This window comes from Ciconia boyciana, chromosome 4, assembly GCF_034638445.1.
Source record: "Ciconia boyciana chromosome 4, ASM3463844v1, whole genome shotgun sequence".
NCBI lineage: Eukaryota > Metazoa > Chordata > Aves > Ciconiiformes > Ciconiidae > Ciconia > Ciconia boyciana.
The window spans coordinates 101993806-102133042 of NC_132937.1; the positions used below are offsets into that span (position 1 = coordinate 101993806).

The 139237-nt window shown below is 52.6% G+C and overlaps 4 protein-coding genes across 25 annotated transcripts; all 4 read left to right on the plus strand.

Moving 5' to 3' along the window:
• The first annotated feature begins 13753 nt into the window (after positions 1 to 13753).
• LOC140651480 (maestro heat-like repeat-containing protein family member 7) lies at positions 13754 to 24480 on the plus strand. The gene is made up of 23 exons (XM_072860955.1): positions 13754 to 13872; positions 14168 to 14358; positions 14632 to 14723; positions 14909 to 15025; positions 15303 to 15382; positions 15799 to 15910; positions 16145 to 16216; positions 16850 to 16954; positions 17809 to 17980; positions 18449 to 18540; positions 18990 to 19139; positions 19335 to 19489; positions 19599 to 19740; positions 20293 to 20480; positions 20575 to 20715; positions 20953 to 21067; positions 21288 to 21425; positions 21717 to 21893; positions 22105 to 22260; positions 22602 to 22703; positions 23064 to 23166; positions 23478 to 23537; positions 23854 to 24480. The coding sequence occupies exons 1-23, from the start codon at positions 13754 to 13756 to the stop codon at positions 24057 to 24059; spliced, it is 2985 nt and encodes a 994-aa protein (XP_072717056.1). The 3' UTR covers positions 24060 to 24480.
• A 188-nt stretch (positions 24481 to 24668) lies between these two features.
• Positions 24669 to 60855, plus strand: LOC140651397 (maternal embryonic leucine zipper kinase-like). 20 transcript variants are annotated; one of them, XM_072860817.1, is made up of 17 exons: positions 24669 to 25810; positions 27172 to 27273; positions 27571 to 27656; positions 28136 to 28252; positions 28791 to 28934; positions 30484 to 30552; positions 32618 to 32710; positions 33882 to 33980; positions 37115 to 37183; positions 37737 to 37835; positions 38317 to 38403; positions 39778 to 39906; positions 42429 to 42557; positions 43288 to 43524; positions 44708 to 44836; positions 44945 to 45144; positions 60699 to 60855. In XM_072860817.1, the coding sequence occupies exons 2-15, from the start codon at positions 27210 to 27212 to the stop codon at positions 44831 to 44833; spliced, it is 1548 nt and encodes a 515-aa protein (XP_072716918.1). In that variant the 5' UTR covers positions 24669 to 25810; positions 27172 to 27209; the 3' UTR covers positions 44834 to 44836; positions 44945 to 45144; positions 60699 to 60855. The 20 variants fall into 20 exon arrangements, with proteins under 20 accessions (XP_072716918.1, XP_072716920.1, XP_072716914.1 ...); XM_072860819.1 differs by lacking the exon at positions 24669 to 25810 and adding an exon at positions 25827 to 25989; XM_072860813.1 differs by lacking the exon at positions 24669 to 25810 and adding an exon at positions 26425 to 26577.
• A 5829-nt stretch (positions 60856 to 66684) lies between these two features.
• LOC140651399 (uncharacterized) lies at positions 66685 to 69083 on the plus strand. Of its 3 annotated transcripts, none has more exons than XM_072860839.1 (5): positions 66685 to 66816; positions 67095 to 67257; positions 67618 to 67720; positions 68031 to 68090; positions 68406 to 69083. In XM_072860839.1, exons 1-5 carry the CDS (start codon positions 66791 to 66793, stop codon positions 68876 to 68878), a joined length of 825 nt encoding a protein of 274 aa, XP_072716940.1. In that variant the 5' UTR covers positions 66685 to 66790; the 3' UTR covers positions 68879 to 69083. The 3 variants fall into 3 exon arrangements, with proteins under 3 accessions (XP_072716940.1, XP_072716939.1, XP_072716941.1); XM_072860838.1 differs by having other exon boundaries at positions 67156 to 67257; positions 68406 to 69080; XM_072860840.1 differs by lacking the exon at positions 68031 to 68090 and having other exon boundaries at positions 67156 to 67257; positions 68406 to 69082.
• A 1813-nt stretch (positions 69084 to 70896) lies between these two features.
• On the plus strand, positions 70897 to 94877 carry MELK (maternal embryonic leucine zipper kinase). Its single transcript, XM_072860812.1, is given in 19 exon segments — positions 70897 to 71132; positions 71725 to 71826; positions 72124 to 72209; positions 72688 to 72804; positions 73344 to 73413; positions 73416 to 73486; positions 75039 to 75107; positions 77171 to 77263; positions 78436 to 78534; positions 81696 to 81764; positions 82318 to 82416; positions 83408 to 83494; positions 84867 to 84995; positions 87518 to 87646; positions 88383 to 88608; positions 90372 to 90465; positions 90912 to 91080; positions 93217 to 93320; positions 94456 to 94877. Coding segments are annotated over 18 exon segments (1953 nt in total). The 5' UTR covers positions 70897 to 71132; positions 71725 to 71762; the 3' UTR covers positions 94634 to 94877.
• The last annotated feature ends 44360 nt before the right edge of the window (positions 94878 to 139237 follow it).

Sequence of the window (139237 nt, forward strand, 5' to 3'; positions counted from 1 at the left end):
ATGTTTCAGTGTTTTGTATCCCCCTGCCCCGAGTCCCGGGCCGGGGAGCATCCGGACGGGCGGCCTTTGAGGCCAGCCAAGAGCGACGGGAGGGAAGCAGTTCTTGGTGGCAGCTGGGGCTGTGGCTGTGCTCCACCCCGCTCCACCCCCCTGCCTCCACCAGGTGGAAGAGGTCGTGTGGACCATCCATGCGCAGCTGGCATGCGTCAGCCAGAAGCCCCTCGAGGACATCCTGATGAAGACCCTTCTCCAAGTGGCCCTCTTGTACCCAGGCTTCCCCGTGCTGTGACAGGTAGGTGGCCCCGTCAGCCTTGGGGGCAGCTCAGGACCTCCGGGGCCTGCCCAGGCAGAAGGGGCGGTGGCCGAGGTGGCCCCACTGACAGCGTGCTCCGGCTCCGCAGCACTGCCAGGGCCATGTGGAGCACGTTGGCCTCTGAGCCCTCCCTCAGGGACGACATGCTGAAGACGCTGCTGCGGATCCAGCAGAAAAGCGGCGGGCAGTGCAGCGTCGCAGGAGAGTGCAGCTGCTGCAGTTTCCTCGCTGCATCCGCAGCATCTTCTGTCTTGCTCCAGCACAGAGCACGCTTCACTCGATGCTCAGGTAAGCGCGGGCTGAGCTACGGAGAGCCTGCCAGTCAGCCCCTGGGCACGCTTTCCTAGTTGGCTTTGGCTGCCGGGAGACGATGGGAGAAGAAGGAAGACCAGGGAGACCCTGAGGCCTCTCCCCGGCACCAGAGGGCAGCTGAGGCCCGCCTCGGGTGGAAGGCGTTCAAGCCAGCTTCCTGCAAGGAAGAAGGGCCAGGGCAAGCGTGCAAACTGCCGTATCCCCTTACAGATCCTGAAGACTCTGGACGGCGTGCTGGAGGCGCTGACGCGCGATGCTTTGCAAGTGAAGATGATCTTGCAGGTCAGGCATTTGCAAGGCGGCGCAAGGGGAGCGCAGACCTGAAGCGCTCTGCTTCTGGCCTCCCCATCTGCCGTAGCTTGGCCCTCCTACTGTTCCTTGCTCTCTCCCACAGGTCTCGCGCTTCAGCGAAGGCAACCGTTTCCTGTTCCGAGTGAAGCCCCTGCAATCCCTGGGGCACCTCACCCTGTCCTGTGCCAAGCAGGACCAGGCGATTCAACTACGGGGCTGCAGAGGCGCTGCGTGCCGTCTGCGGGTTCATCCTGCTGAGAGAGGGTGAGAGATGCTGGGGCCTCCCAGCATCTGAAATGAGGGAACTCCCCCGCCGGGCACAGCCCTGAGGCAGGCGGCACTGCGCCGCCGCCCCGGCCGCCCTCCCCACGCCCCGTACCTGCCGCCGGCCCGCGGCCCCGCAGGCCCCGGCGCTGCCGCCGCGCCTCACCGAGAGCGAAAGCGAACGCTCCCTCGCCGGCCGCGCCCCGACCGCCGCCGCCGGCCCTGGGGCGGGTGGGGGCAGCCCCGTGCCGAGGGGCAGCCCGCGGGGCTGGGGGGAGCCAGGCCGAGCGCTCTGGGCTGGCGCCCCGTGCGCTGTGCAGCGCCAGCCTCCCCCTTGCCCTCCGCTGGTGGGTGGCCCCGGCCCCAGCCCCAGCCTCGCGGAGGGTCTCTTCAGCGGACTGGGTGAAGCGCTGCGGCTCGGTGACTGAACCGCAGCCACCTGGGAAGAAGGTCAGAGGCGCTGGGCGTGGCGACATCCATGTGTATGTGGGTTCGGGGCAGATATCTCTCTGGATTGGCCAACCTGGATGGGAGGCTGTTTTATTAAAGCTTCCGTGCTGGACTGCAGTTCCTTTCTCTTAACAGAGGAATAAAAGGCAAGTAAGCCCTCAACGTGTTTCTGGGCTTGGTGTCACCGCTTGTTCTTCTCAAGGCTACGGCAGTAACTCGGGAACGCGCTACTGCCTGCTCTCAGAAGCTTAAAACTTTCCATTCTAGTGTGTCCCAGAAGCTTTCACAGACAGTTTTTTTCCTTACGGGCAGCATCATTCCTGTTAAGACTTGGCTACTGAAGACTGCCATGCCCAGCACAGGGTGTGAACAGGCTTTGAGCACAGTGGGATCCGGTGGAACACCTCACCGGATGGAAGGCAGTATATTTACATCCAATGAGTAAATTGTATCGCAAACAAGCTCAGTGAGAAAACCTACACCTTAGAGGTTTGTGAGAAAGTCTCTGGGGCGGCCATTCTCACACCCGTGAGGACTCTGCTGTGGGATTTGTGTGGTGTGAGCGGACGAGCAGGGAACAAACCTGAGACTTACCTTTTCTTCTCCTGTCCCCACTCACCACCAATGCTGCTGGGACAAGCACGTGTGGCAAATATCAGTAAACATCTGCGTAGGTTCAGGTTCCTCAGGTGGTCTCGAGCCTGATCCTCTCCTACGATGGGAGGGACTTCATTCCCCAGTCCCTGCCCTGAGGCTCAGGGACTTGAGAGACGTGGGAAGAGCGAGTGCCAGGGAAAACTGAGGCAAAAAATTGTTCAGCGCCTTAGCCTTCTGCATGTCGGTTGTCCCCGGTTCTCCTGCCTTATTTTTGGGGGGAGGGGGGTGGGGCTGTACGTTTTCTTCAGTCTTCCTTTTCTGGCCAACGTACCTGGAGAAGCCCTTCTCACTGCTCTTCTCATCCCTCGCCACGCTCGGCTCCAGCTGTGCCTTCCTGATGCCACCCCTACACGTCCGGGCAGCGCCCCTCTCTTCTTCCCAGGATACCTGTCCCTGCTTCCACTGCCTGTGCGTTTCCTCCTTTAGGTGGACCCGGAGGTGCTTACTGGGCCATGCTGGTCTCCTGCCTGCCTTGCCCCATTTCTTACACGTGGGAGGCGAGAGCTCTTGTGCTCTAAGAGGATGACCTGAAGGAGGAATGTCCACAAAGAGCTGCCAGGCCTGTTCAGCTCCTCTGTCCCTGAGGGCAGGTTCCCTGGGGGTCCCATCCACCGGTTCCTTAAACAACTGGAAGTTCGCTCTCCTAACGTTCAGGGTCCTGGCTCTGCTCTTCACCTGGCCCATATCCCCCCAGACTGTGGATTCCACCAGGGCACGATCGCTGCAGCCCATCTTGACGTCTCTAATTAGTTCATCCACGCTGGTGAGCACCAGCTCCGGTAACGCTTCTCCGCGGGTCGAGCACGTGTTTCCCTGCGACCCCTGGCACACCGCACCCCCAGGGCCAGGGTGTTTCGCCATGGCCCCACCGTCCCCACCAGGTAAGAACGCAGGGCTGGGGGGGGGCTGGGCCCGCGCCATAGGGACGCCAGGGGAGCTGGGCCCAGCAGGCGCGCCCTTCCGCAAGGGGCTGGGGGCAGGAGAGCCGGCGCCAGGGCCGGGGTGGGCGGCTGGGGGCTGCCCGCTGGAAAACGGCATCCTGCAGGAGATCCCCCCCTGTCCCTGCCCAGCTCCTCCGCCCCACCGCCTCCCCGCTCCAGCCAGGCAGCACCCGGGTGGGGCCGCGTGCCGTGGGCTGCCCCTCCCCAGCCTCACCCCCCTCCTCTGTCCCGCAGGACGGCGAGTCGTTCCCCCCGCAGGCGCCGTGCACCCCGGGCGGCAGAGGACAAAAGGCCTGGGGTGGCCGCTGAGGACCACCAGCAGTCAGAAAGCCCCCGGCAAGGCGAGCTGCGCAGCGAGGACTTGGGCTCTGCCAGCCCCGTCGTAGAGGCGGAGGAGGGCGAGAGCCCCGGCATCCCCGACCCGAGTGGGTATTGCCAGGAGCCCGGGGGACCACCGAAACAAAATTCGTGGAGACTACCCTTTGAAATCCAAATCTCCCAACAGGTGCATCGGAGTTTCAGAGTGCTCCCAAAATAAAACTCAGTAGCAACGGAGTTACTATTAAGCAGGCATCCTTTATTACAGCGCTGGGCAGCACTGGGGATCGCTCCACCGTAAGTGCTCCGACAAACAAGCAAGATCGCAGAGGTTCTATGTTGCAAAATCATACACATTCATAAGATTAATTCATATAAACATGAGATTTCTTGGAACTCATGAATATATGTAAATGTCTCTGACGCATGCGTACTTAAGTCCTTAGGTGGTCGTTCGGGATCCTCTGGTGGTCGTTGGAGGAAGTCGGTAGTCTTCATCACTCTGACCGCTGACTGAACTTTGTCTTTACGCATGCTCAGTCCATTTTTGTCTTGCTCATACCTGCCTTGCATATCCAAAACTAGGTGGTTCTTGTGCAGCTTCTCCTTATCAGCCCTTTCCAGGGACACAGGGCCTGAAGAATTCCTTTTTATCTATCTACATTGCAACTATCTCAGCTAACCAAGGATTTACCACAGGCAAAGCATTCTTACCCTACTGATTATTACGGGGGGGGAAGACCATATGTAGGTTTCCTTCAAATAAAGACTGCTCGTTAGCAATTCTACTATCTAAGCTTCCTTACTTAAGGCCAACAATAGTGGCAAGCTAGGCTAAATTATCTGCGAAAGGGAAACTAAAAGGAAACACGGAGCAACCAAGATATTTGCAACATTTCTTTTTGTCTTTGGGGATTTTAGCTCTTTTCATTCCCCCCTTTTCTTTAAACTTTGTACATTCTTTTACAAAGGTTCTAAATTAAAAGTCATTACTACTTCCACATATTTCTTTCAATTATTCGCTTTACACAGCCAACACAAATGGCAAGGATGATAACAATTATTATCCTAACAATTAGCCCTTCTAATAATGTAGCCAGCCATCCTTTCAGTGGCCATCCTCCTCGGGTTTGCAGAATTTTATTTAGCCAATTATTTTCTGCAGTCTCTCGGAGAGCTTTACTATCTGCTGCTACTCTTTTCATCTCATCTAACTGTCTTTGCAAATCATCAGTCACATTGGGTATGTGGACACAGCAATGTTCTGTATCTAATTTTAAGTATCCACATACCCCTTGTTCTTTAATCAACAGTAAATCTGATGCTAACCTATTCTGTATGGTCATCTTAGTATTTGCTTGAACCTGCCTGTTAATAATTTGAAACCCTTTCCGGGTAGCTCTTGATAGTGCCTCTACTTGCCAAGTCAAATTATCTATCAGTATTCTATTTTCTAATGCCATTAATCCTGCTAACAAAAAACTTTGCATTCCCCAGCTGAATTCCACAGCAGAGGTAGGCCCTGCCCATGAATCGCCTTCTGGTTCTCCTTTCACTTTTCCCCAATAAGTGGTTTTAATCGGACTTCGCTTACAAGTTGGGCAGAGTGTCAGAAGTCCTAGGGTTACTTGTCTCCCTATTGGTTCTAGTTTCAATCGAGTGGTCCAATATCCATCTGATGTTACCCACACAGTGTAGCCAGGAGAAGGAATCTTTTGCCTACATTCTTGGGAATTATTTTGAGCGCATTTCTGCTGTAATTCCAAAGTGGAAAGAGTGATTTACCTTTGTGAGGCACTTCCAATTTGTCCTACTAATATCAAACGTTGGCTTCATACTCCAATCAATGCACCAGGCGTTACTTCCTATATGCTTCCAAAATCCCTCTACTGGCTTAACCCAAGTTTTGGGAAGCTGTCTAAGCTTCTCACATTCAGGTGATTTCACCTTTTTCCCTTTTGAATTGAATCGAAAATACACATTACTAAGTTACCCAGGGCAGTTCCTCTTCCTGATACAAAGCCAAAATCCTTTTCGCTCTAACCTTGAGGGCATTTTCCTCCTCTTGGTTTAGCAACTACAGTTTTGTTTCCTGTGGTCACTGGATCTTGTAGTACATTCAAAACTCTATCCCTGCAATCTCCTTTCTGGTCTAAACAGTATCTTACTCCAGCCTTGTTCAATTCTTGGGTCGTTTTGTCCTAATATTCTAGCGTTGTCAAATTCACAGGTATGATTCCCCATGGGATAGGTTGGCCTGCAGATTGAGGAACTGGGAGGCAAGCAGTTACGCTTGTCAAATTTCGCATTTTACCAAATCCTTGAAGGAGCTCTAACATTAAATTGTTAGCATCCTCTTCACATAGACTTTTGCACGCTAGGAAACAAGCGCATAGCAGCATCAGGAAAACTAATTTTGGGTCAGTCTTACGGACATTGGTCCTGTAGGCTGAGATCTCCATGGTCCAGTAGGTGCTTTCTTAATTCTTAATTCTCGAATAGTGGATCTACGCGGCGTGCTTCTCAAGCTTAACTGCAGTGTAGGTTGGGAGCAGAACTTGAAAAGGGCCACTCCATTTCTCTTCAAGAGGGTCACCTGAAGTATTTTTAACATAAACCCAATCCCCAGGTTTAAACAAGTGCACTGGAGAATCTAAACCCCACGCTCTGGTAGATACTACTGATTTATTTACTTCTTGTAATTGTTTTCCTAATGCTGTTAGATATTGCTGCAAGCTCATTTCCCTACTTGGGTGAGATCTTGCCCTTCATATCTGGTTTGAAATGGTCTCCCATATAAAATCTCAAAGGGACTCAATTTCCCTTTAGTCCTTGGTTTAGTTCGAAGTCTCAATAATGCAAGTGGGAGGGCCTGATCCCATCTCAACTTGGTTTCCTGCCAAATTTTGCTCAATTGTGTTTTTATCATGTGGTTCATTTTCTCTACCTGTCCACTTTCTCTACCAACCCATCCAGACGGGCTGTCTGTCGCCTGGATGAAGAAATTATCCTTGATGCTTTCCAGGAGTCTCCTGGACTGCTTACAGCTTGCTGTGCTGCTTTTACAGCAGACGTCAGGGAGACTGAAGTCCCCCAGCAGGACCAGAGCCTGCGAGCGTGATGCTTCCTGCAGCTCAAGTAAGAATGCTTCGTCAACAGGCTCCCCTTGATCAGGCGGCCTGTGGTAAACACCAGCCACGAGGTTTCCTGTGTTGGCTTGGCCCCTCATTTTTACCCATAAGCTCTCAACCTGTTCACGGCTCTTTTCCAAAGGCAGCTCTGCGCAGTCCGTCAATTTTTCTACGGAGAGGGCAACCCTCCCACCCCTCCTTCCTTGCTTGTCCCTTCTGAACGGTTGATAGCCCTCGATTGCAGCGCTCCAGTCGTGTGATTCATCCCACCACCTTTCAGCGGCAGCCATTAGGTCGTAGCTTGTTATCTGCACCATGGCTTCCAGCTCCTCCTGCTTGCTACCCATGCTGCGTGCATCGGTACAGAGGCACTTCCGCTGGGCTGTCGGCCGTGTCCCCTTTTCAGAGGAACGCGCCCTAATTCCTCGGAGGCATTTCACGGGTGTTTCCCTGCTGGCTCCGAATACATCAGCAGCCCCTGGCTCTTCTTGGCAGGGAGGAACACTGGAAGGAACAGGGAAACTCCCCCGCTCAACACGTGGCTCAGAGGCTGGTGCCATCGGTGGAATTTGGGGGTTTTTGACCGTGGGGATGTTTACACGGCACCGGGCCTGCTGGCGACGGATGGAGTTCAGCTGTCTCAAAGGGGGAAGAGGATTCTCGCCCGTGAGTTGGTGGGGCTCATCGAGAGGGCTTTAAACTAGGTGTGAAGGGGGAAGGGGACGTAACCAGGCTCTCTAGAGAGGAGCCTAAGGCTGGCATGCCAATGTGGGGAGTGAAATCGATAGCCCAGCTCAAGTGCAGCTACACCAACGCACGCAGCACGGGCAACAAACAGGAGGAGCTGGAAGCCATTGTGCAGCAGGATAGCTATGACTTAGTCGCCATCACAGAAACGTGGTGGGATGACTCTCGTGACTGGAGTGCTGCAATGGATGGCTATAAGCTCTTCAGAAGGGACAGGCAAGGAAGGAGAGGCGGTGGGGAGAGGTTAGGGAGTGTTTCCGTTGTGTAGAACTCGGCAATTATGATGATAAGGTCGAGTGCTTATGGGTAAGGATGAGGGGGAAGGCCAACAAGGCAGGTATCATGGTGGGAGTCTGTTCTAGACCACCCAACCAGGATGAAGAGGCAGATGAAGCATTCTATAAGCAGCTGGCAGGGCAGGGCAGACGACCGGCCTGGCTGGGAGCTTTTGCTGGGACTCAAGAAAAAAAGGAGAGTTTACCACTTTTGGAAGAAGGGGCAGGCAACCCAAGAAGAGTACAGGCATCTCGTCAAGTCATGCAGAGAGAAAATTAGAAAGGCAAAAACCCAGCTAGAACTCAATTTGGCCACTGTTGTAAGAGAGAATAAAAAATGTTTTTACAAACACATTAACAACAAAAAGAGAGCCACGGAGAATCTCCTCCTTTATTGGATGGGGGGGGGAGGAACATTGCCACCAAAGATGAGGAAAAGGCTGTGGTACTTAAAGCCGCCTTTGCCTCAGTCTTTAATAGTCAGACCAGTTATCCCAGGGTATTCAGCCCCCTGAGCTGGAAGACAGGGACGGAGAGCAGAATAAACCCCCATAATCCAGAAGGAAGCAGTTAGCGACCTGCTACGCCACCTGGACCCTCACAAGTCTATGGGGCCGGACGGGATCCAGCCGAGAGTACGGAGGGAGCTGGCGGAGGAGCTTGCCAAGCCACTCTCCATCATTTATCAGCAGTCCTGGTTAACAGGGGAGGTCCCAGACGGCTGGAGGCTTGCCAATGTGACGCCCATCTACATGAAGGGCCAGAAGGAGGACGCGGGGAGCTACAGGCCCGTCAGCCAGACCTCGGTGCCGGGGAAAATTATGGAGCGGTTAATCTTGAGTGTGCTCAACAGGCATGTGCAGGCCAACCAGGGGATCAGGCCCAGCCAGCATGGGTTCAGGAAAGGCAGGTCCTGCTTGACCAACCTGATCTTCTACGACCAGGTGACCCGCCTAGTGGATGAGGGAAAGGCTGTGGGTGTTATCTGCCTGGACTTTAGTGAAGCCTCGGACACTGTCTCCCACAGCATTCTCCTGGAGAAGCTGGCGGCTCATGGCTTGGACGGGTGTACTCTTCGCTGGGTAAAAAACTGGCTGGATGGCCGGGCCCAGAGAGTTGTGGTGAACGGAGTTAAATCTGGTTGGCGGCCGGTCACAAGCGGTGTTGCCCAGGGCTCAGCTCTGGGGCCAGTCTTGGTTAATGGAGCCAGCAGTGTGCCCAGGTGGCCAAGAAAGCCAACGGCATCCTGGCTCGTATCAGGAATAACGTGGCCAGCAGGACTAGGGCAGTGATCGTGCCCCTGTACTCGGCGCTGGCGAGGCCGCACCTCGAACACCGTGTTCAGTTTTGGGTCCCCGTTGCGTTAAGAGTTACTGTCGCGTTACAAATAGGAGTCTGAGGAGTGGCTGGGGGGGGAGCCCTCCCGTTGGGTCACGAGGTTCAGACAGGACCCCCTTGCTTTCTCAACTCCTTCTCAGAGAGGAGTCTAGGTGCGGCTAGGTCCAGTCTTAGTCTCAGACTTGGTCAACGGTTTATTTTCTAAGGACTGTGTGTATAGCCACTTATCAGAACCAGAGCCCTCTCAGGGCTTTCGCTAAGGCGACAGCATTAATTTACGACGTTGTAAGTCCGGTCGTGTCCAGCGTACTGAACTTCACGATTACGGATTCACTAATAACGCGCTTACGCCCCCAGACTAGTCGTGTTGCACGAACTATCACGGCCACGCCTAAAGAGTCTGGTCCTGTTCAATGAGAACTACCGCGGCTAGATCAATGGAGAGTGCAGTTTATTAGAGCAACAGACACACAGAGTCTTTGGATTACCGGTGATAAATTCACTGGCTGCAAAGCACGGGCAAATACCAAGAATATGAGTAACGCTGCCGGCTACAAACGCGTTAAAAAGAGAATAAAGCGACTCTAGAGAGATTTCTAAGTTTCCCGGGGAGGCCCTTGGTATAACCAAGTGTTCGACTCTTACCCAAAGGCGTCCCGACGCGGGGGAAGAGAGGCTCAGCCCGTCGACTGATCCCAGGGGTCAGAGTGGTACGCGGTGGTGTCTTCCCTAACATTCTCTTTCTCTTACACCATTTTATACTATCTTTCACCTTTCGGGTGAGCTTGAGTGACTCTAGTCATACGTACCTTTGCTTAGGATTGGTGTAAAGTTTTCTCGCTGCGCTTTTAAAGGTGTAAGCTAGGAAAATTCAGAGCGCAAGCTCAGTGAGGGGTGGTCGCACCTTGGCGGCGGGTAGCTTTTGGGATGGAGGTGTGTTTTGGTATTATAATGATGTTCACCAAAGCAAAGTTCACCAAAAGGACAGCATTTTGTCAAAAACGTGGCAGGCTGTTGGCCCAGGGCGGTAAATATGCAGCTTATCAGTTCCATGACACCTTTAAGTTCCCCTATAATGGCAGAGCCTGGCCGCGGCATCTCCACACCGCTCCACCCTCCGGGCAGTACCTCTTCGAGTCAGCACACCAGGTTCCCCTGGCGTTCCTGACATCTCAGGTTGCAGGCCTAGGGAACTTCCATGGAATGGATTCCTTGCACGTCGGCCGCATTCCACCCGGGAAGCTTCTTCAATGCTGTGCCTTACCTCGAAGTGTGAATATAAGTTCTAATTTCTAAGTCACCTCAGCAATTATCCCACAGGTCCCTCGCTCCAAGAGAGACACTGAGGTGCTGGAGCGTGTCCAGAGAAGGGCAACGAAGCTGGTGAAGGGTCTGGAGAACAAGTCTGATGAGGAGCGGCCGAGGGAACTGGGGTTGTTTAGTCTGGAGAAGCGGAGGCTGAGGGGAGACCTTATCGCTCTCTACAACTGCCTGAAAGGAGGTTGTAGTGGGGTGGGGGTCGGTCTCTTCTCCCACGTAACCGGCCACAGGACGAGAGGAAATGGCCTCGAGTTGCACCAGGAGAGGTTTAGATGGGGTGTTAGGAAAAAATTCTTCACCGAAAGGGTTGTCAAGCATTGGAACAGGCTGCCCAGAGAGATGGTGGAGTCACCATCCCCGGAGGAGTTCAAAAAAACCGTGTAGACGTGGCACTGCGGGACACGGTTTAGTAGGCATGGAGGTGTTGGGTTGGCGGCTGGACTAGATGATCTTAGAGGTCTTTTCCAACCTTAATGATTCTATGAGTCTCTGTTGCCCAAAGCTCCATCCTCTCCCCCTGCTAAATCTAGTTTAAAGCTCTCCGGAGCAGCCTGGCCAGCTTGCTGGCGAAGACCCTCTTGCCCCACTCGGTCAGGCGAATCCCATCAGCTCCCAACAGACCCAGCTTCTCAAAGGCAGATCCCCATAGAAGCCAACACCGTGAGCATGGCATCAGGCACGCAGGCAGGCATTCACCTTTTCAGTTCATCTCCTCCTTCCTAAACCCCTTCCTCTGACTGGGAGGATGGATGAAAACACCACCGGTGCTCCAGATAATTTTCACGTTGCTCCAAGGGACAGAGAGTCTTTTTTTTGTTCTAAGTTGCCGTGCCTCGTCACAGTGTCGTTGGACCCTACGTGGAACAGCAGGAGCGGATGATAATCCGTAGGCTTCACCAGGCTCGGCAGCCTCTCGCTAACAGCGCGAACGCAACCTCCTGGTAGGCAGCAAACCCCTCTAGAGAAATTGTCTGGATGGCAAATGGGTGCTTGGGTGCCTCTCAGTAAGGAATCTCCAGCGACTAATACTTGATGTGCTTTTCTGGTGGCCCTGGCTCTAATGCGGGTGGGTGGTTGGATGAGCTTTGCATGCTCGGCTTCTCCTGGATCCCGTCTGCTACTCATGTGCTCTTCATTCCCCACGCCAAGAGCATCGCATCTATTACGTAGGGGCACTTTAGGGGGAGGGGGCAGGTTCTTCCTTCTGCCCGCAGCAGGGACAAGGGTCCAGCCTCCTTCATCTCGTGAGTGACTTGGTTGAGGCAGCTCGAGGCTGAATGCAGGCTAGCCTTCCCCTTGCGCAGCCTTAAGGCAGGGCTGTCGCTCAGCCCGGGACAGCGCGCAACACCACGTCTCCACCTGCCGCTCGCGCTCCCAGATCCTGCGCTGCCTGCTGAGCTCCTCTTGTCGCACAGCTGCCTGTTTGAAGAGTTCTTCTGGCTGGGCACGCTTGCAGCTGTGAGATCCGCTGCTGCCGTCAGAGGCTCCGTGGCGGGGCTGGCAGCACTCTGAGGGACACGGCCCACACTGGGCCCGCGCCGGAGCAGAGGGAACGGGCACGGAGGAAGCCGCTGCGGAAGACCACAGCGAGGAACAAGGAGCGGCAGAGAGAGACCCCGGTGGCCCGACCCCAGCCAGCAGTGCCAGCGGCCCCTCGCACGGGGACAGAGTGACCTGCAGCCATAACGAGGGGCCTGGAGACAGGGAAAGAGGTGGAGGGGTGTCCGCTCCAACCTTCTTGTCCACCCCAGTCAGGCTTCCTTGGTATTCACCAGCACCTATTCTGCCATGAGATCTCACAAACAAGCTTTGTTACGTGCATATTGTTAGGAAAAAAACCAGCAAAACTCTGTAATAAATAACTCTGTAATAACTAACAGAAACAGGAAAAGAGGACTTCCTAGCATACCTTACCACCTTGTTTCATTTTTCAACTGAGAAGGAAGAACGGTAGTTTTACTTCCACTTTCTTTTGAGTTGCCTGCTCCAAATCCACTCTTCTTGAATCTAAAGTGTATGAAAAGGGACACCCTGTGGATGCAGCTTAGGGCTCACTTTCAGCCTTTAAGAAGAGACAGGACAAGGGGCAACGGCTTTGAAGTAAGTGAGGGCAGGTTTAGATTCGATAGAAGGAAGAAATTCTTTACCATGAGGGCGGTGAGACACTCAACAGGTTGCCCAGAGAAGCTGTGGATGCCCCATGCCTGGAAACGTTCAAGGTCAGGTGGGACGGGGCGTCTCGTCCCACTCGGTGGGTTGCGAGAGGGGTGAATCTTTTCGATTCCCCGACGGTTTGTGTACCGACAAAAGCCGATCTCTGCTCGGCAGCGCCGCGTGGTCGGTAGAGTCACGACAAGGACTCAGAGGAACAGTCTGGCCAGCGACTTTATTAACTGGCAAATTCAACAAACGGACAAACTTAACGAACTGGCAAGCTCAGCGAACGAACAGAGGCAATTTGGCCATGGAGCTGTTTTCTGGCCAACCCGCCACAATTTATCCCAAACTTGCATCTACTGGAAGAGTGGAGGAAGAGAGAAGCGAGAAAGGAAAGGAGAAGAGAGGAGGAAGCAGAAAGAAAAAGTATCACCACCCTTGGATCCCGCGATGACGATGACAGACGTGGCAATCCTCCAGCGGTGGGCGCGCACGGTTCCCTGGAGGGCGTGTCTTTTATAAGCTAATCCCCGCCTCCAGGTACGCCCCTTCAGGACTTAGATGGTTCTTGTTCTAGAAAGTTCTCAGTCTTCTGCGCAGGCGCTGGGGGAGGGGGGCGGTCGCGAGGGGTCTCTCGGGCGGTCGCAAGCCCCTTCCTCAGATCAACTCTGTGTGATCTCTGGCCATAGATGGTAAGGTCCGCCGGAACCGCGCGTCCTCCGACGCGCTCTCCACATCCCGCGTGTCCCGCTCCCGCTCTCCCCCACCCCGTGCTCGCCGACCTGCCGTCGCCATGCAAATGGCGCCTCGCCTCGCCACAACGTTTGAGACGTTAGCTCTTTCAGTCTCTCACAGGGGGCTCTGAGCGACCTGGTCTAGTTGAAGGCGTCCCTGGCCACGGCAGGGATCGGGACATACTTCTGCGGGTGGTGGGCAGGCTGCAAGAGGAAGCCCATCGACCGGCCCGCCTCCAGCCAAAGCGGGAGCGCCAGAGCTGAGGAGTCCCACCTGCGGCAGGGAAAGGGCGCAGAGGGACGGGAGGCTGTGGCCCGAGCCAGCGGCAGGTCAACTCCCCTGGGAGAGCCCGGGTCACAGTGGGGGGCAGGACGCCCTGCCCCTCCCGGCCCTGGTGGCGGGTAACGAGAGGGCCCTTTGTGACCTAGCCATGTGGCAGCTAGGGATGCCCAGCACGGGCGCGGCAGCCCCAGTCAGTGTCCCAGACCCTCGGAAGAAAAGGCCATGAGCCGTGGGGCTCGTGCAGGAGCCCCTGTGCGCAGAGCACGTGTTTCCCTGCGACCCCTGGCACACCGCACCCCCAGGGCCAGGGTGTTTCGCCATGGCCCCACCGTCCCCACCAGGTAAGAACGCAGGGCTGGGGGGGGGCTGGGCCCGCGCCATAGGGACGCCAGGGGAGCTGGGCCCAGCAGGCGCGCCCTTCCGCAAGGGGCTGGGGGCAGGAGAGCCGGCGCCAGAGCCGGGGTGGGCGGCTGGGGGCTGCCCGCTGGAAAACGGCATCCTGCAGGAGATCCCCCCCTGTCCCTGCCCAGCTCCTCCGCCCCACCACCTCCCCGCTCCAGCCAGGCAGCACCCGGATGGGGCCGCTTGCCGTGGGCTGCCCCCTCCCCAGCCTCACCCCCCTCCTCTGTCCCGCAGGACGGCGAGTCGTTCCCCCCGCAGGCGCCGTGCACCCCGGGCGGCAGAGGACAAAAGGCCTGGGGTGGCCGCTGAGGACCACCAGCAGTCAGAAAGCCCCCGGCAAGGCGAGCTGCGCAGCGAGGACTTGGGCTCTGCCAGCCCCGTCGTAGAGGCGGAGGAGGGCGAGAGCCCCGGCATCCCCGACCCGAGTGGGTATTGCCAGGAGCCCGGGGGACCATCTCCTGCCTCGGGGCACAGAGCAGGGCAGGCTGAGGCAGCTGGGCTGGCAGGAGGCTGCGGCGCCGCAGGGCTGGCACCTTTCCCGCCCTGCTGCCAGCGGCATCCTGGGGAGACGGGGCATCAGCACCCTGGCCCAGGGATTGCCGTGTGCAGGGCAGCGGGCGCAGGGCTGGAGAGAGGGCCCCTCTCCCCTCTCCCTCCTGCCCCTGCCTGCAGCTCTCCCCGCTCTGGTTCTTCATCAGGTGCAGCCGGTCCTGCCTCCAGCTGCCAGCTGGAGGACGAGGAGAAGGAAGCCCACGACTACTTCTCGGTCTTTCTCAACGGCACCGAAAGGGTAAGCGCAGACTTCGTCAGCAAGGCTCTGCCCGCGCTCCCAGCTGGGTGCTGCCGCGTCTGCTGCCCGGGCGCGGGCTCTGGGAGGGCTGCTGGCGGCGCGGAGCTGCTCCCCTCCAGCCCCTGCTCCTGCTGGCCGCGCCTCTGCCCCCTCACCCTCCCTCTCTGTCTCCCCCCGACTGCCAGGAAGAGGCCTCGAAGCTGAGGTTTCTGGCCTCCATCTGCACGCTGTGCAGAGCCTGGCTGCAGGGCAGGTACCGGCCGGGCTTCAGGTCAGCACGTGAGCTGGTGGAGAAAATGGAGGTGAGGGCACCGCCAGTGGGGCTGAGGGAGGGGGGCAAAGCCGGCCGAGCACCGGCCCAGCAGTAAGGACAGCACTCGGGCGCCTGGGCACAGGGGGAGGGTGAGACAGGCCTGTGTGGGAACAGCCCTGCCTGCCACGGGGCCGCTGCAGAGCGAGGGGCCGCGCGGGGTGCCGGTGCTGGCCTGGGGGCAGCGGGGCGGCTCTGCCCGCCCCGCGGACTGGTGCCGGGCACTGGCAGCTCCCGTGCCCCAACCTGGCCGTGCTCTCCCTCTCCAGGTACTACGGCAAAAGCAGCTCCCTCGCAGCATGGACGCCGCGATGTGGCAGCAAGCCGTGCTTGCCGTCGCTGCAATGAGGTACCTGCCCCAGACCCCGGCCGGGCCAGGGCCTCCCCACGGCGTGGGCCTGATGGCACCAGGCATCTCCTATCCTGGCAGGACCCTGGCGCCACTGCCTTGGGGCCTCCGCTCTCCCTCACGCTTGGCCCATCGGTGGGCCAGATGGGAGGGCGGAGGGTGCTGCGGGGCTCCCCGGTGCCTCTTGGCTCTTTCTCTGAAGGGAGAGGCAGGAGACGGGAAGGGGTTCGGGCTCCGCTGGCCAGGACTGCCCTCTGTCCCTGCCTCAGCGGCACGGGGGAGAGAGGAGATGCCTCCAGGCATCCCTTCCCCACCTCGTACGGGTACCACCCTGGGGACTGCCAGCCCCGACGTCTGCAGCCAGCTTCCCCAACGTGGAAGCTCCGCCATGCAACCGGCACCTTCTCTCCTTGCAGCAAAGAGAACCAAGACCTGCTGGACCAGCACCTCGGCCCCTGCATCCACAGCACCTTCTGTCTTGCTCCAGCACAGAGCCAGGACAGCCAGCACGCTTCACTCGATGCTCAGGTAAGCGCGGGCTGAGCTACGGAGAGCCTGCCAGTCAGCCCCTGGGCACGCTTTCCTAGTTGGCTTTGGCTGCCGGGAGACGATAGGAGAAGAAGGAAGACCAGGGAGACCCTGAGGCCTCTCCCCGGCACCAGAGGGCAGCTGAGGCCCGCCTCGGGTGGAGGGCGTTCAAGCCAGCTTCCTGCAAGGAAGAAGGGCCAGGGCAAGCGTGCGGACTGCCGTATCCCCTTACAGATCCTGAAGACTCTGGACAGCGTGCTGGAGGTGCTGACGCGCGATGCTTTGCAAGTGAAGAAAATCTTGCAGGTCAGGCATTTGCCAAGAGCTGGGCTCACGAGGTCTCTTCCTTGCCTCGCCCTAAAGAGATGCGACCTTCTGGAGCGTGCGCGCCCCAGCCCCGAACCAAAGCAGCGGAAGGAACGCGAGCGTCCCTCCCAGGCCCCCTGCTCTGGCAGCTGGCGCTGCCGAGCCACTGCCCTTGCCGCCCGCCCCGTTCACGCTCTCCTGCCCAGGTGGCAGCAGGGTGGAGATCTGCTGGGATGTGGCCGCGGTGCAAGGGGAGCGCAGCCCTGAAGCACTCTGCTTCTGGCCTCCCCGTGGGCCGTAGCCCAGCCTCCCTGGTGCAGGCCTCCACAGAGGTTCCTGTCCTCCTGGACAGCGGGGACGCGCGGCCGTTTGTGGAGGAGCGCATGGGAAGGGGCAGAGGTGGCTGGCGGGGCGGGATCCAGCTACCTCCCTGACTGCAGCAAGTCGCCAACCGTCGGCAACGGTCCCCGAGGCCGTGAGGTGGCCGGACCCGGACCCGGTCCCAGGCCTTCCTCCTGGCCGGGGGAAGCCTTGGCGGCACGTTGCGTAAACTCCGCCAGGCGCTTGGCAGAGCCACCGCTCCGGGAGGTGCCGTCGTTTCCCGAGGCAGAGCGGCAGCTTTTCCCTTCTCAGATCCTGCTGCCCTTCACGGCATCCCAGGAAGTGGCTAGGCGCCGCAAGGCTGTGGGGAGGATTGTCTGCCTGAGCCGGTTCTTGACGCCCTCCTCGATGCTGGAGGTAAGGGGCCTGCGGTGCAGGCGGCCTCTGCGCAGCCCTCGCCCCTTCCTGGTGCCCCAGAGCAGCCAGTAGCTCCGGGCTCCCTGCGAGGGAAGCCTGGGCGCAGGGCAGGGGATTCGGCAAGGCTCAGCCCTGCGCCAGCGTCTCTACCCCTCCCTCTGGGAGCCGCTCTCTCCCGTGCCCTTTCTCTCGGGAGCCAGCTCCGTCACAGGGCACGGGAGTATTTGGCAGACCCGGCTCTGGCAGCCCTCCCCGCGGTTGCTGCCCAGCCGCTTCAGCATCGAGGCCTGCGGGGCTCTCGGGCCCTTCCCCTCCCCACTGCCACTGCCCGCGCCCGGCCCCTTCCCCAGCCCACCGGCCCCGGGGCTCCTGCTGCAGCCCCGCAGACCCTCCCTTCCCGTGCTGTGGAGAGCTGGGCAGGGCGGTGCCAGGCCTCGGGACGGCCTGCCAGAAGGACGCGGCGGGAGGAGAGGGCGCACGGCTGCGCCCTTTTGTGGAGACGGGGAGTCCCGCAGGTGGGGAAGGAGGGCTCCCTCAGCTGAACGCGGGTGTGGAGGACCCAGGGTCAGACCCAGGGTCTCAAGCCTCCTTCAGGCACCCCAGTCCCGCAGGCTCACGGGGAGGGAAGGCAAAAGCCTTCCAGGGCTCCCGTCACAGGCAGGCAGCACGCTCCTCGCCCTGACGCGGCTGCCGCAGGCTGGGTCTCCACGGGGCGGGGCGCAGCGCAGGGCAGGGCAGAGCCCTCCAGAGCTCTGGCTCATGCAGCACTCGGCCCGGGGCCCGCTCTCTGGGGTTAGGCCTTTCGTCCCGTCTGCCACAGCTTGGCCCTGCTACCGCTCCTTCCTCTCCCACAGGTCTCGCGCTTCAGAGAAGGCAACTTCTTCCTGTTCCAAGCGAAGCCTCTGCAATTCCTGGGGCAGCTGATGGGGCACCTCACCCTGTCCCGTGCCGAGAAGGACCAGGAGATCAGCTGCGGGGCCGCGGAGGCGCTTCGTGCCGTCCACAGGTTCATCCTGCTGCGAGAGGGTGAGAGACGCTGGGGCGGGCTGGGGCCTCCCAGCCACCAGGGCTCAGGCAAGGCGCCGCACCGCCTTGGCCCCCTCCTCTGCTAGAGCAAGGAGCAGCAAACTCCTCCGAGGCTGGAGCAGGGGAGCAGCTGTGCCGTGCCAAGCCGAGGGCCCAGGCAGCCCGCCTCGGAGCCGCGCCTTGGGGCCCGCCCCGAGAAGCCTTGGGCCGGAGAGCCTGTGGCAGCAGCATCCCAGGGCTTCTCTCCTCCTCCCGAGCAGAAAGCCAGACCAAACTCTCCTGCCCTTCTGCAGCCTAAGAGGCGGTTTCCCCTCCTCCGCCGGGAGACGGGCCCACTGCCACCCTGGCACGTCTCCGGCTCCCCACAGAGCGGAGAGCCAGGCACAGAGCTCTCCCCGACGCCCTCGCCTGCTGTCGCCAGCTCTCCGTTGTTCCTGCCGCTCACTGTGTGTTTCCCCTCCTGCCCAGCCTGCTACGCAGCACGTGAGGATCCAAAGCTTCGAGTGGAGCGGGAGAGACCTAGCACCCTCTGGGCCGAGGAGCCCGCTGACGAGGCGACGGTAACAAGCTCCTCCCTCGCTGGGGGTCTTGGCTGTGGGGCTGGCAGGAGACTGGGATGAACCAGTGCATCAGCCATCAGGGCGGATGGCACGGCCTCCCGCCGATCAGGCCGCGGGGTCGCACCACCTCTCCGCAGGGAGCGGCCAGAGCGTCAGCGTGGCGGCTCCGGCTGTCCCGGCCACCGGCGAGCTCTGGTTGCCGGCAGAGCCAGCGCACCGTGAGCCTGCCCCCCCCCCCGCCCCGCTCCTTCGGCCCACAGGGCAGCTCCCTCTCCACACCCCGCAGTGGCTGCACTCACCCCAGACCAGCCCCTGCTGCTGGCACTTGTCCTGGGGCAGGGGGCCAGCGCTGCCCCGGGTTTCTCACTCCGGAGCCGCCCCCGCTGCTCAGCTGTGCCCCCCCGCCAGGGCCCTCAGGGCGACACCTCTTCCCTGCCTCTCTCCCTCAGGTATTTGGGAGGTTCCTCTTCCAGACTGAGAGGAGCAGCTTCCTCCTCACCGTCTTGAGAGGCATCGTGCACCCCAGGGTCTCCGATGTCCAGCTGATTGCCAGCGTGCTGGAGGCGGTCTTGAGATACCCGTGCTCGGAGCTGAACAAGGTAGGCAGCGTGCAGCCGGACTGCCCTGCGCGTGCGCCCTCCGGGGGCCGTTCCCCCCGCCCCGAGTCCCGGGCTGGGGAGCATCCGACGGGCGGCCTTTGAGGCCAGCCAAGAGCGACGGGAGGGAAGCAGTTCTTGGTGGCAGCTGGGGCCGTGGCTGTGCTCCACCCCGCTCCACCCCCCTGCCTCCACCAGGTGGAAGAGGTCGTGTGGACCATCCATGCGCAGCTGGCATGCGTCAGCCAGAAGCCCCTCGAGGACATCCTGATGAAGACCCTTCTCCAAGTGGCCCTCTTGTACCCTCAGAGGGTGACCGCTGGCCTGCTGCAGGCTTCCCCGTGCTGTGACAGGTAGGTGGCCCCATCAGCCTTGGGGGCAGCTCAGGACCTCTGGGGCCTGCCCAGGCAGAAGGGGTGGTGGCCGAGGTGGCCCCACTGACAGCGTGCTCCGGCTCCGCAGCACTGCCAGGGCCATGTGGAGCTCGTTGGCATCTGAGCCCTGCCTCGGGGACGACGTGCTGAAGACGCTGCTGCAGGTCCAGCAGAAAATCGGCCAGCAGTGCAGCATCGCGGGAGAGCGCAGCTACTGCGTTTTCCTGGCTGTGAGTGTCTGAATGAGGCCTGCTCCGCCCCGCCCGGGGCTCCAGCCCCTCCTCCCCTCTCCACCTGCCCCCAAGCCCAGACCTCCCCAGGGGCACCTGGGCCAGGGGCCTCGGGGCCACCGCCAGGCCCCGTGGCACACAGGCAGGCAGCCTGCCCCTGCCCCTGCTGCCCTCACTGGTCTTCCTCCCTGCCCGCTGCCTCCCGCCTGCTCGGCAGCCGGGAAGCCCGGGGCAGGGCGGCTGCCTGGCCAGAGCAGGCTGCGGGGCCGGGGAGGGCAGGGGAGGGGAGGGGGAGCCCAGGGCAGCCAGCAGGGCCCATGGGGCTGGCTGGGCTGTTCCCTCCGGACCGCGAAGGCTCGCGTGCCCGCGCTACGAGTGGGAGCCGAGCCCTGAGAGCTGCTGCGGCTGTGCTCCAGGCCAGGCGGCCGGGCCGGGCTCTGCGCTGGCACCTCCCTCAGCTCAGCGCGGCGCCTGAGCCCCGCCACCCCCAGCCCCGGGCAGTGCCGCAGGGACACCCCTGCAGTGAGAGTGGTCCCTGGATGTTTTCTGCAGGTAGCCGGTGCCATGCACGAGATCTTCCTGCTGCCCTCCAGCCGATGCTGCGTGCAGTTACTTTTAGGGGAGCTCTTCATGGCGGTGGTCTTCCAGGTCTCCTTCAGCTTGAGCGGCCCACAGCAGGGCTGCTGCAGCTCTGGCAGTCAGAGCAGGGAGGCCAAGTGTCCTCCAGTCCACACCCTCAGGTGCTCTGTCCCTCCTCCCTGGTCTCTGTCCCGGGCCCAGAGCCGGAGTCGGGGCCGGGGCTCCACCTGTGACCCCGCTTTGCTCTGCGTGCAGGAGCGCGGTGCGCACCATGCAAGCTCTGTTCCGGTGCCTGGGCGGCGGTGCCTCCCTGGTTGAAGACATCGCGAGGCAGGGTGCCTGGGACATGCTCATGAGCCCCGAGACCTACCACACCGGTATCGCCGTGCTGACTAGGTGAGAGTCGCGTCAGTTGTCCTTGTCTGCCCTGGCGTGTCTCCGCTGGAGAGGAGGGCCCCCCCGCACGATCCCCTTCCTCGTGGGCGGGGGGGCGCAAGCAGCCAACGCAAGGCGCAAACGCAGCCTTGCCCCGCGTGGCCTGGCCTGCGGGGTAACGGCTGGGGCTGGCAGCGCAGTCCCAGAGAGGTTTGCCTGCCCGGCTCGGTGCCGCCAATGCCTTCTTCCCCTGCCCAGGGTGCTGCGGCGTGAGGTACCGGCCTGCTGTGTCGCCGCGTCTCAAGAGGCGGTCAGAGTCCTCCTCCAGAGGCAGGCCTACCAGGACATTGGTGCCATGACTGTCTTCGTCGAGGTGGGCCCGGTGGCAAGCGCTGCCTCTCGGAGGCCAGGCGGAGGGAAGCCGGGCTGCGTGCAGGAGGCAGAGGGCGAGGGCCCTCCGCGGGCCCTGCTGCCTCCCGCGGGCCCTGCTGCCTCCCACCTGGGCTGCGCCGGGACCTGGTGCCTTGCCCTGAGCTGTCCAGGAGCTCTGCTGCCTGTACCGGGCTCTCACTCTGCTGCTGGGTGCGTTTCAGCTCCTGGACTGCACCGATTTTGAGCACGTCACCGGCCAAGTCCTGCACGTCCTCCAGCTCCACCTGCAGAGCAAGAGCGTGGTGCTGCGCAGGATGGCAATCACAAGCCTCGTCACACTGTCTGCGAGACCCCAGGAGGTGAGCAGGGGCAGCCGGGCACAGTGAGGGCGTCCGCCGGGGCCTGGGCTGCAGGCGGCGGTGCGCGCAGCGGCTTGCTTGGGCTTTGCCAGGAATCGGGAGCGGTGGGAACGGTGCCCGCTGCTCCCGCTGCCCTGCTCAGCGGCCCCTGAGCGCTTCAGGCCAGGCCCTGGGCTGCGCCGCACGTGGAGAGATCTCTGCCTGACCGGCACTGCACCCTCTCCACGCAGAGCGGTTTTGCCGGTGCAGTCCTCGATTGCGTCACAAAATGAAATTGTGTGTTTCGCACAGGCTGCGACTCTGCAAGGCCTGCTGCCAGCGGTCGTGCAGCGACTGCAGGATGACGACTGCGACGTCACGGTGGCGGCCCTGGCTGTCCTCGGCAACATGCTCTGCCTGGAGGACAGGCCGATGGCTGTGTCCATTGCTCTGCAGCTGGTCGAGACGCTCCCGCCACTCTTTGAAAACGTAAGGCAGTGGGGAGAGCAGAGGCTTGGTTAGCGTGCCTGGGGGGACGCGTGCGCGTGGCCCGGGGCCGGTGCGTCCCTCTCCGCACGTGCCCGTTGGCCCGTGAGTTCTTCTCCTCACCGCAGAGGGAGAGCCGCGAGCGTTCGCCTCCGCACCGTGGGCTTGGAGGAGCCAGGACTGAGGTCCTCCCCTCTGCCTTCTCTCCTCCTAGGAGTCCAGCTGCGTGCGAGCGCGCTCCATCCTCCTCTGGAGAGATGCGATGGAGGTGGCGGTCAGCACCCACAAAGAGCAGATGAGAAGGGACGTGCAGAGGAGCCTCCTGCCCCTGTTCTTCCACCTGCATGACAGGGACGACAGTGTGGCTCAGGTGAGGCCCTTTGAATGTGCCTCAACTGGGGCCCAACCTCCCGAGTCCCTGAGGAGGGCTCAGAGCCCCTCCCTGCCTGCAGCCACAGAGCTGGCAGCAGCTGAGAAGGTGGGCAGGGACATTTCCTGCACCTGCCCCGCCGCATCCAGCAGAGCCCAGCAGCAGTGCGTGGCCACAGAGACCCGAGCACTGGAGTCCCCAGGGGCTTCCCAGGGGCGCCTGCAGGTGTCTGCGGCCAGGGTTTGGAGCCCCAACCCTTGCCTCCCCCTGCTCTGCCTAGGGACCCCCAGGTCCCGTCCCCCAGGCGGCGGTGCCATCTCCCAGTCTCTGCTGCTCTGCAGGCCTCTCGGGAAACCCTCCTTGGAGCTGCCAAGTTCCTGAAGCGGAGGCAGCTCAGGAAGCTGCTGGAGACAGAGCAGACATGGAGGGTCAGCGAGTGCCTGGTAAGGATGGCCCCGAAGCCCCACACCCAGCCTGGAGAAGCCCTTCTCCCCCAATGCCCAGCGCGTGGGGCTAGCAGCTGTGCCCCTGCCCACGGGGGCAGCCCAGCGCTGCCTGCCTGCACCGCACGCAGGCTCCCTCTCTCCCCCTGGAGCCCAGGGGTGCCGACGGAGCCCCGGCCCAGCTGGGCCTTGGCAGCAGGGTGGCACGGGAGCACCCTGCCCTCTGCTCCCTCCAAACCCCGGCACCAGCCAGCCGCTGGCCGGGCGTCGTGGGTGTCGGGGCAGGGGAAGGCAGGGGAGGCCAGTCCTGGGCGTAGGGGGAGGGTCTGCACCAACCCTGTCCCCTTGTGCTCTCTCCAGCTTGTGGAGGACAGCAGCGGAGCGGAGGAGTACCTGCAGCAGAGCCTGCCGTACCTGCAGAGCCCGCAGGAGCCCTTGCGCGAGGCGGCCGTCAGGTTCACCGGTGAGCCAGAACCCCGCCGGGGGTCCCTCCCTGCCCCGCGGCAGCTCAGCCCCAGCCACGGCTGCTGCCAAATCCACCCACGGGGCTCCCTGCCGCCTTCTCCCACCCCTGCCCACGCAGCGGGGGCTGGTGGGAGCCTTGTTGGGTCCCTCACAGCCTTCTTGGGCTTCATGCTCAGGGGACCGCCCTGGGCTCAGCCTTGCCCAAGGGGAGGAGGGCGGTGGCCGGGCTCGCGGGGCCAGTGAGGGGGAGCTGGGCTGCTGGGGCGGGCAGGCCAGTGGCGGCATCTGTGACGGGCTGTGTGTGCCTAGGGCTCGCCGGGCGGCAGCTGAGGGATGGGCGCCAGGAGAAGCTCCGGGTCATCTACGAGGGTGCGTGAGGGCAGTGGGCTGTCTGTGGGGGCTGGCAGGGAGGAGGAAAGACCCTGGGTAGGGAGCTCCAATCCCTGCTCCGGCCGGGGGGGCCTCTGCTCCCTGCGCAGGTGAGGGGCGGTGAGGGCAGAGCAGAGAGGGGTTTCAGGGGCATGTGGGGCATTGGTGGCCAGCACCTTCTGGCTGATGCCGGCGCCCCTGCCTCCCTCCGGGCCGTGGGAAGAGCTGGGGAGGCTGGGGTGGCCCTGGCCGGAGGGGCTCCTGAGGTCCCCGCAGATCCGGGCTCTGACCTCGGCTCCGTTCCTTTCCGTCCCAGCCCTTCGAGGCAAGGTGAATGACAGCAGCCTCTCGGTCTCTTCCCTGGCGCTTCAAACCCTGATGATCCTGGACGCTGCAGTGAAAGAGCCTCCCTCCGCATTCCGCCTGCAAGCCCTGTGCTACCGGCTCCGGAAGGCGTGGAGGAGGAGGACCCTTGCCCCAGGAGCTGGCTGGCTGTGCTGCTGGAGCTGCGTGCAGAGCTGATCCCGGGTGCTCTGCACACTGACACCACCCGAGCAGCGGGACCTGCCCCGTTGCCAGCAGCCCGGGGCCCCGCAAGACACACCACACCCTGCGTCGTGGCCCCAAGGCGCCAGCTGCGCTGCCGGGCTGCGAAACCAAGAGGAAAGGTGAAGGAAAGCTTTTGCCTGCCCTGCCCTCTCCAGGGACATCCCGGCCTGGACAGGTGCCCGCTCTCTGCAGCGCTCCCATTTCACGGGAAGGGGCGGCTGGGCCACGAAGCCTGAAGAAGCAGCCAAACGCGGCGGCAGGGCAGCGTGAGGACAGCTTTGGCTGGCGACCCCGCAAGGAAACGGGCATCCTGCAGGCTGGAAGCAGAGGCCTTAGCGCAGCCGGCCTGCCTGTGTCTCCCAGCCACCGATGAAAAAAGACTGTGGAACGTCACGTGCCGTTTGCGCTCTTCTTCCCCGTCCCGCACTGCCCTGCTGCCCCCCAGACCCCCGTAGGGTACCTACTCGGCCGGGACCCGCTTGCCCCCACCCGCTGGGGAGCCCTGCTGCCCCCAGGCCCTCACAAGGGCCCCAGGAGGGCCCGCACGTGGCCCTGCGAAGCCGTGCTGCTCCCCAGGCCCTCACAGCGGCCCTAGAGCGCCTTCCATGGGGCCCTGCGAGGCCCGGGAGAGCCCCTGGGGCTCTCTGGAGGGGTCGCTTGGCCCCGCACGTGCCCCTGAGAGGGCTGTGAGAGGCCCTGGGGTTCTCTGCAGGGCAGCAGGGCCCTGCCCGGGCCCCGGCCAAGCGCGGCGGCCGTGTCCAGCTATGCAATCGGCCTTGTCGCAGCCCGTTGCTTCTCCGCCTTCTGCTGACCAGAGCAGCAGTTCCTCTCCCAGGCACGCACGGGGCGCTGGGAGGGGCGGAGCGCGGGCCCCACTGTCACGGAGGGACGCTAAAACTAACTCAAAGGAGGGACAAGCTCAAACCCCATTATTTCGCCAAACGGCCAAAACCGCACGACAGAAACCAACGAGAAACGGGGGCGAACCGAAATCAATCAACGCTCCGCTAACTTGTAGCCCGTAGCAGGTTCGCGGTGTCAGTCGGGGTGTTGTTACCACACGGCAATACACACACAAGAGCGACGACCCAAAGCGCGCACTCGCGCTCGCTCGCAAAGGGGGAACCCTCTCTCTCGTGGGCCCCCGGAAGATCGAATGGCTCCGCCGGGAGGGGGGGTGAGGGCTCACCCACGGCTCTATCCAGAAGTCGTCACTCACCACAGGAGGCGAGGGCACTCAGCCCTGGGCAGTCTCCTCAGGAGGCGTCCCAACCCGAGGGGAGAGGTCCCGAACACAGGCCCGCTGCGCCGAGAAGACCACGCTCAAGGGGGGGAGGGGGGGGTCTCCGGCGGCGCCCCACTTGGACCCTGGCTCGGATCTGAGCTGCGGCCCTAGTTGGTCGCGATCTAGAAGCTTCTCCCAGCCGAGGCGCCTCACTGGCTGTGGACGCTGCCTGGCGACCAAGGGCCCCGCCCCTCCTGCTCCCCCTGCCGAGGTGCGTACGTGCCGGGGGGCACGCGGCAGAGCACAAAAGGCGCGAAAATGAGGCGCGAAACGCCCGTGACCGCCACGTTAAAAGCCCCGATCTTGAGCGGGGGGAGGGAGCGCCTGTCACACACCCACCGGTGGGGTAGCGGGCCGGGGCAGAGGCCCCCCGCGCCAAACGGAGCCGCAGTCAGCCACGCGCGGGGCCCGCCGTGACAGCGGCCTGGAGAGAGTCCAGGTGAGAATTCCCCCTTGCCCTCGGAAACGGAGGCCTTTCTCTGTATTCAGGGAAGATTCCGCCTCTCTGGGAGGATTCCAAAGGAGAGACAGTTTACAGAAATAAGGCGTTCCGCCAGCCTTTGGGGTTTTTGCCTGTTTGCTTGTGGCTTTAGGACGAGACGTCTGCCGCGCAGAAAGGTAAAGGGCCTGGCAGGGGAACGGCCGGCCGCAGCAAAGGCGGACCTTCAGTCCCAGCCTTAACACGGCAAGCCCTGCGCTTCCGTTCGCTTCCTTCGCCTGCCCCGGGCTGCTCCCCGGTGGGGCGGGGCGGGGGCCGGGGCCGGGGCCGGGGCCGGCGGCAGCGCCGGGGCCGGCGGGAAGGGCCCGCGGAGCACGCTGCGAGGCGTAGTCTCCCCGCGGCGGCGGGCCGGGCGGCCATCTTGTGCGTGGCGCGGGCCCGGCGGCGCGGCTCCCACGACAGACCCCGGCGGCCGGAGGGGGCGGCGGGCTTCCCGAGGGGACCGGGCGCTGCTTCCCGTCTCGGCCGGGCCGGGCCGGGCCGGGCCGGGGCCGTCCCCGTCGGCAGCGAGATGGCCGCGGAGACCCTCCCGCCGCGGCGGCGCCCGCTCCGTCGCGACCTCCCTCCCGTCATGCGCGCCGCGGCCCCGCCCGCTCCGCCCGCCCGCTGCGCGGTCATTGGCCCCTCGGGCGCCCCGGCCGGAAGCGGGCGCCGCGGCAGGGAGATTTGAACGGCAACGGCCGCGCCGGGAGGCGGCTGCCCAGGCGGTGAGCGCTGCTCTCCGCTGCCCGTCGCCGTCGGAGGCCGGGCGGCCTCTCGCTGGTCCCCCGGCGGCAGGGCCCCGGGGAGGCCGGGGGCGCGCGCTTGGCGCCTCTCGCCGGGCAGCGCGCGCGGGCGGGCGGGCGGGCCCGGCCCTGGCGGCGGGCGCCGGAGGGGTCCGCAGCGGAGCTGGGCTGCGGGCAGCGTGGGAGCAGCGCTCAGAGCCGCCTCTTCCCTGGGCTGCCGCCTCGGCGCAGCCCGCGGAAGGAGGTAGCCCGCTGCGGCGTCCTCTGGGGCCTCGGTCGTCGCCCTGCGGAGGAAAGCGGCGCGGGGGCCTTATCGCTGCTGCTGCAGAGCAGCCGCCCGCTCTCGCTGCCAAGCGTCAGCGAGGAGCCCCTGAAAGACGCCCGCGCTTTGTGCCCTTGCCTGCGGGCGGTCAGGCTTACTCGTCTCTCAACTCGCCGCTCGGTGTGCGGCACTCGCTCCTGAAAGCGGGTCGCCCGCCGCCCTGGCCCCCCGAGCGGCAGCAAACGTGCGTTCCGTTTCCACGGGTCTGCCCGGAGTGGAAAAGCGGGAGCACCGGCTGGGCTTTCTCCTTGCAGGTGCTGAGAAGAACTGCGCGATCCCTCTTCCTCTCAGGATGGCTGCAGGCGACTACGAGGAAGTTCGCAAGTACTATGAATTAACCGAAACCATTGGAACAGGTAGGCCTCGCCTGTGCGTGCAAAGAGACGCGCGCGATCTGTCGAGCCGCTTTAGCGTTTCTCTGCGTGTAGGCCAGGTGTTACCGCAGAATCTAGAGGTCGTGTTTCAAGTCTGCGTTTGGGGGGGCAGAACTCTGAAAACGTAACTGGAAGTTGGTAGCAGTGACCGCTTCTTCCTCGAATGAGGACAGAGGACGCTGCGCGCCGTGCACGCTACGTAGTCCGGGGTAGCTGTCAGCTTATAGGCGAGGAAGCACGTCACCGCGCTGAGCTTTAAACGTCTCTTTCCAATTCTAGGTGGGTTTGCGAAGGTAAAACTTGCACGACATCTTCTCACTGGTGAAAAAGTTGCGATAAAAATCACGGACAAACGTGCTCTAGGGGTAAGCCAAAAGATACTTAAAAGTTCGTAGCGTCTTTTGCTGTTCTTGTGGAGTTCTCGAGAAGCCGGGGTGTGACGCGTCGAAATGCTGCCTGCTTGTCCTGGTGGCTATTGACGGATGCTGTAGGCTTGAAGGAATTTTAACAGAGGACCGTCAGTCTTGTGCCCTCTCGTGAAGGGGGCAACGTTCTCTGGCTGTAAAGCTGAGGAAGTTAAAGATTATTGCAGTAGTTCAAACAGAATGCCGATGGGAATACCAGCTATTTTACACCCGCCCCTGTGGCGTTGCTGATCAACGTGCCAGAATTGTAGGGGAGTAACGGCAGAGCCGTGGCCGGACTGGATTTGAGCAGTCGAATCGCATGCTGTCGTATAGCTGCTGTGAAACGTCGTGCTGCGCGGTAGTCTGATGCTTACTGTGATGTACAGGCAGTCAAAGTAGTCGGCAACTTCACGGTTCTTGCTGTTGTGGTCTCTTAGGATGACTTGCCTCGTGTTAAAATAGAAGTTGACGCCGTGAAGAACTTAAGTCACCAGCATATTTGCCAGTTGTATCACGTGATAGAGACATCCAAGAAAATATTCATGGTCTTAGAGGTAAGAAACGGTGCTTCTGCCACGGCGAAGGTTCCCGCTTTTGACTGTAGCAGTAGATGATAACAGAGTTCAAACGCAACGATTCTTAAAACGTTACCTCAGTGACGAGCGTGTTCAAGACGCTTTAGTTTAAAAATGAAGCTGGTAGTATGTTCTGTGTTCTGTCTTCTTGTAAAAGCCGCTCTTCGCTGTTTAGAGTAAGTGAAATAACTTCAAGTCCTACCTCGCACTTCAGTTATTTTAAAATAGCATCAGCAGGATAGGCGGGACCCCAGAACTCCCGCGTGGTTGTCGCCTCCTGGGCAATCTGCATCGCCTGTGACGGTAGCGTGGCGTATCCGTTGCAACGCATCAGGCACGAGTCAGGCTTGTCAGCTTGTTTGGTCTGCCGCAGTGCTGACTAGGGCGCGTGGGGGGGCGCTTGGGCGCTACTGTGGTAAAGCGGAGGGAATGGGAGAGCGTCCTCTCCTTGCTGCGCAGTGCTCTCGTTGTCGTTTAGATTTCATTACTGTATTCTCTTTTTCCTGTCTTCATGCAGTACTGTCCTGGAGGAGAGCTGTTTGATTACATCATTGCAAAGGACCGCCTTTCAGAAGACGAAGCTCGTGTGTTTTTTCGGCAGATTGTTTCAGCAATTGCTTACGTTCACAGTCAGGGATATGCCCACAGGGATCTCAAACCGGTAAGCCTGAACAGCAGTCAGACTTGCGTAAGTAGTAGCGAACACCCACTTTGACTTCTCCGTCACGAGCCGGAGGAGGTTATGCCTTTGCCGTTCTAGCTCTTTATCTAACATCTTCTGGAAGAGCATTATTTCTACTCGCCACTACGTTCCTCAGCCGAGCTGGATGTGGCTATATCTGAGGAAGGAGCTTGCTCTGAAAGAGAAAGCAGAACAACACGCTCCAGCTGGGAGTGGAGCAGAGACGTGGATCTGACTCTGAATGTTGCTTAGGCGTTTTTGTTATCCCCTTTATTCCAGCTGGTGCCTGGAGAGAGCCTTTATGGTGCCGCTCTGGTGTGCAAACCGTTCTGTTTTCGTGCCCAGAGGAAAAAGTGACGCCGCTAGTTTAAGCAAGCGGTGGCTAGGCAGAGGGTGTAGGGGGAGATGCAACGCTCCTGGACCCATCCTGTGGCTTTGCTGTCATTGCAGAGTTTAAGCATAGGTTTAGGGAATGGAAGACTCGAGTTCCTTTCTCCTTGAAGGGGTGGGAACTTTGCATTTTTAGAGATGCTGACGCCTCCGAGAGAAGCAAACTCTTAGCGCGCAAGCGTGTTCCTAGACAGCTCATGAAATCTTTGTCTCCAAAGAACTTCTCCCCAAACAAAGCGTTGTGTGTACCTTTTGGAAGGAGGCGGCTTGTAGCTGGAGGGCTGAGGGATTCATGGGATCGTGTGAGAGCTTGGGTGGGAAGTGACTTCCAGAGGCTTCTGCTTGACCCTCCTGCTCAAAGCAGTGTCAGACCAAGCTTCCTGGGGCTCTCTCCACTCACAGCTGCGACCTCTCCCAAGGACGAGGCAGCGCAATCTCTCCGGGCAACCTGCTCGGCTCTTCACTGTCCTTACGAGGAGGAAGGCTTTTCCTTATTTCCAGTCTGAATGTCTCTCGATGCCTGTTGTCTGTCACTACCCCACCATGCGCTGCTGTGAAGAGACTAGCCCTGCCTTCCTGCCCTCCTTGTAGGTATTAAAAGGCTGCTCTGAGGTCTCCACCGAAGCTTTCTTGTCTACAGGCTGAACGAATGGCTTTCCCTCAGCCTCTCCGCATTGAGCAAGCGCTCTAGCCCCCTGAGCAGACCGGTGGCCATCCACTGAGCTTACTTCAGTTTGATGTCTTCCCTGTGCTGAGGGGGCAGAAACTCGACGCACTATTGTAGCTGCTCTGAACAGAGGACTAGAGTCACTTCCCCAGTCCGCTACCTGTGCTCCTTTTAATACAGTCCTTTTAATATTGCTGGCCGCCTTTTCTGCCAGAGCAGACGGCGGCCTCGTGTGCGGCTTGCTGGCTATCGAGGCCCTGATGCTCCCCCCTCCCGGCCCTTCCCAGCAGATGGGAACTAGCATTTCCCATCTGGAATATGGGATATAGTCATTAGCGACCCATCGAGACCTCCAGAGGAGAGCTTCAGGTAAATTCTAGCTGCTAATGACCAGAAGACATAAGGTGAAAGAAAACGTGGTTCCGTGGATACTTAGGTTCATTCATTCATCACCCCTTTCTCTTTTACCAGGAAAATCTGCTGATTGACGAGGAACATAACTTGAAGCTGATAGACTTTGGACTTTGTGCCAAGCCAAAGGTAAGAGTCTCAGTTGCTTTCCCAGAGTAGAGCTAAAGCAGCTACTGCACGCACATAAAACAAGCACGTTTGACTTCCGAGTGCAATGCAGAGGCTTTCCCGAAGACCCCGGACTCAAGCCGTTTGCACAGTGGTCACCCAGTCGCTAGTTACTTGGTAGGGCCGTAACCGTGTGAGAGAGCGGTTAACTGCGTGTTACGACCAGCAGAGCGTTAGATCGTTTTCTGCTCTTAAGCTTCCTCTTTTATCATAACCTAAGGCAGAGATCATCTCGCGTGTATAGCACCTGCGGTCACGTCTAAAGGCCTGTAATACAGAGCTTATCTTGGTGCGCATTTTTCCCCAAGACGTTTCCGTGGTGTATGTCTTTTTTTTTTCAAAAGATTGGTATGGATGTGGAGATTGTGGGTGGAATCGAATCATTTATTCCAGTTACGTTTACAAATCCTCTGCTTCCCTATGCTTGTACGGAGTTGTTTCCTGAGTTTAAAATTGGTTTCTCTGAGGCCTTTCTATTTGTCAGCTTAGGACGCGAGGTGGGTGCTGTTAAGAAACAATTTAATGGGAAGAAGGTCTTACTGATCCAAAGACAGTTCCTTGTTCTCAGGTCACTTTACTTGACTCAAGCCTAGAGCACCTTGCAGGCAAGCAAGACCATTAGACCAGCACCTTGGTGTCGTGAATGAGTGATTTAGAGCGCTTAAAAAGTCACCGTCAAAGGTATTAGCAAAAGTGGCTTTAATATCGTTTATAAAAGTGCAACTTAAGAAAGTGCGATGGCAAAGGTCACTCTGTTAATTACTGCATGGAAGAAACGTACACAGGAAAATTGGGTTATGCTCGAGTTAAAAGGATTTGCAGAGAGACTGAGGATACAAAGGGTAGGGAGGGCCCTCCTGTGGAGTCACGAGGTTCAGAGGAGACCCCGTTGCTTTCTAAACTCCTGATGGAGCTTAGGTGCAGCTAGGTCCAATCTTAGTCTCAGACTTGGACAATGGTTTACGTCTAAGGGATTATGTATGCAAAATTTGTCAATTCAGCACGCCATCAAAGTTCCCAAGACAAAAGCAAGGTTACCATACTACAAGGTTATGCGCGGCATCGGTCGCTTGCCAAAGGTCTGCTGTTGGTAACAGGTCTCTCTGCCGCCAGGAGCAGCCTTGAGAGGGGTCCCAGCTCAAGGGAGATCACCGCCATGCAGCCAGGCTGCCTAGCAGGGAGAGCTCGAAGGCGGCTCACTTAGGCCGCTTCTCTCATATTTACGGGTAAAGTGGTTGGCTCGTAGTCAGATTACATGCGATAGGAGAGCTATGCATGAGGCTCCTTGGACCCAGAGCTTGCTTTGTTCCTTGATAAATGAGTCTTGGAAAAGCCACCCGCTATTCACGTGTCAATCGCGTGATGGGTGTTCCAAGCTGCTCTGCACCGATGCTCACTGTGCCACTCAGCTTCTTTGTGGGTTCTCAGAGAACAGATCGGGACCAGAGGAGTTCTTGGCCTGCCCTACAGCTCAGGCCTTTACCTCCTTTGGAGCCTGTACCAAAATATCGCTGGTTTGGTTAAGAGGGCGAGCGCATGTGTCACGCTTGGTGATACAATGTCGTCTTATTCTGGTCCGCTCAGAACAAAGCCCAGGCGAAGTAATACCACGGTTTTAGTAAGGAATTCTTTTTAGTGGTTCTTCATGAAGAAGTTATTGCATTAAATACCGGTAGAAATAACCGGCTCGCCTCATGCCCGGTAGCTCTTGGATGACTCCTTCCCAAGTTCCATCTCTCTTCTCTTTGCAGTTGCAAAGGGAAGTATTCTTATCGGAGAAGAGCTGTGGAAAAGCCTGCTAGGATAACAGATGAATGAGCAGCCTGGGATCTGAACTCTAGGATAGGATCCTCTTGGTCTTAGAAAGTTTTTGCCTAGTGAAGCCACGTATTTCACCAAAGCAAAACGTAAGGCGGATGTAGATGCACAGCAGAGGGAAATGAAGCCTCTAATATGTCGTTGCTGGAAGACTTAAGCTGTGTCAAAGCCAATGCGTCTGTGCGATCGGTTTTCTGCGTTATTCTAGGGTGGCCTTGATTACCATCTGAACACGTGCTGTGGAAGCCCAGCTTATGCAGCACCGGAGCTGATTCAGGGCAAAGCCTATATTGGCTCAGAGGTACGGAGCACGGTTTTGCGCTAGGGTCCCCCTCCCCCCTCCCCGTGTATTTAAAGGTGGTGAGGTTCAGATAGGCTCGCTCGGTTTCTCTCTCGGCTGCTGCTGGCTACCATTGCCTAGGTAGTTCTCGGAAGCTGTGGGACTAGCCTCAAAAGTCACAGCCTGGACTAGCACGTAGTGCCCTTGGCCACGGATCATGTAGCTGGCTAGCTCCTCTCTGACTAACCCTTCGCCATCTCCGTTTGTTGCTCCACGTTTTAGTGCCTACGAAACAGTAACTTAAGCCCCTTCCTTCTACTGCACGTTCTTTCAAGCAGTGATTTGTTCTGTTAATTGTCCGACTCTTGCTGCAAATTCTTGTGCAGTCACAGTATCTTGCATGCCTCATCAGGCCTGTCTTTAGCTTGAAATTCGTGTACGAAAACTTGGTCTCTTTGCACTGCGCAGTGTAGTAAAATTTGAGAGAAGAAAAAATGTGGAGTTTATCCAGCTTTGATTCCCTGTCTAGAACATTAGGGCCTGCTACTTCCTTTTATGAATCCATCCAAAATGCTGTAATTGCAGTCCCCTCAAGCTTGCTAAATCGCTGCGCTGCTGGATGGAGTCGGTCTTTTTTCCTTTTACATCCCTTCGCACCACTGTCCTTGGCCTCTAACCCCTGCTTTCTTTGTTTGTTTGTTTTGTTTTCCATGAAGTCCAGTGCTTTTCGAGCCTCCTTTCTCTTTATGCTCTAAGCGGGACTTACAGTATGAGGCGCTAGGAGGCGTGTGTACCTTGTCGCGCCTATACGAATAGAGAAGAAACGGTAGGGCTTTCAAGTCGCTTGTAACTGTGCTGACAGCTGTTGGAGTCAGTAATACGTTACCGTACTAAATCCCTTGTGATGAGTTTGGTTTCATTTTTGCCAGTGAAATTCTTGGAGGTTGACGTTAACGCAGCAATTTGGTGATCGGAGGAGAGGATATTGGTTTTCCTAGCGCTCTAGCTTAAGTGAATTGAAAATTGAATTTGGGTTGTGTGCTTTCAGTTGGAATATGAGAGTTCTGTCCAGAATTGAGGAGCCTGCTTTCCGTGGGTTGTATGTGGACTTTGCTGAAGGGGGACCATGTTACCTGTCTCTAAGCCATTTTGGAGAGATCGGGTTCGTGAACTTCCACTCTTATTTTTTTAGGCAGATATTTGGAGCATGGGAGTACTGCTGTATGCTCTGCTGAGTGGCTTTCTCCCCTTTGATGATGACAACGTCGTGGCTGTCTACAGGAAGGTAATGGTAGGTCTTGATGGGGCTAGAATGCACTAGGAACAGACATTGCTAAGCTTTATGAGAGGCCCTTGCTTTTCTGATGGCAGAACCTGTTGAGCTGTGCCTAGGGCGAAAAGGCACGTCTGCTGACTTTTGCTACACTTTGCTACTTTTCTTACCAACATTTTTTGGATTTGTTTGCGTCTTCCATTGGCCTTTGCAGTACTCTAGCTTGGTCCTATAACGTGATAGGAAGTGGAGTTTCAGGAGGAGCATTTTCTTGCTGGTGGGCTGGGTTTTTGTGTCTGAGCCTTTGTCTGGCTTCTCCCTGTATTGCGTGGAATAGAGTTGCAAGTATGTCATTTGCGTGACCAAAAATGATGTTCTTAAATGTCAGCTATTCTCATGGTTCTGCAGGGTTCTGCATCTGCTATTATGTTTTCCTCCTCCAAATTGAGGAGGAAATGGGAGACACCATAATCCACAGAAAAAGTTGAATGAATAGGAAGTAATAGAATTTGGTCGTTGGTTCTGTTTCCCTGTAAGCTCCTCCTGATGCAGCTAAACAGCTGCTGTTCCACATCGTACACACAACTCTACCAACCGCTTCTAAGCTGCCATGAAATGTCTGTTGATAAAGCTTCTCGTAAGCGAGGGGGGTGAGGAGTAGCTGTGTTGGGGAAGGGCTTTGGCTTCCTCTACCTCTTTGTCCTTCTCTCCCCCAGAGGCTGGTATGCCTAGAAACAAAACCCCCAAAAAACTCCTCGAGAGTGTTCAGGGACTACTCTGGTAGGAGGCAACCGGCAGCTGATCTACAGAGGGAGCGTTGTTTTTTTTGGGGGGGGGGGGGGGGGCGCATAACAATCGGAGCTCTATAAAGTGCAGGATTAGTTCATCAAACGGCATGGCTTTTTAGTCTGGAATTGGAGTGGGCTTGAGGACCTTGACGGAAGACCTGTAGGAAGCCTCCGTTTGAGTTGTTGTAAAGAACGTAAAGAAAAGGAAGCAATGGCTAACTGATGCGAAGAGATTGTGTAAAGGTGCCCGCGTTCAGATGAGTCACCATTAAAATGATATGACTTTCCTCCTTGCATAATCGTAGAATATCTCACAGAGTTGGAAGGGACCCATAAGGATCATCGAGTCCAACTCCCTGCTCCTTGCAGGACTACCTAAAGCTAAACCATATGACTGAGAGCATCGTCCAGATCATGGTAGCAAGCGCTTGCAATTTCTCAGTAAACTCGCTATAAAGGGGAATCGACTAGGTCGTCAGTCCGACTTGAGCTACCTTCCCCTCTCTGCTTGTGGTGTGAACTGTGGTGTCGACCCCTAAGGTTAGTACATAGAGAGAACTTGTCCATTGATAAAGCCTACTTTTGTAGGACGACAGAAAATCCTTTATGCTGGTCCTGATGCCAAGATGCAGAACCTGGTAAATGGCCTGACTGCTTAAGGTATTCATTGTCTTAAACTTGTCAATAGTTAAAACGTGAACAGAGAGCTTAGATGTGGAATGGAGATCTGGAGTTTATAAAAAAAAAAAATGATTTCTGCGTAGTTATAGTTGTCTACCGCGCACAGGAGCTAGGAGCCGAGTTGTTTGGACTGACAGAATGTTGCCCAGTGACACTTGGTGAAGTGAACGGAGACGACCAAGTTTTAAAGCTTAGCCTGGGTGCAGTCGAAAACTGAGAATGCCACAGGTGTTAAGCTGCAGGCTTCCTCTTTGCGCTCCGAATTTGTTTTAATTTTAGGTGGTTGTGAACGGAGAATGGCTTGAAATGAGGACGCTTCTGCACTGTTGTGGAATTTAATTTCACACATTATAGATCCTGAAATTTATTGTAATCTCAAGTCAGAACTATTGTTCCAAGTCAATGTAATAATCTGCTGCTTGAATCTATTTAGGATCATATGACTTACATGCAATATTTCTTTCCCTGGAATGTTCCACATCTCTTCATTTGGGAATACTTGAATAACTGTCTTTACTTTGTGAATGAAAAATCAAGCATGTGATGTAACTTCGGGGGGAAAAAAAAACAAACCAACCAACGAACCAAAGAACAAAACCAAAAAACACCCCACCCCCCTTATTTCTGGTGGGATCTTATGCATCTGGTAGCTATTGCAAGCTCTTTACCAAGCTATTTCTTTCTCATTGCAAGCTATTTATTCTAGCTAAATGCAGATTACATGTGTTGCTTGACTTGGCTCAGTTTCAGAGTAAAGCTGTGTTGTGAAACAGCCTACAAACTATTTATAAATAGCTCCTTAGTAGTGTCTGTAAAGATGTAACTTAACTTCTTTAACCTGCGATGTCAAAGCAATGCATACTCTGCTTAGAAATGTATGTTGCGTATAATACCAACTGTTTTGTTATTGAGGCATTTGTTGGTAGAAATAAAGCTGCCTTGACAAGTTGATAGTTATGTTATTTCACAATGGCTGTTTACTGATTTCCTGCCCCCCTCCATTTTCATTGAGAAGTAAATGATCCTTGATGGTGAATTTGGTTTGCTTTTCAGCTACTGGTGTTGTATCTCAAATCTGAAAGCCATTTTCAATTTTCTTCTAATCAAGAATTTTAAGAAAAACCCAGTACATCATTCAGTTGAAAGAAACTGACCTGTTAAATCTGCAGCCTTTTTCCTGTCTGCAGTACGAGTAGAGAGCTAAACTCTAGCATTAGGTGTAACCTGTTCAAAAAAAGAATAGCTACACGTTGAGGATGGTTTATTTTTAGTGTCTGGAAAGCAGTCACTTCAATGAATGTTCACATTTCAAAGTGCTAATATCAGTCAGTCATGCTCCAACATGTTGGCACTTGTAAAACTTCAGTATCAACTTGGTATGATGAAACAATGCAATAGCTAAGGAGCAGGTTAGCTGCAAAAGTGGACTGAGATGGACATGGCACACAAGCTGAGTGGGTGAAAACTGCAGCTGATAATTCAAACATAGCATTTACCTTACTAATACAGCTGGGGTTTAGTGCTCCCATTACATTTATTCAAGTCGTTCTTAAAGCTAAGTTTGCATGTGCCTGCTGTTCTTCCTTTTTGACCGAATACAGACGTCACTATCATCCAAGTAATTTAGCAGTTCCTTTTGAGCTAGCTGTTCAAGGTTCGTTCTAAACCCTCTTTTTTCTGCAGAGAGGAAAATACAGTATTCCAAAGTGGCGCTCTCCTAGCAGTGCACTCCTACTTAACCAAACGTTGCAGGTAAAGGTATTGCTTCTCTTCAGTAGGTCTATAAAGTACTATTGCATAGATCAAAACACTACATCGATGAAATACTTAAAAAATATTCCGTGTTTAAAGAAGAAGTTTAATTCTTGCAGATTTTTGAAGAAAAGATTAATATTGCCTTCTGCTGAAAATTCTTGGAGAAGAATGATTGGGTATAGAAATAACTAAGCAAAATTTAAACGATTAAACAGTGTCTTCAAGCAGCCTGCATGTGGTTGTTCTTAATTGTGCTGTGCAAATAAGAGCTGTTTTCTAAATGAAGCTAAACATACTGGCTAAGCATGTGGGCTACATCTAAGCAATCTAGCCAATGCTCAAGAATAGTCCTGGAACATTTATTGACGCTGTGGGTTCTGTAACTGCTCTTCACAGCTCACGTGTTTGACCTTCCTTTTGGTGAAGCTATGAAACAGCATTGGTTTCCCTTTGAGCTTCTAACCACCCTAAACTTCTGAGTAGAAGACAAATTGTTGTTTCAGTTCTTCTCCGTGATTTAAGTATCAGCTTGATTTTTATTGCCCGCTAGGTGGACCCAAAGAAGCGGATGACAGTTAAACATCTATTAAGTCACCCTTGGCTCATGCAAGGTTATTCTGATGCTGTTCAGTGGCAAAGCAAGTACCCCGTAAGTACACTTGTCAGATGAATACTAAAGTATTTAATGTAATCTTTACTGGTTTACTACCATCCTCACAGTATGGGGGTGTGAAGACATTTCTCCAAAGATGAACTTTGAGGTGGCCATGGCTCCTTTCTGATTCTTCTTGCTGCTGTCAAAATGTTACTACTTTCTCTCGATTTCTCTTGAGGAGGAATTTCAAATGTGTTTTCATCTCTAGTAAAAACCCCATCTGCTGTCAGGCTTTCTTATTTGAATTCACAACCTCTCAGCAAGGAGGAGCCAGACTGTGAAGCTGTTGAACTTGTATGACTTTTTCAGTCTCTTCCCTACAATATTTAGCTATGATGCCATTTAAAATACAAGGTCTAAAATACTGGTTGATGATTGACTCAGCCCCCTGGGTTTCACAACAGTGTCACAGTCAGCTATGGACTAGGAGACAAATTGAAAGCCTCATGCTTCAATATCAGTCATGTTCTTGCAGCTGGGACATCTTGATGAAGACTGCATAACAGAGCTTTCTGTGTTTCATAAACAGAGCAGGGAGAGTATATCGGAATTAATATCAGAGGTAAGAAGTATATATCAGTCATTTACAGTAACTAAACACAGTAATACAGTAAAGAAACTTACTGTATTAAGACTAATGCTCACTTATTCTCAAGTATGAAATTTTTAACGCTTTCCAGAATTAAGGAGTCCCCGCAGAACTCCAGAATCTAGCTGCAGCCTATAACTACAGTTCTGAAGTTCAAATTTGGTTTTTTTCCTTTTCCTCGTTTAATTGTGCTCATCACGTTTCCTAAACCTTACTGTTCTTTCCCACCATGGTAAAATCCTTCTGAATCTCGTAAGGTCAAAATGGACTTACAGAAATTTATGGTTGACCAACAGATGCCAGTTGCTGGGTTAACTCTTTGCTTTGAAATGGTTCAATAAGTAAGAAGGGGGAAAAAAAAAAGAGTGAGAGAAAAATATCAGCATCACCCAGACTATAAAATACCTTTCTGGGAGTTAATATTCACAGTTTTTTAAAAAAGCGAGTATGTTTAGTCACTTTTGAATACAAGTGACAGAAGTGGAACTGACTACTACTAGAAGACTCGTACAAATGTTAGCAATGACATTGCACGCTGTAGAAGAGACTTGAAACATGATGCCTCCTCCAGCTTTAACCTGAATCTGAAAATTCTCCCTTGAAATTGAATTTTTTGCTGCTTTGTACATGGTAGCAGTGACATAGTTCTTTGCTTTGGAAAAACTGTTAGGGTTTCCACATAACTGTAGTAGAAACAGACTTACAAAATGTGTGTGATACTCAAGATGGATTTGTTAATGCTACTTGCTCTTCAGTTATAGGAAAGAATCTGAATAATCTGGCTACATGGGGAAAAGTACTCCCACACAGGTCTGGGGCATTTGCATAGTCCTTTACTGGAGGACTTCTAATCCCTTATAACTAAATTCAAACTAATTGTACTATGCTGCAAACCTGTCAAGCATTGCACCCATGTTCCTCACACAAGCAGAGTTGCTGCAAATCATGCAAAAAGTTGGTGCTGCTCGTGGAGGAAGAACGGGGCGGGGGGGTAGAATTAAAAAAAAATGGAGACTCTGGTTGAAATATTGGCTAAACTGAATGAATAGCTTTGCCATTCACTTCAGTAGATAGACTCTGGCCCCAGCATTGGCTTTCACCGTAGTGAGCGTACCATGAACTAACTTGCAAAGAACAACCCCCATAGTCTGTTTCTTGATCTCAAACACATGGAGTGGATCAGCTGAAGTCTGAAATTACACTTAGGTGACCAAACATTAGGGATGCACAGCAAGCAGAAAAACTTGCAGAAACAGAGACATTTTCAGAAGGCTGAGCTTGCTTTGTACTTACGCTGTTTCCAAAGAGGAGATTAAAATACTCTTTTGGGTTTTTTTTCCCCCCTAGTGGAAATATGACCAAATGTCAGCAACATCTCTCTTGCTGCAATCCAAGAAGGCTCGTGGCAAGCGTGTTCGCTTCAGGGTTCCACGTCTAACAGGGCATGCCAGTACAGCACAATCGGCGGGCCTCGAGGTAGGTTTTTGAATTCAACAGGACGACATACTGATTAAAATGCTGCTCTGCATTAACAAAGCTTTGCCTGGGAAAACAGACTGGTCCCCTAAACATCAGTAAGAGAGCATGTGTGCGGTCAGCCAAAGTCTTGGTCGTTAAACAGTTCAGTCCCCTCATGAGCATGTTTTAGCAAGCTGGGCTGCTTCTACAAATTGACGTTACTGGAATAACTATCTGGGAGGACATGGTGCATTGTGAGTACCGCACAGAACCTCCCCTTGGCTACTCACGGAAATGGACTAAAACTGCCCGTTAGCTGGCCTATGTGGTCATTCCAGGTTTTCCTCTGTGGTGCCTACCTTCTTACTGCACTCTCTTGCACTAGTCTCTACATATTTTTGTACCTTGCTGGTTGCATTTAGCATGGCTTAGTAAGGAAAGTCTTCTGAAACATCCTGGCACGTCATCTGGGCAGCCTACTTTGAGATGACATGGACACTACACGAGCTGATGGTCAAAGAGGAGAGACCTGTTCCTTCCTCATCTGTTTCCTGTTAGAACACAACCCCAGAGAGGATTCTCTTTGTTTTGAGCAAAGGAAACATGTTGCTGATGTTTTTCTGATGAATTGGATTCTGAAAGCGGTTTTGTATCTCTTACGGTAATTTCTGTTCCTGTGGTTTGGTAGCAAAGTGCAAACAGGGCACTTCAGAACTTGTCTAAAATTGCTAAATTGCTTGCAATATCATATGTAACATGCAGCTATACGGGATGTCGCTGATACTCGTCTGTGTTTGACAAACTCAAAAGCATTCAGGAAAATTGCAGACTTCCTATTAGCCATTCCCCCTTGAACTGTAGACATCTGTGTAAAATTATTAACTAGCTATCTGAATGTGCTGTTCTCTGCACAGAGACAAGCCCTCAGAATAAATACTTTCTTATGCATCTGATTCAATTGCACGTAAATAATTTAAGTTTTCTCGCGCAACTGCTTTGAAACACAGATGAGAATTCCAAGATTACCAGTGCTGCGCAACAGACCATGAATCATAAGTGTTGCTGAATATGCGTAATGTGATTTCCATGATCGTGGTGGGTTAGTCTTCTACACTCGGATGATTTTAAGGTGGAGGTTCTCTAGGTTCAGTAGCGCCGATGCTGTGAAGTTACTTCATCTCTAGGGGTGTCCTAGGTAAACTGATCTGGCTAATGCTACTATTTAACATATGCATTATACCGTCACAGGTGATTGTGAAGATGTCTACACAACACAAGAATCCATTAGTCCTTGTACAGCACTCGGGACACATTTTAATTTACCTGCACGTAGATTCTAGGAGCGGATATCAACTGACTTTGCTGAAATACCCAGCTAGCAAAGCTGTCTAGCTAGATCTGGTCTAATGCGAAGACAACCAAGCAAACAGAACCTTTGACTTAGCCAGTTTCTGAATGGAATTTGGTGGCACGAGCTTGTGCATAATACTGCCTTATTTCAAGCAGTTTGATGTAGAAGGATATTCCAAAAAACTCACAATGGCATGAATGTCCTCTGGAACACGGTAGCCAAGGAATCCTATTCAGGCATTCGTAGTGGAACGGAATGGGATTTCAACCACAATATGGGGCTGTTACTTTCTTGGCTGTAGCTAGCAGCCCTCTGGTAACGGCTTTTTAGTAAGTCATCGTAGTAAGCCTGGTAGCATAGTGGGAAGCTCTGTTTCTGTTCCAGTAGCAGTGAGAGATCTGATCATTGCAATATTCTTGATCATAGGCCAAGAGAAACTTACCTGCCAGCAGAACAGCGCTTCCTCAAATGGTAGCCATTCCAGCTGAGGCCTGCTAATGGAAAGTAACTGTATGCAACTTCACTGAAGTGGTACGGAAGGAGTCCTTGGGAAGAGTTTCCGGAGAATAACAAAAGGTGTTAGAAACTAAGGATACCGTGCTACACAGTGTCTGATTGTGATTGTATGTGGTGCCAGCCGTGAAGGTTAGCCATCTGGGCTGAAGTTGGGAATCCTGTGACTGAATAAATGACAACTTTTTTTCGCAGCCAGCAATTCGATGAAGGCTTCTGACCGCGAGTTCCAGGGCTGTTCCAGATTCCATAATCGTGTGTTTTGGATGTAATGTGTTTACCTTTATCCAGCCCCCTTTCAGACGTTACTGCGTTCTTTTCTTGGGTTCTTTCCAGCTAATTACTTGGCTTTTGGTGAAAAGAGCTTGTGGCCCAAGTCTTGCAATCAGAGGCAGGTATTTTTTGTGAGTTGCTCCTCTTCTTGACACAGGTCACGAAAGATGACTTGGTAATGGTGCTTTGAGAATAATTTCACATCTGCTTTTGAAACAAATGACAAATCCGCGACGACAGTATTAAAGTCGTATTATAAAACTTAGGGCACGGGAACGTCCGTTAGGTGTTAACCATCGTTAGGAACTTAGAAAGAAATAAGACTTAGATCTTAATGACACTTTTCTGATGAACTCTTCCTTTTAATAGCGCAATGGCATCTCAACGGAGTCTTTCTTTTCAGTCTGAAAAAGCTATGACGTATGAAGATGCGCCGCATGCGTTTGGATCCATGGAAGTTTCTGATGCAGCTTCGCTGTTTGAAGAATCTCCTTTAGAAGAATTGATTCTAAATACTCGCGGAACAAAGCAGGTGTTTGAAGAGTAAATACTAGTTAGTTTTTAAAAAAATAGATATGTTATTCTTAATCGAAAACATCTTATTCTCGTTGTACATAGAACTTGTTACATATTTAAATGTTTGGTGGACCCTGGCCAAAGGGAGTTACAAACTGAGTAAAGAAATGTTTTAAATCTATCTCTGAACATAGATTGTGGCTTCCTCTAGCTGTGGGTCGTGATTCGTTTGATGAGAGCTTGAGCTTTGACATTTGGTACGCATAAAACCAGCATACAGGGAACGAGGAACTGAGGCAACAGTAACAGACTTTAAAACTGACAGGAAACAAGATCTCAGAGCTAGGCTATAGCTGGGCAAGTCTTTGAAGAAGTTCAGCCTGTCTGGATTGGACAAGAAAATCCAGTGAAGCAATTAAAATCATACAGTTAAACCAAATGAAAATTCTTAGCTGTGTTTAGATGGGCTGGTGAGGAATAGTCTTAAATGGGCAAGCTGAAGAATTTAGAAGAGCAGAGAAAGAAATGGCAAATGACTTGAGATGTTTATTAGCACGGTACAGAGGGAATCAGAGGTATTGAAGAGTTTTTAACTGGTTTGCTCGATAGGCAAGCATTGCATGGTATCTTTAAGCAGCTTCAATTTTAGAATTTCCTTGTCTGTAGCAGTCCTAAATGTGATCAGAATACAGCAAAGGATGTCGTCGTCGTCTTTTTTTTTTTTTTTTTGGTTACGTCTCTTGTAGCATTCAAGGCGTGATGCTCAACTGGATGATACGGAATTCACGCTGTCGACTCCAGTGACAAGAAAAGTGGCATCAAAGCAGCATGAAAACAAAGAGAATGTTGATACGGAGTCAGCTTTAAGAAACGAAATGCCCGTTGCGCTTCCTGCTCCAAAGACTCCTTCTGCGAAGAGTCAGATTGAGACGCGAGTACAAACCACACCCTTCCAGGCACCTGCCTTCAAAGGCGCGGTGAAGGTACCTCATGGAAACGTAGAACATATACGTTGCTTAGTAATTATTGTAAATTAACATATGAACACAGTACTTGTGTATCAAACACATCTGTTTCTGGAAGACTTAACTTTTTTTTGCCCTATCCATCAGCCTGGTTCCCCTACTACATCTGGTAAGGTGCCGCAAGAGGTTTAACCATACATCAGGGCATGTGACTTGTATGTTAATTACAGAAGTCACTGCTGCGTACAATACCACACGTGCGTGCCTTTTGGCACGCTCTGACACGGAGCCAAGCGCCCTGTTCCTAAAACTTGCATCTGGTTCCGCTTTTCCACGAAGACAGAACGCAATTTCTTCCACGCTCTGCTTTTTCTTTGTTATACCTTTATTTTCCCTCAAGGTAATACTTTTAGTCAAGTCTGCTTTTAAGAGGAATTTAACTTTTGGGTTTCTCATGGTAACGTATCAGCATTTTCACAGTAATAGTCTAGTGTGGCAGTGAAAATACTTCTGTTAACAATGCATAGGTCTTACAGTTACGTGGTAAACCCCAGAAATGGGTCTAAATTATGTCAGCTTTTCTGAGCTACCAGAAATTTCTGTCCTCAGCCTGCCTAGTCCATCCTTATGAAAAACGATGGATCCTGTATGGACATGACCATTCCCTTCAACCGTTAAGATGAAAGTTTTGGTGTTGATACTGTGCGTGCTAACTCTGTCCTTCACATGCCGAGAACTCCTTACAAGAGGAGACTCTTCTGTTCCCGATGCTAGGGAACGTTGTTCAGAAAGAGTAAGTCTTTGCGAGCTGGTAAATGCTCTAACTGCTTAAGGTATTCCTTGTCTTAAACTTGTCAACAGTTGAAACGTGAACAGAGAACTTAGACGTGGAATGGAGATCTGGAGTTTATAAAAAATGATTTCCGCGTACTTATAGTTGTCTAACATGCAGAGGAACTAGGAGCTGAGTTGTTTGGACTGACAGAATGTTGCCCAGTGAAACTTGTTGAAGTGAACGGAGACGACCACTCTCTAGGTCATGTTTCAGTGTTTTGTATCCCCCTGCCCCGAGTCCCGGGCCGGGGAGCATCCGGACGGGCGGCCTTTGAGGCCAGCCAAGAGCGACGGGAGGGAAGCAGTTCTTGGTGGCAGCTGGGGCTGTGGCTGTGCTCCACCCGCTCCACCCCCCTGCCTCCACCAGGTGGAAGAGGTCGTGTGGACCATCCATGCGCAGCTGGCATGCGTCAGCCAGAAGCCCCTCGAGGACATCCTGATGAAGACCCTTCTCCAAGTGGCCCTCTTGTACCCAGGCTTCCCCGTGCTGTGACAGGTAGGTGGCCCCGTCAGCCTTGGGGGCAGCTCAGGACCTCCGGGGCCTGCCCAGGCAGAAGGGCGGTGGCCGAGGTGGCCCCACTGACAGCGTGCTCCGGCTCCGCAGCACTGCCAGGGCCATGTGGAGCACGTTGGCCTCTGAGCCCTCCCTCAGGGACGACATGCTGAAGACGCTGCTGCGGATCCAGCAGAAAAGCGGCGGGCAGTGCAGCGTCGCAGGAGAGTGCAGCTGCTGCAGTTTCCTCGCTGCATCCGCAGCATCTTCTGTCTTGCTCCAGCACAGAGCACGCTTCACTCGATGCTCAGGTAGCGCGGGCTGAGCTACGGAGAGCCTGCCAGTCAGCCCCTGGGCACGCTTTCCTAGTTGGCTTTGGCTGCCGGGAGACGATGGGAGAAGAAGGAAGACCAGGGAGACCCTGAGGCCTCTCCCCGGCACCAGAGGGCAGCTGAGGCCCGCCTCGGGTGGAAGGCGTTCAAGCCAGCTTCCTGCAAGGAAGAAGGGCCAGGGCAAGCGTGCAAACTGCCGTATCCCCTTACAGATCCTGAAGACTCTGGACGGCGTGCTGGAGGCGCTGACGCGCGATGCTTTGCAAGTGAAGATGATCTTGCAGGTCAGGCATTTGCAAGGCGGCGCAAGGGGAGCGCAGACCTGAAGCGCTCTGCTTCTGGCCTCCCCATCTGCCGTAGCTTGGCCCTCCTACTGTTCCTTGCTCTCTCCCACAGGTCTCGCGCTTCAGCGAAGGCAACCGTTTCCTGTTCCGAGTGAAGCCCCTGCAATCCCTGGGGCACCTCACCCTGTCCTGTGCCAAGCAGGACCAGGCGATTCAACTACGGGGCTGCAGAGGCGCTGCGTGCCGTCTGCGGGTTCATCCTGCTGAGAGAGGGTGAGAGATGCTGGGGCCTCCCAGCATCTGAAATGAGGAACTCCCCCGCCGGGCACAGCCCTGAGGCAGGCGGCACTGCGCCGCCGCCCCGGCCGCCCTCCCCACGCCCCGTACCTGCCGCCGGCCCGCGGCCCCGCAGGCCCCGGCGCTGCCGCCGCGCCTCACCGAGAGCGAAAGCGAACGCTCCCTCGCCGGCCGCGCCCCGACCGCCGCCGCCGGCCCTGGGGCGGGTGGGGGCAGCCCCGTGCCGAGGGGCAGCCCGCGGGGCTGGGGGGAGCCAGGCCGAGCGCTCTGGGCTGGCGCCCCGTGCGCTGTGCAGCGCCAGCCTCCCCCTTGCCCTCCGCTGGTGGGTGGCCCCGGCCCCAGCCCCAGCCTCGCGGAGGGTCTCTTCAGCGGACTGGGTGAAGCGCTGCGGCTCGGTGACTGAACCGCAGCCACCTGGGAAGAAGGTCAGAGGCGCTGGGCGTGGCGACATCCATGTGTATGTGGGTTCGGGGCAGATATCTCTCTGGATTGGCCAACCTGGATGGGAGGCTGTTTTATTAAAGCTTCCGTGCTGGACTGCAGTTCCTTTCTCTTAACAGAGGAATAAAAGGCAAGTAAGCCCTCAACGTGTTTCTGGGCTTGGTGTCACCGCTTGTTCTTCTCAAGGCTACGGCAGTAACTCGGGAACGCGCTACTGCCTGCTCTCAGAAGCTTAAAACTTTCCATTCTAGTGTGTCCCAGAAGCTTTCACAGACAGTTTTTTTCCTTACGGGCAGCATCATTCCTGTTAAGACTTGGCTACTGAAGACTGCCATGCCCAGCACAGGGTGTGAACAGGCTTTGAGCACAGTGGGATCCGGTGGAACACCTCACCGGATGGAAGGCAGTATATTTACATCCAATGAGTAAATTGTATCGCAAACAAGCTCAGTGAGAAAACCTACACCTTAGAGGTTTGTGAGAAAGTCTCTGGGGCGGCCATTCTCACACCCGTGAGGACTCTGCTGTGGGATTTGTGTGGTGTGAGCGGACGAGCAGGGAACAAACCTGAGACTTACCTTTTCTTCTCCTGTCCCCACTCACCACCAATGCTGCTGGGACAAGCACGTGTGGCAAATATCAGTAAACATCTGCGTAGGTTCAGGTTCCTCAGGTGGTCTCGAGCCTGATCCTCTCCTACGATGGGAGGGACTTCATTCCCCCAGTCCCTGCCCTGAGGCTCAGGGACTTGAGAGACGTGGGAAGAGCGAGTGCCAGGGAAAACTGAGGCAAAAAATTGTTCAGCGCCTTAGCCTTCTGCATGTCGGTTGTCCCCGGTTCTCCTGCCTTATTTTTGGGGGGAGGGGGGTGGGGCTGTACGTTTTCTTCAGTCTTCCTTTTCTGGACAACGTACCTGGAGAAGCCCTTCTCACTGCTCTTCTCATCCCTCGCCACGCTCGGCTCCAGCTGTGCCTTCCTGATGCCACCCCTACACGTCCGGGCAGCGCCCCTCTCTTCTTCCCAGGATACCTGTCCCTGCTTCCACTGCCTGTGCGTTTCCTCCTTTAGGTGGACCCGGAGGTGCTTACTGGGCCATGCTGGTCTCCTGCCTGCCTTGCCCCATTTCTTACACGTGGGAGGCGAGAGCTCTTGTGCTCTAAGAGGATGACCTGAAGGAGGAATGTCCACAAAGAGCTGCCAGGCCTGTTCAGCTCCTCTGTCCCTGAGGGCAGGTTCCCTGGGGGTCCCATCCACCGGTTCCTTAAACAACTGGAAGTTCGCTCTCCTAACGTTCAGGGTCCTGGCTCTGCTCTTCACCTGGCCCATATCCCCCCAGACTGTGGATTCCACCAGGGCACGATCGCTGCAGCCCATCTTGACGTCTCTAATTAGTTCATCCACGCTGGTGAGCACCAGCTCCGGTAACGCTTCTCCGCGGGTCGAGCACGTGTTTCCCTGCGACCCCTGGCACACCGCACCCCCAGGGCCAGGGTGTTTCGCCATGGCCCCACCGTCCCCACCAGGTAAGAACGCAGGGCTGGGGGGGGGCTGGGCCCGCGCCATAGGGACGCCAGGGGAGCTGGGCCCAGCAGGCGCGCCCTTCCGCAAGGGGCTGGGGGCAGGAGAGCCGGCGCCAGGGCCGGGGTGGGCGGCTGGGGGCTGCCCGCTGGAAAACGGCATCCTGCAGGAGATCCCCCCCTGTCCCTGCCCAGCTCCTCCGCCCCACCGCCTCCCCGCTCCAGCCAGGCAGCACCCGGGTGGGGCCGCTTGCCGTGGGCTGCCCCTCCCCAGCCTCACCCCCCTCCTCTGTCCCGCAGGACGGCGAGTCGTTCCCCCCGCAGGCGCCGTGCACCCCGGGCGGCAGAGGACAAAAGGCCTGGGGTGGCCGCTGAGGACCACCAGCAGTCAGAAAGCCCCGGCAAGGCGAGCTGCGCAGCGGGACTTGGGCTCTGCCAGCCCCGTCGTAGAGGCGGAGGAGGGCGAGAGCCCCGGCATCCCGACCCGAGTGGGTATTGCCAGGAGCCCGGGGGACCACCGAAACAAAATTCGTGGAGACTACCCTTTGAAATCCAAATCTCCCAACAGGTGCATCGGAGTTTCAGAGTGCTCCCAAAATAAAACTCAGTAGCAACGGAGTTACTATTAAGCAGGCATCCTTTATTACAGCGCTGGGCAGCACTGGGGATCGCTCCACCGTAAGTGCTCCGACAAACAAGCAAGATCGCAGAGGTTCTATGTTGCAAAATCATACACATTCATAAGATTAATTCATATAAACATGAGATTTCTTGGAACTCATGAATATATGTAAATGTCTCTGACGCATGCGTACTTAAGTCCTTAGGTGGTCGTTCGGGATCCTCTGGTGGTCGTTGGAGGAAGTCGGTAGTCTTCATCACTCTGACCGCTGACTGAACTTTGTCTTTACGCATGCTCAGTCCATTTTTGTCTTGCTCATACCTGCCTTGCATATCCAAAACTAGGTGGTTCTTGTGCAGCTTCTCCTTATCAGCCCTTTCCAGGGACACAGGGCCTGAAGAATTCCTTTTTATCTATCTACATTGCAACTATCTCAGCTAACCAAGGATTTACCACAGGCAAAGCATTCTTACCCTACTGATTATTACGGGGGGGGGGGGGGGGGGGAAGACCATATGTAGGTTTCCTTCAAATAAAGACTGCTCGTTAGCAATTCTACTATCTAAGCTTCCTTACTTAAGGCCAACAATAGTGGCAAGCTAGGCTAAATTATCTGCGAAAGGGAAACTAAAAGGAAACACGGAGCAACCAAGATATTTGCAACATTTCTTTTTGTCTTTGGGGATTTTAGCTCTTTTCATTCCCCCCTTTTCTTTAAACTTTGTACATTCTTTTACAAAGGTTCTAAATTAAAAGTCATTACTACTTCCACATATTTCTTTCAATTATTCGCTTTACACAGCCAACACAAATGGCAAGGATGATAACAATTATTATCCTAACAATTAGCCCTTCTAATAATGTAGCCAGCCATCCTTTCAGTGGCCATCCTCCTCGGGTTTGCAGAATTTTATTTAGCCAATTATTTTCTGCAGTCTCTCGGAGAGCTTTACTATCTGCTGCTACTCTTTTCATCTCATCTAACTGTCTTTGCAAATCATCAGTCACATTGGGTATGTGGACACAGCAATGTTCTGTATCTAATTTTAAGTATCCACATACCCCTTGTTCTTTAATCAACAGTAAATCTGATGCTAACCTATTCTGTATGGTCATCTTAGTATTTGCTTGAACCTGCCTGTTAATAATTTGAAACCCTTTCCGGGTAGCTCTTGATAGTGCCTCTACTTGCCAAGTCAAATTATCTATCAGTATTCTATTTTCTAATGCCATTAATCCTGCTAACAAAAAACTTTGCATTCCCCAGCTGAATTCCACAGCAGAGGTAGGCCCTGCCCATGAATCGCCTTCTGGTTCTCCTTTCACTTTTCCCCAATAAGTGGTTTTAATCGGACTTAAACACAAGTTGGGCAGAGTGTCAGAAGTCCTAGGGTTACTTGTCTCCCTATTGGTTCTAGTTTCAATCGAGTGGTCCAATATCCATCTGATGTTACCCACACAGTGTAGCCAGGAGAAGGAATCTTTTGCCTACATTCTTGGGAATTATTTTGAGCGCATTTCTGCTGTAATTCCAAAGTGGAAAGAGTGATTTACCTTTGTGAGGCACTTCCAATTTGTCCTACTAATATCAAACGTTGGCTTCATACTCCAATCAATGCACCAGGCGTTACTTCCTATATGCTTCCAAAATCCCTCTACTGGCTTAACCCAAGTTTTGGGAAGCTGTCTAAGCTTCTCACATTCAGGTGATTTCACCTTTTTCCCTTTTGAATTGAATCGAAAATACACATTACTAAGTTACCCAGGGCAGTTCCTCTTCCTGATACAAAGCCAAAATCCTTTTCGCTCTAACCTTGAGGGCATTTTCCTCCTCTTGGTTTAGCAACTACAGTTTTGTTTCCTGTGGTCACTGGATCTTGTAGTACATTCAAAACTCTATCCCTGCAATCTCCTTTCTGGTCTAAACAGTATCTTACTCCAGCCTTGTTCAATTCTTGGGTCGTTTTGTCCTAATATTCTAGCGTTGTCAAATTCACAGGTATGATTCCCCATGGGATAGGTTGGCCTGCAGATTGAGGAACTGGGAGGCAAGCAGTTACGCTTGTCAAATTTCGCATTTTACCAAATCCTTGAAGGAGCTCTAACATTAAATTGTTAGCATCCTCTTCACATAGACTTTTGCACGCTAGGAAACAAGCGCATAGCAGCATCAGGAAAACTAATTTTGGGTCAGTCTTACGGACATTGGTCCTGTAGGCTGAGATCTCCATGGTCCAGTAGGTGCTTTCTTAATTCTTAATTCTCGAATAGTGGATCTACGCGGCGTGCTTCTCAAGCTTAACTGCAGTGTAGGTTGGGAGCAGAACTTGAAAAGGGCCACTCCATTTCTCTTCAAGAGGGTCACCTGAAGTATTTTTAACATAAACCCAATCCCCAGGTTTAAACAAGTGCACTGGAGAATCTAAACCCCACGCTCTGGTAGATACTACTGATTTATTTACTTCTTGTAATTGTTTTCCTAATGCTGTTAGATATTGCTGCAAGCTCATTTCCCCTACTTGGGTGAGATCTTGCCCTTCATATCTGGTTTGAAATGGTCTCCCATATAAAATCTCAAAGGGACTCAATTTCCCTTTAGTCCTTGGTTTAGTTCGAAGTCTCAATAATGCAAGTGGGAGGGCCTGATCCCATCTCAACTTGGTTTCCTGCCAAATTTTGCTCAATTGTGTTTTTATCATGTGGTTCATTTTCTCTACCTGTCCACTTTCTCTACCAACCCATCCAGACGGGCTGTCTGTCGCCTGGATGAAGAAATTATCCTTGATGCTTTCCAGGAGTCTCCTGGACTGCTTACAGCTTGCTGTGCTGCTTTTACAGCAGACGTCAGGGAGACTGAAGTCCCCCAGCAGGACCAGAGCCTGCGAGCGTGATGCTTCCTGCAGCTCAAGTAAGAATGCTTCGTCAACAGGCTCCCCTTGATCAGGCGGCCTGTGGTAAACACCAGCCACGAGGTTTCCTGTGTTGGCTTGGCCCCTCATTTTTACCCATAAGCTCTCAACCTGTTCACGGCTCTTTTCCAAAGGCAGCTCTGCGCAGTCCGTCAATTTTTCTACGGAGAGGGCAACCCTCCCACCCCTCCTTCCTTGCTTGTCCCTTCTGAACGGTTGATAGCCCTCGATTGCAGCGCTCCAGTCGTGTGATTCATCCCACCACCTTTCAGCGGCAGCCATTAGGTCGTAGCTTGTTATCTGCACCATGGCTTCCAGCTCCTCCTGCTTGCTACCCATGCTGCGTGCATCGGTACAGAGGCACTTCCGCTGGGCTGTCGGCCGTGTCCCCTTTTCAGAGGAACGCGCCCTAATTCCTCGGAGGCATTTCACGGGTGTTTCCCTGCTGGCTCCGAATACATCAGCAGCCCCTGGCTCTTCTTGGCAGGGAGGAACACTGGAAGGAACAGGGAAACTCCCCCGCTCAACACGTGGCTCAGAGGCTGGTGCCATCGGTGGAATTTCGCGCTTTTTCAGGGTCGGGATGTTTACACGGCACCGGGCCTGCTGGCGACGGATGGAGTTCAGCTGTCTCAAAGGGGAAGAGGATTCTCGCCCGTGAGTTGGTGGGAGCTCATCGAGAGGGCTTTAAACTAGGTGTGAAGGGGAAGGGGACGTAACCAGGCTCTCTAGAGAGGAGCCTAAGGCTGGCATGCCAATGTGGGGAGTGAAATCGATAGCCCAGCTCAAGTGCAGCTACACCAACGCACGCAGCACGGGCAACAAACAGGAGGAGCTGGAAGCCATTGTGCAGCAGGATAGCTATGACTTAGTCGCCATCACAGAAACGTGGTGGGATGACTCTCGTGACTGGAGTGCTGCAATGGATGGCTATAAGCTCTTCAGAAGGGACAGGCAAGGAAGGAGAGGCGGTGGGGAGAGGTTAGGGAGTGTTTCCGTTGTGTAGAACTCGGCAATTATGATGATAAGGTCGAGTGCTTATGGGTAAGGATGAGGGGGAAGGCCAACAAGGCAGGTATCATGGTGGGAGTCTGTTCTAGACCACCCAACCAGGATGAAGAGGCAGATGAAGCATTCTATAAGCAGCTGGCAGGGCAGGGCAGACGACCGGCCTGGCTGGGAGCTTTTGCTGGGACTCAAGAAAAAAAGGAGAGTTTACCACTTTTGGAAGAAGGGGCAGGCAACCCAAGAAGAGTACAGGCATCTCGTCAAGTCATGCAGAGAGAAAATTAGAAAGGCAAAAACCCAGCTAGAACTCAATTTGGCCACTGTTGTAAGAGAGAATAAAAAATGTTTTTACAAACACATTAACAACAAAAAGAGAGCCACGGAGAATCTCCCTCCTTTATTGGATGGGGGGGGGGGGGGGGGGAACATTGCCACCAAAGATGAGGAAAAGGCTGTGGTACTTAAAGCCGCCTTTGCCTCAGTCTTTAATAGTCAGACCAGTTATCCCAGGGTATTCAGCCCCCTGAGCTGGAAGACAGGGACGGAGAGCAGAATAAACCCCCATAATCCAGAAGGAAGCAGTTAGCGACCTGCTACGCCACCTGGACCCTCACAAGTCTATGGGGCCGGACGGGATCCAGCCGAGAGTACGGAGGGAGCTGGCGGAGGAGCTTGCCAAGCCACTCTCCATCATTTATCAGCAGTCCTGGTTAACAGGGGAGGTCCCAGACGGCTGGAGGCTTGCCAATGTGACGCCCATCTACATGAAGGGCCAGAAGGAGGACGCGGGGAGCTACAGGCCCGTCAGCCAGACCTCGGTGCCGGGGAAAATTATGGAGCGGTTAATCTTGAGTGTGCTCAACAGGCATGTGCAGGCCAACCAGGGGATCAGGCCCAGCCAGCATGGGTTCAGGAAAGGCAGGTCCTGCTTGACCAACCTGATCTTCTACGACCAGGTGACCCGCCTAGTGGATGAGGGAAAGGCTGTGGGTGTTATCTGCCTGGACTTTAGTGAAGCCTCGGACACTGTCTCCCACAGCATTCTCCTGGAGAAGCTGGCGGCTCATGGCTTGGACGGGTGTACTCTTCGCTGGGTAAAAAACTGGCTGGATGGCCGGGCCCAGAGAGTTGTGGTGAACGGAGTTAAATCTGGTTGGCGGCCGGTCACAAGCGGTGTTGCCCAGGGCTCAGCTCTGGGGCCAGTCTTGGTTAATGGAGCCAGCAGTGTGCCCAGGTGGCCAAGAAAGCCAACGGCATCCTGGCTCGTATCAGGAATAACGTGGCCAGCAGGACTAGGGCAGTGATCGTGCCCCTGTACTCGGCGCTGGCGAGGCCGCACCTCGAACACCGTGTTCAGTTTTGGGTCCCCGTTGCGTTAAGAGTTACTGTCGCGTTACAAATAGGAGTCTGAGGAGTGGCTGGGGGGGGAGCCCTCCCGTTGGGTCACGAGGTTCAGACAGGACCCCCTTGCTTTCTCAACTCCTTCTCAGAGAGGAGTCTAGGTGCGGCTAGGTCCAGTCTTAGTCTCAGACTTGGTCAACGGTTTATTTTCTAAGGACTGTGTGTATAGCCACTTATCAGAACCAGAGCCCTCTCAGGGCTTTCGCTAAGGCGACAGCATTAATTTACGACGTTGTAAGTCCGGTCGTGTCCAGCGTACTGAACTTCACGATTACGGATTCACTAATAACGCGCTTACGCCCCCAGACTAGTCGTGTTGCACGAACTATCACGGCCACGCCTAAAGAGTCTGGTCCTGTTCAATGAGAACTACCGCGGCTAGATCAATGGAGAGTGCAGTTTATTAGAGCAACAGACACACAGAGTCTTTGGATTACCGGTGATAAATTCACTGGCTGCAAAGCACGGGCAAATACCAAGAATATGAGTAACGCTGCCGGCTACAAACGCGTTAAAAAGAGAATAAAGCGACTCTAGAGAGATTTCTAAGTTTCCCGGGGAGGCCCTTGGTATAACCAAGTGTTCGACTCTTACCCAAAGGCGTCCCGACGCGGGGGAAGAGAGGCTCAGCCCGTCGACTGATCCCAGGGGTCAGAGTGGTACGCGGTGGTGTCTTCCCTAACATTCTCTTTCTCTTACACCATTTTATACTATCTTTCACCTTTCGGGTGAGCTTGAGTGACTCTAGTCATACGTACCTTTGCTTAGGATTGGTGTAAAGTTTTCTCGCTGCGCTTTTAAAGGTGTAAGCTAGGAAAATTCAGAGCGCAAGCTCAGTGAGGGTGGTCGCACCTTGGCGGCGGGTAGCTTTTGGGATGGAGGTGTGTTTTGGTATTATAATGATGTTCACCAAAGCAAAGTTCACCAAAAGGACAGCATTTTGTCAAAAACGTGGCAGGCTGTTGGCCCAGGGCGGTAAATATGCAGCTTATCAGTTCCATGACACCTTTAAGTTCCCCTATAATGGCAGAGCCTGGCCGCGGCATCTCCACACCGCTCCACCCTCCGGGCAGTACCTCTTCGAGTCAGCACACCAGGTTCCCCTGGCGTTCCTGACATCTCAGGTTGCAGGCCTAGGGAACTTCCATGGAATGGATTCCTTGCACGTCGGCCGCATTCCACCCGGGAAGCTTCTTCAATGCTGTGCCTTACCTCGAAGTGTGAATATAAGTTCTAATTTCTAAGTCACCTCAGCAATTATCCCACAGGTCCCTCGCTCCAAGAGAGACACTGAGGTGCTGGAGCGTGTCCAGAGAAGGGCAACGAAGCTGGTGAAGGGTCTGGAGAACAAGTCTGATGAGGAGCGGCCGAGGGAACTGGGGTTGTTTAGTCTGGAGAAGCGGAGGCTGAGGGGAGACCTTATCGCTCTCTACAACTGCCTGAAAGGAGGTTGTAGTGGGGTGGGGGTCGGTCTCTTCTCCCACGTAACCGGCCACAGGACGAGAGGAAATGGCCTCGAGTTGCACCAGGAGAGGTTTAGATGGGGTGTTAGGAAAAAATTCTTCACCGAAAGGGTTGTCAAGCATTGGAACAGGCTGCCCAGAGAGATGGTGGAGTCACCATCCCCGGAGGAGTTCAAAAAAACCGTGTAGACGTGGCACTGCGGGACACGGTTTAGTAGGCATGGAGGTGTTGGGTTGGCGGCTGGACTAGATGATCTTAGAGGTCTTTTCCAACCTTAATGATTCTATGAGTCTCTGTTGCCCAAAGCTCCATCCTCTCCCCCTGCTAAATCTAGTTTAAAGCTCTCCGGAGCAGCCTGGCCAGCTTGCTGGCGAAGACCCTCTTGCCCCACTCGGTCAGGCGAATCCCATCAGCTCCCAACAGACCCAGCTTCTCAAAGGCAGATCCCCATAGAAGCCAACACCGTGAGCATGGCATCAGGCACGCAGGCAGGCATTCACCTTTTCAGTTCATCTCCTCCTTCCTAAACCCCTTCCTCTGACTGGGAGGATGGATGAAAACACCACCGGTGCTCCAGATAATTTTCACGTTGCTCCAAGGGACAGAGAGTCTTTTTTTTGTTCTAAGTTGCCGTGCCTCGTCACAGTGTCGTTGGACCCTACGTGGAACAGCAGGAGCGGATGATAATCCGTAGGCTTCACCAGGCTCGGCAGCCTCTCGCTAACAGCGCGAACGCAACCTCCTGGTAGGCAGCAAACCCCTCTAGAGAAATTGTCTGGATGGCAAATGGGTGCTTGGGTGCCTCTCAGTAAGGAATCTCCAGCGACTAATACTTGATGTGCTTTTCTGGTGGCCCTGGCTCTAATGCGGGTGGGTGGTTGGATCAGCTTTGCATGCTCGGCTTCTCCTGGATCCCGTCTGCTACTCATGTGCTCTTCATTCCCCACGCCAAGAGCATCGCATCTATTACGTAGGGGCACTTTAGGGGGAGGGGGCAGGTTCTTCCTTCTGCCCGCAGCAGGGACAAGGGTCCAGCCTCCTTCATCTCGTGAGTGACTTGGTTGAGGCAGCTCGAGGCTGAATGCAGGCTAGCCTTCCCCTTGCGCAGCCTTAAGGCAGGGCTGTCGCTCAGCCCGGGACAGCGCGCAACACCACGTCTCCACCTGCCGCTCGCGCTCCCAGATCCTGCGCTGCCTGCTGAGCTCCTCTTGTCGCACAGCTGCCTGTTTGAAGAGTTCTTCTGGCTGGGCACGCTTGCAGCTGTGAGATCCGCTGCTGCCGTCAGAGGCTCCGTGGCGGGGCTGGCAGCACTCTGAGGGACACGGCCCACACTGGGCCCGCGCCGGAGCAGAGGGAACGGGCACGGAGGAAGCCGCTGCGGAAGACCACAGCGAGGAACAAGGAGCGGCAGAGAGAGACCCCGGTGGCCCGACCCCAGCCAGCAGTGCCAGCGGCCCCTCGCACGGGGACAGAGTGACCTGCAGCCATAACGAGGGGCCTGGAGACAGGGAAAGAGGTGGAGGGGTGTCCGCTCCAACCTTCTTGTCCACCCCAGTCAGGCTTCCTTGGTATTCACCAGCACCTATTCTGCCATGAGATCTCACAAACAAGCTTTGTTACGTGCATATTGTTAGGAAAAAAACCAGCAAAACTCTGTAATAAATAACTCTGTAATAACTAACAGAAACAGGAAAAGAGGACTTCCTAGCATACCTTACCACCTTGTTTCATTTTTCAACTGAGAAGGAAGAACGGTAGTTTTACTTCCACTTTCTTTTGAGTTGCCTGCTCCAAATCCACTCTTCTTGAATCTAAAGTGTATGAAAAGGGACACCCTGTGGATGCAGCTTAGGGCTCACTTTCAGCCTTTAAGAAGAGACAGGACAAGGGGCAACGGCTTTGAAGTAAGTGAGGGCAGGTTTAGATTCGATAGAAGGAAGAAATTCTTTACCATGAGGGCGGTGAGACACTCAACAGGTTGCCCAGAGAAGCTGTGGATGCCCCATGCCTGGAAACGTTCAAGGTCAGGTGGGACGGGGCGTCTCGTCCCACTCGGTGGGTTGCGAGAGGGGTGAATCTTTTCGATTCCCCGACGGTTTGTGTACCGACAAAAGCCGATCTCTGCTCGGCAGCGCCGCGTGGTCGGTAGAGTCACGACAAGGACTCAGAGGAACAGTCTGGCCAGCGACTTTATTAACTGGCAAATTCAACAAACGGACAAACTTAACGAACTGGCAAGCTCAGCGAACGAACAGAGGCAATTTGGCCATGGAGCTGTTTTCTGGCCAACCCGCCACAATTTATCCCAAACTTGCATCTACTGGAAGAGTGGAGGAAGAGAGAAGCGAGAAAGGAAAGGAGAAGAGAGGAGGAAGCAGAAAGAAAAAGTATCACCACCCTTGGATCCCGCGATGACGATGACAGACGTGGCAATCCTCCAGCGGTGGGCGCGCGCACGGTTCCCTGGAGGGCGTGTCTTTTATAAGCTAATCCCCGCCTCCAGGTACGCCCCTTCAGGACTTAGATGGTTCTTGTTCTAGAAAGTTCTCAGTCTTCTGCGCAGGCGCTGGGGGAGGGGGGCGGTCGCGAGGGGTCTCTCGGGCGGTCGCAAGCCCCTTCCTCAGATCAACTCTGTGTGATCTCTGGCCATAGATGGTAAGGTCCGCCGGAACCGCGCGTCCTCCGACGCGCTCTCCACATCCCGCGTGTCCCGCTCCCGCTCTCCCCCACCCCGTGCTCGCCGACCTGCCGTCGCCATGCAAATGGCGCCTCGCCTCGCCACAACGTTTGAGACGTTAGCTCTTTCAGTCTCTCACAGGGGGCTCTGAGCGACCTGGTCTAGTTGAAGGCGTCCCTGGCCACGGCAGGGATCGGGACATACTTCTGCGGGTGGTGGGCAGGCTGCAAGAGGAAGCCCATCGACCGGCCCGCCTCCAGCCAAAGCGGGAGCGCCAGAGCTGAGGAGTCCCACCTGCGGCAGGGAAAGGGCGCAGAGGGACGGGAGGCTGTGGCCCGAGCCAGCGGCAGGTCAACTCCCCTGGGAGAGCCCGGGTCACAGTGGGGGGCAGGACGCCCTGCCCCTCCCGGCCCTGGTGGCGGGTAACGAGAGGGCCCTTTGTGACCTAGCCATGTGGCAGCTAGGGATGCCCAGCACGGGCGCGGCAGCCCCAGTCAGTGTCCCAGACCCTCGGAAGAAAAGGCCATGAGCCGTGGGGCTCGTGCAGGAGCCCCTGTGCGCAGAGCACGTGTTTCCCTGCGACCCCTGGCACACCGCACCCCCAGGGCCAGGGTGTTTCGCCATGGCCCCACCGTCCCCACCAGGTAAGAACGCAGGGCTGGGGGGGGGCTGGGCCCGCGCCATAGGGACGCCAGGGGAGCTGGGCCCAGCAGGCGCGCCCTTCCGCAAGGGGCTGGGGGCAGGAGAGCCGGCGCCAGAGCCGGGGTGGGCGGCTGGGGGCTGCCCGCTGGAAAACGGCATCCTGCAGGAGATCCCCCCCTGTCCCTGCCCAGCTCCTCCGCCCCACCACCTCCCCGCTCCAGCCAGGCAGCACCCGGATGGGGCCGCTTGCCGTGGGCTGCCCCCTCCCCAGCCTCACCCCCCTCCTCTGTCCCGCAGGACGGCGAGTCGTTCCCCCCGCAGGCGCCGTGCACCCCGGGCGGCAGAGGACAAAAGGCCTGGGGTGGCCGCTGAGGACCACCAGCAGTCAGAAAGCCCCCGGCAAGGCGAGCTGCGCAGCGGGACTTGGGCTCTGCCAGCCCCGTCGTAGAGGCGGAGGAGGGCGAGAGCCCCGGCATCCCGACCCGAGTGGGTATTGCCAGGAGCCCGGGGGACCATCTCCTGCCTCGGGGCACAGAGCAGGGCAGGCTGAGGCAGCTGGGCTGGCAGGAGGCTGCGGCGCCGCAGGGCTGGCACCTTTCCCGCCCTGCTGCCAGCGGCATCCTGGGGAGACGGGGCATCAGCACCCTGGCCCAGGGATTGCCGTGTGCAGGGCAGCGGGCGCAGGGCTGGAGAGAGGGCCCCTCTCCCCTCTCCCTCCTGCCCCTGCCTGCAGCTCTCCCCGCTCTGGTTCTTCATCAGGTGCAGCCGGTCCTGCCTCCAGCTGCCAGCTGGAGGACGAGGAGAAGGAAGCCCACGACTACTTCTCGGTCTTTCTCAACGGCACCGAAAGGGTAGCGCAGACTTCGTCAGCAAGGCTCTGCCCGCGCTCCCAGCTGGGTGCTGCCGCGTCTGCTGCCCGGGCGCGGGCTCTGGGAGGGCTGCTGGCGGCGCGGAGCTGCTCCCCTCCAGCCCCTGCTCCTGCTGGCCGCGCCTCTGCCCCCTCACCCTCCCTCTCTGTCTCCCCCCGACTGCCAGGAAGAGGCCTCGAAGCTGAGGTTTCTGGCCTCCATCTGCACGCTGTGCAGAGCCTGGCTGCAGGGCAGGTACCGGCCGGGCTTCAGGTCAGCACGTGAGCTGGTGGAGAAAATGGAGGTGAGGGCACCGCCAGTGGGGCTGAGGGAGGGGGGCAAAGCCGGCCGAGCACCGGCCCAGCAGTAAGGACAGCACTCGGGCGCCTGGGCACAGGGGGAGGGTGAGACAGGCCTGTGTGGGAACAGCCCTGCCTGCCACGGGGCCGCTGCAGAGCGAGGGGCCGCGCGGGGTGCCGGTGCTGGCCTGGGGGCAGCGGGGCGGCTCTGCCCGCCCCGCGGACTGGTGCCGGGCACTGGCAGCTCCCGTGCCCCAACCTGGCCGTGCTCTCCCTCTCCAGGTACTACGGCAAAAGCAGCTCCCTCGCAGCATGGACGCCGCGATGTGGCAGCAAGCCGTGCTTGCCGTCGCTGCAATGAGGTACCTGCCCCAGACCCCGGCCGGGCCAGGGCCTCCCCACGGCGTGGGCCTGATGGCACCAGGCATCTCCTATCCTGGCAGGACCCTGGCGCCACTGCCTTGGGGCCTCCGCTCTCCCTCACGCTTGGCCCATCGGTGGGCCAGATGGGAGGGCGGAGGGTGCTGCGGGGCTCCCGGTGCCTCTTGGCTCTTTCTCTGAAGGGAGAGGCAGGAGACGGGAAGGGGTTCGGGCTCCGCTGGCCAGGACTGCCCTCTGTCCCTGCCTCAGCGGCACGGGGGAGAGAGGAGATGCCTCCAGGCATCCCTTCCCCACCTCGTACGGGTACCACCCTGGGGACTGCCAGCCCCGACGTCTGCAGCCAGCTTCCCCAACGTGGAAGCTCCGCCATGCAACCGGCACCTTCTCTCCTTGCAGCAAAGAGAACCAAGACCTGCTGGACCAGCACCTCGGCCCCTGCATCCACAGCACCTTCTGTCTTGCTCCAGCACAGAGCCAGGACAGCCAGCACGCTTCACTCGATGCTCCAGGTAAGCGCGGGCTGAGCTACGGAGAGCCTGCCAGTCAGCCCCTGGGCACGCTTTCCTAGTTGGCTTTGGCTGCCGGGAGACGATAGGAGAAGAAGGAAGACCAGGGAGACCCTGAGGCCTCTCCCCGGCACCAGAGGGCAGCTGAGGCCCGCCTCGGGTGGAGGGCGTTCAAGCCAGCTTCCTGCAAGGAAGAAGGGCCAGGGCAAGCGTGCGGACTGCCGTATCCCCTTACAGATCCTGAAGACTCTGGACAGCGTGCTGGAGGTGCTGACGCGCGATGCTTTGCAAGTGAAGAAAATCTTGCAGGTCAGGCATTTGCCAAGAGCTGGGCTCACGAGGTCTCTTCCTTGCCTCGCCCTAAAGAGATGCGACCTTCTGGAGCGTGCGCGCCCCAGCCCGAACCAAAGCAGCGGAAGGAACGCGGCGTCCCTCCCAGGCCCCCTGCTCTGGCAGCTGGCGCTGCCGAGCCACTGCCCTTGCCGCCCGCCCCGTTCACGCTCTCCTGCCCAGGTGGCAGCAGGGTGGAGATCTGCTGGGATGTGGCCGCGGTGCAAGGGAGCGCAGCCCTGAAGCACTCTGCTTCTGGCCTCCCCGTGGGCCGTAGCCCAGCCTCCCTGGTGCAGGCCTCCACAGAGGTTCCTGTCCTCCTGGACAGCGGGGACGCGCGGCCGTTTGTGGAGGAGCGCATGGGAAGGGGCAGAGGTGGCTGGCGGGGCGGGATCCAGCTACCTCCTGACTGCAGCAGAGTCGCCAACCGTCGGCAACGGTCCCCGAGGCCGTGAGGTGGCCGGACCCGGACCCGGTCCCAGGCCTTCCTCCTGGCCGGGGAAGCCTTGGCGGCACGTTGCGTAAACTCCGCCAGGCGCTTGGCAGAGCCACCGCTCCGGGAGGTGCCGTCGTTTCCCGAGGCAGAGCGGCAGCTTTTCCCTTCTCAGATCCTGCTGCCCTTCACGGCATCCCAGGAAGTGGCTAGGCGCCGCAAGGCTGTGGGGAGGATTGTCTGCCTGAGCCGGTTCTTGACGCCCTCCTCGATGCTGGAGGTAAGGGGCCTGCGGTGCAGGCGGCCTCTGCGCAGCCCTCGCCCCTTCCTGGTGCCCCAGAGCAGCCAGTAGCTCCGGGCTCCCTGCGAGGGAAGCCTGGGCGCAGGGCAGGGGATTCGGCAAGGCTCAGCCCTGCGCCAGCGTCTCTACCCCTCCCTCTGGGAGCCGCTCTCTCCCGTGCCCTTTCTCTCGGGAGCCAGCTCCGTCACAGGGCACGGGAGTATTTGGCAGACCCGGCTCTGGCAGCCCTCCCCGGGGTTGCTGCCCAGCCGCTTCAGCATCGAGGCCTGCGGGGCTCTCGGGCCCTTCCCCTCCCCACTGCCACTGCCCGCGCCCGGCCCCTTCCCCAGCCCACCGGCCCCGGGGCTCCTGCTGCAGCCCCGCAGACCCTCCCTTCCCGTGCTGTGGAGAGCTGGGCAGGGCGGTGCCAGGCCTCGGGACGGCCTGCCAGAAGGACGCGGCGGGAGGAGAGGGCGCACGGCTGCGCCCTTTTGTGGAGACGGGGAGTCCCGCAGGTGGGGAAGGAGGGCTCCCTCAGCTGAACGCGGGTGTGGAGGACCCAGGGTCAGACCCAGGGTCTCAAGCCTCCTTCAGGCACCCCAGTCCCGCAGGCTCACGGGGAGGGAAGGCAAAAGCCTTCCAGGGCTCCCGTCACAGGCAGGCAGCACGCTCCTCGCCCTGACGCGGCTGCCGCAGGCTGGGTCTCCACGGGGCGGGGCGCGGCGCAGCGCAGGGCAGGGCAGAGCCCTCCAGAGCTCTGGCTCATGCAGCACTCGGCCCGGGGCCCGCTCTCTGGGGTTAGGCCTTTCGTCCCGTCTGCCACAGCTTGGCCCTGCTACCGCTCCTTCCTCTCCCACAGGTCTCGCGCTTCAGAGAAGGCAACTTCTTCCTGTTCCAAGCGAAGCCTCTGCAATTCCTGGGGCAGCTGATGGGGCACCTCACCCTGTCCCGTGCCGAGAAGGACCAGGAGATCAGCTGCGGGGCCGCGGAGGCGCTTCGTGCCGTCCACAGGTTCATCCTGCTGCGAGAGGGTGAGAGACGCTGGGGCGGGCTGGGGCCTCCCAGCCACCAGGGCTCAGGCAAGGCGCCGCACCGCCTTGGCCCCCTCCTCTGCTAGAGCAAGGAGCAGCAAACTCCTCCGAGGCTGGAGCAGGGGAGCAGCTGTGCCGTGCCAAGCCGAGGGCCCAGGCAGCCCGCCTCGGAGCCGCGCCTTGGGGCCCGCCCCGAGAAGCCTTGGGCCGGAGAGCCTGTGGCAGCAGCATCCCAGGGCTTCTCTCCTCCTCCCGAGCAGAAAGCCAGACCAAACTCTCCTGCCCTTCTGCAGCCTAAGAGGCGGTTTCCCCTCCTCCGCCGGGAGACGGGCCCACTGCCACCCTGGCACGTCTCCGGCTCCCCACAGAGCGGAGAGCCAGGCACAGAGCTCTCCCCGACGCCCTCGCCTGCTGTCGCCAGCTCTCCGTTGTTCCTGCCGCTCACTGTGTGTTTCCCCTCCTGCCCAGCCTGCTACGCAGCACGTGAGGATCCAAAGCTTCGAGTGGAGCGGGAGAGACCTAGCACCCTCTGGGCCGAGGAGCCCGCTGACGAGGCGACGGTAACAAGCTCCTCCCTCGCTGGGGGTCTTGGCTGTGGGGCTGGCAGGAGACTGGGATGAACCAGTGCATCAGCCATCAGGGCGGATGGCACGGCCTCCCGCCGATCAGGCCGCGGGGTCGCACCACCTCTCCGCAGGGAGCGGCCAGAGCGTCAGCGTGGCGGCTCCGGCTGTCCCGGCCACCGGCGAGCTCTGGTTGCCGGCAGAGCCAGCGCACCGTGAGCCTGCCCCCCCCCCCCCCGCCCCGCTCCTTCGGCCCACAGGGCAGCTCCCTCTCCACACCCCGCAGTGGCTGCACTCACCCCAGACCAGCCCCTGCTGCTGGCACTTGTCCTGGGGCAGGGGGCCAGCGCTGCCCCGGGTTTCTCACTCCGGAGCCGCCCCCGCTGCTCAGCTGTGCCCCCCCGCCAGGGCCCTCAGGCGACACCTCTTCCCTGCCTCTCTCCCTCAGGTATTTGGGAGGTTCCTCTTCCAGACTGAGAGGAGCAGCTTCCTCCTCACCGTCTTGAGAGGCATCGTGCACCCCAGGGTCTCCGATGTCCAGCTGATTGCCAGCGTGCTGGAGGCGGTCTTGAGATACCCGTGCTCGGAGCTGAACAAGGTAGGCAGCGTGCAGCCGGACTGCCCTGCGCGTGCGCCCTCCGGGGGCCGTTCCCCCCGCCCCGAGTCCCGGGCTGGGGAGCATCCGACGGGCGGCCTTTGAGGCCAGCCAAGAGCGACGGGAGGGAAGCAGTTCTTGGTGGCAGCTGGGGCCGTGGCTGTGCTCCACCCGCTCCACCCCCCTGCCTCCACCAGGTGGAAGAGGTCGTGTGGACCATCCATGCGCAGCTGGCATGCGTCAGCCAGAAGCCCCTCGAGGACATCCTGATGAAGACCCTTCTCCAAGTGGCCCTCTTGTACCCTCAGAGGGTGACCGCTGGCCTGCTGCAGGCTTCCCCGTGCTGTGACAGGTAGGTGGCCCCATCAGCCTTGGGGGCAGCTCAGGACCTCTGGGGCCTGCCCAGGCAGAAGGGGTGGTGGCCGAGGTGGCCCCACTGACAGCGTGCTCCGGCTCCGCAGCACTGCCAGGGCCATGTGGAGCTCGTTGGCATCTGAGCCCTGCCTCGGGGACGACGTGCTGAAGACGCTGCTGCAGGTCCAGCAGAAAATCGGCCAGCAGTGCAGCATCGCGGGAGAGCGCAGCTACTGCGTTTTCCTGGCTGTGAGTGTCTGAATGAGGCCTGCTCCGCCCCGCCCGGGGCTCCAGCCCCTCCTCCCCTCTCCACCTGCCCCCAAGCCCAGACCTCCCCAGGGGCACCTGGGCCAGGGGCCTCGGGGCCACCGCCAGGCCCCGTGGCACACAGGCAGGCAGCCTGCCCCCTGCCCCTGCTGCCCTCACTGGTCTTCCTCCCTGCCCGCTGCCTCCCGCCTGCTCGGCAGCCGGGAAGCCCGGGGCAGGGCGGCTGCCTGGCCAGAGCAGGCTGCGGGGCCGGGGAGGGCAGGGGAGGGGAGGGGGAGCCCAGGGCAGCCAGCAGGGCCCATGGGGCTGGCTGGGCTGTTCCCTCCCGGACCGCGAAGGCTCGCGTGCCCGCGCTACGAGTGGGAGCCGAGCCCTGAGAGCTGCTGCGGCTGTGCTCCAGGCCAGGCGGCCGGGCCGGGCTCTGCGCTGGCACCTCCCTCAGCTCAGCGCGGCGCCTGAGCCCCGCCACCCCCAGCCCCGGGCAGTGCCGCAGGGACACCCCTGCAGTGAGAGTGGTCCCTGGATGTTTTCTGCAGGTAGCCGGTGCCATGCACGAGATCTTCCTGCTGCCCTCCAGCCGATGCTGCGTGCAGTTACTTTTAGGGGAGCTCTTCATGGCGGTGGTCTTCCAGGTCTCCTTCAGCTTGAGCGGCCCACAGCAGGGCTGCTGCAGCTCTGGCAGTCAGAGCAGGGAGGCCAAGTGTCCTCCAGTCCACACCCTCAGGTGCTCTGTCCCTCCTCCCTGGTCTCTGTCCCGGGCCCAGAGCCGGAGTCGGGGCCGGGGCTCCACCTGTGACCCCGCTTTGCTCTGCGTGCAGGAGCGCGGTGCGCACCATGCAAGCTCTGTTCCGGTGCCTGGGCGGCGGTGCCTCCCTGGTTGAAGACATCGCGAGGCAGGGTGCCTGGGACATGCTCATGAGCCCCGAGACCTACCACACCGGTATCGCCGTGCTGACTAGGTGAGAGTCGCGTCAGTTGTCCTTGTCTGCCCTGGCGTGTCTCCGCTGGAGAGGAGGGCCCCCCCGCACGATCCCCTTCCTCGTGGGCGGGGGGGCGCAAGCAGCCAACGCAAGGCGCAAACGCAGCCTTGCCCCGCGTGGCCTGGCCTGCGGGGTAACGGCTGGGGCTGGCAGCGCAGTCCCAGAGAGGTTTGCCTGCCCGGCTCGGTGCCGCCAATGCCTTCTTCCCCTGCCCAGGGTGCTGCGGCGTGAGGTACCGGCCTGCTGTGTCGCCGCGTCTCAAGAGGCGGTCAGAGTCCTCCTCCAGAGGCAGGCCTACCAGGACATTGGTGCCATGACTGTCTTCGTCGAGGTGGGCCCGGTGGCAAGCGCTGCCTCTCGGAGGCCAGGCGGAGGGAAGCCGGGCTGCGTGCAGGAGGCAGAGGGCGAGGGCCCTCCGCGGGCCCTGCTGCCTCCCGCGGGCCCTGCTGCCTCCCACCTGGGCTGCGCCGGGACCTGGTGCCTTGCCCTGAGCTGTCCAGGAGCTCTGCTGCCTGTACCGGGCTCTCACTCTGCTGCTGGGTGCGTTTCAGCTCCTGGACTGCACCGATTTTGAGCACGTCACCGGCCAAGTCCTGCACGTCCTCCAGCTCCACCTGCAGAGCAAGAGCGTGGTGCTGCGCAGGATGGCAATCACAAGCCTCGTCACACTGTCTGCGAGACCCCAGGAGGTGAGCAGGGGCAGCCGGGCACAGTGAGGGCGTCCGCCGGGGGCTGGGCTGCAGGCGGCGGTGCGCGCAGCGGCTTGCTTGGGCTTTGCCAGGAATCGGGAGCGGTGGGAACGGTGCCCGCTGCTCCCGCTGCCCTGCTCAGCGGCCCCTGAGCGCTTCAGGCCAGGCCCTGGGCTGCGCCGCACGTGGAGAGATCTCTGCCTGACCGGCACTGCACCCTCTCCACGCAGAGCGGTTTTGCCGGTGCAGTCCTCGATTGCGTCACAAAATGAAATTGTGTGTTTCGCACAGGCTGCGACTCTGCAAGGCCTGCTGCCAGCGGTCGTGCAGCGACTGCAGGATGACGACTGCGACGTCACGGTGGCGGCCCTGGCTGTCCTCGGCAACATGCTCTGCCTGGAGGACAGGCCGATGGCTGTGTCCATTGCTCTGCAGCTGGTCGAGACGCTCCCGCCACTCTTTGAAAACGTAAGGCAGTGGGGAGAGCAGAGGCTTGGTTAGCGTGCCTGGGGGGACGCGTGCGCGTGGCCCGGGGCCGGTGCGTCCCTCTCCGCACGTGCCCGTTGGCCCGTGAGTTCTTCTCCTCACCGCAGAGGGAGAGCCGCGGCGTTCGCCTCCGCACCGTGGGCTTGGAGGAGCCAGGACTGAGGTCCTCCCCTCTGCCTTCTCTCCTCCTAGGAGTCCAGCTGCGTGCGGCGCGCTCCATCCTCCTCTGGAGAGATGCGATGGAGGTGGCGGTCAGCACCCACAAAGAGCAGATGAGAAGGGACGTGCAGAGGAGCCTCCTGCCCCTGTTCTTCCACCTGCATGACAGGGACGACAGTGTGGCTCAGGTGAGGCCCTTTGAATGTGCCTCAACTGGGGCCCAACCTCCCGAGTCCCTGAGGAGGGCTCAGAGCCCCTCCTGCCTGCAGCCACAGAGCTGGCAGCAGCTGAGAAGGTGGGCAGGGACATTTCCTGCACCTGCCCCGCCGCATCCAGCAGAGCCCAGCAGCAGTGCGTGGCCACAGAGACCCGAGCACTGGAGTCCCCAGGGGCTTCCCAGGGCGCCTGCAGGTGTCTGCGGCCAGGGTTTGGAGCCCCAACCCTTGCCTCCCCCTGCTCTGCCTAGGGACCCCCAGGTCCCGTCCCCCAGGCGGCGGTGCCATCTCCCAGTCTCTGCTGCTCTGCAGGCCTCTCGGGAAACCCTCCTTGGAGCTGCCAAGTTCCTGAAGCGGAGGCAGCTCAGGAAGCTGCTGGAGACAGAGCAGACATGGAGGGTCAGCGAGTGCCTGGTAAGGATGGCCCCGAAGCCCCACACCCAGCCTGGAGAAGCCCTTCTCCCCCAATGCCCAGCGCGTGGGGCTAGCAGCTGTGCCCCTGCCCACGGGGGCAGCCCAGCGCTGCCTGCCTGCACCGCACGCAGGCTCCCTCTCTCCCCCTGGAGCCCAGGGGTGCCGACGGAGCCCCGGCCCAGCTGGGCCTTGGCAGCAGGGTGGCACGGGAGCACCCTGCCCTCTGCTCCCTCCAAACCCCGGCACCAGCCAGCCGCTGGCCGGGCGTCGTGGGTGTCGGGGCAGGGGAAGGCAGGGGAGGCCAGTCCTGGGCGTAGGGGGAGGGTCTGCACCAACCCTGTCCCCTTGTGCTCTCTCCAGCTTGTGGAGGACAGCAGCGGAGCGGAGGAGTACCTGCAGCAGAGCCTGCCGTACCTGCAGAGCCCGCAGGAGCCCTTGCGCGAGGCGGCCGTCAGGTTCACCGGTGAGCCAGAACCCCGCCGGGGGTCCCTCCCTGCCCCGCGGCAGCTCAGCCCCAGCCACGGCTGCTGCCAAATCCACCCACGGGGCTCCCTGCCGCCTTCTCCCACCCCTGCCCACGCAGCGGGGGCTGGTGGGAGCCTTGTTGGGTCCCTCACAGCCTTCTTGGGCTTCATGCTCAGGGGACCGCCCTGGGCTCAGCCTTGCCCAAGGGGAGGAGGGCGGTGGCCGGGCTCGCGGGGCCAGTGAGGGGAGCTGGGCTGCTGGGGCGGGCAGGCCAGTGGCGGCATCTGTGACGGGCTGTGTGTGCCTAGGGCTCGCCGGGCGGCAGCTGAGGGATGGGCGCCAGGAGAAGCTCCGGGTCATCTACGAGGGTGCGTGAGGGCAGTGGGCTGTCTGTGGGGGCTGGCAGGGAGGAGGAAAGACCCTGGGTAGGGAGCTCCAATCCCTGCTCCGGCCGGGGGGGCCTCTGCTCCCTGCGCAGGTGAGGGCGGTGAGGGCAGAGCAGAGAGGGGTTTCAGGGGCATGTGGGGCATTGGTGGCCAGCACCTTCTGGCTGATGCCGGCGCCCCTGCCTCCCTCCGGGCCGTGGGAAGAGCTGGGGAGGCTGGGGTGGCCCTGGCCGGAGGGGCTCCTGAGGTCCCCGCAGATCCGGGCTCTGACCTCGGCTCCGTTCCTTTCCGTCCCAGCCCTTCGAGGCAAGGTGAATGACAGCAGCCTCTCGGTCTCTTCCCTGGCGCTTCAAACCCTGATGATCCTGGACGCTGCAGTGAAAGAGCCTCCCTCCGCATTCCGCCTGCAAGCCCTGTGCTACCGGCTCCGGAAGGCGTGGAGGAGGAGGACCCTTGCCCCAGGAGCTGGCTGGCTGGCTGTGCTGCTGGAGCTGCGTGCAGAGCTGATCCCGGGTGCTCTGCACACTGACACCACCCGAGCAGCGGGACCTGCCCCGTTGCCAGCAGCCCGGGGCCCCGCAAGACACACCACACCCTGCGTCGTGGCCCCAAGGCGCCAGCTGCGCTGCCGGGCTGCGAAACCAAGAGGAAAGGTGAAGGAAAGCTTTTGCCTGCCCTGCCCTCTCCAGGGACATCCCGGCCTGGACAGGTGCCCGCTCTCTGCAGCGCTCCCATTTCACGGGAAGGGGCGGCTGGGCCACGAAGCCTGAAGAAGCAGCCAAACGCGGCGGCAGGGCAGCGTGAGGACAGCTTTGGCTGGCGACCCCGCAAGGAAACGGGCATCCTGCAGGCTGGAAGCAGAGGCCTTAGCGCAGCCGGCCTGCCTGTGTCTCCCAGCCACCGATGAAAAAAGACTGTGGAACGTCACGTGCCGTTTGCGCTCTTCTTCCCCGTCCCGCACTGCCCTGCTGCCCCCCAGACCCCCGTAGGGTACCTGCTCGGCCGGGACCCGCTTGCCCCCAGCCCCTGGGGAGCCCTGCTGCCCCCAGGCCCTCACAAGGGCCCCAGGAGGGCCCGCACGTGGCCCTGCGAAGCCGTGCTGCTCCCCAGGCCCTCACAGCGGCCCTAGAGCGCCTTCCATGGGGCCCTGCGAGGCCCGGGAGAGCCCCTGGGGCTCTCTGGAGGGGTCGCTTGGCCCCGCACGTGCCCCTGAGAGGGCTGTGAGAGGCCCTGGGGTTCTCTGCAGGGCAGCAGGGCCCTGCCCGGGCCCCGGCCAAGCGCGGCGGCCGTGTCCAGCTATGCAATCGGCCTTGTCGCAGCCCGTTGCTTCTCCGCCTTCTGCTGACCAGAGCAGCAGTTCCTCTCCCAGGCACGCACGGGGCGCTGGGAGGGGCGGAGCGCGGGCCCCACTGTCACGGAGGGACGCTAAAACTAACTCAAAGGAGGGACAAGCTCAAACCCCATTATTTCGCCAAACGGCCAAAACCGCACGACAGAAACCAACGAGAAACGGGGGCGAACCGAAATCAATCAACGCTCCGCTAACTTGTAGCCCGTAGCAGGTTCGCGGTGTCAGTCGGGGTGTTGTTACCACACGGCAATACACACACAAGAGCGACGACCCAAAGCGCGCACTCGCGCTCGCTCGCAAAGGGGAACCCTCTCTCTCGTGGGCCCCGGAAGATCGAATGGCTCCGCCGGGAGGGGGTGAGGGCTCACCCACGGCTCTATCCAGAAGTCGTCACTCACCACAGGAGGCGAGGGCACTCAGCCCTGGGCAGTCTCCTCAGGAGGCGTCCCAACCCGAGGGGAGAGGTCCCGAACACAGGCCCGCTGCGCCGAGAAGACCACGCTCAAGGGGGGGAGGGGGGGGTCTCCGGCGGCGCCCCACTTGGACCCTGGCTCGGATCTGAGCTGCGGCCCTAGTTGGTCGCGATCTAGAAGCTTCTCCCAGCCGAGGCGCCTCACTGGCTGTGGACGCTGCCTGGCGACCAAGGGCCCCGCCCCTCCTGCTCCCCCTGCCGAGGTGCGTACGTGCCGGGGGGCACGCGGCAGAGCACAAAAGGCGCGAAAATGAGGCGCGAAACGCCCGTGACCGCCACGTTAAAAGCCCCGATCTTGAGCGGGGGGAGGGAGCGCGCCTGTCACACACCCACCGGTGGGGTAGCGGGCCGGGGCAGAGGCCCCCCGCGCCAAACGGAGCCGCAGTCAGCCACGCGCGGGGCCCGCCGTGACAGCGGCCTGGAGAGAGTCCAGGTGAGAATTCCCCCTTGCCCTCGGAAACGGAGGCCTTTCTCTGTATTCAGGGAAGATTCCGCCTCTCTGGGAGGATTCCAAAGGAGAGACAGTTTACAGAAATAAGGCGTTCCGCCAGCCTTTGGGGTTTTTGCCTGTTTGCTTGTGGCTTTAGGACGAGACGTCTGCCGCGCAGAAAGGTAAAGGGCCTGGCAGGGGAACGGCCGGCCGCAGCAAAGGCGGACCTTCAGTCCCAGCCTTAACACGGCAAGCCCTGCGCTTCCGTTCGCTTCCTTCGCCTGCCCCGGGCTGCTCCCCGGTGGGGCGGGGCGGGGGCCGGGGCCGGGGCCGGGGCCGGGGCCGGCGGCAGCGCCGGGGCCGGCGGGAAGGGCCCGCGGAGCACGCTGCGAGGCGTAGTCTCCCCGCGGCGGCGGGCCGGGCGGCCATCTTGTGCGTGGCGCGGGCCCGGCGGCGCGGCTCCCACGACAGACCCCGGCGGCCGGAGGGGGCGGCGGGCTTCCCGAGGGGACCGGGCGCTGCTTCCCGTCTCGGCCGGGCCGGGCCGGGCCGGGGCCGTCCCCGTCGGCAGCGAGATGGCCGCGGAGACCCTCCCGCCGCGGCGGCGCCCGCTCCGTCGCGACCTCCCTCCCGTCATGCGCGCCGCGGCCCCGCCCGCTCCGCCCGCCCGCTGCGCGGTCATTGGCCCCTCGGGCGCCCCGGCCGGAAGCGGGCGCCGCGGCAGGGAGATTTGAACGGCAACGGCCGCGCCGGGAGGCGGCTGCCCAGGCGGTGAGCGCTGCTCTCCGCTGCCCGTCGCCGTCGGAGGCCGGGCGGCCTCTCGCTGGTCCCCCGGCGGCAGGGCCCCGGGGAGGCCGGGGGCGCGCGCTTGGCGCCTCTCGCCGGGCAGCGCGCGCGGGCGGGCGGGCGGGCCCGGCCCTGGCGGCGGGCGCCGGAGGGGTCCGCAGCGGAGCTGGGCTGCGGGCAGCGTGGGAGCAGCGCTCAGAGCCGCCTCTTCCCTGGGCTGCCGCCTCGGCGCAGCCCGCGGAAGGAGGTAGCCCGCTGCGGCGTCCTCTGGGGCCTCGGTCGTCGCCCTGCGGAGAAAGCGGCGCGGGGGCCTTATCGCTGCTGCTGCAGAGCAGCCGCCCGCTCTCGCTGCCAAGCGTCAGCGAGAGCCCCTGAAAGACGCCCGCGCTTTGTGCCCTTGCCTGCGGGCGGTCAGGCTTACTCGTCTCTCAACTCGCCGCTCGGTGTGCGGCACTCGCTCCTGAAAGCGGGTCGCCCGCCGCCCTGGCCCCCCGAGCGGCAGCAAACGTGCGTTCCGTTTCCACGGGTCTGCCCGGAGTGGAAAAGCGGGAGCACCGGCTGGGCTTTCTCCTTGCAGGTGCTGAGAAGAACTGCGCGATCCCTCTTCCTCTCAGGATGGCTGCAGGCGACTACGAGGAAGTTCGCAAGTACTATGAATTAACCGAAACCATTGGAACAGGTAGGCCTCGCCTGTGCGTGCAAAGAGACGCGCGCGATCTGTCGAGCCGCTTTAGCGTTTCTCTGCGTGTAGGCCAGGTGTTACCGCAGAATCTAGAGGTCGTGTTTCAAGTCTGCGTTTGGGGGGGCAGAACTCTGAAAACGTAACTGGAAGTTGGTAGCAGTGACCGCTTCTTCCTCGAATGAGGACAGAGGACGCTGCGCGCCGTGCACGCTACGTAGTCCGGGGTAGCTGTCAGCTTATAGGCGAGGAAGCACGTCACCGCGCTGAGCTTTAAACGTCTCTTTCCAATTCTAGGTGGGTTTGCGAAGGTAAAACTTGCACGACATCTTCTCACTGGTGAAAAAGTTGCGATAAAAATCACGGACAAACGTGCTCTAGGGGTAAGCCAAAGATACTTAAAAGTTCGTAGCGTCTTTTGCTGTTCTTGTGGAGTTCTCGAGAAGCCGGGGTGTGACGCGTCGAAATGCTGCCTGCTTGTCCTGGTGGCTATTGACGGATGCTGTAGGCTTGAAGGAATTTTAACAGAGGACCGTCAGTCTTGTGCCCTCTCGTGAAGGGGGCAACGTTCTCTGGCTGTAAAGCTGAGGAAGTTAAAGATTATTGCAGTAGTTCAAACAGAATGCCGATGGGAATACCAGCTATTTTACACCCGCCCCTGTGGCGTTGCTGATCAACGTGCCAGAATTGTAGGGGAGTAACGGCAGAGCCGTGGCCGGACTGGATTTGAGCAGTCGAATCGCATGCTGTCGTATAGCTGCTGTGAAACGTCGTGCTGCGCGGTAGTCTGATGCTTACTGTGATGTACAGGCAGTCAAAGTAGTCGGCAACTTCACGGTTCTTGCTGTTGTGGTCTCTTAGGATGACTTGCCTCGTGTTAAAATAGAAGTTGACGCCGTGAAGAACTTAAGTCACCAGCATATTTGCCAGTTGTATCACGTGATAGAGACATCCAAGAAAATATTCATGGTCTTAGAGGTAAGAAGCGGTGCTTCTGCCACGGCGAAGGTTCCCGCTTTTGACTGTAGCGGTAGATGATAACAGAGTTCAAACGCAACGATTCTTAAAACGTTACCTCAGTGACGAGCGTGTTCAAGGCAGCTTTAGTTTAAAAATGAAGCTGGTAGTATGTTCTGTGTTCTGTCTTCTTGTAAAAGCCGCTCTTCGCTGTTTAGAGTAAGTGAAATAACTTCAAGTCCTACCTCGCACTTCAGTTATTTTAAAATAGCATCAGCAGGATAGGCGGGACCCCAGAACTCCCGCGTGGTTGTCGCCTCCTGGGCAATCTGCATCGCCTGTGACGGTAGCGTGGCGTATCCGTTGCAACGCATCAGGCACGAGTCAGGCTTGTCAGCTTGTTTGGTCTGCCGCAGTGCTGACTAGGGCGCGTGGGGGGGCGCTTGGGCGCTACTGTGGTAAAGCGGAGGGAATGGGAGAGCGTCCTCTCCTTGCTGCGCAGTGCTCTCGTTGTCGTTTAGATTTCATTACTGTATTCTCTTTTTCCTGTCTTCATGCAGTACTGTCCTGGAGGAGAGCTGTTTGATTACATCATTGCAAAGGACCGCCTTTCAGAAGACGAAGCTCGTGTGTTTTTCGGCAGATTGTTTCAGCAATTGCTTACGTTCACAGTCAGGGATATGCCCACAGGGATCTCAAACCGGTAAGCCTGAACAGCAGTCAGACTTGCGTAAGTAGTAGCGAACACCCACTTTGACTTCTCCGTCACGAGCCGGAGGAGGTTATGCCTTTGCCGTTCTAGCTCTTTATCTAACATCTTCTGGAAGAGCATTATTTCTACTCGCCACTACGTTCCTCAGCCGAGCTGGATGTGGCTATATCTGAGGAAGGAGCTTGCTCTGAAAGAGAAAGCAGAACAACACGCTCCAGCTGGGAGTGGAGCAGAGACGTGGATCTGACTCTGAATGTTGCTTAGGCGTTTTTGTTATCCCCTTTATTCCAGCTGGTGCCTGGAGAGAGCCTTTATGGTGCCGCTCTGGTGTGCAAACCGTTCTGTTTTCGTGCCCAGAGGAAAAAGTGACGCCGCTAGTTTAAGCAAGCGGTGGCTAGGCAGAGGGTGTAGGGGGAGATGCAACGCTCCTGGACCCATCCTGTGGCTTTGCTGTCATTGCAGAGTTTAAGCATAGGTTTAGGGAATGGAAGACTCGAGTTCCTTTCTCCTTGAAGGGGTGGGAACTTTGCATTTTTAGAGATGCTGACGCCTCCGAGAGAAGCAAACTCTTAGCGCGCAAGCGTGTTCCTAGACAGCTCATGAAATCTTTGTCTCCAAAGAACTTCTCCCCAAACAAAGCGTTGTGTGTACCTTTTGGAAGGAGGCGGCTTGTAGCTGGAGGGCTGAGGGATTCATGGGATCGTGTGAGAGCTTGGGTGGGAAGTGACTTCCAGAGGCTTCTGCTTGACCCTCCTGCTCAAAGCAGTGTCAGACCAAGCTTCCTGGGGCTCTCTCCACTCACAGCTGCGACCTCTCCCAAGGACGAGGCAGCGCAATCTCTCCGGGCAACCTGCTCGGCTCTTCACTGTCCTTACGAGGAGGAAGGCTTTTCCTTATTTCCAGTCTGAATGTCTCTCGATGCCTGTTGTCTGTCACTACCCCACCATGCGCTGCTGTGAAGAGACTAGCCCTGCCTTCCTGCCCTCCTTGTAGGTATTAAAAGGCTGCTCTGAGGTCTCCACCGAAGCTTTCTTGTCTACAGGCTGAGCAGATGGCTTTCCCTCAGCCTCTCCGCATTGAGCAAGCGCTCTAGCCCCCTGAGCAGACCGGTGGCCATCCACTGAGCTTACTTCAGTTTGATGTCTTCCCTGTGCTGAGGGGGCAGAAACTCGACGCACTATTGTAGCTGCTCTGAACAGAGGACTAGAGTCACTTCCCCAGTCCGCTACCTGTGCTCCTTTTAATACAGTCCTTTTAATATTGCTGGCCGCCTTTTCTGCCAGAGCAGACGGCGGCCTCGTGTGCGGCTTGCTGGCTATCGAGGCCCTGATGCTCCCCCCCCTCCCCGGCCCTTCCCAGCAGATGGGAACTAGCATTTCCCATCTGGAATATGGGATATAGTCATTAGCGACCCATCGAGACCTCCAGAGGAGAGCTTCAGGTAAATTCTAGCTGCTAATGACCAGAAGACATAAGGTGAAAGAAAACGTGGTTCCGTGGATACTTAGGTTCATTCATTCATCACCCCTTTCTCTTTTACCAGGAAAATCTGCTGATTGACGAGGAACATAACTTGAAGCTGATAGACTTTGGACTTTGTGCCAAGCCAAAGGTAAGAGTCTCAGTTGCTTTCCCAGAGTAGAGCTAAAGCAGCTACTGCACGCACATAAAACAAGCACGTTTGACTTCCGAGTGCAATGCAGAGGCTTTCCCGAAGACCCCGGACTCAAGCCGTTTGCACAGTGGTCACCCAGTCGCTAGTTACTTGGTAGGGCCGTAACCGTGTGAGAGAGCGGTTAACTGCGTGTTACGACCAGCAGAGCGTTAGATCGTTTTCTGCTCTTAAGCTTCCTCTTTTATCATAACCTAAGGCAGAGATCATCTCGCGTGTATAGCACCTGCGGTCACGTCTAAAGGCCTGTAATACAGAGCTTATCTTGGTGCGCATTTTTCCCCAAGACGTTTCCGTGGTGTATGTCTTTTTTTTTTCAAAAGATTGGTATGGATGTGGAGATTGTGGGTGGAATCGAATCATTTATTCCAGTTACGTTTACAAATCCTCTGCTTCCCTATGCTTGTACGGAGTTGTTTCCTGAGTTTAAAATTGGTTTCTCTGAGGCCTTTCTATTTGTCAGCTTAGGACGCGAGGTGGGTGCTGTTAAGAAACAATTTAATGGGAAGAAGGTCTTACTGATCCAAAGACAGTTCCTTGTTCTCAGGTCACTTTACTTGACTCAAGCCTAGAGCACCTTGCAGGCAAGCAAGACCATTAGACCAGCACCTTGGTGTCGTGAATGAGTGATTTAGAGCGCTTAAAAGTCACCGTCAAAGGTATTAGCAAAAGTGGCTTTAATATCGTTTATAAAAGTGCAACTTAAGAAAGTGCGATGGCAAAGGTCACTCTGTTAATTACTGCATGGAAGAAACGTACACAGGAAAATTGGGTTATGCTCGAGTTAAAAGGATTTGCAGAGAGACTGAGGATACAAAGGGTAGGGAGGGCCCTCCTGTGGAGTCACGAGGTTCAGAGGAGACCCCGTTGCTTTCTAAACTCCTGATGGAGCTTAGGTGCAGCTAGGTCCAATCTTAGTCTCAGACTTGGACAATGGTTTACGTCTAAGGGATTATGTATGCAAAATTTGTCAATTCAGCACGCCATCAAAGTTCCCAAGACAAAAGCAAGGTTACCATACTACAAGGTTATGCGCGGCATCGGTCGCTTGCCAAAGGTCTGCTGTTGGTAACAGGTCTCTCTGCCGCCAGGAGCAGCCTTGAGAGGGTCCCAGCTCAAGGGAGATCACCGCCATGCAGCCAGGCTGCCTAGCAGGGAGAGCTCGAAGGCGGCTCACTTAGGCCGCTTCTCTCATATTTACGGGTAAAGTGGTTGGCTCGTAGTCAGATTACATGCGATAGGAGAGCTATGCATGAGGCTCCTTGGACCCAGAGCTTGCTTTGTTCCTTGATAAATGAGTCTTGGAAAAGCCACCCGCTATTCACGTGTCAATCGCGTGATGGGTGTTCCAAGCTGCTCTGCACCGATGCTCACTGTGCCACTCAGCTTCTTTGTGGGTTCTCAGAGAACAGATCGGGACCAGAGGAGTTCTTGGCCTGCCCTACAGCTCAGGCCTTTACCTCCTTTGGAGCCTGTACCAAAATATCGCTGGTTTGGTTAAGAGGGCGAGCGCATGTGTCACGCTTGGTGATACAATGTCGTCTTATTCTGGTCCGCTCAGAACAAAGCCCAGGCGAAGTAATACCACGGTTTTAGTAAGGAATTCTTTTTAGTGGTTCTTCATGAAGAAGTTATTGCATTAAATACCGGTAGAAATAACCGGCTCGCCTCATGCCCGGTAGCTCTTGGATGACTCCTTCCCAAGTTCCATCTCTCTTCTCTTTGCAGTTGCAAAGGGAAGTATTCTTATCGGAGAAGAGCTGTGGAAAAGCCTGCTAGGATAACAGATGAATGAGCAGCCTGGGATCTGAACTCTAGGATAGGATCCTCTTGGTCTTAGAAAGTTTTTGCCTAGTGAAGCCACGTATTTCACCAAAGCAAAACGTAAGGCGGATGTAGATGCACAGCAGAGGGAAATGAAGCCTCTAATATGTCGTTGCTGGAAGACTTAAGCTGTGTCAAAGCCAATGCGTCTGTGCGATCGGTTTTCTGTGTTATTCTAGGGTGGCCTTGATTACCATCTGAACACGTGCTGTGGAAGCCCAGCTTATGCAGCACCGGAGCTGATTCAGGGCAAAGCCTATATTGGCTCAGAGGTACGGAGCACGGTTTTGCGTTAGGGTCCCCCCTCCCCCCTCCCCGTGTATTTAAAGGTGGTGAGGTTCAGATAGGCTCGCTCGGTTTCTCTCTCGGCTGCTGCTGGCTACCATTGCCTAGGTAGTTCTCGGAAGCTGTGGGACTAGCCTCAAAAGTCACAGCCTGGACTAGCACGTAGTGCCCTTGGCCACGGATCATGTAGCTGGCTAGCTCCTCTCTGACTAACCCTTCGCCATCTCCGTTTGTTGCTCCACGTTTTAGTGCCTACGAAACAGTAACTTAAGCCCCTTCCTTCTACTGCACATTCTTTCAAGCAGTGATTTGTTCTGTTAATTGTCCGACTCTTGCTGCAAATTCTTGTGCAGTCACAGTATCTTGCATGCCTCATCAGGCCTGTCTTTAGCTTGAAATTCGTGTACGAAAACTTGGTCTCTTTGCACTGCGCAGTGTAGTAAAATTTGAGAGAAGAAAAAATGTGGAGTTTATCCAGCTTTGATTCCCTGTCTAGAACATTAGGGCCTGCTACTTCCTTTTATGAATCCATCCAAAATGCTGTAATTGCAGTCCCCTCAAGCTTGCTAAATTGCTGCGCTGCTGGATGGAGTCGGTCTTTTTTCCTTTTACATCCCTTCGCACCACTGTCCTTGGCCTCTAACCCCTGCTTTCTTTGTTTGTTTGTTTTGTTTTCCATGAAGTCCAGTGCTTTTCGAGCCTCCTTTCTCTTTATGCTCTAAGCGGGACTTACAGTATGAGGCGCTAGGAGGCGTGTGTACCTTGTCGCGCCTATACGAATAGAGAAGAAACGGTAGGGCTTTCAAGTCGCTTGTAACTGTGCTGACAGCTGTTGGAGTCAGTAATACGTTACCGTACTAAATCCCTTGTGATGAGTTTGGTTTCATTTTTGCCAGTGAAATTCTTGGAGGTTGACGTTAACGCAGCAATTTGGTGATCGGAGGAGAGGATATTGGTTTTCCTAGCGCTCTAGCTTAAGTGAATTGAAAATTGAATTTGGGTTGTGTGCTTTCAGTTGGAATATGAGAGTTCTGTCCAGAATTGAGGAGCCTGCTTTCCGTGGGTTGTATGTGGACTTTGCTGAAGGGGGACCATGTTACCTGTCTCTAAGCCATTTTGGAGAGATCGGGTTCGTGAACTTCCACTCTTATTTTTTTAGGCAGATATTTGGAGCATGGGAGTACTGCTGTATGCTCTGCTATGTGGCTTTCTCCCCTTTGATGATGACAACGTCGTGGCTGTCTACAGGAAGATAATGGTAGGTCTTGATGGGGCTAGAATGCACTAGGAACAGACATTGCTAAGCTTTATGAGAGGCCCTTGCTTTTCTGATGGCAGAACCTGTTGAGCTGTGCCTAGGGCGAAAAGGCACGTCTGCTGACTTTTGCTACACTTTGCTACTTTTCTTACCAACATTTTTTGGATTTGTTTGCGTCTTCCATTGGCCTTTGCAGTACTCTAGCTTGGTCCTATAACGTGATAGGAAGTGGAGTTTCAGGAGGAGCATTTTCTTGCTGGTGGGCTGGGTTTTTGTGTCTGAGCCTTTGTCTGGCTTCTCCCTGTATTGCGTGGAATAGAGTTGCAAGTATGTCATTTGCGTGACCAAAAATGATGTTCTTAAATGTCAGCTATTCTCATGGTTCTGCAGGGTTCTGCATCTGCTATTATGCTTTCCTCCTCCAAATTGAGGAGGAAATGGGAGACACCATAATCCACAGAAAAAGTTGAATGAATAGGAAGTAATAGAATTTGGTCGTTGGTTCTGTTTCCCTGTAAGCTCCTCCTGATGCAGCTAAACAGCTGCTGTTCCACATCGTACACACAACTCTACCAACCGCTTCTAAGCTGCCATGAAATGTCTGTTGATAAAGCTTCTCGTAGGCGAGGGGGGTGAGGAGTAGCTGTGTTGGGGAAGGGCTTTGGCTTCCTCTACCTCTTTGTCCTTCTCTCCCCCAGAGGCTGGTATGCCTAGAAACAAAACCCCCAAAAAACTCCTTGAGAGTGTTCAGGGACTACTCTGGTAGGAGGCAACCGGCAGCTGATCTACAGAGGGAGCGTTGTTTTTTTTTGGGGGGGGGGGCGCATAACAATCGGAGCTCTATAAAGTGCAGGATTAGTTCATCAAACGGCATGGCTTTTTAGTCTGGAATTGGAGTGGGCTTGAGGACCTTGACGGAAGACCTGTAGGAAGCCTCCGTTTGAGTTGTTGTAAAGAACGTAAAGTAAAGGAAGCAATGGCTAACTGATGCGAAGAGATTGTGTAAAGGTGCCCGCGTTCAGATGAGTCACCATTAAAATGATATGACTTTCCTCCTTGCATAATCGTAGAATATCTCACAGAGTTGGAAGGGACCCATAAGGATCATTGAGTCCAACTCCCTGCTCCTTGCAGGACTACCTAAAGCTAAACCATATGACTGAGAGCATCGTCCAGATCATGGTAGCAAGCGCTTGCAATTTCTCAGTAAACTCGCTATAAAGGGGAATCGACTAGGTCGTCAGTCCGACTTGAGCTACCTTCCCCTCTCTGCTTGTGTGAACTGTGGTGTCGACCCCTAAGGTTAGTACATAGAGAGAACTTGTCCATTGATAAAGCCTACTTTTGTAGGACGACAGAAAATCCTTTATGCTGGTCCTGATGCCAAGATGCAGAACCTGGTAAATGGCCTGACTGCTTAAGGTATTCATTGTCTTAAACTTGTCAATAGTTAAAACGTGAACAGAGAGCTTAGATGTGGAATGGAGATCTGGAGTTTATAAAAAAAAAAAATGATTTCTGCGTAGTTATAGTTGTCTACCGCGCAATTTCTGCGTAGTTATAGTTGTCTACCGCGCACAGGAGCTAGGAGCTGAGTTGTTTGGACTGACAGAATGTTGCCCAGTGACACTTGGTGAAGTGAACGGAGACGACCAAGTTTTAAAGCTTAGCCTGGGTGCAGTCGAAAACTGAGAATGCCACAGGTGTTAAGCTGCAGGCTTCCTCTTTGCGCTCCGAATTTGTTTTAATTTTAGGTGGTTGTGAACGGAGAATGGCTTGAAATGAGGACGCTTCTGCACTGTTGTGGAATTTAATTTCACACATTATAGATCCTGAAATTTATTGTAATCTCAAGTCAGAACTATTGTTCCAAGTCAATGTAATAATCTGCTGCTTGAATCTATTTAGGATCATATGACTTACATGCAATATTTCTTTCCCTGGAATGTTCCACATCTCTTCATTTGGGAATACTTGAATAACTGTCTTTACTTTGTGAATGAAAAATCAAGCATGTGATGTAACTTCGGGGGGAAAAAAAAACAAACCAACCAACGAACCAAAGAACAAAACCAAAAAACACCCCACCCCCCTTATTTCTGGTGGGATCTTATGCATCTGGTAGCTATTGCAAGCTCTTTACCAAGCTATTTCTTTCTCATTGCAAGCTATTTATTCTAGCTAAATGCAGATTACATGTGTTGCTTGACTTGGCTCAGTTTCAGAGTAAAGCTGTGTTGTGAAACAGCCTACAAACTATTTATAAATAGCTCCTTAGTAGTGTCTGTAAAGATGTAACTTAACTTCTTTAACCTGCGATGTCAAAGCAATGCATACTCTGCTTAGAAATGTATGTTGCGTATAATACCAACTGTTTTGTTATTGAGGCATTTGTTGGTAGAAATAAAGCTGCCTTGACAAGTTGATAGTTATGTTATTTCACAATGGCTGTTTACTGATTTCCTGCCCCCCCCCTCCATTTTCATTGAGAAGTAAATGATCCTTGATGGTGAATTTGGTTTGCTTTTCAGCTACTGGTGTTGTATCTCAAATCTGAAAGCCATTTTCAATTTTCTTCTAATCAAGAATTTTAAGAAAAACCCAGTACATCATTCAGTTGAAAGAAACTGACCTGTTAAATCTGCAGCCTTTTTCCTGTCTGCAGTACGAGTAGAGAGCTAAACTCTAGCATTAGGTGTAACCTGTTCAAAAAAAGAATAGCTACACGTTGAGGATGGTTTATTTTTAGTGTCTGGAAAGCAGTCACTTCAATGAATGTTCACATTTCAAAGTGCTAATATCAGTCAGTCATGCTCCAACATGTTGGCACTTGTAAAACTTCAGTATCAACTTGGTATGATGAAACAATGCAATAGCTAAGGAGCAGGTTAGCTGCAAAAGTGGACTGAGATGGACATGGCACACAAGCTGAGTGGGTGAAAACTGCAGCTGATAATTCAAACATAGCATTTACCTTACTAATACAGCTGGGGTTTAGTGCTCCCATTACATTTATTCAAGTCGTTCTTAAAGCTAAGTTTGCATGTGCCTGCTGTTCTTCCTTTTTGACCGAATACAGACGTCACTATCATCCAAGTAATTTAGCAGTTCCTTTTGAGCTAGCTGTTCAAGGTTCATTCTAAACCCTCTTTTTTCTGCAGAGAGGAAAATACAGTATTCCAAAGTGGCTCTCTCCTAGCAGTGCACTACTACTTAACCAAATGTTGCAGGTAAAGGTATTGCTTCTCTTCAGTAGGTCTATAAAGTACTATTGCATAGATCAAAACCCTACATCGATGAAATACTTAAAAAATATTCTGTGTTTAAAGAAGAAGTTTAATTCTTGTAGATTTTTGAAGAAAAGATTAATGTTGCCTTCTGCTGAAAATTCTTGGAGAAGAATGATTGGGTATAGAAATAACTAAGCAAAATTTAAACGATTAAACAGTGTCTTCAAGCAGCCTGCATGTGGTTGTTCTTAATTGTGCTGTGCAAATAAGAGCTGTTTTCTAAATGAAGCTAAACATACTGGCTAAGCATGTGGGCTACATCTAAGCAATCTAGCCAATGCTCAAGAATAGTCCTGGAACATTTATTGACGCTGTGGGTTCTGTAACTGCTCTTCACAGCTCACGTGTTTGACCTTCCTTTTGGTGAAGCTATGAAACAGCATTGGTTTCCCTTTGAGCTTCTAACCACCCTAAACTTCTGAGTAGAAGACAAATTGTTGTTTCAGTTCTTCTCCGTGATTTAAGTATCAGCTTGATTTTTATTGCCCGCTAGGTGGACCCAAAGAAACGGATTACAGTTAAACATCTATTAAGTCACCCTTGGCTCATGCAAGGTTATTCTGATGCTGTTCAGTGGCAAAGCAAGTACCCCGTAAGTACACTTGTCAGATGAATACTAAAGTATTTAATGTAATCTTTACTGGTTTACTACCATCCTCACAGTATGGGGGTGTGAAGACATTTCTCCAAAGATGAACTTTGAGGTGGCCATGGCTCCTTTCTGATTCTTCTTGCTGCTGTCAAAATGTTACTACTTCCTCTTGATTTCTCTTGAGGAGGAATTTCAAATGTGTTTTCATTGTATTCTGCAGCTGATGCTTAATTTGCAAAATAACTGACTTCTCATCACAATGTGAAGTATTTCCACATATGAATGACCAGTTGATTCTCCAGGCTGCTTGGTCAATACTTCGTTTACGGTGCAAAAACGCAAATGTTCTTGGGAGCGTGTTAGACGTGATTATGGTTTATCTTGTATCTAGTCCTCGCTGAAAAGTGCTAGTTTGAATAAAAAATTGACGTAATTGAAAGGATGTCCGTCCTGTCTCTCTATCACTTGTTTTACTTGTGTGAGAGACTAAGGTAGTGGGGGGGGGGAGAAAATAATGTAATCTAGCTGGCAGTAGTAAGTACTGAGAAGTTCCTGCATGTTTGCAGCCAATGCCTCCCTTTGGCCACTGGATGCCACTGTTTCTCTAGATAAAGAACAGCTTTACTGTGCTTGCAGCATCAGCTCTGACTGGCTCTGGAAAAGATGTGCATGTTTGATAGCTTTGAATATTTAAGGAGAGATGAAAGTGTAGCTTCCACTCTAGTAAAAACCCCATCTGCTGTCAGGCTTTCTTATTTGAATTCACAACCTCTCAGCAAGGAGGAGCCAGACTGTGAAGCTGTTGAACTTGTATGACTTTTTCAGTCTCTTCCCTACAATATTTAGCTATGATGCCATTTAAAATACAAGGTCTAAAATACTGGTTGATGATTGACTCAGCCCCCTGGGTTTCACAACAGTGTCACAGTCAGCTATGGACTAGGAGACAAATTGAAAGCCTCATGCTTCAATATCAATCATGTTCTTGCAGCTGGGACATCTTGATGAAGACTGCATAACAGAGCTTTCTGTGTTTCATAAACAGAGCAGGGAGAGTATATCGGAATTAATATCAGAGGTAAGAAGTATATATCAGTCATTTACAGTAACTAAACACAGTAATACAGTAAAGAAACTTACTGTATTAAGACTAATGCTCACTTATTCTCAAGTATGAAATTTTTAACGCTTTCCAGAATTAAGGAGTCCCCGCAGAACTCCAGAATCTAGCTGCAGCCTATAACTACAGTTCTGAAGTTCAAATTTGGTTTTTTTCCTTTTCCTTGTTTAATTGTGCTCATCACGTTTCCTAAACCTTACTGTTCTTTCCCACCATGGCAAAATCCTTCTGAATCTCGTAAGGTCAAAATGGACTTACAGAAATTTATGGTTGACCAACAGATGCCATTTGCTGGGTTAACTCTTTGCTTTGAAATGGTTCAATAAGTAAGAAGGGGGAAAAAAAAAAGAGTGAGAGAAAAATATCAGCATCACCCAGACTATAAAATACCTTTCTGGGAGTTAATATTCACAGTTTTTTAAAAAAGCGAGTATGTTTAGTCACTTTTGAATACAAGTGACAGAAGTGGAACTGACTACTACTAGAAGACTCGTACAAATGTTAGCAATGACATTGCACGCTGTAGAAGAGACTTGAAACATGATGCCTCCTCCAGCTTTAACCTGAATCTGAAAATTCTCCCTTGAAATTGAATTTTTGCTGCTTTGTACATGGTAGCAGTGACATAGTTCTTTGCTTTGGAAAAACTGTTAGGGTTTCCACATAACTGTAGTAGAAACAGACTTACAAAATGTGTGTGATACTCAAGATGGATTTGTTAATGCTACTTGCTCTTCAGTTATAGGAAAGAATCTGAATAATCTGGCTACATGGGGAAAAGTACTCCCACACAGGTCTGGGGCATTTGCATAGTCCTTTACTGGAGGACTTCTAATCCCTTATAACTAAATTCAAACTAATTGTACTATGCTGCAAACCTGTCAAGCATTGCACCCATGTTCCTCACACAAGCAGAGTTGCTGCAAATCATGCAAAAAGTTGGTGCTGCTCGTGGAGGAAGAACGGGGCGGGGGGGTAGAATTAAAAAAAATTGAGACTCTGGTTGAAATATTGGCTAAACTGAATGAATAGCTTTGCCATTCACTTCAGTAGATAGACTCTGGCCCCAGCATTGGCTTTCACCGTAGTGAGCGTACCATGAACTAACTTGCAAAGAACAACCCCCATAGTCTGTTTCTTGATCTCAAACACATGGAGTGGATCAGCTGAAGTCTGAAATTACACTTAGGTGACCAAACATTAGGGATGCACAGCAAGCAGAAAAACTTGCAGAAACAGAGACATTTTCAGAAGGCTGAGCTTGCTTTGTACTTACGCTGTTTCCAAAGAGGAGATTAAAATACTCTTTTGGGTTTTTTTTCCCCCCTAGTGGAAATATGACCAAATGTCAGCAACATATCTCTTGCTGCAATCCAAGAAGGCTCGTGGCAAGCGTGTTCGCTTAAGGGTTCCACGTCTAACAGGGCATGCCAGTACAGCACAATCGGCGGGCCTCGAGGTAGGTTTTTGAATTCAACAGGACGACATACTGATTAAAATGCTGCTCTGCATTAACAAAGCTTTGCCTGGGGAAACAGACTGGTCCCCTAAACATCAGTAAGAGAGCATGTGTGCGGTCAGCCAAAGTCTTGGTCGTTAAACAGTTCAGTCCCCTCATGAGCATGTTTTAGCAAGCTGGGCTGCTTCTACAAATTGACGTTACTGGAATAACTATCTGGGAGGACATGGTGCATTGTGAGTACCGCACAGAACCTCCCCTTGGCTACTCACGGAAATGGACTAAAACTGCCCGTTAGCTGGCCTATGTGGTCATTCCAGGTTTTCCTCTGTGGTGCCTACCTTCTTACTGCACTCTCTTGCACTAGTCTCTACATATTTTTGTACCTTGCTGGTTGCATTTAGCATGGCTTAGTAAGGAAAGTCTTCTGAAACATCCTGGCACGTCATCTGGGCAGCCTACTTTGAGATGACATGGACACTACACGAGCTGATGGTCAAAGAGGAGAGACCTGTTCCTTCCTCATCTGTTTCCTGTTAGAACACAACCCCAGAGAGGATTCTCTTTATTTTGAGCAAAGGAAACATGTTGCTGATGTTTTTCTGATGAATTGGATTCTCAAAGCGGTTTTGTATCTCTTACGGTAATTTCTGTTCCTGTGGTTTGGTAGCAAAGTGCAAACAGGGCACTTCAGAACTTGTCTAAAATTGCTAAATTGCTTGCAATATCATATGTAACATGCAGCTATACGGGATGTCGCTGATACTCGTCTGTGTTTGACAAACTCAAAAGCATTCAGGAAAATTGCAGACTTCCTATTAGCCATTCCCCCTTGAACTGTAGACATCTGTGTAAAATTATTAACTAGCTATCTGAATGTGCTGTTCTCTGCACAGAGACAAGCCCTCAGAATAAATACTTTCTTATGCATCTGATTCAATTGCACGTAAATAATTTAAGTTTTCTCGCGCAACTGCTTTGGAACACAGATGAGAATTCCAAGATTACCAGTGCTGCGCAACAGACCATGAATCATAAGTGTTGCTGAATATGCGTAATGTGATTTCCATGATCGTGGTGGGTTAGTCTTCTACACTCGGATGATTTTAAGGTGGAGGTTCTCTAGGTTCAGTAGCGCCGATGCTGTGAAGTTACTTCATCTCTAGGGGTGTCCTAGGTAAACTGATCTGGCTAATGCTACTATTTAACATATGCATTATACCGTCACAGGTGATTGTGAAGATGTCTACACAACACAAGAATCCATTAGTCCTTGTACAGCACTCAGGACACATTTTAATTTACCTGCACGTAGATTCTAGGAGCGGATATCAACTGACTTTGCTGAAATACCCAGCTAGCAAAGCTGTCTAGCTAGATCTGGTCTAATGCGAAGACAACCAAGCAAACAGAACCTTTGACTTAGCCAGTTTCTGAATGGAATTTGGTGGCACGAGCTTGTGCATAATACTGCCTTATTTCAAGCAGTTTGATGTAGAAGGATATTCCAAAAAACTCACAATGGCATGAATGTCCTCTGGAACACGGTAGCCAAGGAATCCTATTCAGGCATTCGTAGTGGAACGGAATGGGATTTCAACCACAATATGGGGCTGTTACTTTCTTGGCTGTAGCTAGCAGCCCTCTGGTAACGGCTTTTTAGTAAGTCATCGTAGTAAGCCTGGTAGCATAGTGGGAAGCTCTGTTTCTGTTCCAGTAGCAGTGAGAGATCTGATCATTGCAATATTCTTGATCATAGGCCAAGAGAAACTTACCTGCCAGCAGAACAGCGCTTCCTCAAATGGTAGCCATTCCAGCTGAGGCCTGCTAATGGAAAGTAACTGTATGCAACTTCACTGAAGTGGTACGGAAGGAGTCCTTGGGAAGAGTTTCCGGAGAATAACAAAAGGTGTTAGAAACTAAGGATACTGTGCTACACAGTGTCTGATTGTGATTGTATGTGGTGCCAGCCGTGAAGGTTAGCCATCTGGGCTGAAGTTGGGAATCCTGTGACTGAATAAATGACAACTTTTTTTCGCAGCCAGCAATTCGATGAAGGCTTCTGACCGCGAGTTCCAGGGCTGTTCCAGATTCCATAATCGTGTGTTTTGGATGTAATGTGTTTACCTTTATCCAGCCCCCTTTCAGACGTTACTGCGTTCTTTTCTTGGGTTCTTTCCAGCTAATTACTTGGCTTTTGGTGAAAAGAGCTTGTGGCCCAAGTCTTGCAATCAGAGGCAGGTATTTTTTGTGAGTTGCTCCTCTTCTTGACACAGGTCACGAAAGATGACTTGGTAATGGTGCTTTGAGAATAATTTCACATCTGCTTTTGAAACAAATGACAAATCCGCGACGACAGTATTAAAGTCGTATTATAAAACTTAGGGCACGGGAACGTCCGTTAGGTGTTAACCATCGTTAGGAACTTAGAAAGAAATAAGACTTAGATCTTAATGACACTTTTCTGATGAACTCTTCCTTTTAATAGCGCAATGGCATCTCAACGGAGTCTTTCTTTTCAGTCTGAAAAAGCTATGACGTATGAAGATGCGCCGCATGCGTTTGGATCCATGGAAGCTTCTGATGCAGCTTCGCTGTTTGAAGAATCTCCTTTAGAAGAATTGATTCTAAATACTCGCGGAACAAAGCAGGTGTTTGAAGAATAAATACTAGTTAGCTTTTAAAAAAATAGATATGTTATTCTTAATCGAAAACATCTTATTCTCGTTGTACATAGAACTTGTTACATATTTAAATGTTTGGTGGACCCTGGCCAAAGGGAGTTACAAACTGAGTAAAGAAATGTTTTAAATCTATCTCTGAACATAGATTGTGGCTTCCTCTAGCTGTGGGTCGTGATTCGTTTGATGAGAGCTTGAGCTTTGACATTTGGTACGCATAAAACCAGCATACAGGGAACGAGGAACTGAGGCAACAGTAACAGACTTTAAAACTGACAGGAAACAAGATCTCAGAGCTAGGCTATAGCTGGGCAAGTCTTTGAAGAAGTTCAGCCTGTCTGGATTGGACAAGAAAATCCAGTGAAGCAATTAAAATCATACAGTTAAACCAAATGAAAATTCTTAGCTGTGTTTAGATGGGCTGGTGAGGAATAGTCTTAAATGGGCAAGCTGAAGAATTTAGAAGAGCAGAGAAAGAAATGGCAAATGACTTGAGATGTTTATTAGCACGGTACAGAGGGAATCAGAGGTATTGAAGAGTTTTTAACTGGTTTGCTCGATAGGCAAGCATTGCATGGTATCTTTAAGCAGCTTCAATTTTAGAATTTCCTTGTCTGTAGCAGTCCTAAATGTGATCAGAATACAGCAAAGGATGTCGTCGCTCGCCTTTTTTTTTTTTTTTTTTTTTTGGTTACGTCTCTTGTAGCATTCAAGGCGTGATGCTCAACTGGATGATACGGAATTCACGCTGTCAACTCCAGTGACAAGAAAAGTGGCATCAAAGCAGCATGAAAACAAAGAGAATGTTGATACGGAGTCAGCTTTAAGAAACGAAATGCCCGTTGCGCTTCCTGCTCCAAAGACTCCTTCTGCGAAGAGTCAGATTGAGACGCGAGTACAAACCACACCCTTCCAGGCACCTGCCTTCAAAGGTGCGGTGAATGTACCTCATGGAAACGTAGAACATATACGTTGCTTAGTAATTATTGTAAATTAACATATGAACACAGTACTTGTGTATCAAACACATCTGTTTTTGGGAGACTTAACTTTTTTTGCCCTATCCATCAGCCTGGTTCCCCTACTACATCTGGTAAGGTGCCGCAAGAGGTTTAACCATACATCAGGGCATGTGACTTGTATGTTAATTACAGAAGTCACTGCTGCGTACAATACCACACGTGCGTGCCTTTTGGCACGCTCTGACACGGAGCCAAGCGCCCTGTTCCTAAAACTTGCATCTGGTTCCGCTTTTCCACGAAGACAGAACGCAATTTCTTCCACGCTCTGCTTTTTCTTTGTTATACCTTTATTTTCCCTCAAGGTAATACTTTTAGTCAAGTCTGCTTTTAAGAGGAATTTAACTTTTGGGTTTCTCATGGTAACGTATCAGCATTTTCACAGTAATAGTCTAGTGTGGCAGTGAAAATACTTCTGTTAACAATGCATAGGTCTTACAGTTACGTGGTAAACCCCAGAAATGGGTCTAAATTATGTCAGCTTTTCTGAGCTACCAGAAATTTCTGTCCTCAGCCTGTCTAGTCCATCCTTATGAAAAACGATGGATCCTGTATGGACATGACCATTCCCTTCAACCGTTAAGATGAAAGTTTTGGTGTTGATACTGTAAATGCTAACTCTGTCCTTCACATGCCGAGAACTCCTTACAAGAGGAGACTCTTCTGTTCCAGGTGCTGGGGAATGTTGTTCAGAAACAGTAGGTCTTTGCAGGCTGATTCAAGTTATAACGGATCTTGGACATACTGCTGTTCAATGACATCGTTTGTTAAGGATTTAAGGAAGTGCACTACAAAGACTGGTTGTTTATATGTGTTTGATTTTTGCCTTAAGATTCTATGTGGTAACTTGTGAAGTTTAACTTCATGGTAAGTTTAAAAAGAAAAAGTAGGTACTCTTTCTGAAATGGGAAATGCAGAAACACTGTTTTAACTCATTTTAGTGAGATGTTTCTGAGGATTAAACAATTAAAAGCTAATTCTTTGTTTCATTGAAAGATCTTTGATTCAGGAAAGTTACTATTAATACTTTCTTAGAGATAGAAAAGTGGAAGTATCCATTGGAAATTTTGAGATCATCATTGTCTGGGGCCGGGTGCAATTCTTTAGAGAGCTGATACTTTGAACATTGAAGTTGGATTTAATTGTAACAACGCATTTTCTGACTGTTTCACTTGGTGTTTGCTTCTGCACATTCAAAACCATGCTCTGCAAAACTCTGTCAGTGTGTGGGTAGTAGAACTTATTAGGCCGTTATGTAGTGTGTATTATTAAACATGGCTATGTAAAGTGACACCCTTCATATAAGGGAAATGGCTTGGTGAGGAACACAACTATTTGACACAGTGAATTGCTCAGTGTTTATTCTGGGACCAGTGGCAGAGCAAGAAAGCAATTCTAATCCTCTTCCTTTCCAAATTTCTAATATTGAACTGCATTGGTTGCTCTAAGGCTTGAGTTGTAGCACCCTGGGGAAATCAGTTGCAGTTTTTCTTCATAGAGTAGGGGTAGCATTGTTGTTATATCAAACATATTTCATCATTCTGAAGATACAGACCTGAGATAGAAAAGGGGGCTGGTTTTAGAAATAAATTATTAATCACGAGAAATCCTTGCTGAAGAAAAGAAAATCCTTTATGCAAAAACATACTTGCTTTGGCTTGGATGCTTTCTTTCAGAGAGCCAGTTCACTACAGTCACCCCAATTAAGAAACCCACAAACCCAACAAACACAGATGAATTGACAGCAGCTGAGGTTCTTCCCGAAAGAAGGTAAATGTCCAGTTATTTGTGTACACTTCTGATTTAGAGCAGGACTACCTTAATCCATGTACTGCCCAGGAAGCCGTGTTAAAACAGCAAGCTCTTATTTCCATTCTCTTGGTAAAAACTTTCCTAAAACCTCTTTGTACATTCACTAGAAAACACTGAAGGCAGAGAAAAGTTTTAAAACTGTAACTCAATTATCTTCAGAATATATTGCTATTTTCCATAATGTAAGTTCCTTCTTATTCCAGTTCCCCAGAGGTCTGCAGTTTCTATATACATCTCTGGGTTTAATTCTCAACTGACTTTCAAACAGAAATTCTCATAATACACTGCAGTTGCTTTGATTTTTCTTCATTCTGTCAGGTCTGGTAATATTTTAGTGACGTATCTGAAATAACTAATTTCTAAACACTGAGGAAAAATAACTGATTCATTTGTTCATGTAACAGGTGTCATTCAGTGGAATTAGATCTCAACCGAGCTCACGTGGATAGCAGCCAAAAGAAGAGAAAAGCCAAAATATTTGGAAGTCTTGAAAGAGGCCTAGATAAAGTGATCACAATGCTTACGCCAAGCAAAAAGAAACGATCCGCTAGAGATCATCCAAGGAAAGTTAAGGTATGGTTGCTGGAAAAATCTTAAATGAAAAGAAGTATAATTATTGAAAACATCCAATACCTTTAGAAGTGGTCTTGTGAAAACTTCTGTGATCTGACTTGCCTGCATTCTACAGTAAAGTGCAGTTGCTCTTACTGCATTTCTGTTAACATGATAATGTCCCAGTTATTGCCAAGAGATGTTGTGTTGGTCTGGGCTCAGGCAAGTCACCAACAGATCAAGGGAGGTGTTTGGCCATTGCTTTTTATATCTCATCTAACCAAATGTGAGGGAAGCAGGATGGTTTTAAAGGAACCCTAGCTGAAAATTTTTAATCATGTTATTTGTATAGAGATACTGCTAGCTCTCCCACTCAAAAAAAAAAAAAAAAAAAGAAGAATCTTGATAATGTTCCTGGCTTAGGTTTCTGTAGTCCAGGAGTGATATGTCTGTTCCAAGATAGTCTTTAGATGGCAAGAGAACCTGAGATTAAACTTAAAGCCTAAATAACTACACCTTATGAAAGAATTTCTGAACACTGTGACACAGCAGCATAATTTTGATTTTTAAGGTTTTGATGTCACTGCATCTGAGCCAGTTGGCTACTTGTTCCTCTTTAAGTAGCCATAGAAAAAGCAGTTCTTCAGATAGTGCATTGCACAGAGCACTTCAAAATTACATTAATAATTTGTACCTACCAAAGTTGACTCATGAAATTAATATTAGCTTTGTAGAATACACATCAAATAGCATTGGCATAGTAATAGTGTAGTGAACATCAGTGTATACATCACCCAAAAGCAGCTAATATACTTCAAAAGTTATACAAGGAGGAATTTATACTTGAAACTGTAGATGACGTGTTTGAAAAACACGATTAACATGAAAGAGGCAAGGCTGTTACTGAGGCATAAACAGTTCCATAGAAATAACTGATGTATACCTTCAGCTGACTGGCTCCTGGAGCTGCAGCTGTTAGTACACCTACTATACAGTAAGAGCTGTCTATCAGTAAAAGGACCACTTTATATTTTGCAGCCTCTGTAAATGGAATTCAGCTACTGTACTGTAGTTGGAAGCTTTTCCAGGAGGCACTAGTCAGAGCTAAGGTGGTAGTCTTACAAGTTCAGGACGTATGTTGGGCTACAAACCTGACCAACTCGTTGGACAGGACTCCAGGCTGTGCAAATGATTCAGGAACCTTAGCAATCGGAAACAAAAGCTAGATCTTCTGTCTCTCAAAGCTTTTATCCTTCTGCATCAGTTTCCCTTGTCCATAGTATATGCAAAATTACTGATGCATGTCTAGGGACACTGGAATACAATAAGGGAAAATAGAACTTTATTTCACAGTGTTACAGCAGTTATGGCAGGGAGTTGCATATGTTTTAGGCTGAATAACAACTGTAAGAAGCAGTCTGACTGCTGCTCATCCTATGAGCATCCTCAACCTATGTTCATTTCTCAAGCTATTTCATGATCTTGTCGTCTTTCATCTGCTTCTGTGACCTCAGAATCTAGATAGAGCGTTTGTGGGATATTACAGTCGGCATACACTTTCTCTCATTACATATGGGTGTCTGAAGGTTGTTCAAGAAGTCACTTACTGGACAAGTGAGATAAAACCCCTATATCAGTAAACTTACGAGTAATAAGTTACCTTTTTTCTCTAAACATGGTCATGCTTTAGTCCTAGAAAAGCCGCATGGCACCATGCCTGTTTATTGATATTGGAAGTGCTCAGTCTCAGCTAGGCAACACACTATAGGCAATCTCCCAACTGTGGAGTGTGCAGTAGGGTGCTCTAAGCATAGTCGTGTGGCTCTCTTCTGTAGTCCTCTCCAGGAATTGCCTCTGGCTACATACAAGACTTCTAATAGCCAGCCTCTGTGCTGCCCTGGCCTATCACTGCTACTTCAGATTTTATGATGGATTATAGCTTGGACAAGCTTTGATATTAATTGTCCAGCCATTGTTTAGTGTTCCTGTTGCTACTACAATGTCTTAATTATCATAATATTGGGAAGTTGAAGCATTTGTTACTATGGTTAGCTGTTCCGGAGCTTTCTTTATGAAAACTTTTCATAATGCTTCAGTTTTAGGAGAAAGACTTTTTTTTTTTTGACTTTTTTTTTTTAATGAGCTGACTACTTTTAGGCACACTATAATGTTACCACCACTCAGCTACTGAATCCAGACCAACTGTTGAATGAAATAATCACTGTTCTTTCAAAGAAGCATGTGGAATATGTTCAGAAGGGGTAAGTGTAAAATATGATTAATTCAACTTGTATTTGTCTAAATAGTCAGTACTCCAATCCTTGATAAAGCAAAGTATTTAAACTTACTTTCTCAGCCCCACATTGTAAAATACAATAATTTTATAGAAAGTGTACAGAGCACTAAGTGAATGTGTGCAATAAAACTTGTCCACACAATGCAAAGCAATGTTAAGTGAGCTCTAATAGAACTCTTTGACTGACAGATATGAACTGATAATAGTGAGGTAGCTCTTTGAGGCTGATGTGAATTTTGTCTATCTCTTGTGAAACTGTAAATACAAAAGGTTTGTTAGAGTACAGTCACATGACCATATCAGACAATTTTGGGAGATAATGTGGATACCTTTTAACCCTCATTCTTGGCATTTAAGACATCAGCATTTAGCCAAGAGATCAGTATATTTTAAAAGCTGCACAGAATGCACACACCTTTGTGTGGACTATTTTAGTTTGTAGGATTTGCTCACTAGACTAAGGTACTGAGAGTAGAATTGGTTCCTAGTTCTGATCAAAGCTTAATGTCTGTTTCCCAGTTCCCCAATGCCTGAAAGAAATGTTGTGCTGACTTATGAATATGCATTTTCTGAAGTTCTTGAATATTTAAATGATAGGCATTGTAGAATGTCAAATATATTTCAACCTCTGATGCATTTCCAAGCTCAAAATCTGGAAGGATACTGGATTGCACAGAAGCACCTTCTCCCATTGTAATGATTTAAACTTCACATTCAGTTTTTCCACTTTTCACACCAGCTGAGCTTTACTGGCCTCTCAGCAGCAGTGTCTCTGCAGAGAGGAGAGTGGTCTTGTCTAGGAAAAATGCAGGAAGATCTCCATCCTTCCAGCTCTGCACTCTGAGAATGGAGGTCTGTGGCTAGCCGTGGTTCCTGTGGGTAGGCTGGGTAGGACGTTGGTGCTACATGTTGGTACTTGGGCATAAGGATAGTGTTCTGGGACTAAAGTATTCAAAGTTCACGAAATTCTGGGTTGTTTCCCAATATTCTGAATAGCAATAGGATAATTTCTGTAAAGTGCTTTTATTAATTCAAAATTGCATTGCAAAACAAACATTAAACATTCAATGATTATTCTGTTTTTCCTTTGTTTTGTACAGTTATACCCTGAAATGTCAAACACGGTCAGATTTTGGCAAAGTAACTATGGAGTTTGAGTTAGAAGTGTGTCAACTCAGTAAACGTGAAGTAGTGGGTATCAGGCGACAACGGCTTAAAGGTGATGCCTGGGTCTATAAGAGACTGATGGAAGACATCTTATCTGGCTGCCAAGTGTGATGGCCTGATGCATGTGCTGAGAAAGCAGCAGTTTTGTACTGAGGCTTTAATCATAATGTTTTAGAAAGATATGTTCAGAAAAGTAATTCTTTGTCACATTCCCAGCTGTATTTGAAAAATCTGTCATCTTTCTTAGGTTTTTAACCATCCCTCTTTGTACATATGCCTTCTGTATGTTTCCTTTAATATCAAGTTTGTAATAAATGTTCTGCAACTGCAACTCTTCTGAAATAAAATTCTGTAAGCTGTTCCCCCTCTTGCATATTTTTCACGTGTGTGGGTTAAAGTATTGGTGTTTGTATGCTGAAGCTTATTTTGGTCTGTCTTCAGTTGTCAAGTACATGTGGTACAGAAATAGTCATTTGCATAATTCTCTTCTTGTCTCTGCTTAAGTAGGATTTATTGAGATCATTAACTATGTCACAGCTGTGGTTCCCAGAGTTACACTATATGCTCAATGTTGTACAAAATAGGACTGTCTTCGATAAATGTGAAGTCAAGAGGGCTAGGATTTAAACTATGATCTCATATAAAACATTACTATATCTCGTTACTAAACCTCAGTGATGCTTAACAAGCCGATGTACTTTCTGATGCTCTTGTGTTAAGTGATCATCAGATCGTTGTGTTAAGAACAATAGCACCTTTGAACTGTTGTGAATGGAGAAGGCATTTGTAACCCTGAATGTCTACAAGGAGTTCAGTGACACCTTTAACAGTACTGGGTGCAGGAGGTAAGCACTAGAAATAAAATCTGGAATATGCAGAACTATTAAGTACACAGAAGGGTGGGTTGGGGTGTTAGAGTATCGGCTTTGAAAAAGGTACATGTCTCCCAAGCACTCGTGTTGTCTGTTGTGTAGCAGTATTTATGCCTTTAGCCTTGCTTCAGTAGCAACCACACTGGGATAAATCCAAGCAGCAGCAGTGGGAAGACATATGTTGAAGCCTTTCTCTATGCAAAGATGTCCAGTAATATGTAGACACGTTGACAATGTGCTGCAGCTTTTTCTTAATGTTCATGAAGGCAACTGTGGCATATGCTTTATGTAAACCCCACATTACTGCCCCTTAACTAAAGCCTGAGGCTCACCCATTGAAGGGTTGGGTAGGTGGATAGGTAGCCCAGTGTCTGGTGCCAGCTGCTGCAGGGGGTGAATGTCTGTGTCCTCCCCAACACCAGCAAACATCAAGCCCGGACCAGTGGGTGAGTAGGAGGCCGCAGGTTTGGGCAGGTATCAGGCAGGCGGGAGGTCTGTGCTGGTTTCGGGGGACCATGAGTGTGAGATGCCCATCAGACGTATGTGCGAGTGCTGCGTGTTTGCAGCGAGCACGGAGATGGACCAGCTGGCGAGCAGTGGACCCGTGCGGGGGTCAGAGGGCTGGGGTCTGGGCAGGGGTGCTGCAGGCACAGGGGGGCCGTGCTGGTGCTCGGGGGTCCCACAAGTGTGTGTGTGTGCTGGAGGAGGCAGCCACACTCTTGACACCCCTTAACTGCTAATATAGAAATGTAAATGGTGATGCCCACACAGTGCAGGAGATCTTAAAGTGGTGTGTGACCAGCATGTGAATTAAGAGTTTGTGTTGATAAAAGCATACCTGACCTATTGTTCTAACAAATCACTGCTTAAAGCTTCATATCAGCACTTAAATACTTTCTGTACCTGACTCCTCTAGCTACAATATTAGACTCCTGATTGGTTTTTGGATGTTGAAATTTGGTTCCACTAAATACCAGTTGGAAATCAGCTAAAAATGCTAGTACTGTAGCCGAGGGCTGTAGCTGATATGTATCTGGAGCGCTGCAGTATTGTGCGAGCTCTGTTTTTTGCTCACTTGCTTGTTGTTTGAATACAAACTTTTCCCCAAGAATTTGGCTTCTGCCTGGAACTTGATCTGAATTGAAATAAGGGTAGAAGATGGAAGGGCTGATTGAGGCATATTGATAACAGTCTAGCTAATGAATAGCATGATATGTGTTTTAGATCACTGATCACAACTGCAGAGCCCAAGGGCTGAAGGATTGAAACATTTGCTTGCTTTTGCATTCCTTGAGTTTTAATTTCAGGAATGACTACAAAAGTATCCTGAAATACCTGAACTGCCACTGTTTAGAAGCACATTTTGTGTGAATAACTATCTCCTCCCTATGGTGACAAGACTCATGTTACGAAAGGACAAATAGTAATTAAGATATCTTGTTCCTGCCTTCTTTTTTAAGCTAAGAACAATTGGGAGATAATTGATGCAAGTTGTCTTACAAGCTCTGATGTGTGAAATAAGGTTCCTCTTCATAGGCTACCATCCTGACTTTTTTTGCTAATATTCCTTGCTGTGAATGAATGACATCTGGTGATAGGAATCAGAGAATGGGCAAGAAGCAAGATTGATTTGTGCGTTTCTTGAAACCAACTGCTGCTATGCTATCAGTAATTTTTTTTACTGAGATTGCTGGAAGTCTATTTCAGCTGATCTCAGGTGGAACTCAGAGGGAGGCAAAAACAAGGGTTAACCAATAAAGGAGCTGTGTGGATAACAAGGAGCATGGGTTGTGTGCCAAGCTTGTGGAAGCCTCTGCGCAGAGGAACGTAAGGCCAGAAGGTTTGTCTTGCTTCCCTGCATTCAGACTACTCCTCTTGCAGGCAGCCAAGTTGTGTAAAGTCATGCATACCAGTCAGTCTTGAAATCAACTGGTATGCTATATCTAGGAGGCTGTCCTAACTTCATTCCCTTGGCTAGGAACCCCTTTTAGAGTCTAAACTTAATTTATGTTCATTGTACATGAATGTGTTCTTGGCATTACCACTAAGAATCACAGAATCGTAGAATCATTTAGGTTGGAAAAGAACTTTAACATCGAGTCCAACCATAAACCTAACGCTACCAAGTCCACCACTACACCATGTCCCTAAGCACCACATCTACACGTCTTTTAAATACCTCCAGGGATGGGGACTCTACCACTTCCCTGGGCAGCCTGTTCCTATGCTTGACAACCCTTTCGGTGAAGAAATTCTTCCTAATATCCAATCTAAACCTCCCCTGGCACAACTTAAGGCTGTTTCCTCTTGTCCTGTCTCTCCATGATGCTACCATTTGTGCAAGTACATGAGTAACCATGACTTACTAACGTGTTTTGTTAGACTGAATTAGCCAAGCTCTTAGGGCCTCCTCTTGGCTCTCCATTTCATCATCCCGGTGTTGAGTACTCCCCTGGCTGATATTGGTTCATTCTCCTTTGAAAGCAGGAGATCAAATGGTCTCTATTCTTGTAAGTCCCTGTATGGACTTCATGCATAGCAACACTCTTTGTCCTCTTTCTACCAGAACTACTGTCCCTAGTACTTTGTGCTATGGATATTCATGTTCTTTCCGCTGCACATGTTCTCAGTTCCTCCCTTCTGTTCCTCTTTGTTCATCTCTAACTCAGTGCTATCAACAAATTTCTGGAATACCTTCTATAATTTGTGTCCAGTCCACAAATAAAGATATTTAACAAGAGTAGTCCCAGACCAATGCTTGCAAAACCCATTAGAAGCTCTCCCCTCTTCAGCAGATCACCTTTCATCTCTTTGACTCCCTTATCTTTGTAATTCATGGAGTAATCCCTATCCTTCCCAGTGTAACCTGCTTCCTATCTGTTGCAGTATCAAGTGCCCTCCAGAAGTGCAGATCAGTTCTGCTTTGTATTGTTTAGAAAACAAGTTCCCAAAGAAGGACTGGACTAGTTTTGATATTTTATCAAAATAAAATGATAAAATATCAAAACTAGTTTTGATATTTTATCAAAACTGTATTGCATGTTGATTTTATTTTGTGGAACAGACAGCAGTGAACCCTTCCTGCTTTACCCCTACAGCCCATCTGTTCACATGTTTAAATTATTTTTCCATTCAAAGCTTGATGTAAAGACCCTTTTTAAAGCCCCTGCTTTAAAATTATAACATGGGAAATATTTTTCATAGAGAATATCACCCTCTTATTGCTTTTTCTTCTCCTTGCCTCTTGTCTTCAGAACTTGTACTGCTGGACAGTTTCGTGGAGGAGCAGGCAGGTGGATGGTTTGGGCGTGTAATAGGAAACCGACAGAGAAATTGCAACCAGCCTGTGTTAAGATTAAAACAGATCTGTGTAATTTGAGCAGACAAAAATGGAATTAAATTTTGAGGAGAAGGGAAAATCAAAATATGTTTACATATTGAAGCTAAGCTAGTTATTGAGTCTACAGAGTGAGATTTGATAGAGATGTAGCACAAAGAAAAAAGAAGCACAGACTTGTTTTCCAGATTTGGTCAGGGTTGGGGCTATTAGTCTAATTGCTTGCCCTTTGTTTTACTTAATTAAAGTCAATATAATAACTCAGGGAATTACTGTTCCAACATCTGTAATTTATGAAAATAGTGAATAGTTGAAAAAACAAGCAGGAATGCCATATGGAAAGCTTATCAAATGTCTAAATTCCACCAACCTTTTTGGGGAGAGACAGATGACAAAATTTGAGTTGCTTCATTACAATATATTTGGCAGTAGCTGCCAGTCCCTAAACCTTTAACTTCTGGGTGCTTGAGAACTATAATAGTAAACTGGCTTCAAAAAAGCTTTGCATTATACTGTCCCTGTCCCCAAAGCCTGTGTAACGCCTGGGAGATGTTTTCCACCACCTCAAAATACCTCCATACATTCACAGATGGGTTTTGTCATCCGTCCCACATGGCGCACCACACCTTCATGCAGGTGCAGGCATTGCTCGGGACTGCACAGTGCTCATTTGTGATCCACACCGATCTACTAATGATGTTACAAGAAGAGACACATCACTAACCAGTCTCTAGCTTGGTCTGACCGGGTATGGAGGCAGTTACAGACTGGATAATTGGGTGGATTCCTTTACGTTTTGAGCAGAAGAGCAGGACAGAGATCCTTCTCTTTGGGAGCAAAGGTGACCAGCACCTCTCTCTGGGCTGTGCTCAGAGGAGCAGGTTGAGGGATGGGACTTTCCCTGTCCCTGAGCAACACTGAGGCCCCATCAGAAGCGCTGGGGGTCGGACAGGGCAAGCTCCAGATTCTTTGTGTTTCTATGATATCCCAAGTATGGTGCTGGGGAGCAAAGCAGGCAAAACACATTGTCCTGTCCTTTATTAAACCTGGCTTTCACTTCTGGCATAGCAGCATGCCCCTCCAAGATCTCTAGTGCCTTCTGAATTGCCAAAGCCATCCAGGTCCACGTTAAGGCTGGTTTTCACTCGGTGCACAAGTACATTTTGTCGGTCAGATCTGCATGTTTAAGTAGACTTGAATAAAGCAACTCACTAAAAAACTCTTTCTTTCTGAAAACACGTTTTGCAGTGGTTTAAACTTCGAATAAGCCAATTTTCCTGACATCAGGGCTATTGGATAGACCATAGAAACTTATTCCGTATGTTCTAGGAGGTGGGAAGACTGTACTGTTAGATAACACTGTCAGTTTGTGAACAATGCACGCAGCATAATTCATACAGGGGTTTGCCAAGTTAAAAAATATATCAGGCAGACATTTATTTATTTTTGTCAGTCAGCTCTGGAGAAACCATGTACACTCAAGACGCCCTGTGAACTGTTGCTTGGTTTAATATGAGGGCTGCGCTTCATTAGAGAAAATAGAATAATCCACTGTCATTTTTGTTTTTATCATATTAGGTTTTTGGCAGAGAATTTATTCAGTTTCCAATATATAGTTATTTATGTGCTACTAACTAGCTTTTCTGCATTCCCTAGAGAAAGCTCCATTAAAACTCTTAATGTGACACCACATATTTTTAGTAGACTAGAAAATAGTTACAATTTTAATTTAAATTGAAATGACTGTGTAATGGCTGGACAAATCATTCTCAGATCCCTAGAGCACTTAATTGTAATTCTCCATTGTTTCTATGCATAAATTTTCTTTTCAAGTGCTCATTCTGAAATACTTACTAATTTTTTTAATGTTCTGTACTGATTTAATAGTTTTTTATGGTTAACAACTTAATGATTAAACTTTAATGTTAAATATAAATGGTGGAAACAATAAGCCTATTCAAGTGTTGGGAAAATAAAGTGTGTTTATATTTTGAGATTACTTTAATTCAAGGAACTTCTTTTTGTGGAAGGAAAGGGAAGGAAAAAAAAGTCTTACTGAGAGTAATAGGCAGATTTCGTCGTGTTTCCATAGCAGAGGAGCAATAATCGTGCTTTAACAAGCAGCTCTTCTTTAGCCTTTCCTACTGCCTTGAGACATCATGATATAAACCTTTACCCAACAACCCCCCAAAAAAACATCGAATAGTTCTTCTCTTGCATCATCCACATTCTGATTTGATTTGGGCTGCCCCGGGGGACGGGCAGGAAGGACTGAGGGGCAGCTCCTGCCTCCTGGGAGACAGCGGTCGTCAGAGCCTGAGACCCCCAAGGGAAGCTGTCTGCCCTGCTTCACATGGGGTTACCTTGGTTTTCAAAGTCCATCTGAGACAGATACACCTGCAAAGCCCTGTCCTCAGCAGTAGCTCTTGGGGTTTGAGGTATCTTCATTGATCACAGCCCTGGAGAGGCTATGGTTTGCCTTTCTCCACCCTTCACACTATTTTTTCATCTGTAGCAAGTTTTCCTTCCAAACGCATCCTGCCCCACAGCCTTGAGACCTTTCTCACCTCTATGACCTTCTTCCTCCTCCTCCCTGCCTGCTCCACCAGTTCTCCCTTTCTTGCAGAAGTCCTTGACCTTCTCAGTCCATGGCAGCTCCAAGCTCCTTCACATCCCACCCAAAGCCTCCCCGTGGAGCATGCTCTTGGTCTCTCTTCCCCGGGTACTCATTACCTCCCAGATCCCCTCTGGGTCCTCTGCTGCTTCTCATGGATTTCAATTTCCCAGGCTCCCCTTCTCCCTTGCGCACACCTCTGGCCCAGGCTTGAGTCTTCTGAAGTAATTGCCACCTTTCCTGAAGATAACACAAACAAAGTGAGATAATAACCATCCTTTCTAGGGCAAAAATCTCAGTTTTATCTGCTGGTAGGAAGAGAATTTGCTGTCTCGGACAGTCAGCTTCAACAGCAAGATGAGGTTGAACCTACAGATCATCAGAATACATCATGATCCCAAGTGTATTGGGTTTGCGTGGCAAGGTTTTGGTAGCAAGGGGGCTACAGGGGTGGATTCTGTGAGACGGTGCTAGAAGCTTCCCCAATGTCCAATAAAGTCAATGCCAACCAGCTTCAAGATGGACCCACCACTGGCCAAGGCCGAGCCCATTGGTGACGGTGGTAGTGCCTCTGTGATAACATATTTAAGAAGGGGTGAAAACTGCTGTGCAGCAGCAGCTGAGAGAGAGGAGTGAGAAAATGAGAGAAACAGCCCTGCAGACACCAATGTCAGTGAAGAAGGAGGGGGAGGAGGTGCTCCAGATGCCGGCGCAGAGATTCCTCTGCAGCCCGTGGGGAAGACCATGGTGAGGCAGGCTGTCTCCTGCAGCCCATGGAGGTTAACAGTGGAGCAGATCTCCACTGCAGACCGTGGAGGACCCCACACCAGAGCAGGTGCATGTGCTCGACAGAGGCTGTGATCCCATGGAGGACCCCATGGCAGAGCAGGTGGATGCCCGAAGGAGGCTGTGACCCCACAGGAAGCCTGTGCTGGAACAGGCTCCTGGCAGGACCTGTGGACCCATGGAAAGAGGAGCCCACGCTGGAGCAGGATTGCTGGCAGGGCTTGTGACCCCGTGGGGGACTCACACTGGAGCAGTCTGCTCCTGAAGGACTGCACCCTGTGGAAGGGACCCACGCTGGACAAGTTGGTGAAGAAATGCAGCCCGTGGGAAGGACCCACACTGCAGAAGTTCATGGAGGACTGTCTCCTGTGGGAGGGACCCCACGCTGAAGCAAGGGAAGAGTGTGAGGAGGAAGGAGTGGCAGAGACAATATGTGATGAACGGACCACAACCCCCATGCCCCGTCCCCCTGCACCGCTCGGGGGGAGGAGGCAGAGAAATCGGGAGTGAAGTTGAGTCTGGGAAGAAGGGAGGGGTGGGGGGAAGGTGTTCTAGTATTTGGGTTTTATTTCTCATTACCCTACTCTGATTTGATTGGCAGTAAATAAATTAATTTTCCCAAGTTGAGTCTGTTTTGCCTGTGACAATAATTGGTGAGTGATCTCCCCGTCCTTATCTTGACCCATGAGCCTTTCATCATATTTTCTCTCCCCTTTCCAGCTGAGGAAGGCAGTGATAGAGTGGCTGGGTGGGCACTTGGTGGCCAGCCAGGGTCAACCCACCACACCAAGGAAGAACTATGAGTCATAAGAAGCTGTAACAAGAACTATGAATCACAAGAAGCTGTAAAAGGAAAACCCAGTACCCCAAGATTCCCTACAGGAGACAATTCCCATGTCACACTGCTGATGCCAGGCAATATTACAGCTTTATTTTGTGTTATGTGCCACCATGCTCATAAAACCATGTGTGGACACCATCGCCTGCCCCAGGGCAGGATGCAGCTTGCTCATAAGCATGAACGCCAGTTCATCAGGAGATGAATGCCAGTGGAACTGGTGAGGTGAGGGACAGCAGCAGGTTTGGGACCTGCAGGACTGGGACCTCTCTTGACCTGTGTCAGGAGTGCGGGAGCTGGGTCTCCTTTGCAAAGGCCTGGCCAGAGGGAGGATGCCCTGCATGCGGGCTCACAGAAGGTGCCTGTCAGCACAGGGTAGGGAGCTCATGGGGCTCGGGAAACACCAGGAAAGTTCTAAGGAGTTTCATGAGCTTGAGGAGGAGAATAGGAGCAAGCACAGAAACTGGCACGAACATGTAAAGATGCCCCTGCAGCAGAAGGAAAAGCAATATGCCGTTTCTCAAGGTGAGAGATGGTCGAGATTTGCCTTGCAAAATGGTGCTACCAATTCTGAAAATTAAATTTTCATTTGCAATTTGCAATTCCCCATCAAAACTGGTTTTCTTGAAAACCTGTAGCTATCTGTGAAAGGAGGAAGTAATGGAAAACATTCAGCCTTGCTCCAGTAGTCATTTTCAGGCTTTCGGCTTCACAGGCCAGCTGGGAAAATGTAACTGAGTTGCTGGATGTGTTGGCCTTGAGTGCTAGCAAGGGGAAATTTAGCCAAGATAAAGCAAAGCTCCCAAATGGGTAACAGTAAAGTGGCTTCCTGCTGTTGGTAGCAGCATCTTCATTTTGAAACATGGAGATCTGCAGTCAAAAATCTTCCACACTCTCTCAGTATCACTGTGCAGTGATACTTTACAGCCTCCTAATGCAAATGTTCAGGGTAATACAGGTTTTCTTTTAATTGAAAGCTCAGCAGTTAGAAACTCATCCATTTTTAATTAATTGTGTAGTAATAGATTTTCAGTTTTGTTTAACTTGTGGGATAAAAAAAAGCTTTAACATTAGGATCTGGGCTGCCTAGATAAAAACCTGTTTGGTACACACCTACATAATAAAAGAGTAAAGCAAAACAGGATGTGACTACACGGATGTACTTGTTTTTAGAGAAAAAGTCCCATGAAAGGTGATTGCTGGGTGCATAAGGAAAGGAAAGGAAAGCTGAACTAAGAGGGAGCCTGACGGGGTCCTGACCCGCTGTGGCATGGGAGTCAGATGAGCGGTCGCAGATGCAGACCCTCTGAAGGGCAGCAGTGCATGCAGTGGGGCACATGGTCCGGTGCGGGATGCTGGACCCGGGGGCAGCAGTGGGGACGCCCCTCCCGTCCCCTTGTGGGAGCTCATGCTAAAGAGGGGGTTTTGGGGGTCTTGGGGGGCTCTTCTCTCGCTTGGGGGCTGACAGGTGTTTTAGAAAAGGTGGGAGGAGAAGGGGATGCCCTGCAGCTGGGAGCAGGCTACTGCTTTTCTGCTCGCTGGTGCTGTGCACAACCCTCTGCTCTCCCCCATTGCAGGCGCCGACTTGGGAGGAAAAGGCTCGCGTTGCTGCTGCCGACAGCCAGGCTGGTGAGGGTCCCCGGGGCTGGGGAGCAGGGCTGCTCCTCGCGGGGGAGCTGGCCCCAGGGGCAGAGCCCTGGGAAGGGGCCAGTGGCCCCTCCGGCAGCAACGGCGCTTTGGGCCAACGCTGCACATGTGGTCCTGCCTGGGCTCAGCACCCACCCCTTCAAATCACGAGGGGTCTCTGGGCGTGTGAACTGGGAAACTGTGGAAATGAACTGTAAATGCACTCAAGGTGCAGAGCAGGTAATTTCAGTATCCCCAAACCTGGAATCCTTGGCTTCTAATGCTGTAAGCCCGTAGCCACTCAGCCATGCTGATGCGTGCACTGCAACTGGCAGAGCTGCCAAGAGCTAGTGTGAGGACGGGGCTCAGGCATGTGGTTATTAACCCGTCCCTGCTGAGCCTGGGGATGGTGGCAGCGGCAGGGGACGCAGCCTGCATGCTGGTCACTCAGGCTGTGGTGGGACGGAGCGGGGCCAAGCAACGTGGCAAGCAGTGGTGAGCGGGTTTGCAGGTCACTGGGCTCCTCTGGTGCCAGCGCTCCCTCCTTGGCAGGAGTTTTCCCTGTGCCCTCCTGCAAACCAAGCCCGTCCTCCCCAGGGCAGGAGCAGCTCTGCGCAGCTGATCCGAGTGCTTGGTCCGCAGGTCTCCCTTCCCCGGGAAAAGCTGGCTAGGAGCCACCGCAGATCATTCTGGGTGGAAGCAGAACATGATTCTTCTTGACTTTGTTTTCAGGGTCAAGGGGGATATTTTGTTCAACCTGAAGCAAAATGCATATCTTGACTTCCAGACACATCTCCCTCTGCAAGAAGCTGACGCAGTAGCAGGGGTAGAGAAGTCATTTCAGTATACCTACAGTGGATGATTTTTTTAAAAAAAAAAAAAGTAAAAACATCCTAACATTTAAAAGAAACCCCATCTGCAACAGAGCTCCTTGCAGATATGCGCCGGCTCCAGAGGCAGCTGTGACTTCTGTGAAGGGCGGAGGGGTGACAGGTCTCCCTCTTGGAGATGCTGCTGTGACACCTCAGGGGCCAACACATCACGGGCTGCTGGGGATGGTGCCTCAGTCACCCAGGTTGCTTTCAAGTCTCGCGTCCCTCGGTGTGTGGCTTTTTCCAATGCGCTGTGACTTTGCAATTTTGACCAGATTTTAAGCTGTATAGTCAACTTTTCTTCCTTTTTTTCTTTTTTTCCTATGATTTTTCCACAACCAGTTTATAAACTCAAGGATCGGTGGGGTATCCCCGTCCCTTCTCGTGTTCCTGAGTTCCAACTCAGGAGCTCCATCTTGCTAAAAATGAGGTGGCTGAGGCTCATGAGCTGTAAATCATTACTTAGTAGGAGAATATTCAGATAAAGTCTTCATAAAGTGATTGCCATCTTGCTATACTCCTCCTTGGACATCCCATACTGGTCACAGCCAGATGGGCTGAATGGACCTGTATGGCTGGTCTTATTTTCTTCCTTTGCTGGGAGATGTTATTCTAACTATTTTTCATGTATATAGTTTCACTTAGCAATGGTCTTAGAGGAAAAGCTAATTTCTTCTTAAAAAGACAAACTCAAGAGCTCTTACAACCCCCACACAAAGTGAACAAGAGTGGCCGGTGAGTTTTTGGTGTATCAAATGTAATTGATTAAACTTGATATCAAGGACTGTGTAAGGTAGATTAATTAAATTGATTAAGTAGGGCTCAGGTGGTCATTGGCAGGTCACGATGATCTCTGGGTTGCTGCTGGCATGCCAAGGTTTATTAAAATGATAAAGTTACAAAAGGAGAAGATCCTGCTTACTATGCCCAGAACAGAAAGAAAGAAAAAAAGGTTAATCAACAAATCATAATCATATAAATGAGCACAAGCTCATCCTGAAAAGCAATTACTTTTCTGGGCAATTTCATTCAACAATGATAGGCTGTGCTCTTGAATCATGTCTGTAGCAGAGATACAGTTAGCACCAAGATGGCCTCATTATGTCCTATCAAATGTAAACAAAATAAAAAAACATCCCTTGCAAATACATCCTGTTTGGTGATTTTCATGTATTAATACATTTTATGTTAATTTAATCATAGAATAGATCTTTAAGGATATGCCTTGTAAATAATTAGTAGAGCCCCATTTAACAGCAGTGCGCCAAACTTTTCCTCCAAAGGATGCCGAGCAGTATGTTGTATTTTCTGCAACCAGCTATCTGAATATCGCTTTGGATCCAGCTTCTCTAATCTGAGTGTTGAGCCCACTGCTGAAAGAAGCCAACCAGGATGTCGTTACATTTGAAGTTACAATGGATTTACATTTTTCTTAGGGTTTTTCACTTTCAACAAGAGAAAATCAGCACCTCCGCATGCTCTGTCCCTTCCTGGCCGGTCAGACCAGGCTGCCTTGGAGGTGTGAGAGATGCCTGTCCTCCACTGTGGCCTTCTCCCCATCGAGCATGAGCTGGGGAAGCTCAAGGCTGGAGCTGCTCCGGGTCACCTGCGGATCACTGCAGTGTGTGGGGAGACAAGGGATGACCACGCGCACCTCCTGCTTCTCCCGAGAGGCCTCCACCACTCTGCTGGCTGTGGCTCTCCCAAAAACATGTCTGTCACCACCGGCTCTTTTCTGACATCTCCCTGCAGCCCATGGCTTGTGATTTCTCCTGAGGCTGAGGGTGCAGCACCAGGCAGCAGCATCCCATGGCCTTGCTGGGGCAGGGACTGATGGCCCTGGGGGGCTGAGATCAGGTCCCAGGCCATGGGCAGGGTTTGGGGTGGGCTTCAGGGGCCTGCTCAGGGCCGCGAGTGCCCTCAGGGCCCTGACACTGAGCTCTCCTGTGAGCAGGACCACATGTGCCTGAGATTCCTTTTCAGAGCTTTTCTCCTGTCTGTATTATATTTTGCTTCCCCCCCCTTTCACCTTTTGTCTCAGCGTTTCCCCTCAGAGGCATCTCTCTCTCTGCTGGTGTTGAGGGAAGCCCTCTGCAGCACTGAGTGCTTGTGCAAACCTTTCTCGCCACCCACCTCGCCCTTTGCATGGAGCCAGACAGCTTCTCTGACTCCATTTCCCTCCTGCATGACAGCTGGAGGTTGCTGGGGCAGGACTGCAGAAGCCCACAGCTGCCAGAAGCGCAGAAGTTGCAGTTTTTCTCCATGCAAATGGTTTGCAATGAGCTCTTGCTTCTAGGAACTGTATCTGTGCCAGAACCAAAAGGTAACGCATCTCCAGGCAAGGTCCATATGGGAGAGGCCACTTCTCCGTCCATGTCAGTTGTTGGGAAACACAAAGATCTGGGACCACTCCGGGTGTAAAGGGTAGAAAAATCCTGGAGCTGCCCGTTTCACACCCTGCTGGTAGTACACACGTGCCAGAAGAGGAGGTCTGGTTTCTGCTCTACTTCCCGGTGGTCGAGGGCCTCTTTGCAACCCCCCCAGCCTTGGCTCCCCACGCAGATGATGGCACCAGCACCTCCTTCCTGGGGACTCCTTCCCATGGAACTGGGCCGGCCTGGCTACCGTTCAGCACTGGTGGAGGAGGGAGCACATATATATGGAACGTATATCACAACCAGCCCAGTGGCAGACAAGGTGCTGAGCATATACTCCCATACAGGAGCACATACAGGTATGTGCTCAGCACCTGTTTCTCTGAGTGTGCAAACTGACGCTTCTCATCCCATCCTTACAGTGCCGCACCTCAGGTAAGACCATCTCTGTGTGGCTGGCTGCTGCAAACACAAGTTCCAGTTACTGAATCCTTCTCTAGAGGTTTTTTTTTTAATCTGTCTAGGTGACTACAGGCTGGACAAATTGGTGGAGAGAAACTTCATGAAGTTCAACAATGGGAAATACCAAGTGCTGCCCCTGGGAGGAACAACCCCAGGCACCAGTATATGCTGGAAAGCAGATGGCAGAAATAGCCCAGGGGGTCCTGGTGGACACCAAGTTGACCATGAGCCAGCAAAGAAGGGCAGCGGCATCCTGGGTGGAGTGTCTCCAGAAGGTCAAGGGAGGTGAGCCTTCCTCTCTACTCAGCGTTGGTGAGACACATCTGGAGTGTTGTGTCCAGTGCTGGGCCTCCCAGAACCACAGAGGTGATGAACAGACTGGAGCACCTCTCCTACGAGGACAGGCTGAGAGAGCTGGGGCTGCTCAGCCTGGAGAAAAGAAGGCTCAGGGAGGATCTTAGCCATGCATATAAATATGTGATGGGGGGAATGAAGATGAGGGAGCCAGGGTCTCTTCAGTGGTGCCCAGTGACAGGAGCAGAGGCAATGTGCACACACAGGAACAGAGGAGGTTCCTCCTGAACATCAGCAAAACACTTTTTCACTGTGAGGGTGACCGAGCAGTGGCACAGGGAGGCTGTGAAATCTCCATCCCTGGAGATGTCCAAAACCCAACTGGTCACCGCCTCTAGGTGACCCTGCTTGAGCTGGGGGTTGGACTCTGTGATCTCCATGGATTTCCTCCAGCCTCCAGCATTCTGAGATCCTGCCCTGGAGATCCTCAGAAAGAGCAATTTAGGGAAACTTTTACCTTTTTCTAAAAGAGAGGCCATAACATGACTGGGATTTGTAAGGCAATGGAAAAACCTTGATTCAGACAGGAACGGGGCAGCTTGTGGGTAACTGAGACTGCTGACAGAAAGCATATGTGTACCATATTTGATAGCTCTATGAAAACAATGTTTTTTTCCCCCAAAACAAAGTATGACCAAGTATCATGAAAAACCTGAAAATGTGGGACAGAAACCAGGAGCCAGGCTATGTCTTGTGTTCCCAGACACACACACATTTGTGCTGGAAAAATGGGACTGTTGACATGTGTTATCTTTTATTATTGTGGCCCTTATTTAGAAGCTGTTCAAACATTTTCAGTGAGGTCCGGATGGGAATTTGTTTCTATGCCCTGGCTAAGTTTGTTGAAGCAAGAGTGCCCATTTCTGTCATGATGCTGTGAGTGCATTTGTTTTTCTGTCCTCAGCTCTGGTGCAACACGAAAGCATGTTTGCTATTTAGAACCATAGAATCATTCAGGTTGGAAAACACCTTTAAGATCATCAAGTCCAGCTGTTAACCTAGCACTAAACCATATCCCTAAGTGCCACATCTACATGTCTTTTAAATACCTCCAGGGATGGGGACTCCACCTCTCTGGGCAGCCTGTTCCAATGCTTGACAGCCCTTTTGGTGAAGACATTTTTCCTAATATCCAATCTAAACCTCTCCTGGTGCAACTTGAGGCCATTTCCTCTTGTCCTATTGCTGGTTACCTGGGAGAAGAGACCGACCCCCCCCTCTCTACAACCTCCTTTCAGGTTGTTGTAGAGAGCGATGAGATCTCCCCTCCTTTTCTCCAGGCTGAACAACCCCAGGTCCCTCAGCCGCTCCCCATCAGCCTTGTGCTCCAGACCCTTCCCCAGCTCCATTGCCCTTCTCTGGACACGCTCCAGCCCCTCAATGTCTCTCTTGGAGTGAGGGGCACAAAACTGAACACAGCATTCGAGGTGCGGCCTCACCAGTGCTGAGTACAGGGGCACGATCACTGCCCTAGTCCTGCTGGCCATGCAATTCCTGATACAAGCCAGGATGCCATTGGCTTTCTTATTCAGCTGGCTGTCGACCAACACCCCCAGGTCCTTTTCCGCCAGGCAGCTTTCCAGCCACTCTGCCCCAAGCCTGTAGCGTTGCATGGGGTTGTTGTGGCCCAAGTGCAGGACCCAGCACTGAGCCTTGTTGAACCTCAATACAATTGGCCTTGGCCCATCGACCCAGCCTGTCCAGACCCCTCCGTAGAGCCTTCCTACCCTTGAGGAAATCGACACTCCCGCCCAATTTGGTGTCATCTGCAAACTTACTGAGGGTGCACTCGATCCCTTCGTCCAGGTCATTGATAAAGATATTAAACAGGACTGGCCCCAAAGCTGAGCCCTGGGGAACACCGCTTGTGACCGGCCGTCAACCGCATTTAACTCCGTTCACCACAACTCTCTGGGCTCAGCCATCCAGCCAGTTTTTTACCCAGCGAAGAGTACACCCGTCCAAGCCATGAGCAGCCAGCTTCTCCAGGAGAATGCTGTGGGAAATGGTGTCCAAGGCTTTACTGAAGTCTAGATAGACAACATCCACAGCCTTTCCCTCATCCACTAGGCGGGTCACCTTGTCATAGAAGGAGATCAGGTTGGTCAAGCAGGACCTGCCTTTCCTAAACCCATGCTGGCTGGGCTTGATCCCTTGGTTATCCTCTACATGCCGCGTGATGGCACTCAGGATGATCTGCTCCATCAGCTTCCCCGGCACTGAGGTCAGGCTGACAGGCCTGTAGTTCCCCAGGTTCTCCTTCCGGCCCTTCTTGTAGATCATTCTTGTAGATCAGTCACCATTGCCTCTATCCCTTCAGTCACTGTGTTCAGCCAGGTGGAGAGAGGATAGGGAATCCTCCATGTCATGTGTTCTGTCTGCCTGTTGGGCCTGTCTCAGGGAAGGCAGGGTGTGATTCCAGTAGTCGATCTCTCCCTCACACTCCCTGATACTCCTCAACCTACTCACCTCCTCCTGGAGCTCTGTCACCACACTCCCACAGCTGTGCTCACTGCTGGTGTCCGGCCCTGGCGTAAGAGCAGGGCACACCCTGCACCCCAACACCTGGGCCGCAGCAAGTTACCACCGAGCTCTGCCTGGGAGCTGCGTCAGTCGTGGTGGGTGCAGAGCTTGGAGAGCCCATGGCTTTCTGCCAGGTGGGTACCATTGCTCCCTGGTCGAGCTGGCCAGCGCCCTTCCTGCACGCTCTTCCTGCACGCCCTTCCTGCAGGAGCTTCCATGCAAACTGCCACGCAAACTGCCATGTCGTGCCCTTGCTGCCACGCCACGCCCTGTGTGCCTGCCCTGTTGGCGGTGCTCCTGCTCGCAGCGCTCCCCAGGGGCTTCTCTTATACGTGTGGGGGCTTGTCCGCCATTGCTCCTGGCCCTGCCCAGGTCTCACCAGCCGCTGCTGCACGAGCTGTGGTCTCCTGGCAGCTCTCTCGGCTCCCCTGAGGTTCCCCTGCTTCGGGAAACCCCTTGTGCACCGCGCTGGAGCGCTCCGCTGCGGATGCTGCCGGCACTGGACCTGCTTACCTCAGCGACTTGCCATTTCAGTAAGATGCAGTGGGACTGAACAGTGGGTGTGTATTAAACAGAGCTTTTTTTTCCCTAGAAGTGTTTGGTACATTACCACTGAGTAAATTATTAGTCTGCTCTGATATGGATAATCGTGTGTCACGGGGAGTGCTCTTCACTCAGTATCATTACCAGGTGCAGCTGCTAAAATCTTTCAAAAAAAGACAAAAAAGACCTCACAAAAGAGGCTTTGGTTCAGAATGGCACCCTACAGCAGTAGAGGAGATATAAAGTCTGCATTCATGTGTGTCTGTGGCCATATATAAAGAAGTCCATATATAACTGTTACCCAGCCAGCAATTCCCATGAAAATAAAACATAATAGATTTAAGATCAGTTAAGCTAGATTTGGGAGACTTTGTAGATCTTGTAAACTAGTGGTAAGTCACCATGCCTGCAGAAAGGACGGGCTGGTTGATCAGAGTCAAAGGGTTAAGCCTTGCATCTGGATCCCTGACAACAGCAATGGGAATTTCTTATACATAGCCAGAGATTAAATGAATTTGGTTCTAAAGGAATTGAAAGAGTGAAAAAAAAAGCCCACACCAAACAAGCCTGAACCGCAGAACATTATGGAGAGAGATGTCCTTGGCTTTTTAAAAGTGTTCTAGAAGAGGGATATAATTATCTGGTAAAACCTATTGGTTATCATTTTCTATTAGTTCTATAGGACACTTCCATTATGGAAGGTCACTTTTCTCCAGCTACTATATTGCATTTTGTACAACAAAGTACTCATAGGATGTGACATTTGGTGTTCTGCAAAATAAATTATGATTCTTGTCCTGTGAGAGCCGCTAAAAATAGGCAAGAGAAAGCAGACAGTTACCTTGCAGCATATGCCATTTTTAAATGCAGGCAAAGACCCCGACTTTATGGGGTGGGAATCTGAACGCTCGCATACGGCCAGTGCTTGCTGACTTGCTGATGCATGTTTTTATCTCATGGGGGTGTCATGGCTCCACGGTTAATAAATACCAGTTTCCACATGTTGTAGCAGCTTTGTCTGCCTGCCTCTCCACACAAACGAGAGACGAAGTGAGCAGTCCTGTTTTATAGCAGTGGTAAAACAAGGCAAATTTTTTTTGTTTCATTTTGATGAAATTTGTCATTTGGTGGGCGGATTGGCTACATTAGGAAGTAGGTTCTTAAAACTGCTCTGATTGCTAAATAGTGCCATGAGCATGCTGAGAATGGCCTTGAAGGCAAACACTGTCGTGTGACCTGGCTCCATTTCATGCCCAATGTCCAGGTGATGTTGCACAGGTCCGGTGCTAAGCTCTACACTAAAATCCCACTTTGCAGAACTGAGTAAGTGCCAGGAGCTTCCAACTTTCTGATTCGCGCTTCCAGGAGAAGCACTTCAAATATTTTTCCCTAATAAGCAGATAATTGAAGGACTTCCCTTGACACCTACTCCTATCTCCTTGCCTAGAAAGAGCCTGATAAGTAAAAAGATGAAACAGCAGCTTGCTTGCAAGCCTACATGGAATATTTCCTAGGCAGGGCTCACAGATCTCTCATTATCTTTGAAAAGGTGGTTGCTCTCGCCTTCAGTCCTCTTTGTTTGTGTTCTCCCCCCGGTTTTTAGGCCTGGATTTGCTTTATGGTGGTGCTGCTGGGCCCACGCCATTTGTTAGCCCTTGCACAACATCACCGTGCTGCACACAGGAGATACGAATTTCTGACTTATTACAGATGAATAAAAACTTGCATTAATAGTTAAAAGTAGAGTATTAAAGCTGTGCTTTACGCAGGGGTGATTGATGGCTTCCATTATACTCCATTAGATATTTTATTCTTGTTAAATGAAGAGCAGCCAACTTTGTCAAGTATTTTTAGTTCCCTCTGGTCTTATTGGCTCCATCTATTCTCAGGGATGTCCTGTAAATGGCCACATATGGCTTTGTGTCTGTAGGAGTGATGACCGTACAGCTGGCTTTCATTGCCCACCAATTTACCGGAGCCCCCTTTATTGTGAGCCTGACAGCACCAGGGAGCTTTGTAGAACTAACAAAATATATCTATTTTCTAATTGTCTATTTATCACCTTCCAGGGATTGGTGGGCCTCTCATCTGAAAGCAAAGGGGGGACGGCCTTGAACAATGATCCTTGTCAGGGCAGTTGCTCACTTTAAATTAGGGTCTCATTGCTAAATAACTAATTTAGTCCTGCTATCAGACTGAAAAAGTGGGTATTCAGTGCAAAGTGCCAACTGGGGAATTGATTATGTCTCCTCTTAGTGTGCATGATAAAAGCACCAGACCTGCAGGCAGTAGGTAGCTCCCCAGAGGCCGGCAGCTTCCCAGTATGGAGGGTCCACACCCACGGGTCCGCGGGGCAGCCAGACCCTGGGAGCCATGGCATGTGCCTTGGGCGCTCAGGACCCCCACGTGGTGTGGGAGCCGCGTCCTGCTCCTCGGGCGGGGGGGTGGAAGAAGAGAGGGTCTGGAGACGGACAGGGAGGGAGGCAAGGAACAGAGGTGGCTCGGGAACAGGGACAGAGAGAGGCTCCGGGGGCATGGAGGCTGTTTGCAGTGATCCCAGGTTTTGTCTTCCAGAAGCAGTTTGCCCAACGTCCCTGTCCGCTGCGAGACCTGTTCTCCCATCAGCATCCTGGGAGAACAACCTCAGCAACTCCCGTGAACAGCAAAATCTCTCCCGTGCGCCCAGGCTGCCCTTCCCCATCAGGTTCAGTCCCGTCATGGAGCTGTGGCTAGACCAGGGTTTGTCACCATGGATAAACAGAGCACACAGTCAGGTCTAAGCACCGAGGAGCCTTTTTCCCAGCTGTAGCACAGGTCTGGACTCATTCCAGAGCTGCCTGGACGATGCTGTGGTGACCCTCTAAGGGCTGCTCTCTGGGTGAGAGATTCAGTCTGCCTGAGGCAGACTGAGGGACAGGGTGTGCGGGTGGGAAGGGCAGCGCGCACTGCTGGCTCCAGTGATTTTTAGCCAGCAGGGAGTGCATTAGGAAATTTTGTTGTATGAAACAAGAACAGCATAGGCTATTGATTATCAACATAATGTTAACAAGAGGAGAATGTGTATTGTCTGTGTGTTGGAAAACACACACGTACAAATATTAACTAACATACAAATATTTATATAAATATATATTTATATATTTGATATTATAATATCATACACTATATATTTATAAAACATAAATATTTATGTTAAATAACAAATAACTGGTTAGGGGTCTTGTAACTTTCTCCCATATGCCCCTTTTCACATGCAGCCTGAGCTGCCATATGCCCACCTCTGTACATTCTGGGGACAGTTTGTGAATTCCCCACTGAGGACTATGCTACAGACACACAATGCGTGAGCATCCTGCAATGCACTTAGGGAACTTGTTTTTCAACACACACCACCATCACCACTCCCATCCCAGCTAAAATCTAAAACACGGCATTGACCTCATTGAAAGGAGGGCTGAAGTATGAAGGCACACAGGCAAATTGCCAGCCTCTGCCCAAGATTAAACTAGGTAATGCTGCAAGAAACCACTGGACTTTACAGACAATAGAAGGGAGAAAGGCTGGCCTGCTCCAGCCAGGGGCTAAACTAGCAAGGCAAAACCAGGAGAAACCAGCGGGTATGATGGACGGTGCAAGGGTGGCGGGGGGGATCTCCCCTCTGGGGAAAGAGACCAAAAGGGAGTCGCAGTGTGCCAGAGCCATTTGGGCAAAATGACCAAATTAGGGTGTAAAATCAGCAAAAGAGGGACCGATGTGGAAAGACTAAATGGGGATAAGTTGTTTATTTGGGATGGAAGCAGAAAAGTTGTACAAGACACAGCAAAGCACGCACTCAGGGCTGCCCTGCCGAGCATCCCAGCGTGGCGCAGCCTGCGGCAGAAGAGCCAGCAGCGTCCTGTGCCTGACCTGCCTGCGGGGCAGGAGGTGAGCCCGAGCATCCTACAAGAAAAGGGAGGACGGAGGGGAATGGGGAGAGGCCAGGCTGACAGCCACGAGGTCTGCGGGTACCCATCTGCATCACTGGCGGCATTGACGGGACAGATTTCCAATGCTTTCTCCTTGGGAAAAACTCGCTAACGCACGCACTGAAAAAGACATGTGAGAGACCTCCTCCATTCCCAAGGGGCTTTGCAAAGAAAATCCATCCACTTTATTGCAGCTACAGTTTAAGTTTCAGCATAGGTGAGGAAACAAAAGGGGTTAAGAACTGTTCCTGATCAATGTTATAGCAAGGGAAGAAACATTTGTGCTTATTCCTTTTCAGATACAAATCTCAGAAACTATTTTGCCTAGCACTGTGAGCTGAGTGCTGAGCCGCCTGTGTAACCTCAGTGCTAAAGACTGGAAACTGCAGTCCCACACTAAGTATCCCAAGCTGTTTCCAGTACCCAACAGAGGATCTGACATATCCAGGAGACCTCCTTCCCCTCCCAGCCTTTCCCTCTCCTCTCCCCTTGCCCCAGCCCAGGCTTATCAACTGTGGAGAGAAAAAAGACTTCACTGTAATAGCCAAGAGCAGAAATTTTTCACTTTGTTCTGCCTCTGCAGCACCTGGACATGCTTGGTACCCCAGGAGAGGGACCCTCGGCTGCAAGCAGGCCAGCACGAGCATGCACTGACGTATCTGGGACACACATCTCCCCCTTCTTCTGCATGTCTTAGGCTGGTGCTGGCTCTCCGCTGCCTCTGGTCCAAAGCCCAGGGAAGCAATAGGGAGAGGCAGAGTCTTCCTTGCTCCTTGCTTCCTTGCTCAGGTTCACTTGATACTACTCAGGTTTGCTTTTAATGCTGGAATTCATTACTCCACAGAGGGAAATGGTATGAAATTGAAACACCTTTTCCTTCCTGCTCCCATGAGTTAGGGGAGCTGGACCGCACAGTGGCTCACGAGGTCCGTCTGTGCATTCTCTGCCTGCTCACCTTGTGCTGCGTGACCCCCCATCACGTCCCCCGACAGCAGCGACAGTAACTGAGTGCAGCCATCAACAGCCCCTGCCAGCATCATCTCCTCAGCTGGCTTGGACAGGTCAAGCATGAAGGGGTATTTCTGTTTTCCTCTGAAGCTTCAGCCTAGCAGGGCACCCTGTGCTCCGCCATGGCATCTACCATTCATGTCCTGACTTCGGTCACTACGTGCTCTTCTATTAAAATGCCAGAGATGCCAGTGGGTTTGAAGAAAACTGAAACTTTTGCAAAAATTAATGTCCATCTTCAGCAAAACCAGCAACCCAACACAATGACAAGCTTCTTCCCTGGGACCTGCACACAGCAGCACCAAAAGATGAAAACTCCTCTCCCCATCCCCTAAAACTTTGGAAATAAATTTTGCAAACCTGCCTGCCGTGAAAGGCTCTTTTTCTTTCAGGATCCAGGCTATGAAAGGTCAGATTAGCAGAATATGGAGTATAACTCTCCCATTTAAAACAAGTCCCTGTGCCAGCCCAGTGGAGTCCCAGCATTATGGGACAGCAAGGCACCAAGTCTTTGGTGCTTCTGGCAGGCGCGTGATGGCAGGCGCAGAGCAGCTGCTGTGCACCGCACTGGACCTGCAGCTCAGGGCAGCCACGAAAACGGGAAAGGAGCATGCCAGCCCTATGCATGGTGCTGCTGTCAAAGACATACACTGTCATCACTCACCGGGACACGTGGTCTGGGCAACCTACTGTGACAATACATGACAAAGGCAGCGGTTCCCAATCAGCCACCCACTGCTCGCTGTGCTCAGCCTGCAGCAACACAGAATGCCTGTGCCACCGCTGCTCCTAACAAGAGGAGAGCAGGTTACGGACATCGCTGTGCCCATCCTGCCCAGGCTTTTCAAAAAGTGCTCCCGTGGTAATAAGCCACCACATGCTACCACGGAGGTCTTCACAGAGAAAAAAATGCAGAAGTTTTACCTACGTCTTCTGCTCAGATTGTTGTCAAGTGGCTGGTGTGTGCTCAGCTGTGAAACAGTTCATTTTCAGTCTTTCAGGAATGCCTGTTTCCATCTGAAGCTTTTATGTGTTTAGTAATTAAAACCAATAACCAGACATATCTGATACCCATTAGAAACTAGCGAAGTGCTGACTTGTGCTGATGACACAAAATGTTAGTGGAAGCGTTTGCACGTGTTCAGATAGGCTTGGGTCTAACGGGCCGGCGGAGCTACCCTTGGCAAGCAAGGATGACTCTCCTGTGCCAGAGCCAGAACAGACAGGGGATGTCCGTGGGGACAATGGTCTGCATTGCGTTTCCACCCCAGTCTGTGCACCAGCAGATGGTTTGTTTTTTCTGTGGGGCATCCAAAATCCTTGACCAATAGTCTTCCTATACCCCTCCCATTGGAATGTTGTGCAAATTATTCCCCTTATAGTGAGGCCTTTGAAATGCATCCCAGGCCCTCTTCCCATTGGCATCTGCCACTCTTGGACACTTTCAGACACCACCTCCGAAGGGTGGAGCTGGAAACCCGCTGGCCAAAACTGCCTTTTCCAGCCTTCCTCACCTTCGACCAGGCTTGTTTATCCATGTAATCTGATCTGACATTGGATTTCCAGTAAGAGCTTCTTTACTCCTACCTACCCACAAGGCAGTTAGGAAAAGGAGCGGGATAGGTGCAGGTGACCAAACAGCGGTCTGGGGTGCAGCTCTCCAGCTGCCTGGATACAGAGTCCCAGCTGTCTTCATCCCTGTGAGGAGCTGAACCAAAGCTGTATACAAGGCACCAGATTCCTGTTGTAGTCGTCACTTTAGCATTAGTATCAAGGCTTGTTGAAGTCTTAGGGTGCAAGAACTGTCACCTAGATCCACCGACCGTGCACTGAACTTTTACTTGGCTACATGAAGAAAGGCCCCGAAACTGGTGCAAAGCAGAGAGATAAGGAGGCTTCAACCTTAGCAGAAGCTGCAATCTTAGAGATAAGAGAAGAATCGGCCCGCCTAGAGACAATGAAAGGGCCCAATGAAGAACGGGAAGACCCCAGACCCTGATACTACTATTGGTCCAAACTACCTCCTGAGGGGAGGGGAATTTAGATTGTAAGGGTATAATTACCCAGGGATTTCTTTGTTCTGGGTACCTCTCCGGAAGCACCCAGCTCAAGGTGTTTTCACCGGTGCACCAATAAATTCGTCTGGCGTACATCGTATCGGAGACTCTGCTTTGGGAAACCTCGGGTCAAGCCAGAGGGGAGAGGAAGCGCCCGAGAGTGAGTGTGTGTGTGAGCGAGGAGTCAAAAAGGGGCACCCGTCAGCTCAGTGGAGCTGCTGCTGTGAAGGGACTTGGGTCCGAGCAGTTAAAGTCTTGGGTGGTGTGCGTGTGACTCCCTGAATGGTGTGTGAGTGCTCGGGCAGCGGCTTCTCCTTTAACAGTTCCTATCAGTTATCGTTCCTTAGCATGCATTTTTAATTGGTTAATCACTATATCCATACACTTAGCAAGCGCTCCAGTTCCAGACCTGAACAGCCTTGTGCTCAGTTCAGGCACTGTATTTGGGAATTTCCGCCTCTCGTGTGTCCTGCTCTGGAAGCACAGTGACCATCTTGCATAGGCTGGTGTCTCGGTTTGTCCACTGCTGCCTGAGTTACCCTCTCAAGCTGCTTTAGCTGCAGGAGGGCTTCCCATGGGACCTATGCTGCTGGCATCTCCTGCACCCACAGCTGTGAGCATCCCTCTGCGGTGCAGGTGGGTTCAGCTCCCACATGCCGTTTGGGGTTGTGTTGCACAAGGCATTGGGTAGGAGTGCACATGGGGAACGTGTGTGTGTGCACACAATGGACCGGCCTTCTGTAAAGCTCTGGGCAGCGCCTGGGCTGGGGCTGAAGCTCTTTCTCCCACTGAAGCACCTCGGAGGTGCCCTGGCACTGCTGCCGACCCCGTAGGGAAGCCCTGCGGGACCAAGCAGGGCTCCGCAGCTTGGGCTGCCCAGCCTTGCCCAACAGAAGCATTAAGAAATGCAGGAAGGTGCCTGCCTGCCCCCTGCAGTCAGCGTCCCGCGGGTGTGCAGCCTGCCCGATGGCACGAAGGGCGCTGAGGAGGAAAAGGGGACTCCAGCCGCCTGCTGCTGGGCAGGCAGGGATGGACCGTCACGGTACGAACCTGGAGAAGAGGGCAGAGCACTGGGGCACAGGGAATGCAGGATCAGCCCCTACTGCCCTGCACCCACCCTGCAGCCAGCAGCGTGGCAGAGCTGAGAAATGAGCTGGGTAAGAGGGATCTCAGCAGCTTGTTGGTGTGCACCCTGCTGCCAGGCTCCCAGCACCTCCCTGCCAACCGAAGGAAGATTCCAAAGACTCTGGCATCAGCTCTGCCCCCCACGGGTCCCTTTCCTGTTACCCCTGACTCTGCTTCTCTGACCCAAAATTTTCCATCAAAACCTCATGAAATGGTTTTCCTCTTGCAGTTGCTTGACTCTTCCTGCCTAACATGAACTTCACTTTAGTTTGCAAATCCTTAAATCTGACATGTCTTCATACACACTGGATCATCTGCCTCCCTGATGGATCATTGCCAGGCAGATGCCCACCATTTATCAGCAAGTGCAGCAAACGGGGATGGTTCACCTAAAAGTGGACACAGAAGGACCAGATGGACTTGTGTGTTTCATGGCTCTTTCAGAATGGTGTAAGAGGTGCCTGTGCAGGCCTCAGGTGACCTGTGGGACAGCTCGAAGGGTTCTCCTAAGCTGAAAAATGACAACTGTGTTGCTCCATTTCTCTTGTTATTTAGGCATCTGACTCTTTGAAGGAATCCCCTTCTTGATGAAGGGCCTGGCTCACAAAAGGCAAACCGTGACATCCATGGATTTTCAGGTCCCCGTCTGACCAAAGGATGATCTGACCACAGAGGGAGCCTGAGGAGGAAAGGTAAAAACCAACACTGGCACATTCCCAGCGCTGCATCGCTCCATGCTCTGGGAGAGATTTACAGATGCCCTCTGCACCTCGATGCACTCTCAGACTATCAGGAGGGAGAATGCACTTAGAGGATGACATCAAAATGTCAGTGATGATGCTCTATAGCATTTGTATTAATATTAACTAATAAACAGGACATACATAAATATTTATGAAAATCATTATGAGAGATAAGCATTACTGGGCTAATAAAGACACCAGCTGTAAAACTGGTGTGACAGTGGGGAGATATAAAGAAGTCATTTGACATAAAATGAAAAGACAGGAGTCCATGGGACACAGTTGGACTTGGAGCTCAGCATGGGATGAGGTGGCCACCAGAACCATGTGCTACAAGCACAGCTTGCCAAAGTCACCAAGAAGGTGTGAGAGAGAGATGGGGGTCCTTGTGGACCATCCACAAGGTGGATGGTCCACCTTGGGTGATGAGGGACATGCTCTTGCCCAGTGCTCCCGAGACTTAATCTGTGTCAGATCCATGCCTTTCTGAAAGGTTTTCATGGAGGCAAAGATAACTGCTTGAAAGCTGAAGGCAAGTCACAAACGATCCACAGCCATGCCCTGAATGGAGTCTACCTCTGGGTGAGATAAGTGGTGTTTTAATACCAAGAGGTAAGGAAGAAAATGCCTTGCACTGGCACCAATACGGATTCCCCTGAAATGGAGACAAGTTATGGATGCAGTTTAATCCTTCTCCTCTCTCTGCTGTGGCTGGAACATGTTAGCTTTGAAGCTTGCATGTCCACGTGTGTCGCTTGTGGCAGCACGGTCTGTTTCTGCAGGAGCCCAGCTGAAGCAGAGCAGGTGACGGGAGCAGTGCAGAGGACAGGCTCTAGCCTGCACCAGTACCCTCACCCCACTGCAGACTCGAGGTTTTTGCACCAGTTCAGGTTAATGCTTCTGTGACTCTACTGCTCTGGCTCCTCACAGCTTTAACTGCTAAACGCTTTTGCCACCTCTCTAGGACTACAAGCAATCAGTGCCAGGTGGACATTTATCCTGGAATTTGGATTTCCACTGTGATATGAAGTGTCCCATTTACAGCTTGCCCATTATATGGCAGCTCAGCAGCACAGTGTCCACCCTGCCTCAGCACCACGCTCTGCATACATGTCTCAGGGGAGACAAAGGGACTGGATCTGTGCTAGCAAGAGAGCGAGCATGGCACCTTTACCATGGTGCTGGGCAGCCATGGAGCACCCAGCAGTGACCAGCTCTCTCCCCACCATGGCAGCCATCACACTGGAGTTACACTATCACAGCCTCTCCATTGAATGCATGATCTACCTAAGCAATAAGACATGACCACAATGGATAGGGGATGACTGCATGTGCGCAACAGGCTGCAAGGTGCTGGGCCACAAGTCTGTCATCACAATTACTGTGAAAGATGAACTGTGAAAGAAAACACAGCAACTCCATTTGCTACAGCCACCAGCCACGTAGCCCACTGGATACCTGAGTTTGTCCTGGTGGTGCCATGGCTAGAAGAGCTATTGAAGTCTGAGGCAGCACATTTCAGAGGGGAATCAGCTACTCAGAATCAAGACATCAGGTGCAGGGACTGGAAATAAGTCCATTCCTTATGATCTTCCTGGCAGGAAGAACTTCATTCCACTGTGAATCCTTTCCAGCTAGATAGCACAGCCCATCTGGCCGCTGGTCCTGACTCCCTTGCTACTCCACAGGGTAACAGAAGCCCAGGGGTTGCACCTCCTAGAGAGGCAATGTGTGCGGCAGTGATCTTGTGGTCTTCCTAACCAACCTTCAAAAATTCCCTGTGGTGATGACAGGACAACCTGCTGCCTTTGGAAAACCAGTTCCTTTCCTGGGGAAAGCAAAATAAAGTCTTGGGATATGCTACAGGATGCAGATGTAAGGAAAGATCCGTCCTCATGGCTCCATTGTGTCTCTCTGGCAGGTGCCTGTGAGACATGGGAGGTGGATCTGGGGGCTGTGGTCAGGAACAGTCTCTTGCAGCTCCTGTCAATAGCTGCCTGGACAAGAGTGTTTGTGGGTGCTGCTAAGCTACACCTCTAGATGTTTCTGTAGAAGCAAGGTCAGGAGAGGGTGTGCAGCAGGTATTACAGATCTTCACAGTGACACAGAGCCTCTAAGCAGCCCAAAGTCTGGTACCTCCAAGTGTAGAAGCAAACGTGGTGCTCTTTTTATTGAAGTGGATGCTATCTCTACCTACAATGGTAGGAAAGAAACAAGGAATGAGAACAAATGGACCTCCAGCATACTCCAGTTCCTGTGGGGAAGCAGTCCTTCACTGTAGCAAATCTTACTCTGGTAAGAAGCAACCCTCAGTAGTGTCAGTGTTAGTCCTGCCCATGGGTTCAGCCAAGTAGCATCATGGCTGTCAATACACCCATGTTCTTGTAGAAGGTTCTTCAGAATTGATCTGTTTCCCAGGACAGCTCAGGTCAGAAGGGACCTCAGAAGGTTTCTAGTTGTATTGGGTTTACATGGCAAGGTTTTGGTAGTGGGGGGGCTACTGGGATGGCTTCTGGAAGTTGCCAGAAGTTTCCCAATGTCTGATGGGGCCTGTTCCAGCCAGCTCCAAGACAGACCTGCTGCTGGCCAAAGCTGAGCCTATCTGTGATGTTAGCAGCACCTCTGTGATAACATATTTAAGAAAGGGTAAAAACTGCTGTGCAACAGCAGCTGGGAGTGAGACTATGAGAGAAACAACTCTGCAGGCACCAAGGTCAGTGAAGAAGGAGGGGGAGGAGGTGCTCCAGGTGCTGGAGCAAAGATTCCCCTGCAGCCGTGGTGAAGACCTTGCAGAAGAAGGCTGTCCCCCTGCAGCCCATGGAAGTTAACGGTGGAGCAGATATTCACTCTGCAGCCTGTGGAGGACCCCACGCCAGAGCAGGTGCATGCGCCCAATAGAGGCTGCAATCCCATGGAGAGCCCGTTCTGGAGCAGGCTCCTGGCAGGACCTGTGAACCTGTAGAGAGAGGAGCCCACGCTGGAGCAGGTCTTCTGGCAGGACCTGTGGCCCCATGGGGGACCCACACTAGAGCAGTCTGTTCCTGCAGGACTGCATCCCATGGAAAGGACCCATGCTGGAGCAGTTCATTAAGAACTGCAGCCCGTGGGAAGGACCCATGTTGGAGAAGTTCATGGAGGACTGTCTCCCATGGCTGGGACCCCATGCTGGAGCAGGGGAAGAGTGTGAGGAGGAAGAAGCGACAAAGACAATGTGTGATGAATGGGCCACAACGCCCATGCCCTGTCTCCCTGCACCGCTCAGGGGGAGGAGGTAGAGAAGTCAGGAGTGAAGTTGGGCCTGGGAAGAAGTGAGGGGTGGGGTGAAGGTGTTTTAATGTTGTTCTTATTTCTCATTATCCTGCTCTGACTTAGATGGGCAACAAATTCAATTAATTTCCCAAAGTTGAATTTGTTTTGCCCATGACAGTAATTGTTGAATGATCTCTCCTCATCCTTCTCTCGACCTTTCATCTTGTTTTTTCTCCCCTGTCCGCTTGAGGAGGGGAAGGGATAAAGCAGTTTGGTGGGCACCTGACAGCCAGCCAAGGTCAAGCCACCACACTAGTCCAACCTCCTGTTCCAAGCAGGGTCAGCTGTGAGGACAGAGCAGGTTACTCAGGATCCAGTTTGGTCTTGAAAACATCCAAAGATGGAGACTGCGCAACCTCTCTGGGCAAGCTGTCCCACCGCTAGACCTTTCTTAAGGGGAAAAAGGTTCTCCTTAAATTCTACTTTCTAAATTCTACTTCTTTAAACTTACTCCTGTTGTCTCTTGTCTTCCCATCACTGTGCTTGTGTCCATTAATGGCCTCCTTGCAGATATTGGAAGACTGCTATAAAATCCCCCCCCTCAAGACCCTGTCTTTTCCAGGCTGATCAAGCCACTTCCCTCAACCTCATTTCTGTGAAATATGTTGCTTTCAACAGTTCAGTGACTTATCAGAGAAAGACACTTGAAACCCATAAACTAGTTTGGCTCTTTGGCAGCTGCCTCTGTCATATCCTAAAGTGGAAGGCTGTGACCAGCCTATAGATGACAAGGGTCTGTTTGTGTGAAATGCTGCTCTATCTTCTAAAGCAGCAGCTAAAGTCATTAGCATTACCTACATTGGAACGTCTTCATTAGCATTAGAAAGCTGGAGGTTGGCATTACCTATAAGGACTTCCCAATGTTCTCTCCAGCTTTCCATAGCATGTGTAGAATCACAGAATCCCAGAGTGGCTGAGGCTGGAAGGGACTTCTGAAGGTCATCTTGTCCACCCCCTCTGCTCAAGCAGGGTCACCTACAGCCAGTTGCCCAGGACCATCACCAGACATCTTTTGACCACCTCCAAGGTGGGAGACTCCACAACTTCCCTGGCCAACTTGCACCAGTGCTCAATCACCCTCAGAGTAAAAATGTGTTTCCTGATGTTCAGAGGGAACCTCCTGTGGTTCAGTTTGTGCCTGTTGCCTCTGGTCCTGTCACTGGGCACCACTGAGAAAAGCCTGGCTCCCTCACCTTCATTCCTCCCATGAGGTATTTATATACATCTATAAGATCCCCTTGAGCCTTCTCTTCTCCAGGCTGAACAATGCCAGCTCTCAGCCTTTCCTCGTATGTGAGATGCTCCAGTCCCTTAATCAACTTCACAGCCTTTTGTTGGACTCTCTCCAGTATGTCCATGTCTCTTACCAAGTAGCCCAGAACTGGACACAGTACTCCAGGTGCGGCCTCACCAGTGCACCAGTGCTGAGTAGAGGGGAAGGATCACCTCCCTTGACCTGCCGGCAATGCTTTCCCTAATGCAGCCCTGGATACCTTTCACCTTCTTTGCAACAAGGGCACACTGCTGGCTCACAGTCAACTTGGTGTCCACCAGGGATATTTCTGCAAAGCTGCTTTCCAGCTGGGTGGCCCCCAATATATATTGGTGCCTGGGGCTGTTCCTCCTCAGATGCAGGACTTTGCACTTACCCTTGTTGAACTTCATGAGTTTTTTGCGTGCCCATTTCTCCAGCCTGTTGAGGTCCCTCTGGATGGCAGCATGACACTCTTCTGAATCAGCCACTCCTCCCAGTTTGGTGTCATCCGCAAACTTGACGAGGGTATGCTCTGCCCCCTCATCCAGACCATTAATGAAGATGTTAAACAGGAGTGGATCCAGTATTGACCCCTGAGGTAGACTGCTACTTAATGGCCTCCAACTAGACTTTGTGTCATTGATTACCATCGTCTGGACCTGGCCATTCAGCCAATGTTCAACCCAACTCACTGTCTGCTCATCCAGCTCATGCTTCAAAAGCTTGTCTAAGAGGATCTTATGGGAAACAGTGTCAAAGGCCTTACTGAAGACCAGGTAGACAATATCCACTGGTCTCCCCTCATCTACCATGCCAGTCACTTCTTCTCAGAAGTTTATCAAGTTGGTCAAGCATGATTCCCCCTTGGTGAAGCCATGCTGACCACTCCTGAGGAGTTTTTTTGCCTGTAATGTGCCTGGAAATGGTTTCCAAGGTTAGCTGCTCCATCACCTTCCCAGGGATTGGCCTGTGGTTCCTTGGGTCCTCCTTCTTGAAGACAGGAGTGACATTTGCACTCCTCCAGTCTTCATGGCACTTATCCCCATCACCATGATCAATCAAAGATTATTGAGAGTGGCCTTCCAATGACATCTGCCAGCTCCCTCCAGCACCAGCTCCAATCAGCACGGGACTTGTCTGTCTGTATGTCCAGTTTGCTTAAGTATTCCCTGTCCTGAGCCTCTTCCACCAAGGGTACATCTTCCTTGCTTCAGCCTTTCTCCTGGTCTCTGGGACTTGTGATTCCTGAAGGCTGGTCTTGCTAGTAAAGACTGAGGCAAAGAAGGCATTCAGTACCTCAGCCTTTTCCATGTCCTGTGTAACCAGGTCCCCCATCTCACTGAGCAATGGGCCCAAGTTTTCCCTTTTTGTCTCTTATGTACTTACAGAAGCCCTTCTTGTTGTCTTTGACATCCCTGGCCAGATTCAGTTCCATTTGGGCTTTAGCTTCCCTAACTTGGTCCCTGCATGCTCGACGATGTTTCTATATTCCTCCCAGGTTACCTGTCCTTGCCTCCACCCTTTGTATGCTTCCTTTTTGTGTCTGAGTTTGGCTAGGAGCTCTTTGTTCATCCACGCAGGCCTTCTGGCATTTTTTCCCATCTTCCTACTTGTTGAGGTGGACCACTTTTGAGCTTGGAGGAGGTGATCCTTTAAGCAGTTTTCTTGGGCCTTTCTTCCCTCCAGGGCTTTATCCCACAGGACTCTTCCAGGCAGATCTTTGAAGAGGTCAAAGTCTGTTCTCCTGAAGCCCAGGGTTGTGAGCTTGCTTTTCAGCCTCCTCCCTGCCTTCAGGATCCTGAAGTCCACCATCTCATGGTAACTGCAGCCAAGGCTGCCTTTGACCTTCACATTCCCAACAAGCCCCTCATTGTTGGTCAGTATGAGGTCCAGCAGAGCTCCTCGTTGGCTCCTCTATTACCTGGAGGAGGAAGTTATTGTCAGTGTACTCCAGGAAGCTTCTGGATTGCTTATGTCCTTCTGTGTTGTCCTTCCAACAGATATTGGAGTAGTTGAAGTCCCCATGAGTAGCAGGGCCTGCAAATGCAAGGCTGCTCCTATCTGTCTATACAGGGCCTCATCAGCTTGTTCTTCCTGGTGAGGTGGCCTATAGCAGACATGCACTATAACGTCCCCTGTACCTGTGCTCTTTTTAATCCTAACGTATAAACTCTCAGCAAACGTATAATGTATGCTGCTCATCCATCCCCAGGCAGACCTCCAGCTGCTCTCTCACAGAAATGGCAGCTCCCCCTCCTCATCTTCCCAGCCTGTCCTTCCTGAAGAGCCTGTGTTCGTCCACCACAACACTCGGGTCATGGAAGCCATCCTACCATGTCTCCACGATCCCAACAAGATCATAACCCTGCAGCTGCACACAGATCTCTAACTCATCATGTTTATTACCCATACCACATGCATTAGTGTACATACACTTTAGAGAGGCACCCCAGCATGCTGATTTTCCAGAAGGGGTTTTGGGTATTTCTCCATAATGGTAGGCACTTCATTGCTTATATGCAAGTGCTGGAGGTGACCCTGCTTAAGCCCCATTTAGTTTGTGTTCTGTTCCTGTCACATCACCCCAGGCCCTTTGCTCATCAACCCTGTCCATCACTTCCTCACAGGGCTGCTGGTTACTCTCTCCTTCCCCCATCATTTCTAGTTTCAAGCCCTCCTTACCAGGTCAGCCATCCTGCTGGCAAAGGTACCTTTGGCCACTTGGTGAGGTGGATCCTGTCTCTCCCCAACAGTTGCTGACCTGTAAATAAGGTCCCATGGTCACAGAACCTAAAATCCTGTCACCAGCACCAGTTCCACAGCCAATTATACTTGTCCTATTAATGACCTTCTCACACCCTTTCCCCTCCCTGTTAGGAATGAGGAGATCACCACCTGGGCCCCCATGCCCTTGACTACCTCCCCCAGAGCTACATAGTCATTTTTGACACTGTCTAGGTTGCTCCTCGCAGTGTGATTGGTGGCCACATGGAAGAACATCATGGGGTAATAGCCAGAGGGTCAGAGAAGCTTCGGCAATCCCTCCACAACATCTTAAAGCCAGGCCCCATGGCAGGCAGCAAAACTCTCTAAATGATAGATCAGGTCAGCTTCTGTCCCCCACAGCAGGGACTCACCCACTACTGTCACTCACTGCTTCTTCCTGGTGGTCTTGCACAGTTTAGGGTTAGGTGGCCCAGATCCTTTGCTTTAAAGCATATCTGGCTTCTCTTCAACTTTGGGGGCGGTGAACCTATTTTGCAGTTGTATGCTGTTAGGTGGGGCATGAACCTTCCTCTTGGTGCCAGAAGTCACCAGTGTCCATTCTTCCCCTTGTCCAGAGAATTCACTTACCTTGATAGTGGGGGTAGACACTGCCTGCTTCTCTATTGCAGGTGGGGACCAAGGATTTTCAAGCTGTTGTGTCTTAGAGCAGATGGTGTTTATTTCCCTCTGATGCTGTGCAACCTGCTCAGAGCTCCTGTAGCTCCACCACTTGGCAGCACAGCTCTGCCAAGATGGCATACCTCCTGCAGGACAGAGGGACATTGCTCCCGGTCCCAGAGCGAGCGCCAGGTGCTCCCTGTAGCCTGGGACCTGGAGGGCTGCATCCAGCATCTGAAGCTCCACCTGCATCAAACCATCTGCCCTGGCTGGGGCAACTGGGCCAACATCTGCTGGGGAAACTGCCCTGTGGTGCATCACCACCGTATCTGAAACTGGTGATGCTGGTATGAATTCAGATGAGGATCCCTTCTCTACACTCCTCTGCACAAACTGCTGCCTCTCAGTGCTGTGCCCTGGGTCTGGCTCTTATACACAGGGCTCTCCCGAGCACCAGATGAAGGGTGATGGACCTGATGGACCCCCCCAGTCAGGGGCAGCTGCAACACAGGCTCAAGGCACCCTGGGTCAAGGGCAGCTCATTAGAAGCTGCTAGAGCCTCCTCAGACCCACACCCCTGTGGCTCCCCTTACCTGTTCCTTGCCTGACAGCACCAGGCACCCTTGAGTTTCTCAGGTGGTTCCCAGGTGTTCCCCAAAGATCTTGGACCTTGTTCCCAGAAGATCCAGGAGCTCCCAGAGCAGAGCCCAGAGACTGCTGCACAAACTGCTGCCTCCATCAGCCGCTGGCATGCAGAAAGCTTTGGAGAGCTTGAGGATACCCATTTGATCATTCAGGAAACCGCAGTGAGGAGGACAAGTTTTTATGGAACTAATGATCTGATAGGGTTGAGATTTGTTTCAACTGTATAATGATCCACATCAGCAAACTTGCAGCCTCTTGTAACTGGAGGTGAGCTTTGACAATTCACAGACCTCACTCTTACCCAGAGCCTGGCAGTGATTCCCACAGCAGATCTGTCAGGACTAAATGGCTCCAGGAAGAGGACTGGCAGCAGTCAGACCAATTACCCTTCCTCCTTTCCAGTCCACATGGTTGTATCTGTAAGAAGAAGCATCCTTGAACGTGCGAAGCAATGTAACAGAAAAGCTGCTTTAGGCCAAAGGCACCAGAATATCCTGGAAATCACCTTGCGAAGCTGCCATGCCCTCTGTGCAGTGTCGGGCGTTTCATAGACTGCTTCTGGTTGCCATGCCAAGATACCTTCTGCTGCAATGGAAGGAGAGGGAGAAAAAGTACCCCAGATCCGTGAAGCCCTCACAGCTCGGTGGCAGAGGCTCACACACATGTTACGGGAGGGGAGATGTGCACCTGGAGTTTATGTTCACAGGGCATGCTTGATGTTGACTCTATGTTTAATTATTCCCAAGAATGTGGGTCTGAATGGCTCCCGGGAGCAGTAATAGGAAACAAACCCTTTAACCCCTGGGTCACTTGCTTAAGTCCAGCCTAGGGCACTAGTCCCTTAAAGTTATTACTGTCTCCATGCTAATTTGTGAGAGGAATTAGTGTCCTTAAAAGTGGTTGCTAGTAGATAGCTATCTATGTAATGACCCTCTAGACATTACATGAGTTTGCACTGTCAGTGCCAGGACAGCAGTAATGCTAATGTGTATTTTGATCCCAAAACAGACCTTGGGCCATAAGTAAACCTCAGTCTTTGGTGCAGATTTAGTTGCTGCGAGGTTCCCCTTCCCAAATGCCAAACTCTTACTGGAAAGTAACAAAAGACACTGGGAATTTGCTTTGCTTTTTTACCAAAATTCAGAGGTGATCTGGGTGTGGAATACTAACTGGATTGATCTTCTACCGAATAATAGGGGTGGAATATATTAACATGCCATCAAAAAGCACAACAAAAATCTCTGAGAGAGAATTCCCTTGAAAGAGTCATCAAAATACCACACAGTACAGCTACAACCAGCTCTACAGTCATGCAGCAATTTGATTTTGTAGTTGCTCTAACTCTTCTCAGAAAGACAGTTACAGTATGCAAAATCAAAAGGCTGTGACTGATTAGCTGAATGCTGTCTTCTAAATATTGTGATGAATTTGCACATTCCACCATTTTAATGGCCACTGTTTCTCACCAGCTGAAGCTGTTGTGCTTACACTCAGTGAGACATGGTCTCATGGGGCAGGTGCAGTCCGTTTCTTTGCATGCTGCTGATATATCTCTGGCCATCTTTACTCCACTGACCAGTATTTGCTCACCACCTCAGTCAAGTCATGCTTTACAAGCAGGGCTCACTCTCCCAAGTTCCCAAATCATTGCAACGTGCAGCCTCCATCACCACCAAAGTACTGTGGGCTTCTAGTATCCCACCGTCTTCCATATCCCAGGATATAGAAATTCATATTAATCTTTTGATGTGTTTTATATTGAACATAAAGTGAATGGGGAAAACAGGCAGTAGACAAGACGTGGCCAGTTTATCCATGTCTCAGTTAAGGTTTTGAATCAAAATGTGACATCTTCCATGATTATGTTTTCCATTCCTGCCAACCAGTGAAAAAAACAACACATGAGAATTAATGAAAGAATTTGGTTTCCCCCCCCCCCTTGGCATTTACCTTGCTAGTGCTGTGTATAAGGATGCCTATGAAATTATACAACAGTTGTGAAAAATTAACAGGTGTTAATTTTAAGGCTGAAATAACATTAGTGATGAGTACCTGCTCTTACTGCTCATTATCGCAAGAACAAGGCAACTACAGGGTCCAACACGTACAGAGACCTGAATTTTAAATTCAGGCTGAGCTATGCACAGCGCGCACAGAAGCCTCGCACCTGCACTGCGAGGGGCTGGGCTCGACAGGCTCCTCCCAGCTGAACTGATGAAAACTTGAAATAATGCAGTGACAGACGGTCCTTGGCTTTTGGATTTCTACTCCAAGTATCTGAAGTATTTGGAGAGGAAGATTACAAAGTGGTAAGCAGAAAATTCACCATATGTTTATTGTTCTCTGTTGCTTTTCCCTAACTGCTAAAACCCAACAGCATCAAGACTTTCTGAGACTTACCTCTCTGCCACTGCACTAAACTAAGGGGAAGCAGGATTTCACCTAGCACACCAGGCACCCTGGAGCGCAGATGCCTCCTTTTGTAGAGCAAATGGTTGCCATGGGCATCCACAGGCCTTTAAATTGCAGTGTGCAACACTGTTGTTGGCAACTTAGCAAGATAAAAGGGCTTGCACTTTCTACCTGCCACAAATGAAACAGGCAGGAAAAAACCTACAGTAGAGCAGCAGCAGGCTTACCAGTGGAAGAGACCCACTTGTCCCAAGCCCACAGCATGGAGAGAAGCACTGGAGATACAGAAAATGCCTCTACTGCTTCCCTTTTTTCACTTCCTCCTAGCTATAGGCACAACTCATGCATGTCAAGGTGTACAGAAAGCCAAACTTCCCTTGCTTTGTGGGTCACCACCCAGTGCTCAGCACTTCTTAGATCCCCGGTTTCCCAGCCTCCCTTCAAGGGGACTACAAGCTGCAAGGTCTGTGCATGACAGCACACATGCAGGGACAGCATCCAGGCACAAATGCAGATCTCCAGACAGCATCATGCATTTGAGGCAACTTATGTTGGGGGGGCCACTATGGGGAAGAAGCAGGGATCTTTGCTCAAGGAAGAAGAGATTGCTCCAGCTGCCGAGACTGCTTGTCCATCATTTTAAATTATTTGGTATTTATATAATTTAATCTGGTTAATCAGACACGCATTTCATTCCTTCTGAGTCATTTGCAAGTGCATTATGAATGTGCCAGACATTTGAACAGCTTGAATGTTTCTGGTGTGTTGTCGATACTGGGATGCTGGAACGTTCTCCAGAGCCTGACATGGATTCAGAGTTTGCCTCTACAGGCTGCCCAGTGAAAACAAAAGCTAAAATCTCACAGTAATATTTTGCAGCAACTCAGCCTGTGATTCTGCATTCATTAACTTTTTATCTTAAACAACAAAGGATATTGGTTTTTATGGTCCTTTCATGTGGTGGTTGAGTCAAAAGCCACAGCAGCTTAACAACCTGGAAGATTTTTCATTGTCTTGCTGCATTCAGCCCTTCTCCGGCTGCCTCCCCTTAGCTCTCCAAAGGTGAATCCAAGAAAATAATTAAAACTGTAATTTATTTATACATCTTCTGTACAGATATTACAGATCCTACAATCGCTGTCTTCTAATTTATTCAGGCAGTGTCCTTTATGAGCTGATTGCAAGTAGATGTATTAGAGCAGAAGCCTGTCCCGCAAGCAGAGCTACACAAACACTGGCATGGTTGAATTATGAGGCTGTGGTGGAGGCAGTGCCCGTAGCAGCTGGGGGAGCCTGCCGCTGGGCTCCTGCAGCCCGGAAAGCTGGCTGGCAGCGCGTCTGTCTGAGGAGCAGAAACGGCAGAGCTAGGCTGATGACCGAGAGCCCAGGGATGCTAATTACTCTTTTGCTTAATCCTTTCAGCAAAGGCATTGCACGTGTTCTCAGCGGCAAAGCCACGACGCAGCGCCTGCGATATGGTGTCATGTGTCCTTTCCTCAGGCTCATCCCTTAACGTGACAGGCCAGGAGATGAGCAAGTGTCCTTCCATTCCGGTTGCTGGCAGGGATGTCTGTCTTCCCAAAGCAGGGGCTATTTTTTCACTTGAATATGTAATAGCTACCTCCACCTGGGTGACAGGCACCTTCCGTGACTCTCTGGGACGACATGACAACAGCAGAGCTGCAATTTTAATAGACTCCAACTAGTTTTCGCAGAGCGAAGCCTTAAAAACTCCCCAAGGAGAGATCATCAAGCAGAATGGTCCCCGGTGCCAGATTTATTAGCAGGCAGGATGGGGAGGTTGATGAGCCCGTGTGGCTGAGCAGACACGCTGTCAGACAGGACTCTTAATCCAATCAGTTACCTGTCAGAGGGGACCGGTCTGGAGCTTCCGACCACAGCACCTCTGGGGAGCACTGTGCAGCAGCCCCCCAGCCGGCTGCCCCGAGTGCTGCCCCGGCTGGGGGCCAGGGGTCCCCATCCTGCAGAGGAGGGGCCACAGTTAAAGCCACACTCGGAGCCTTCCTCCCCTGAAAGGCATCGATTTCATGTACAGGTTGGAGCCCACTGGGGCTTGCTGGGAAGACCTTGTAAAGGCACAATTAAACCGCTCTGAGGTGTTTTGCTGATTTTTCTTGGACCTTTTCATCCAGGCAATGACCTGGTGGGGCTCATGAATACCTCCAAAATAGCATTAGTGTATTCAAAGCTGATGACCTGGATTGCTTCGCCTGGGGGCTGATGAAGTTTTAGCAAAGAAATTAATTCTATAAGCACTTTTTTATTGCTGATATTTTTACACTATGCTGCCAAGAAGAGCTACTCAGGTATCCAGAATTCCTTAAACTTAGTAGAAAATCAGTTTGATTTCAATGATGACTACTTCAGGCTCTTACTATCAAAGGTGACCAGAAAGTGACGGTTCTGCTTTACAGAAAAGGCTGAGATTTTATCACTTTTGCTTGAGGAGGACAAAGAGCATTCTCACAACAGCAGGGCAGCCTGATAGCCCAGTGTCTTGCTGTCTGGCTGGAAAATACAAGGAGTTCAGGATCCTTCTGTCTCCAAACGAGGCAAAAGCTTATTATCCCACCGTGCTGCAAATGAGGCAGCAGAGGCTGGAAGCCCAGCCCAGCGCTCAGCTGCTGCTGCTGACTGCAGAACCCCTGACCAAAGCGCCGTGGTGGAGAGCCGGGACGGATGGAAACGGCGGCAGAGCCAAGTCCTGAGCCCACCGCACCGCTCCCGTTGTGAAGGCAAGGAAAACCCACAGCTTAGATCAGGCTGTCTAGGACAGAGTAAGTCTGCACAGGTCAAATGCTAAACTATCCAAGCATCAGGATGGTTTCCCAAGGAAGATTGGGAAGACTCCAATGGCGAACAGGTCTGAATTGAAGTAAGAAGTCTTCAGGCTTGCAAGCCCTATGAATAACTTTAATTACAATCATTACAGGGTAAAAATGTGTGTGTGTACATATATAAATGTATATTTCCAGCCCCTTATTACTATGAGGCTTTCAAAACAGATGCTGAAACATGAAATATTAAAGTGTGTGTAGCTGCAAGGGCTGCTACCTCAGATGCTTTCCTTCTTGGTCTGCATGGTCCTCTTTTGTCTTCCAGACACAATGATAGTGACATTAAACAAAAGAAAAAAGATATTAAGAGAAAGATGCTTAATTTGCAGATCTAAACACTGAAAAGTTGAAAGATGCAAGATATAGAGCTATCTGTGCCATAAAAATCAACAAACAAAAACAAAAAACAACCCCAAAATACTAAAGCAGCCACAGTAACAGTTTGTAATGGAAAGCGCTGGGTTTCTTCCGTATACCTATGGAAATGTTTTGTGCAGAAATGAAGTCTCTCTTGCAAGTCTTCACAAATAAGCGTGGCTAGCCATGCAAGGGTGAGAACCTGTGCTTTCTTAAGAGTTGGGAGAGATGGTGGGGACAGCCGTGGGAGCACTGCGGGGTGCAGCTGGAAGTGAGGTTTACCAAATCAGACTCCACCGGCAGCCTTGCAGGAGACAGTGAGATGAAGGGGAACTGCGGCAGCAGCACTAACAGTGGTGTTTTGTGCCTGAGCTTGGTTTGTGCATTTCAAGGTTTTACTAGCTGCAGTGGCTAAATCCACCTCATTCTGGAAAACAAGGAAACTACTTCGGGATGCACCCTACATCCCGGAGGAGATGGGTGACAGGTCCCTGCCCCTTTGTGACCACTGCTCAGGCGCGCAGGGGCTCTGTCCCACAGTGGCTCTTCTGCCAGGAGAAAAGCATTAGACAGTATTGATTGCAAATCTGCTCCTCCTTCTCCTCTGCATCCTACCACTTCATCCTGAGGAGGTCCATGGAGGCAGAGCACATGAATTTGAGCTCTGGGGATGTTTTCCGTTACTGTGTGCCCTACCTCTGCGGCTCTAGTCCCCAGTTTTTATGGTGGCCTCTCTGTGGGCTTCTCCTTCCATCAGTACAGGAGGGTTGTCATCAGCTTCAGCAAACTGCTGAAGCAGCGTGGGCTGCACTGCCAGCTCTCCACGCTGTCCAGCCTCTCTGCACTGCACGGGCACGATGTCAGACAATCCCAGCCCTGCTGCTGCTGGTGAGGTCTGCCATGCTCAAAACACTCTTACCTGACGAGGAGCAGTGCAAGTACAAGAAGTCAGTCTTCCATGCTTGAATAACCCCAGGATGACGTGCCGGATGGAGGGTCTGGAGGGTCCTCATTGCTCAGCTAGTTTTGAAGTCAGTGGGGAGATACTTTGGCACAGGTAGATCGCACTCATGGTGGGGTTTTCAGGAATGCTGATCCCCGTGTTTTGAGTGCTAGTGCCCAGGTAGGCAGGACTTGGGCCTCCCTGCCTGCCCTGCTCGCTGGAAACACCCCGACTGCAGCACGGATGCTCCGGAGCTCGCAGGAGTCGAGCACCCCAGGAGGATTTTCTGGTGTGAAAGGCCGGAGCACGCCAGGCACGTGCGAGCCCCAAGATGGAAGAGCTCTCCCCTGGGACAGGGACCCCCAGCCTCGGGCTGTCCTGGGGCGGAGGAGCTCCCTGTGTCCCTCCACCACCGGCTGCCGCGGCTGCTCTGTGCTCGCTGTGCCCGCGAAACCACCCGCTGTCCTGCGGACCCCGTCCGCACGGCCGGCCCCGTCCCGCGGGCACCCAGCGCCGCCTGGCCTGGCCCGGCCCTGCCCGCTGCCCGCTGCTGCTGCCCGGCCCTGCCCGCTGCCCGCTGCTGCTGCCCGCTGCCCGCTGCCCGCTGCCCGCTGCCGCTGCCTCCTGCCCGGCCCTGCCCGCTGCCCGGCCCTGCCCGCTGCCCGGCCCTGCCCGCTGCCCGCTGCCCGCTGCTGCTGCCCGGCCCTGCCCGCTGCCCGCTGCTGCTGCCCGCTGCCCGCTGCCCGCTGCCGCTGCCTCCTGCCCGGCCCTGCCCGCTGCCCGGCCCTGCCCGCTGCCCGCTGCCGGGCGGGGCGGGGCGGCCGGAGCTGCCGCCGGCGCGGGTCCCGGCGGCCCCGGCGGGCGGTAGCGGCGGGCCGCGGAGGCGCCGAGCGGGGGCCGGGCGGGCAGCGCCGGGGGCGCGGAGCCAGGTCCGCTCCGAGCAGCGGGGAGCGGGGTGCGGGCTGCGGAGGGGAAGAGGCGAGCGCCGACCGGTCTGAGAGCTGTAGAGGGGACAGCGTGGTTACAACAAGCAAAATGCAGCCGGCCTGACGTCGTATTTATCCCTCTTATTTGCCGAACGGCTTTATCACAAAGTTGTTTTACCCTTTTATGTTTTCACGGCATCTGTCCGTGACCAAACACGCACTAGCTGCAAGTGCCTGTGCAGAAAGGAGGGGGCTGGACACGGAGGCTGTGACCTGGGGTTGCAGCACCCCCGGTTTCTGTCCCTGCTGCAAGCTTGGGTGACCCTGGGCGAGTCAGTTTTTCTGTTATACGGTGGAAATCGGGAACTGTCTTGCTCTCTGGCCCTTTGTATCTATTGAATATTTAAATAGGGCCTCTTATTAGCTGTGGCTGGGTAGACAGGACAACAGGTATACAATTTCACCGGCTCCAATAGATCACTGTGGGGTACAAATTATGTAGAATATAAACCTCTGCCTAGAAAAATATCACATAGCTCAGAAGAAATAAAATTGTTTTCCTTCGAATAACACTGAAATTTTCCTTAAAATAAATCCAAAGCCTCCATTATTTTACACAATTTCTGTTCCATAACCACCAATTGAATGTGCGAATTTGATATTTTCTGAAACATCAGAAGCCAAATATATGCCAATAGTGGTTACTCTGCTATCTGTGAATGATTATTTCCAATGTTTTGCTTCTTGGTCCTTTAAAGAAAAGCACAAGTGGTTATATTTTAATTGTGTTTATGACTCCTGCAAATTTAAACAGGATTAATGAGTCTCTTCGCTCCATCTGCTGGAGAACCTGCCAGGAACACACAGTGGTATTGCTCTTTTTCCTTCTAGTGGCCAGTGCCATCTTTTGATCACGGAGACAATTTTTAACATGACTGGACTAATATTTCCACTTACACCAAAAAGATTTTCCTGTTTGAACTGTTCTTGAAAGCAGCACCACTGGGCTTTTCCAAAGGCTTATGAAGCGATGCAGCATGCTGACTACAAGAACGTGGTTTGCCTGTAATCTACATCTGATGGTTATACAGAACCTTGTCATGGTCTCTGCAAGAATAGTAAGCACCTTCTTGGGGTATGTTCCTCTTCCAAGCCCCTGTAGTCACATCCAAGGCTGAACCTCGTGCTAGCACTGGGTGGTTGTCCAAGTACACTTTCAAGTAATACGTTTGACCAATGTAGCAATATAAATCTGGGAAAACAATAATATGCCTCAGACTAACAGGTATTTCCAACTAAATAAAGTGACAACAACAAACACTCCAGCACTACAAGCAGCAAAATCCAATGTACAGGCAGACTGACTTTATGGGAAGTTCAGCTGAAGTCAAGTGAAAATTTAATTCTGAAGGGTGCTAGGTATGTAGAAATCCTGTAATGTACAGCGCAAGCTCAGGGGTACTCTTTTCATAATTCCAAGCGTTAGAGAGCATGGACCTGCAAAGGACCGCTTCTGCCTCCGCTTCTGCAGGTATGGTGTTTTCTGTCTGTTTGTGCCTACCCCTTGCTGAGAGGGCTTGGGTAAGCAAGCCTGCAATGTCTGACGGACTGTGCAAGACTTCACTCATCTCACATTTGTGTACATTACAGTTTCATGCATTTAGTTGAGATTTTAGAAGGGCAGAGGCAGTGTGTGGGGGGCTGTATAAGAGGTGCAGGTTGGACTTGCGTGGGCCTCGTTTCCTGAGAAAGACGCAGCTGCACCCCGGTGCGGCAGTGGTGCTGTGCCCTCCAGGCTGCCTGGGTGGCCAGTGCAGGCAGGACTCACAGACGCTGCCTGCCGCTGCAATGCAAGGATGCCAACCTGTCTGAAACGGAGCGGTTGTGCTGCAGCAGTGCTGATGTACAGGGCTCTACGCCGCCTTGCACCGGAGCAGCTACACACAGACACTCGCCGCATCTATTGCTAACCTCCAGCAGGGATTTTGTGCATGGAAACCTATCTTCATTTTTCTGACTATGCTCACTGGCACAACACTACTCTGCCCACAGCATGTGCCTTCAGCAAGCCACAGCGCCTTCCCATAGCTTGTCGTGCTGCAGCGGGCTCGCCTGAGGACTGGGCAGAGGGAAGGAGGGGAATAGTGCCAGTGCCACAGTCCGTCAGTCTTGCGGGGATGCAGGCACCCTCGTCACGCCGAGCTCAGGGACGCAGTAGCAGCTTGTGTTTCAGAAGCAGCATGCCTCTGGTTGGAAACTAATCTGGGTAAAGACTGGATGTGGATTTAAAACGCAGCTGCTGTTGTGAAGGGCTCTGTGTTGAATGCTCTTATTGCAGAAGAAAAATGCAGTGTTTTTAGTGAGCTCTGAGAGAAGAGCAGCCTAAGTCACAGCCATGTTGGGGACAGGCAAGGCAGATATGGGACTGGCTGACCGGTCTTTTCAAACCGCTGTGCATGCTTGCTTAGGCAGACTGCATTTTAAAAAATACCTGGTCAATAGCTCTTTTCATGCTGCCACTTCCAG

Coding starts and splice junctions, on each gene's coding strand:
- LOC140651480 (XM_072860955.1), top strand. CDS start 13,754: ATGAGCCGTGGGGCTCGTGCAGGAGCCCCTGTGCGCAGAGCACGTGTT. Junction 17,981..18,448: donor GTTCATCCTGCTGCGAGAGG/GTGAGAGACGCT, acceptor CCTCCTGCCCAG/CCTGCTACGCAGCACGTGAG. Junction 22,704..23,063: donor GGAGGGTCAGCGAGTGCCTG/GTAAGGATGGCC, acceptor TGCTCTCTCCAG/CTTGTGGAGGACAGCAGCGG.
- LOC140651397 (XM_072860817.1), top strand. CDS start 27,210: ATGGCTGCAGGCGACTACGAGGAAGTTCGCAAGTACTATGAATTAACC. Junction 38,404..39,777: donor TATCGGAATTAATATCAGAG/GTAAGAAGTATA, acceptor TTTCCCCCCTAG/TGGAAATATGACCAAATGTC. Junction 43,525..44,707: donor CCTTCAAAGGCGCGGTGAAG/GTACCTCATGGA, acceptor TGCCTCCACCAG/GTGGAAGAGGTCGTGTGGAC.
- LOC140651399 (XM_072860838.1), top strand. CDS start 66,709: ATGGAGGTGGCGGTCAGCACCCACAAAGAGCAGATGAGAAGGGACGTG. Junction 67,258..67,617: donor GGAGGGTCAGCGAGTGCCTG/GTAAGGATGGCC, acceptor TGCTCTCTCCAG/CTTGTGGAGGACAGCAGCGG. Junction 67,721..68,030: donor GGCGGCCGTCAGGTTCACCG/GTGAGCCAGAAC, acceptor GTGTGTGCCTAG/GGCTCGCCGGGCGGCAGCTG.